This window comes from Macaca thibetana, chromosome 5 (assembly GCF_024542745.1).
Source record: "Macaca thibetana thibetana isolate TM-01 chromosome 5, ASM2454274v1, whole genome shotgun sequence".
NCBI classification, from domain to species: Eukaryota; Metazoa; Chordata; class Mammalia; order Primates; family Cercopithecidae; genus Macaca; species Macaca thibetana.
This window is the reverse complement of record NC_065582.1, coordinates 141,158,374-141,302,552: the sequence shown is the minus strand read 5'-3', so window position 1 is coordinate 141,302,552 and position 144,179 is coordinate 141,158,374. Positions and strand designations below refer to the sequence as shown.

Below are 144,179 nucleotides of genomic sequence, written 5' to 3'. Positions count from 1 at the left end.
GGACAGAATAAAAATCATGTGTCCATCTAGTCAAAAATATACTTAGATTTAAAAAAATTGTAAAAAGTGACAAAGAAGATCATTATAAAGTCATAAAAGGAACAATTAACAAGATGATATAAGACCTGTAAATATATATGCACCTAACACAAGAGCATTCAGATATATAAAACAAATATCAGATATAAAGGGAAAGATGGACTCCAATACAATAATAGTTGGGAACTTCAACATCTTAGTCACAGCACTGGACCTATCATCTAGACAGAAAATTAACAAAGAAACATTAGGTTGAAACTATACTATAGACCAAATGGACCCAAGAGACATTTACAGAACAGTTCATCCAACAGCTGCAGAATACAAATTCTTCTTATCAGCACATGGAATATTCTCTGGGAGAGACCATATGTTATACCATAAAACAAATCTCAAGTTTAAAAAATACTGAAATCATATCAAGTATATTTTCTGGCCACAATTAAATAAAACTAGAAATCAATAAGAAGAAATTTTGAAAATGTACAAGCACATGGAAATTAAATAACATGCTTCATCCAATGGATCAATGAAGAAATATTTTTAAAAAATTAAAATTGCTTGAAACAAATAAAAATAGAAATACAACATAACAAAACCTATTGGACACAGCAAAAACAGGACCATGAGGAAAGTTTATAGCAATAAATGTACACATCAAAAAAGTAGAGTTTAGCCTACTGAGGCACCTCAAGGACCTAAAAAAGCCAGAACAAACCAAAACCCAAATTAGTAAAAGAGAAGAAACAATAAGGATCAGAGAAGAAATAAATACATTTGAGAATGAAAAAGCAATACAAAATATCAACAAAACAAAAAGTTGTGTTTTTGAAAGGATAAACAAAATTGACACACCATTAATTATATTAAGAAAAAACTACAGTCATCTTAGACTAACTCAGAGAGAAGATACAGATACAAATAAATAAAATCACAAACAAAAACAGACTTTACAACTGATACCACAGAAGTCCAAAGAATCATTACAGACTGTTATGACCAGGTATATGCCAATAAATTGAAAGGCCTAGAGGAAATGGATAAATTCCTCGACACATACAACCTACCAAGATTGAACCAGGAAGAAATAGAACACCTGAGCAGATCAATAACAGGTAACATGATTGCATCAGTAATAAGTCTCACAACGAAGAAGAGCTCAGGACTGAATTGGGTTACTGCTGAGATTTATCAAACATTTAAAGAACTGGCATCTATTTTTCTCAAACTATTTTAAAAAATTGAAGAGAGAATTTCTCTCTCTTCTAAACTCAATGTATACAGGCAGCATTTCCCTCACACCAAAACAAGATGAGGGCACCAAAAAACACAGATGAAATATGTTGAAGACACACAAAAATGGAAAGTCATCCCATGTTCATAAAGTAGAAAAATTAATATTGTTAAAATGGCCACACTAGCCAAAGGATTCTACACATTCAATGCAATCCCAATCAAAATACAAATGACAATTTTCAATAAATAGAAAATAAAACAATCCTACAATTTGAATGAAAACAAAAGACTCCAAATAGGCAAAACAATCTTGAGCAAGAAGAACAATTTTGGAGGTATCATACTACCTGACTTAAAAACATACTGAAAAGCAGTAGTGACCAAAACAGGATTGTGCTGGTATAAAAACAAATACATAGACTAATGAAGTGCAATAGGAAAACTAGAAATATATCCATATATATAGTCAACTGATTTTTGACAAAATCGCCAAGAACATGTATTGGGAAAGGAATAGACTTTTAAATGAATGTTGCTGGGAAACTAGATATCCATAAACAGAAGAATGAAACCAGATCCCAATCTGCCACCACATACAAAAATCAACTCAAAATGGATGAAAGACTTAAATGTAATATCTGAAACTATGAAACTACTATAAGAAAGCATAGGGTAAATGCTTCAGGGCATTGGTCTGAGCAAATATTTTTGGGATAAGACCTCAAAAGGATAGACAATAAAAGCAAAAATGGACCAATGGGACCAAATCAAACTAAAATGCTTCTGCACAACAAAGAACAGAGTAAAGAGACACCCTGAAGAATGAAAGAAATGTCAAACTACTTATCTGACAAGGAATTAACTTCCTGAGTATTCAAGAACTCAAAGAACTCAATAACAAAAATAAAAAATAAAGAATCTCAAATAATTCAAAATGGGCAATTGATCAAAATAGGTATTTTTCAAAAGAAGACATGTAAATGGCCAGTAATTATTTGAAAAAATGCTCACCATCATTGAACAGAGAAATGAAAATCACAACCACAGTGAAATATCATCTCACTGCAGTTAGAATGGCCACTATCCAAAAGACAAAAGATAAGTGTGGATGGGGATGAAGAGAAAGAAAACTTTTATACCTTACTGGTAGAAATATAAATTAGTACAGCCATTATGGAAAACAGTATGGATGTTTTTCTAAAAACTAAAAATAGACCCACCATACGATCCAGCAATCCCACTATTGGGTATATGTCCAAGGAAGAAAAATTAGTATATTGAAGGAATATATGCACTTCCTTGTTTCTTACAGCACTATACACAATAGCCAAGATATGAAATCAACCTAAGAGTTCATCAACAGATGAATGGATAAATAAGATGTGATATATATACACAATGAAATACTATTGAGCCATAAATAAAGGTTGAAATCTTGTCATTTACTGTGACTTGGATGAGCCTGGAGAAAATTAGGTTAAGTGAAATAAGTCAGGCACAGAAAGATAAGTACTGAATGTTCTCCTTCAGATGTGAAAGCTAAAAAAAATTGATTTCATGGACGTAGATGATAGAAAAGTGATTACAAGAGGCTGGAAGGGTAGAAGAAAGCAGAAATGGCGAGAGGGTGGTTGTTTAATGGATACAATATTACAGCTCTGTAGGGAACCAATAATTCATTGTGTATTTTCAAACAGATGATTTTGAAGGTTCCCAAAATAAAGAAATGATAAATATTTGAGGAGGTGGATGTGTTAATTATCCTGATTGAATCATTATACTTTGTATATATGTATCCAAATATCACACAGTACTTCATAAATATGTACAATTATTTTGTCAATTAAAAATAAAAAAGAATTACAGATAATAAACCAATAAAAGCAATATGGTGAAGATATAAAAAGCACAAAAATGATGGGAAAAGAAGAAAGAAAATGAATGGTTGAGAAAAATACAAAACAAATAGAAAAAAATGATAGAGTTAAACCTCAGTACACCAGCAATTATATTAAATATTATAGTCTAAATGTACTAAACAAAAGGTAGAGATGTTCAGATTGTGTGAAAAAAACATGACTCAAATATAATCTCTCTGTAAGAAATACACTTTAAATATATAAATAACTGAAAAGCAGTAGTTACCAAAACAGGATTGTCCTGGTGTGACTCACACCTGTAATCCTAGCACTTTGGGAGGCCAAGGCGTGTGGATCACGAGATCAGGAGATCGAGACCTTCCTAGCTAACACGGTGAAACCCCATCTCTTCTAAAAATAAAAACAAAAATTAGCCGGGCGTGGTGGTGGGCACCTGTAGTCCCAGCTACTCGGGAGGCTGAGGCAGGAGAATGGCGTGAACCCAGAAGGTGGAGTTTGCAGTGAGCCGAGATCGCGCCACTGCAGTCCAGCCTGGAGGACAGAGGGAGACTCCATCTCAAAATAAATAAATAAATAAATAAATAAATAATAAATAAATAGACTAATGAAGTGGAATAGGAAGCCTAGAAATATATCCAAATATATATAGCCAACTGATTTTTGACAAAATCGCCAAGAACATGCATTGGGAAAGGAATAGGCTCTTTAAATACATAAACAACATTAGCTTAAAGTAAAATGTGGACAACTATACATAATAGTAATGCTATTTGAAAGAATATGACAGTGGCTATATTAGCATGGAACAAAGTGAATTCAAAGCAAAAGTGTTACCAGGGATAAGGTAATTTAACAATGCTAAAAAAATCAGTCCCTTGATAGAACATAATAATCGTAAATGTTTATGAATCTATTGGCAGATTCAAGATACATGAAACAAAAACTGATGGAACTACACAGAGAAATAGATTAATTCACAATTATAACCACTGATTTCAATTCTCTTTCTCCTACAATTCCTTTAATTCCTCTTTCAGTTAGGCAGAATGATAGACAGGCTATCACTAAGGATATAGAAGACCTGAAAAAATATCACTTGCAATGGTACTTAAATAAGAAATATTTGAGAGTAAATCTGAAAAAGGATGTGCAAGGCATGCACACTGAAAATTAGATTTCATGGAAGAAAAAATGTAAAGGAGTCATTACATAAATTGAGACATATGATACATTTATTGTTTGGAAAACTCAAATTGCTAAAATGTTAATTACAACATTTAATCTATAGATTCAACACAATTCCAATTTAAATCCCAGAATATGTTTTGTAGAAATTTACATGCAGTTTCTAAAATTCATATGGGAAGGGATGCAGAAAAACTAAACATTTTGTAAAAGAAAAATTGTCGACTCATAACTAAAATATAATGAATTCTGATAACTCAATAAGTAAACTCACCAGCTCCCCCAAAATATAAAGTTTACAAATAAGCACATAAAAATGCTCAATATTAAAAGTAATTAGATAAATGCAATTAAAACCACAATGAAATACCACTGCACATCTATTAGAAAGGCTATCTATACCAAGAACTAGTGAAGACATGAAGGAACTGGAACTGTCATACACTGATTGAGAATGTAAAATAGTACAAACAAACTGTGAAACAGTTTGCTGTTTCTTAAACATATAACTACTTTATGATCTCACCATTTTACTCCTAAAAATTTACCTAACATAAATGAAAGGGTATGACCACACAAGACTTGTACATGAGTGCTCATGACAACTTTATTTGCAACAGCTAGAAACTGGTAACAACTCAAATGTCCAACTAGGAATAAATTCACTAGTTTAGGTATATTGATAGAATAAAATACTACTCAGCAATTAAAGAATGGGTTTCTGATATACGCAACAACATGAATGAAACTCAAAATAATTATGCTGAGTAAAAGAAGATAGATTAAAAATAATATATACAATATTATTGCATGCATATAAAAATTAGAACATGAAAACTAATCTATAGTGACAGAAAGTATATATTGGTTGTCAGGGAACCTGGAACCAGACAGTGAGATGTACAGAAAGAAGGGGAAATAAGTATAATGTCATATGAAGAAACCATTTGGAGTGATGGACATAATTCCTATCTTGCTTGTGGCTATGATTTCATGAATGTCGATTTATATAGCACACATTTATCAAATTAGACACTTTCAATATGAGCTGCTTATTACATGTCAATTATATATAAGAAAGAAAGAAGAAGAAGAAAAAAGAGGAAGAAGATGAGGAGGAAGAAATTAAAAGAACAGTAGAAAGATTGATAAGTAGTTCTTGAGTCCTAGGAAATACTTTTAGTGCTGTCTTTAAAAAGTGTAGCTGTTGGCCAGACACGGTGGCTCACGCCTGTAATCCCAGCACTTTGGGAGGCTGAGGCAGATGGATCATTTGATGTCAGGAGTTTGAGAGCAGCCTGGCCAACATGGTGAAATCCTGTGTCTCTGAAACTACAAAAAAAAAAAAAAAAAAAAATTAGCCAGGCGTGGTGGTGAGCACCTGTAATCTCAGCTACTCATGGGGGCACTGAGGCAGGAGAAGCACTTGAACCCGGGAGGTGGAGGTTGCAGTGAGCCAAGACAACACCACTGCACTCCAGCCTGGGCAGCAGCAGGAGACTCCATCTCAAACAAAATAAAAAAAAATAATAATTTAAAAAGTGTACCTGTTATAATAAATGAAAGTTTATGAAGTTAACCTTACCTGTTGTTTTCTTTAATTACATATGTATTACCTCCATTTTTGAGATTAGTTCTGTTTGTTCCATTTTGATTGTTTCTAATTTGCCAAATATTTACCTCGTGTATAGGGAGTGTTCCATCTCAATTGTTTATATCCTGGAGGTTTAGTTGCATTTTAATTCTTCTGCATTGAGCTGGGAATAGGAAAAAAAAAAAAAAAAAAAAAGCTGTACAAAAATATGCTTATCCAGTGGTTTCAATACATGCAGAAGTGATTTAAAAAGAAAATATTTCCAAGAGAGGTCATTGTGACCAGAGAATGATAGCATTCTAAATGATTATTCAGCCTACACCATGTGGAATTAGCCATAAACTAGAAGAAAGCTTTTTTTTTTTTTTTTCTCTGCTTGCTTCTTGACATTGGAATTATCTGACATTTGAGATTTCTCCATTTAATTGTCAAGAAAATTTTCAGCTGGAAAGTTTGTGTTTTAGCATTTTACTGACTCTTTGAGACCCAACTATATAAGACTGTGCTGCTTTCTGTCCAAACACATTTTATCTCTCCTGGAGAAACATTTGAATTTCTTCTATTTCTTTTCTTATGTATGTACCAAGTAAATATAATTTTATTTATTAATATGAGCAAGAAAACTCTATTAAAAATTCTTGTGAAGAATTTGACTCAGAAAGCTAGAATGTTAATGTATAGAAAAACAAGGATATTGTAATCAACATCCTTTTATTTCAATTATATCAAATAATTTTTACTGTCACTCAATGGGGTGGATATAGGGATCAATTCAACAGGAAGAGCTAACTATCCTAAATATATATGCACCCAATACAGGAGCACCCAGATTCATAAAGCAAGTCCTTGGAGACTTACAAAGAGACTTAGACTCCCATACAATAATAATGGGAGACTTCAACACTCCACTGTCAATATTAGACAGATCAACGAGACAGAAAGTTAACAAGGATATCCAGGAATTGAACTCATCTCTGCAGCAAGCAGACCTAATAGACATCTATAGAACTCTCCACCCCAAATCAATGGGGTGGATATTTGAGGAGTTTGAATAATGTCTTAAATATGCAGTTATTTAATAGACAAAAAGATCCTAAAATCAGGTTTCTATGTCTTTTGAAAGTCATCATTTTTATTTTGTTATTTTTAGGAACCATTCAATGCCTGTTATGTACAAGTCGACAAGCCCAAATCTAGTCTCATTTAATCTTTGCAAGAGTCTTGCTTAGAAACTTGTTTTAAATTTAGAATAGAGTGGGAGCATTATTTCTGAGGTCTCTGTTCTGTTCCATTGATCTATATCTCTGTTTTGGTACCAGTACCATGCTGTTTTGGTTACTGTAGCCTTTTAGTACAGTTTGAAGTCAGGTAGCGTGATGCCTCCAGCTTTTTTCTTTTGGCTTAGGATTGTCTTGGCAATGAGGGCTCTTTTTTGGTTCCATATGAACTTTAAAGCAGTTTTTTCCAATTCTGTGAAGGAACTCATTGGCAGCTTAGTGGGGATGGCATTGAATCTATGAATTACCTTGGGCAGTATGGCCATTTTCACAATATTGATTCTTCCTATCCATGAGCATGGTGTGTTCTTCCATTGGTTGGTGCCCTCTTTTATTTCACCGAGAAGTGGCCATCTGATCTTTGACAAACCTTTCAAAAATAAGAAAGGGGGAAAGGATTCCCTATTTAATAAATGGTGCTGGGAAAATTGGTTAGCCATAAGTAGAAAGCTGAAACTGGATCCTTTCCTTACTCCTTATACGAAAATTAATTCAAGATGGATTAGAGACTTAAATGTTAGACCTAAAACCATAAAAACCCTAGATAAAAACCTAGGGAATACCATTCAGGACATAGGCATGGGCAAGGACTTCATGTCTAAAACGCCAAAAGCAACGGAAACAAAAGCCAAAATTGACAAATGGAATCTAATTAAACTAAAGAGCTTCTGCACAGCAAAAGAAACTAACATCAGAGTGAACAGGCAACCTACAGAATGGGAGAAAATTTTTGCAATCTACTCACCCGACGAAGGGCTAATATCCAGAACTTATAAAGAACTCAAACAAATTTACAAGAATAAAACACCCCCATCCAAATGTGGGCCAAGAATATGAACAGACACTTCTCAAAAGAAGACATTCATACAGCCAACAGACACATGAAAAAATGCTCATCAGCACTCGCCATCAGAGAAATGCAAATCAAAACCACAATGAGATACCATCTGACACCAGTTAGAATGGCAATCATTAAAAAATCAGGAAACAACAGGTGCTGGAGAGGATATGGAGAAATACGAACACTTTTACACTGTTGGTGGGACTGTAAACTGATTCAACCATCGTGGAAAACAGTGTGGCAATTCCTCAAGGATCTAGAACTAGAAATACCATTTGACCCAGCCATCCCATTACTGGGGATATACCCAAAGGATTCTAAGTCATGCTGCTATAAAGACACATGCACACGTATGTTTATTGCAGCACTATTCACAATATCAAAGACTTGGAGTCAACCCAAGTGTCCATCAGTGGCAAACTGGATTAAGAAAATGTGGCTCATTCACACCATGAAATACTATGCAGTCATAAAAAAGGATGAGTTTGTGTCCTTTGTAGTGACATGGATACAGCTGGAAAACATCATTCTCAGCAAACTATCGCAAGAACAGAAAACCAAATACTGCACGTTCTCACTCATAGATGGGAATTGAACAATGAGATCACTTGGACACTAGAAGGGGAGCATCACACACCAGGTCCTATTGTGGGGAGGGGGTAGGGGGGAGGGATAGCATTAGGAGATATACCTAATGTAAATGACAAGTTAATGGGTGCAGCACACCAACATGGCACATGTATACATATGTAACAAACCTGCACGTTGTTCACATGTACCCTAGAACTTAAAGTATAATAATAAAAATAAAAAGAATAGAGTGGGAGCTATGAGAATCTCTTGCCCAAGTTGTTTTATAGGCTCATAAATTATATACATAAGTAATTGTGGCATTAATAATATTCACATAAAACATTTCAACACTAATTTTTAAGATGTTATGGGTGAGGTAAATAATTCTGATACAATTTCCAAAGAAAATATGTGTAGATTTTTAGGTATTGTGTGCAATTTTTTTTTTTTTGATATTCCAGTTTTGTGAGCTATGTAACATATTACCTTACCACTTCATGGCACGAAACAAACAGTGAGTATGATCATGAATTCTGTGAATAGGAAAGAAATTTAAATGGGGCAAAACAGGGACAGGTTTTCCTTGTCGTCTGGAACCTCGGTTAGAAGGCACAAAAACTGAGGGAATGAAATAATAAGAAAGCTCATTTATCCACATGTCTGGCAGTTGCTGATAGCTGTCAACTGAGAATTCCGGGGGAGCTATCAGCCTGAGCATCTACATTTGGCCTGGGAGAAAGAGAGAGGGAGAGAGAGAAAGGGATGCTAAGCTGTATCTTTTATGAATTAGCCTCTAATTCATACAGCATGACTTCTGCAAGTTTTTCTTTATTGGCCTCTGTGGTAGAACCTGGTAGCTTCTCTCCAAGTTCATGTTCTCCTATTTTTTCCTGGCCCTCCCACCCTCCTTGCAGTAAGGTTTGAACACTGTGACTGAATTATAGTTAGTGGAATGTAAAAATATATGTGTCACATTTCAACATCTAGACCCTTAAAACGTAAAACCACCACTCTTTGCTCTGATCCCCTTCCAGCTTACCTGGAATATATTAAATCTTCAGGGTGACTTTGAAGTCACATGTGGATGAAAGCTGCCTTGAACCCTCGGTGACTGACGGAGGAGGATGTCCTCACCCAGTATTGTTATGAAAAGAAGGGAACTTCTGCCACATCTACTGTACATTTTTGAATTTATTCATTATAGCAGTTAATTTTTTCCCTACACTTTCAGCACAGTAACTGGCAAAGAGTTGGTGCTAACTAAATATTTTACAGTGAATACCTATTTTATAGTAACAGTCAAACTAACAGTTAAAATCTATGGACGTTCTCTTTATAGTTAAGAAGATGAGCAAAATGATATTTTTGGGCAGTAATGCTTATAATTTTTCTGAAAGTTCTAAGAAATGTTATTAAATTATAAAGATATATTTTTATATTAACATATTACATCTTTTTCTTTCCTTTGGAAAGAATAAAAGCCAAAATAACATCATAAGTTAAACTTATTATGATAAACTTACTTAGAAAACTCAATGGAATAAACAAATTAATAAAGCTAAAAGTATAGTGAGAGAGCTTTTAAAAATAAATATAACAAAAAGTGATAGCTATTCTATAAATATTGAAAACGTAGCGAGAAAATATGTTAAACATATTCCATTCACGTTAAAAATAAAAATTTTAAATATTTAAGAATAAGCTGCAGCAAGAATAGATGAGAACATATTTTAAAGATAATTGAAAATTTTAAAAAACCTGAAAACACAAGAGATTGTAATAAAGTCAGTGATGCATTGTGTGTGTGAGAAGTTACAAGTATAACGCTTATTTTTTCTAAATCCATCTGTAATGTAACCGCAGTTGGTGTCAAAAATCAGTCTATAGAGCAATCTGGAGTATTAGAGATTTAAAAGTTAAAACAGAAGAAAATATATTTATGCAGCACCTATAAGCTTTTAATTTAGTAAAAGAAAATAAGAGTGCAAAGTATTTATTTTTATAATTTCTTGAAAGAAATCGATGAAATTCTTTTTTTTTATTTTTATTTTTATTTTTTTAATTTATTTTTTATTTATTATTATTTTTTATTATTATACTTTGAGTTCTAGGGTACATGTGCATAATGTGCAGGTTTGTTACATATGTATACTTGTGACATGTTGGTGTGCTGCAGCCATCAACTCGTCAGCACCCATCAACTCGTCATTTACATCAGGTATAACTCCCAATGCAATCCCTCCCCCCTTCCCACTCCCCATGATAGGCCCCGGTGTGTGATGTTCCCCTTCCCGAGTCCAAGTGATATCATTGTTCAGTTCCCACCTATGAGTGAGAACATGCGGTGTTTGGTTTTCTGTTCTTGTGATACTTTGCTAAGAATGATGGTTTCCAGCTACATCCATGTCCCTACAAAGGACACAAACTCATCCTTTTTTATGGCTGCATAGTATTCCATGGTGTATATGTGCCACATTTTCTTAATCCAGTCTGTCACTGATGGACATTTGGGTTGATTCCAAGTCTTTGCTATTGTGAATAGTGCCGCAATAAACATACGTGTGCATGTGTCTTTATAGCAGCATGATTTATAATCCTTTGGGTATATACCCAGTAATGGGATGGCTGGGTCATATGGTACATCTACTTCTAGATCCTTGAGGAATCGCCATACTGTTTTCCATAATGGTTGAACTAGTTTACAATCCCATCAACAGTGTAAAAGTGTTCCTGTTTCTCCACATCCTCTCCAGCACCTGTTGTTTCCTGACTTTTTAATGATCGCCATTCTAACTGGTGTGAGATGGTATCTCATTGTGGTTTTGATTTGCATTTCTCTGATGGTCAGTGATGATGAGCATTTTTTCATGTGTCTGTTGGCTGTATGAATGTCTTCTTTTGAGAAATGTCTGTTCATATCCTTTGCCCACTTTTTGATGGGGTTGTTTGTTTTTTTCTTGTAAATTTGTTTGAGTTCTTTGTAGGCTCTGGATATTAGCCCTTTGTCAGATGAGTAGATTGCAAAAATTTTCTCCCATTCTGTAGGTTGCCTGTTCACTCTAATGGTAGTTTCTTTTGCTGTGCAGAAGCTCTTTAGTTTAATGAGATCCCATTTGTCAATTTTGGCTTTTGTTTCCGTTGCTTTTGGTGTTTTAGACATGAAGTCTTTGCCCATGCCTATGTCCTGAATGGTACTACCTAGGTTTTCCTCTAGGATTTTTATGGTATTTGGTCTAACATTTAAGTCTCTAATCCATCTTGAATTAATTTTCGTATAAGGAGTAAGGAAAGGATCCAGTTTCAGCTTTCTACTTATGGCTAGCCAATTTTCCCAGCACCATTTATTAAATAGGGAATCCTTTCCCCATTTCTTGTTTCTCTCAGGTTTGTCAAAGATCAGATGGCTGTAGATGTATGGTATTATTTCTGAGGACTCGGTTCTGTTCCATTAGTCTATATCTCTCTTTTGGTACCAGTACCATGCTGTTTTGGTTACTGTAGCCTTGTAGTATAGTTTGAAGTCAGGTAGCGTGATGCCTCCAGCTTTGTTCTTTTGACTTAGGATTGTCTTGGAGATGCGGGGTCTTTTTTGGTTCCATATGAACTTTAAAGCAGTTTTTTCCAATTCTGTGAAGAAACTCATTGGTAGCTTGATGGGGATGGCATTGAATCTATAAATTACCTTGGGCAGTATGGCCATTTTCATGATATTGATTCTTCGTATCCATGAGCATGGTATGTTCTTCCATTTGTTTGTGTCCTCTTTTATTTCACTGAGCAGTGGTTTGTAGTTCTCCTTGAAGAGGTCCTTTATATCCCTTGTAAGTTGGATTCCTAGGTATTTTATTCTCTTTGAAGCAATTGTGAATGGAAGTTCATTCCTGATTTGACTCTCTGTTTGTCTGTTACTGGTGTATAAGAATGCTTGTGATTTTTGCACATTAATTTTGTATCCTGAGACTTTGCTGAAGTTGCTTATCAGCTTAAGGAGATTTTGGGCTAAGACAATGGGGTTTTCTAAATATGCAATCATGTCATCTGCAAACAGGGACAATTTGACTTCTTTCCTAACTGAATACCCTTGATTTCTTTCTCTTGCCTGATTGCCCTAGCCAGAACTTCCAACACTATGTTGAATAGGAGTGGTTAGAGAGGGCATCCCTGTCTTGTGCCGGTTTTTAAAGGGAATTTTTCCAGTTTTTGCCCATTCAGTATGATATTGGCTGTGGGTTTGTCATAAATAGCTCTTATTATTTTGAGGTATGTTCCATTAATACCGAATTTATTGAGAGTTTTTAGCATGAAGGGCTGTTGAATTTTGTCAAAAGCCTTTTCTGCATGTATTGAGATAATCATGTGGTTCTTGTCTTTGGTTCTGTTTATATGTTGGATTATGTTTATTGATTTGCGAATGTTGAACCAGCCTTGCATCCCAGGGATGAAGCCCACTTGATCATGGTGGATAAGCTTTTTGATGTGTTGCTGAATCCGGTTTGCTAGTATTTTATTGAGGATTTTTGCATCGATGTTCATCAGGGATATTGGTCTAAAATTCTCTTTTTTTGTTGTGTCTCTGCCAGGCTTTGGTATCAGGATGATGTTGGCCACATAAAATGAGTTAGGGAGGATTCCCTCTTTTTCTATTGATTGGAATAGTTTCAGAAGGAATGGTACCAGCTCCTCCTTGTACCTCTGGTAGAATTCAGCTGTGAATTCATCTGGTCCTGGACTTTTTTTCGTTGGTAGGCTATTAATTATTGCCTCAATTTCCGAGCCTGCTATTGGTCTATTCAGGGATTCAACTTCTTCCTGGTTTAGTCTTGGAAGAGTGTAAGTGTCCAGGAAATTATCCATTTCTTCTAGATTTTCCAGTTTATTTGCGTAGAGGTGTTTATAGTATTCTCTGATGGTAGTTTGTATTTCTGTGGGGTCGGTGGTGATATCCCCTTTATCATTTTTTATTGCATCAATTTGATTCTTCTCTCTTTTCTTCTTTATATGTCTTGCTAGCAGTCTGTCAATTTTGTTGATCTTTTCAAAAAACCAACTCCTGGATTCATTGATTTTTTGGAGGGTTTTTTGTGTTTCTATCTCCTTCAGTTCTGCTCTGATCTTAGTTATTTCTTGCCTTCTGCTAGCTTTCGAATGTGTTTGCTCTTGCTTCTCTAGTTCTTTTAATTGCGATGTTAGAGTGTCAATTTTAGATCTTTCCTGCTTTCTCTTGTGCGCATTTAGTGCTATAAATTTCCCTCTACACACTGCTTTAAATGTGTCCCAGAGATTCCGGTATGTGGTGTCTTTGTTCTCATTGGTTTCAAAGAACATCTTTATTTCTGTCTTCATTTCATTATGTACCCAGTAGTCATTCAAGAGCAGGTTGTTGAGTTTCCATGTAGTTGAGTGGTTTTGATTGAGTTTCTTAGTCCTGAGTTCTAGTTTGATTGCACTGTGGTCTGAGAGACAGTTTGTTATAATTTCTGTTCTTGTACATTTGCTGAGGAGTGCTTTACTTCCAATTATGTGGTCAATTTTGGAGTAAGTGCAATGTGGTGCTGAGAAGAATGCATATTCTATTGATTTTGGGTGGAGAGTTCTATAGATGTCTATCAGGTCTGCTTGCTGCAGAGATGAGTTCAATTCCTGGATATCCTTGTTAACTTTCTGTCTCGTTCATCTGTCTAATGTTGACAATGGAGTGTTGAAGTCTCCCATTATTATTTTATGGGAGTCTATGTCTCTTTGTAAGTCTCTAAGGACTTGCTTTATGAATCTGGGTGCTCCTGTATTGGGTGCATATATATTTAGGATAGTTAGCTCTTCCTGTTGAATTGATCCCTTTACCATTATGTAATGGCCTTCTTTGTCTCTTTTGATCTTTGATGGTTTAAAGTCTGTTTTATCAGAGACTAGTATTGCAACCCCTGCTTTTTTTTTGTTCTCCATTTGCTTTGTAAAACTTCCTCCATCCCTTTATTTTGAACCTTTGTATGTCTCTGCATGTGAGATGGGTCTCCTGAATACAGCAGACTGATGGGTCTTGACTCTTTATCCAGTTTGCCAGTCTGTGTCTTTTAACTGGAGCATTTAGTCCATTTACATTTAAGGTTAATATTGTTATGTCTGAACTTGATCCTGCCATTATGATATTAACTGGTTATTTTGCTCGTTAGTTGATGCAGTTTCTTCCTAGCCTCGATGGTCTTTACATTTTGGCATGTTTTTGCAATGGCTGGTACCGGTTGTTCCTTTCCATGTTTAGTGCTTCCTTCAGGGTCTCTTGTAAGGCAGGCCTAGTGGTGACAAAATCTCTAAGCATTTGCTTCTCTGTAAAGGATTTTATTTCTCCTTCACTTATGAAACTTAGTTTGGCTGGATATGAAATTCTGGGTTGAAAATTCTTTTCTTTAAGAATGTTGAATATTGGCCCCCACTCTCTTCTGGCTTGGAGAGTTTCTGCTGAGAGATCTGCTGTTAGTCTGATGGGCTTCCCTTTGTGGGTAACCCGACATTTCTCTCTGGCTGCCCTTAAGATTTTTTCCTTCATTTCAACTTTGGTGAATCTGGCAATTATGTGTCTTGGAGTTGCTCTTCTCGAGGAGTATCTTTGTGGCATTCTCTGCATTTCCTGGATTTGAATGTTGGCCTGCCCTACTAGGTTGGGGAAGTTCTCCTGGATGATATCCTGAAGAGTGTTTTCCAACTTGGTTCCATTTTCCCCCTCACTTTCAGGCACCCCAATCAGACGTAGATTTGGTCTTTTTACATAATCCCATACTTCTTTCAGGCTTTGTTCATTTCTTTTTCTTCTTTTTTCTTTTGGTTTTTCTTCTCGCTTCATTTCATTCATTTGATCCTCAATCGCTGATACTCTTTCTTCCAGTTGATCGAGTCGGTTACTGAAGCTTGTGCGTTTGTCACGTATTTCTCGTGTCATGGTTTTCATCTCTTTCATTTCGTTTAGGACCTTCTCTGCATTAATTACTCTAGCCATCAATTCTTCCACTTTTTTTTCAAGATTTTTAGTTTCTTTGCACTGGGTACGTAATTCCTCCTTTAGCTCTGAGAAGTTTGATGGACTGAAGCCTTCTTCTCTCATCTCATCGAAGTCATTCTCCGTCCAGCTTTGATCCGTTGCTAGCGATGAGCTGCGCTCCTTTGCCGGGGGAGATGTGCTCTTATTTTTTGAATTTCCAGCTTTTCTGCCCTGCTTTTTCCCCATCTTTGTGGTTTTATCTGCCTCTGGTCTTTGATGATGGTGACGTACTGATGGGGTTTTGGTGTAGGTGTCCTTCCTGTTTGATAGTTTTCCTTCTAACAGTCAGGACCCTCAGCTGTAGGTCTGTTGGAGATTGCTTGAGGTCCACTCCAGACCCTGTTTGCCTGGGTATCAGCAGCAGAGGCTGCAGAAGATAGAATATTGCTGAACAGTGAGTGTACCTGTCTGATTCTTGCTTTGGAAGCTTCCTCTCAGGGAGGTACTCCACCCTGTGAGGTGTGGGGTGTCAGACTGCCCCTAGTGGGAGATGTCTCCCAGTTAGGCTACTCAGGGGTCAGGGACCCACTTGAGCTGGCAGTCTGTCCCTTCTCAGGTCTCAACCTCTGTGTTGGGAGATCCACTGCTCTCTTCAAAGCTGTCAGACAGAGTCGTTTGCATCTGCAGAGGTTTCGGCTGCATTTGTTATTGTTTACTGTGCCCTGTCCCCAGAGGTGGAGTCTACAGAGACAGGCAGGTTTCCTTGAGCTGCTGTGAGCTCCACCCAGTTCGAGCTTCCCAGTGGCTTTGTTTACCTACTTAAGCCTCAGCAATGGCGGGCGCCCCTCCCCCAGCCTCGTTGCTGCCTTGCCGGTAGATCACAGACTGCTGTGCTAGCAATGAGGGAGGCTCTGTGGGCGTGGGACCCTCCTGGCCAGGTGTGGGACATAATCTCCTGGTGTGCCCGTTTCCTTAAAGTGCAGTATTGGGGTGGGAGTTAACCGAGTTTCCAGTTGTTGTGTGTCTCAGTTCCCCTGGCTAGGAAAAGGGATTCCCTTCCCCCTTGCACTTCCCAGGTGAGACAATGCCTTGCCCTGCTTCAGCTCTCCCTGGTTGGGCTGCAGCAGCTGACTAGCACCGATTGTCGGGCACTCCCTAGTGAAATGAACCCAGTACCTCAGTTGAAAATGCAGAAATCACAGGTCTTCTTTGTCGCTCGTGCTGGGAGTTGGAGACTGGAGCTGTTCCTGTTCGACCATCTTGCTCCGCCCCCCTCAAAATTCTTATATAGGTATTTAAAATTAGTTTTTTAATGGTGTAATAAAACCATTTATAATCAAAGAAGCATCAATTAGATACAGACATACACAAGTATACAAGTTTGGGATGTGATAGGAAGAGGAACATGGAAAGAACGATGTGTGTACGGACTTATTGCTGAAAATGAAGCTGTTATTATACTTTCTGTAGTGATACTAGAAACACTCCATTTTATACTCAAAAGCATTGAAAGTTTAGCGTTTTAATTATGTTCAGAGATCTGTCAGCCTGTTGTAACTTTAAGATTATAATGAAAACTGGAGGAACTACAGTGTCAATTTATTTAATTAAATTGATATTAAAGTCTTACTTTGGTATTTGTGTTAACGTATACACTATTTTTCAAAACCTTTTAATTCTGTATTCAGAAACCTAAAATGTACATTGAAAGAAGATTTGTTCACATATCCCAGGATGGCAAACTATAGCTCTGGCAGGTGAGAGAGCAAGAAGTCAAGGTCCTATTACAAGGTGAAACAAGGGAAGAAAAGAAAAAATGAAATCTGCTAAATGAGTTGTAGTTTTATTCATGCTGAGAAGAAATACAAAGAAAACTGCTTTGATTCCTGGTAAGATATGTTAATCACCAAATTAAATTTATTTCTTTAAGTATAGTCTTAGCTAAACCAACATTGTGTTGTTTTTTTCTTTGTGGTGATTACATGGTAAAATGCAGAAAAGTATAAAGACTTTGATTCTGAAAGCAATGCAAAACGGCAATACAGAACAGTTCAGGGATTGCTGCTTTATTTTGGTGAAGGTTTATGGCAATGTACATAGCCCCATATGAAATCTGAAGATTTTGGAAACAGAGTAGCTATGTCTCTGGCAAAAGAAGAAATATTTCTTATACCACATGTGAAAACATAAAGGGTTCTTTCTAAGCTAAACAACAGATGTAGAAATCACACACGTAAACACTACTGAACCATTCAGCAAATTGTATTGAACCATTCTAATTGCCATTTAATGACTGTTCTTAAAATTGAATTTGTCAAAGATAAGCAATACTGTGTGTGATAGCTGGGGAGAAATTTTTTATTGCAGATCAATTTCCTTTATTTGTTAGAATAAAAATACTTCCATGGCTAAGAAAAATATATCTAAAGATTTAGTTAAGAGGACTTCCAATAATCTCACTTTTTTGATTTAATCTATTTAATATTTGTCTTTATTACTTCATTTATCTGCATTATTTCTTATATACAGATATGTCATTGTTTTTCTTACATGAAATAAAAATAATTAAAATAATCTTAAAATGAATTTCAAAAATCTGGTTTTTAGACATTGTTTGACTGCTTAGTATCTAGGATTGGGCACCTAACTTGAAATCTCTGACTCTCAGTTTCCCAAATTACAAAATGAAAATAATACTACCCAATCACCTTACAATATTACTGAAAGTGTTTAATGGGATAATGATTAGGAAATTGATTGATTGATTGTAACAAAATTGCAAGTAAGTCACAATATCATATTTAATAGTGAGTTTTGTCCATGTGATCTTGTACCTGCAATGTCTTCCAGGGATCCCCATACTAATCGTGCTTATCCTTCCACTGGCCTCTGAAAGGTCACACCTGATATGGCCTATTATTGTTGTAAGCTCTGTTTTTCTCTTTCATCAGCTTTTAGACATTTGGCCCCAAATGATAATTGCTTGCTCCACTGGTCTTCCAGAAGATATAGTTTCCCAGCAGTCAATGTCTATACAGCCCTTCTTGAAATTCTTCCACAATGAATCTTTGGAATCTTCCTTGCCTCCAGTAATTCTACTTGAGCCCAGCACACAGAAAGTAAGTGGCTATCTTTCTGGCACTGAACCTGCACACATGTCCTGCCTAGATGATTTGTGCTATAGCCTGCAGAGTTGCCTTATGGTTGAACTGAATTCATTCTAAGAAACCATTCTAGCTGATAGTGGCAAGTTAATATTGTCAACCTTGAGGCACGGCATGTGCTAATTTACGAGCTTCTTAAGGACTAGTTTTGTCTAATAAAGTACTGAGATCAATGTGGATATTTAATTAAATTTTTTGTTTCATTGATAATTTATATACCAAAATGACAAATACCAGATTTCAGAAGACTTTATCTTGAACTTCTTTCTTTAATTAAGCACTTATGTCAGATTTTGTTAAGCACATTTTATGTCAAAACTTATTTTATTCCCTTAGACTGTCATTATTCAGGTTTTCCAATAAGGAAATGTAGGCACATGGAGTTTTAGAAATGTGGCCTAGAGGGCTAGCAAGGTATCTACCCTGGATTTGAACCAAGAGGATCTGCCTCTGCAGCTGAGCTAGGAACCACTTCATCATCATGCCTTCTGACTGTTTTGGTCTGCTTGCCAATGAAGAGGTGTTCATATATTTGTATAAATACAGTTGTCCCTTGGTTTTCATGGGGAATTTGTTCCAGAACCCCCATGGTTACCAAAATCCACTGATGGCAGCTTCATAATTATCCAGCAATATGAAGCTACATTGTGATCATACTTACTGGTCATGATTTTAAAGAATAATCCACTTGAATAGTTTTATGTGTAATCTTTCATTCAAGAAATAATATTTAGTATGAAAGCAAAGTTCTGATTAAATCAGTATTAGTGACAATTAGAAATGAGCTTTAGAGTATGCTTAGTTTAAAAAATCTCAAAAACAATTTATATGCTTAGTTTAAAAAATCTCAAAAACACAAATTATTCTCTTTTGGGTAGTAAACTCTTATTGTTTTGTTGAAAATTATTTAGGTTTTACATTATCAATATTTTACTCCATGCCTTACATGATGTTAAGTTAAATTGTAGTAGCCCAATTTCATTACTAGTCCAAATAATCACCAAAGACATGAGTTATAGAAAAGACACAAGCATGGTACAGGAAACATAATTGCTTATATTATTCTTTTTTTTTCTTTTTTCTTTTTTTTTTTTTTTTTTAGCTTTAAATGTGTGTATTCCTGGTCTTTTTAAGTGAAAGGCACAGAATATGGCAATCTCTTTATTCAGAAAAAAAGTAGGTGAGAATAACAAAAATTAGTAAGTTTGTCTTGACTTTGATTGTTAAGCTAAAAAATAATAATTCTCAACTCTACTGATTTGTCAAATTGAGCAAGGCTATGCCACTTAAAGAAAAGTAAGAATTTTGAAGTTATTACTAAAACATAAATACTCAAATTCTTTAGTATTATTATTATTGCAAATAATTGGTTATGGTGGGTATATAGAACTATGCGTGATTTATAAAGTTATAAGAAAGGTTAAACCTTGGAAATAAAATCAACATGAATCAGATATACTCATATGTGTTAAAACATGGTGCTTTAGAGAAAGACTAGTTCTGTATGGGTAGGTCTGGAAAATTTACCTGAATGAGACATCCTTTGAGCAAAAATGTGAAAATATGTATGGATTTTCCTAATAGCTATATATTAGCCATCTTTTAGTAACCTCATACAGATTAATGGACATTTATGTTTAAAAATATACAGTAAAACATCTGAACATAGATTAGAATACAAAGATTTCAAAAACAGAAAACTATGTTTTTTAGTTTCAGTGCTCCTAGCTATGCCTGGTGGAATAATCAAATATTTTTTCAAGCTTTCATTGTTTTTCCTTTTGTAAAATAAAGAGGCAAATAATGCCATCCTGACTTACATTGCTTGTGCTATACAGACATTACTTTGTACTATGGTGTTGCTGTAAGACACAAAGTGCAAGACATCCAAATGATAATTGTTTAGAACAACACAAACATTTTCACAGCTTTTAAATAAAAAATAAATAGAGCAAGGCAATTAGAGTCAAAAATATTAATATAAAATCTGGGTATCTTCAGGCTTTATGAATAACCACAAAAATGTTCTAATTCATATGTGAATATGTTATATTACATTACAAATGGGAATTGAAATTGCAGATGCAATTAAAGTTTCTAATCAGCTGACCTTAAAATAGGAAAATTATTGTGTACCATATGGGTGGCCCCAATGAAATCACAAACATACTTTTTTTTTTTTTTTTTTTTTTTTTTTTTTTTTTAGATAGAGTTTCACGGTGTCATACAGGCTGGAGCACAGTAATGCAATCATAGCTCACTGCAGCTTTGAACTCCTGGGATTATAGGAGCATGCTACCCAGCTAGGGTCCTTAAACGTAAATTGGGGAGGTCAAGGAGGAGTCAGTGTCAGAGTGATTGGATGTGAGAAAGACTCAACTAGCCATCCCAGACTTTCAAGATTAAAGAGGGGCATGAACCAAGGAAAGTGGGTGGCCTCTAGAAAGCAGAAAGGGCAAAAAAAAGTGATTGCCCCTTACAGCCTTCAGAAATGAACATAATCTTACCCTCTGCTGCCACCTTGACTTTAACCCAGTAAGACCTATTTCAGACTTCTGACATTCAGAATTGTAAAACAATAAATCTGTGTTGTTTTCAATCACTAATTTATGGAAATTGTTATAATGACTATAATGACCATGAAGACAAATCTAATAAAAATATTATGTCCATCTTTTCTACCATTGCATTCCCCGTGTCTAGCAAATGATAAGTTCCATTAACACCAAGAATGCTTAGCGAACCATCCCAACATCAAATTCACATTATTTCCAAACTCATTCCTTGCCTTGCCAAATAATGCCTTAGACGTTATAATTTATGGGTCTAACAGGTAATCCCACAGCTACCACCAATCATTTTTACCACGAATCTTTAAATGTCAAAGCAGACACCGGTGACAGATCACTTTCAGCTCAAAACTTTAATAATGATTTAAACAGTGAAGGTAGGCACCAGTGTCACAGTATCCTTAGGGTGTCACTTTTCAGCCAGAAGCCTCTATGGCCAGTGGCACCTTTGCCCAAGGTTTGCTTGGGCCCACTGGGCTCGTTCCACCCACTCAGCCTGGCAGGCTGCACGTGGCTCGTGCTACCGGCCCAGATCCCATGCCTGCTGAGGGCAAGCAAGGCACGGAGTGGTGAAGGTTGTGTGAGCAAGCGAGTGTGGGGTCTGGCCATTGTGCACACCCAGGTACACTGGCTGCTATGGTGGGGCAGGAAGTTCCATGCACTGGCACAGGTGCTGGCTCCATGCAAGCCTGTGGCTGGATCAGATGTACCATAAGTAGCTCCTGCTGTGGGCACCTATGTCTGGACGAGGGGAACGCAGTGGCACCCAGAAGCTTGGAGATGGAGATGTCAGAAACCACAGAGCCCCACAGAAGATGTCACAGCCCTGGGTCAGGGAGCTCCTAGGTCTGGGATCCTGGAAAGACCACAACTCTTCTCTCCTCACCACCCGCAACATGGACAGCAGCGGATAGGGGACATGTTTCAGCCCTGTTTGTATTACAGTTCTTCCAGCTTTGTCATTCTGCAAGTCCCAAGCTCTTGTCCTATGTCCAGGAAGAATGAGGTGACACAGACAACTGGAGGGTGAGTAAGGTGAAAAGATGCTTTACTGAGTGACAGTACAGTTCTCAGGGGACCTGAAGTGGGTGACTCCTTTCCACAGGCAGTTCATCCCAAGGAATGCAGCACTCAGCAGAGAGGAGACCTGGAGTGGGTAGCGTCTATCCAGAGGCAAGTCTTCCCGATATCTGTACAGCTCTCAGCAGAGAGAAGACACAGAGTGGGCAGCTCCTATCTGCAGGCAGGTTGTCCCATTGAGTCTGCAGCCTTCAGCAGAGGGAAGACCTGGAATAAGTAGCTCCTAACCACAGGAAGGTCATCCCAACATCTCTGTGAGTCTGAGTCTGGGGTTTTTCTGGGGTTTAGAAGAGAGGAAGTACCTGCTGATTCATCCATGGACAGCCATGGCAGGGCCAGGATAAAGCATAAGTTCTCATTCTAGGCCAGAAGACTCCACCTGGAACTGACATCCTGGCCCTTATGCTTCAGCCCATCCTTGGCTTGAAGGTGGGGCATCACCAGGAACTAACCTTTTTCCACCCAGGAGTCTATCTGCCCCCTGCTACCATCTACATATAATCTATGGCCTCCAGGCTGTTCGTGCTGAGGGGCTCCTGCAGGCTCATAACCAGCTGCCCTCAGCAGCCCCCATCAGCTTCTCTCCCATGCTCATTGACACCCAAAGTCCGGAGGGTGCTGAGGCAGCACGGGGCTGACGTGTCAGTGCTGCCCCAAGTGCATGTACACCCAGCCAGGTCACAACAGTGCCCAGGTGCGGTTTCAACTTTGCTCTGAAGTTAGAGCAGGTGCCAGGGGCCAGGAGAGGCCAGGTAGCAACAGCAGGCATTCCCAAGCCTGCAGGGGCAGGAGGACTTCTTGGGCCCCTGTAAGCACAGGGATGCCCAAGTCCACAGCTGAGCCAACTCAGAAGAGGGTAGGGTTCCTGCCTTTTCCCGGCTCCTGCTAGTTCCATGGAGCATGCAGCCCCAGCCATGCCTCCTCTGCTGCAGCCGCTGTCTTCACAGCAGCTGCTCCAGATTTACCATCACCAGAAACAAACTAAACAATCCATTCCTGAAGAAACTTCAGACTCTCAGATGTACCTTCCAAGATTCTCTTTTCTTCTTCCTCATTAGTCAATGTTTTGGTTTCAGGTTAAAGGACAAGTTTCAAGCAGTACATGTAGAAATACTATTCATAAGCAAAGCCATTTTTGTTGTGTAGCTCTTTTATAAGTTGCTAATTACATAGGGAGGAAAATGGTTCTGTGACACTCCCCCACCCATTTTCCAGCCAGCCATGTTCCATAAACGCATACATTCCTCTTTGAAATGCACTAAGCAATCTAGAAAGACTATATACATCTGGCTAAAAATATTTTATAGTTAGAGATTTCCTGGTAAACTTCTAATTAACACTATTAACTTTACAGGGAGGTCTGGTCATAAGTACCTACTTACAAAGTGATGTCCTTTAGAGATTCATTCCTCTGGGCACCTGGTATGATCAGAGTAAGTTGTTGTCCCGCTGTTAATTTTTGTTAGCTCAGCAGGGCACATCCTGGTTGGCCATCATAGCAGAGAGACGTAATGGACAAGACAATTTGCCAATCAAAATGATTAAATTATTTTTCAGGATTCACCCATACCTGTTTCTAGAACATTAGTTTTTTTAAAGTATAACTGAAAGATAATCAGTTATTCTCTATAGGGAGTATTTAATGGAGATATGACTTACAAAACTGACAGAAATCAACATTATGTAATCAAGAAAACAATATTTTAGGCCTGTTTCTTTTTGGAACATACAAATCAGAATTTTAGGTGAAATGGTTTGCATATTTGAAAAAAATGCTACAAAAATGTAAGACATTTAGAAATGTTCCTTAGTCATTTTTGATGTGTTAATTAGTGTCGATAGCCAAGTATTCTGAATATTAAGAATAAATGCTTTAAAAATTGCTTGCTCAAACTCACTTGAGTATTTATTAAGTATTTATTTATTAAGGTCTAAGTAAATAGTGAAAATCCTTATGCTTGTGCATGGCTCTCTAATCTCCAGAGAGTCAGATGATACAAACTGATCTCATACATTTTTATTTAAGATAATTGAACGTCCAAATCTAACATCTAAAAAATACATCATCTAAAAATACATTGTTTATGATGCTTTTAGAAAATTATTGAAATCTGATTACTCAATATATTATTTTATCTATTTATTAAATAATAGTTAAGACATCCAAGAGACATTAAAAATAACTTCTGATACTAATCTCTAAAAGGAAAATAAAGTACATTTCAAATGTTGATCATTCCAAGAAGATTTTCCATTTCAATTATTTCATTAGCATACGCATCTTTTTGTTTGTTTTGCCATTAGTCAAAAAAAATTAGAACTTTTCGATAAATTACTGTTATTATGCTAAGCAATTAAGACAGCCCTTAAAGGATAAATTGGAAAATAATGAAAACTCCCCAAATATAATGCTTTATCTTCATTAATATTATAAACATTTAACTTTCATAACTTTTTATAACGAGACTTTATAAATTAAAGTATACTTCAGAATAGGTCAATGAATCTAAAATGTGTTTTAGAGCATACTTATATATATTCTTTAGTAGTAAGAGCAGGGTAGATCAATAACAAAGACACAAGCACACACATCTATACACACAAATGCCTCTATTTCTCTCTCATATGTGTGGTTTCTGCCTCAATATCACTTGTTCTCTCTTGCTCTCTATCACACTCACAATGAAGTAGACTTTATACACACTCTGAATAATACTAGCATAGTGAGTAGATTAAATTATTTCCAATAATGCTAGTTGGTTGAATAATTGTGACACTTGGGAGAAAATTGAGTTGAAAACTGCATATTAGATGGGGAAGCAACAAAATATATTGATGTATACTATGTAGAAAGTTCGTTTAATTTAGAATTTTTCTTTTTGCATTTTGCATGCCACAGAATGGATAAAACATTTTGTTTCCTTCAACCGCTTTCTACTTCATTTTATCTTAACTTTCTATTTTAAATTCAGGGATACAGGTCTCAGGGGTTTGTTGTACAGATTATTTTGTCACTTAGGTATTAAGCTTAGTATGTATTAGTTATTTTTCCTGATCCCTCCTTCCCTCTTCCCACACTGTACCCTCCGGTAGGCCTCAGTGTCTCTTACTTTCCTCTCTATGTGTGGGAGTTCTCATCTTTTAACTCCCAGGTATAAGTGAGAACATGTGATATTTGGTTTTCTGTACCTGCATTAGTTTGCTAAAGATAATGACCTCCAGCTTCATCCATATTTCTACAAAGGGCATGATCTTCTTTTTTATTGCTGCTTAGTATTTCATGATATGTTTCTACCACATTTTCTTTATCCAGTCTACCAATGGTGGGCAACTATGTTGATTCCATTTCTTTGCTATTGTAAACAGTGCTGCAATGAACATACATGTGCACGTGTCTTTATGATAAAATGATTTCTATTCCCTTGCATATATATATACACAGTAATGAAACTGCTGGGTCAAATGGTAGTTCTGTTTTTAGGTCTTTGAGGGTATCACCACGCTGTTTTCCACAAAGACTGAACTAATTTACACTCCCACCAACAGTGGATGTGTTCCTTTTTCTCCACAACCTTGCCAACATCTGTTAGTTTTTTAATCATAGTCATTCTGACTGGTGTGACATAGTATCTCATCATGGTTTTGACTTTCATTTCCCTAACAATTAGTGATATTGTGCTTTTTTTTTCCATATGCTTGTTGGCTGCATGTGTATCTTCTTTTGGAAAGTGTCTATTTATGCCATTTGCCCACTTTCTAAAGGGTGTTTTTTTTTTTCTCATGAACTTAAAAGTTCCTTATAGATGTTGGATATTAGACCTTTATCAGATGCATAGTTTGCAACACATTTCTCCCATTATGTAGGCTGTCTGTTTACTTGGCTGATACTTTCTTTTTGTGTGTGTGCGCGGAAGCCCTTTAGTTTAATTAGACCCCATTTGTCAACTTTTGCTTTTGTTGCAATTGCTTTTGGCAACTTTGTCATTGTGATGATTACTACTGACTGTCGTCTACTTGATTGGATTGAAGGATACAAAGTATTGATCCTGAGTGTGTCTGTGAGGGTGTTGCCAACAGAGATTAACATTTGAGTCATTGGTCTAGGGAAGGCAGATCTACCCTTAATCTGGCAGGCACAATCTAATCAGCTGCCATTGGGTATAAAGCAGGCAGTAAATCATGAAAAGGAGAGACTAGCCTAGCCTCTCAGCCTAAAACTTTGTCCTGTGCTGGATGCTTCCTGTCCTTGAACATCGGACTCCAAGTTCTTCAGTTTTGGGACTGTGATTGGCTCCCCTTGCTCCTCAGCTTGCAGACAGCCTACCATGGGACCATGTGATCATGTAAGTTAATACTTAACAAACTCCCCTATATATATATATATATATATAGAGGGGAGTTTATATATTAGGAGACACACACATATATATATATCTCCTATTAGTTCTTAAATATACAGTCATGAAATCTTTGCCTGTGCCTGTGTTCTGAATGGTATTGTCAAGTTGTCTTTCAGGGTTTGTATAGTTTGGGGTTTTAGATTTAAGCCTTTCATCCATCATTAGTTTATTTTTGTATGTAGTATAAGGAACGGGCCCAGTTTCAATCTTATGCATGTGGCCAGCCAATTCCCAGCACCATTTATTAAATAGGTAGTCCTTTGCCCATTGCTCGTTTTTGTCAGCTTTGTTGAAGATCAGATAGTTTTAGGTATGTGACCTTATTTCTGGCCTCTCTATGGAGTATAGTTTGAAGTCAGGTAGCACAATGCCTCCAGCTATGTTCTTGCTTAGAATTGGCTTGGTTTTTTGGGGCTCTTTTTTTGGTTCTATATGAATTTTTCAATTATTTTTCTAGTTTTGTGAAGAATGTCATTGTTAGTTTGATAGGAATATCATTGAATCTATAAATTGCTTTAGGCATTATGGTCATTTTAATGATACTGATTCTTCTTATCCATGAGCATGAAATATTTTTTCCAGTTTTTTATGTCATCTCTGATTTCTTTGAGCAGTGTTTTATCGTTCTCCTTATAGAGATTTTTGTACCTATATTCCTAGGTATATTCCTATGTATTTTATATTCCTATATTCCTAGGTATTTTATTCTTTTTGTGGCAATTGTGAATAGGATTAAGTTCCTGATTTGGCTCTTGGGTTGGCTGTTGTCAGTGCATTGGAATGCTAGTGACTTTTCCACATTGAATTTGTATTATGAAACTTTACTGAAGTTGTTTATCAGTGAAAGGAGACTGGGGTTTTCTAGGTATAGGATCATGTCATCTTCACACAGGGATAGTTTGATTTCCTGTCTTCCCATTTAGATGACCTTTATTTGTTTGCTCTGGCCAGTTGTTCCAATACTATGTCGAATAGTAGTCATAAAAAAGGGCATCCTTGTCTTGTGCTGGTTTTTTAGGTGACTGCTTCCAGCATTTGTTCATTCAGTATGATGTTGGCTGTGGTTTTGTCATAGATGGCTCTTATTATTTTGAGGTATTTTCCTTCAATATCTAGATTATTGAGAGTTTTTAACATAAAATGGTGTTGAATTTATTGAAAACCTTTTTTGCATCTATTGAGATAATCGTGTGGTCTTTGTCTCTAGTTCTGTTTACGTGATGTCTCACATTTATTGATTTCTGTATACTGAACCAACCTTGCATCCCAGGGATAAAGCATACCTGGTTGTAAACCTTTTGGTGTGCTGTTGAATTCAATTTGGCAGTATTTTGTGTGAGGATATTTGCACCAATGTTCATAAAGATATTTTCCTGAAATTTCCTTTTTTTTCTTATTGTGTCTCTGCTAGGTTTTATTGTCAGGATAATGATGGCCTCATAGGTAGAATAAGGGAGGAGTCCCTTCTCAATATTTTGGAATAGTTTTAGTAGAAATGGTACCAGCTCTTCCTGGCAGAATTCAGCTGTGGATCTGTCTGGTCCTGGGCTTTTTCTGGTTGGTAGGCTATCTATTACTGGCTCAATTTCAGATCTCCCTATTGATCTGTTTAATATTTCAATGTTTTTCTGGCACAATCTTGGGAGGGTTTATGTGTCCAGGAATTTCTATGCTTCTTCTAGATTTTCTAGTTTATCTATATAGTGATGTTCATTATATTCTCTGATGGTTATTTGTGTTTCTATGGGGTCAGTGGTAATATCTCCTTTATCCTTCCCAAAATGTGTTTACTTGGAAATTCTCTCTTTTCTTCTGTATTAGTCTAGCTAGTAGTCTATTTTATTTTATTTTTTTTCAAAAGAAACTCCTTAATTTATTGATCTTTCACTTGTTATTTTTGTATCTCATTCTCCTTCAGTTCAGCTCTAATTTTAGTTATTTCTTGTCTTCTGCTAGCTTTGGGATTTGTTTTTGGTTCTCTAGATATTTTAGTTGTGATATTAGGTTATTAACTTGAGATCTTGCTAACTTTTTCATGTGGGCACTTAGTGCTATAAATTTACCTCTTAACACTGCCTTCACTGTGTTCCAGAGATTCTGGTGTGTCGTATTTTTTTTTTTTTTTCTCTCATTAGTTTCAAAGAACTTCTTGATTTCTGCTTTAATTTTACTGTTTACTTGAAAGTCATTCAGAAGCAGGTTATTCAATTTTTATGTAATTTATGGTTTTGAGCAAATTTCTTAGTCTTGACTTCTAATTCGGTTGCACTGTTTTCCAAGAGGGTGGTCGTTATGATTTCATTTATTATGCATTTGTTAAGGAGTGTTTGATTTCTGATTATATGGTCAATTTTAGAATATGTGCTATTTGGCAATAAGAATATATATTCTGTTGCTTTTGAGTAGAGAGTTTTGTAGATATCTATCAGTTACATTTGATCCTGTGCTCAGGTCAGGTCCTGAATATCTTTGTTAATTTTCTGCCTCCATGATCTGTCTAATACTGTTAGTGGGATGTTGAAGTCTCCTACTACTAATGTGTGAGAGTCTAAGTCTTTTTGAAAGTCTCTTAGAACTTTCTTTATGAATCTGGGTGCTCCTGTATTGGGTGCATATATATTAAGGATAGGTAGGTCTTTGTGTTGAATTGAACCCTTTTTTCATCTGTTAGTATTTAGTTTGTTGTGTCTGAAATTAGGATTGCAACACCTCCTTTTTTCTGTTTTTTTGTTTTTGTTTTTGTTTTTTTAAATTGTGATTATTGTTGTTTGTTTGGTAGATTTTTCTCTGTCCTTTCATTTTGAGTCTATGGTGTCATGTATGTGAAATGAGTCTCTTGAAGACAGCATACCAATGGGTTTTGAGTCTTTATCTAGCTTTCACTCTGTACCTTTTAATTGGGGCATTTAACCCATACTAACATTCAATGTTAGTATGGATATGTGTGCATTTGATGTTAGCTGGCTATTACGCAAAATTATTCGTGTGAGTGCTTTATAATGTAATGGTTCTGTGTACTTCAGTATGTTTTTGTAGTGGCTGGTAATGGTCTTTCTTTTCCATATTTAGTGCTACCTTCAGAAGCTCTTGTAAGACAGGTATGGTGATAATGAATTCTTTCAGCATTTGCTTATGTGAAAAAGATCTTATTTCTCCTTTGCTTAGGAAGTTTAGTTTGGTCAGATATGCAATTCTGGGTTGAAATTTATTTTTCTTAAGAATGTTAAGTAGTGGCCTCCAAATCTCTTCTGGCTTGTTGGGTTTCAGCTGAGAGGTCTGCTGCTAGTCTAATGGGCTTCCCTTTGTAGGTAATCTGACCTTTCTCTCTAGCTGCTTTTAACCCCCCCCTTTTTTTTTTTTTTTTTTTTTTTTTGCATTTTGACATTGAATAATCTGATTACTATGTCTTGGGAATGATCTTCTTGATCTATCATACTGGGATTCTCTGAATTTCTTGAATTTAAATGTTGGTCTCTCTAGCTAGGTTAGGGAAGTTCTCATGGATGATAGCCTAAAATATGCTTTCCAAGTTGCTTACCCTCTCCCCATCTTTCAAGAACACCAGTGAGTCACAGTTCCGATCTCTTTATACAAATCTGCATTTCTTGGAGGTTTTGTTCATTCCTTTTCATTCTTTTTTTCTCTATTCTTATGTGACTGTCTTGTTCAGAAAGTCAATCTTCAAGCTCTGAGATTATTTTCTCAGCTTGGTCTACTCTATTAATACTTATGATTGCATTATGAAATTCTTGTAGTGTGCTTTCAGCTCTATCTGGTAAGTTCCATTCTTTTCTACACTATTGTCTGTGAGCTCCCATATTGTTTTGTGTGATTCTTAGCTTTCTTAAATTGAGTTTCAACGTACTGCATCTCAATGATCTTCATTCTTATCGTATTCTGAATTCATTTCTGTCATTTCAGCCATTTCAGCCTGGTTTAGGACCCTTGCTGGAGAGGTGGTGTGGTTGAGTGGAGGAAATAAGGCACTCTAGCTTTTCTAAGTTACCAGAGTTCTAGTGTTGGTTGTTTTTCATCTTTGTGGACTGATGTTTCTTCAATCTTTGAAGCTGCTGACCTTTCGATTTTTTTTTCTTTCACCCTATTTTATGACCTTGAGTGTTTGATTGTGGTATAAGATGAATTCAACCAACTGGCTTCATTTCTGGAAGATTTTGGTGGGCCAATGCTTGACTCCCAACTCCTGGACTTCATGCTGTAACTCTCAGGGACTTGAATGGTGCCCTGACTTTGTTCCGTGGCTCCTCCTGGTTGCGAATCCACTGTGCTGCGGCAGCAAAGGTGCTCTTGGACTACTAGTCACTACACTTCAATGGGTGGTGTCAGTCAACGTGATTCATAGTGCGGTGGCAACAGGATCCATCCTCCTCTCATGTGCCAGCAGCAGCAGGGGCACTGCAGCAAGGTGCATATTCATCAGCTTCTAATGGGTGCAAGGTGCCTGCCTCTGTGCAGGCATTCACCGCAGTGGTAGAGGTAGTGTGGCTAGGTGTAGGGGTGAAGGGCCTCTGTTGGTGACTGTGCATGTGCTCATATGGGTGATGGTGTTAGCACAGGGGCAGGATTCTTGCAGGCATGGGTCTGTGTGTGCTGTGAGCTAGAGGTAGCTGGTTTTCTGGAAGCCCATGGCAAGAGCAGGTTACTCCGTGCTAGTTCAACTCACCCATTCCACCAGCGTTGTTGGGGGCCAGGAACGAGTCCTGGTGTGCATAGCCCTGTGTAGTGTTCCCAGCATCCTCCCCCTTTACCATAGTTTCTGCTACTTCCTGCATCCACTCTCTGTGCCTTCCCTCTGAAGATCTGCTAGGAGTGTGCTAGTCCTCTAGGTTCCTCAGTGGCAGCTGTTCCACATGGCTGCATCTAATCCGCTATCTCCAGGTGTCCTACTTTCAATAATCATCAGCAATAATAACTGCTAACTTTTATGGAGAAGTGTTATATGTTAGACACTATACTAAGCCCTTGGTAAACATAATTTTATTATTTATTATGGCAACTCAATGGCATTAATATTGGTCCCCTCATTCATGTTTTTCAGATGAGGAAGTTTAATCCAAAAGTGATGGAAGAAGACAGCTCTCTGCCAAGGAGAGAGGGCGCCAAGTGGTTGCCCACTATCAGGCTGGGGTCCGGGATTTTTATGGACTGGGAAGGTAAGGAATGTATTGACTGGTCTTGGACAAAGTGCTATTCAGCTTGGCCTGGCACCTTGGCCTGGGACCAATCAGGAGCTGAAGTGATGATTCACAGTGGCTCAACTCACAGTCCAAAGCCTGTCCAGAAAAGGAAAGTGTTCACTGGAACCCACCAGAGCCCACCCTGTGCATGACTACAAAAGGAGAAGAGACTATTTACTGGAAGCCCACTGGTTATATATATATGATTGGGTCTTCTTCCCTTATCACTGTAGTTGTGAGCATGTCTTTAGGCACAAAGAACAAAGGTGTTTCTATGTTGGGCCGTTTCTTTATTCGAGTGAGTCAGAGGTTTGTGCAAGTTTCCTTATCTGAGTCTGCAGCCTGATTTTTCAGCTGTTTCTCTGTTAAAAGTAATTTTACCAAGGACCCACCCTAACTAGCTAACTTTTCTCTCTCACTAGGATGTGAATACAATACTTAAACCCATATATTATATTGCCTTTTATATAGAAAGAGGGTGCTAATCTGTAAAATAGTTCTCAAAAAAGTCTTATTTTAGCTAATGAATTAAACATTCAAAATTCAATGTTACAGTGAACCCATCGACACATAAGTACATGTATAATACACATATGATTTTTATCACAAAATATAAAATTTTAAGCTCCACCACAGATATTTTTATATAATCTTCCTCCATTCATTTGAAATGCACATGTTTTGTAATTAATGTCTACTCTAGTGAAACCATAGAGCCAATTGATGAGTACCTTATTCACCATCCCATTGCAAATACCATCTTCATGGTAGCATGCATTAGGATGTCCTAAATTCAGTGAATACTACTTATACTTTACTGTGAGAGCTTTTCATATGGCAGATGAGGCTAATAATCACTGTGTTTATTAAAATAATATTTTCTTCTGTTTTCTATAGGTTTTCTTTAAGTCCGTTTTGGTATTTCTTTAATACTGTATTGGTTTCCCTCCATTCTTTGTCTTCCTTAGTCTTCCTTTATAATTCCTGCTTCTGATTCAGAGAAAGATTAATGTTTCTCCTAGGCATTTACTGAAGCCTGCTGATATAACGCAGGGGCTGGCAAACTTTTTCAATACTCAGCCAAATGTTAAATATTTTAGCGTTTGTTAGTCATAAATGGTCTCTGTTATGACTACAATACTCTGCCATTGTAGTGTGAAAGAGGTCATAGATGATACATAAATAAATGGGTGTGGTTGTGTTCCAGTAAATTCTATTTACAAAACCAGGTGGGGAGCTAGATTAGGCCAACAGGTTGTAGTTTGCCAACTCCTTTTCTAACTCTAAATTTTGCAGAGTAATTTCAAACACTGTCATAGCTTCAGTTGCAATCTGCTGTCTGTGTGTTAGTGTTCAGTAACTCTATGCTAAATTACAGTTTGCGTTTGACTATTTATACTTAAATTCTTCCTTCCTTTGTGTTTTATGTTAATATTTTTATTTGTTTTCTATAATTTATTGGGCACTGTGATAGGTCCAAATATTTATAGGTGAGCTAAAATCAGCACGTGCCTGATTTCAAGGACATTATAATTTAATCAGAGGGCAGAGGATCAACCATTAATCAAGAAACTGAACCAATAATTATGTTATTATAAACTGTGACAATCAGGTCACAATTAAGCTGATGCATGCTTTGTTATTATTATTTCATTGATCAGTATGTCAAGGGCAACGAAGCTATGTGGATGAACAATATGGCTTTGAAGGGAGTATAAGTTAAAAATATAAGGGTACATATAACTAATATTTAAAGATTGATTAGAAAAGGACAAACAAGCTAGAGATTATACAAAGAAACAAGTAAGAAGAAAATGAGAAGAATGAGGTATTAATGGATACCAGGGAAAAGAAGCTTTCAGTACAGAGAGAGAGAAGTCAACTGGGCCAAAGTGGTCTTGAGAAACAAATGTTTCAACATGACATTCTCTGCTAAAAGCCTTTAGTGTTTCAAAAAACACTATTGGCTGCCTCCTGACCTCTCTGACCTCACTTAAGGCACTCTATTGGGAGTAGGGGGTTCTGCATTCTAATCTTACTGTTCTTGACTGAATCTTCTGAATTGTCTGCCTATTAATTTGCTAGTACTATATTATTTAAATTGATATAAGTTGCTTTTATATTTGTATTGAAAGCAGCCCAGTATTATTTTTGCACACAATTTCTCAGATATTTTCAACAGTTGTAAATCTAGATGAACTATGAAATAACTCTAAAATTTCAAAAGTTACATAATAACATTATTTAAATTTTCATTAAATCTAAACATACTTTCAGAGGTACTTGTTATCTTCAATTTATTCTCTTCAAGAACATGTTGTTTTCTATTCATTCTTATCTAGTTTGTTTCTTGGTAAACACATATATTTTTGTCTATGTAAAAATTTATAGTGTTTTAAAAATGTATGTGTATAATATATTTATTCTACTGTGAACCAATATTCTTAAATTTTAATTTTATTTTAAACTGTATGAATGGCATGCAGTAAATCTCTTAATATTTTTGAAATACTTATTTTTCATTTACATATCCTAAGTAAACCAACAAAAATTTGAATCAACATTTCTAGTTGATTTTCTTTATTGTATAAGTTGGGTATTTCTATATGTATGTGGTTGTGAGATATATAATATCTTCTGAAATTAATGATTATTTTGTCTTCTTTTACATCATAGTTAGAACACCACTGCTTTACATCTTATTTTAATGATTTGACATCCTAATATGAGACTGAAAATTTTATATTTGGCATTTTATGTCATCTTAATTCTGATCTATATTATTCCACAAATCTTAACTTGCTATCATGTCACCTCCCTAAAATATATACAAAGTACTATCTCCTTTTGCCTTATATTTTAATGCTTGAAAACTACATTCTATTATAATTGTTTCTTGTTTCCCTGAAAAATACTATTAACAAAGAATGCAAAATGATTTACATATACTGAATATTTTAATATTACTTTATTTTTTCATTTCTTTCTTATTCTAGCTTAACAGTTTAATCAAATTACAAGAAATGCAACTATTCATGGAAAAATCAGTTTAACTAAAAGTAGCAATATTGTAATACTTTTAATAGTTTTTTAATAGACCAAAGCCAAATTTAGTAAAATCTATTTTAATTCTCAGAGTTCATTAATACATTCATTGCTCTAGATCATTTATCTTACAGTCTCTATTCCATTTTGTAACAACTATAGTACTATTTTTATGTAAGTATTGAGAGACTTTCTAATAATATTGCCTTTGAAATTATTCAACTATAATGATGTGATTTAATTTACCATTTATTATGACTTCTCAGCAATCATCATGTGAAAATGGGAACGATTACAAAGGGAAAAAAATATTCAACAAATTTCTTCACATAAATTAAATTTAATTATATGAAAATCAGCAACATAAAGTTGAGGAAGTTTTCTCATTCTTATTTTCTAGGACTTTTTGTCACAAATTTTTGATGAATTTTATCAGATGCTTTTTCAATGCTAGAATTGATTGGCAAATGTGGTTTTTCTTCTTTTGCCTATTAATATGTTATATTACACAGACTGATTTTCAAATACAGTTATGCACTCTATAATGGTGTTTTGATCAAGGATGGACTATGTAGAAGATGGTGGTTCTGTAAGATTATAATGGAGCTGAAAAGTTCCTATCCCATACATAATTATCACTGTGTTAATATTTCCTTATACTATTCAATAAACTAACACACTGTACAGGTTTGTAGTCTAAGAGCAATATGCTATACCACTTAGCCTAGGTATGCAGGAGGCTGTACCAGCTAGGTTTGCACAAAGATGAAACTGCCTAACAATGCATTTCTCAGAACATGCAACCATTGTTAAGAGATGAGTGACTGTATTAAACTAACTTTGCAAATTTTACTTGGTCATGGTATATAACCAGCTTTTCTGTTTTCTGGAAAGTATTGTATAGAATTGGTGATAATTCTTTCTTAAAATTTTGCTCATTCAGTGGAATGATCTAGGATGAAAGATTTCTGCTTTAGGAATTTTTAATTTATAAACTCAATGGGTTTAGTAATTATAAATTTATTTAAATGACCTATTTTATATTGGATAAGTTGTGATGTTTTATATTATTCAAAGAGTTGGTTCATTTCATCTAAGTTGACCAATTTATTTGTATAGATTTATATACAGTATCCCTTTATTATTTTACTGTGTGCATGATCTTTAGCAATATTCCATGCTTCTTTGCTGATACAGGAAATTTGTGTTTTCTCTTCCTTCTTTATCAGTCTGGTTAGAGGTCTGTCAATTTTACAGATGTTAGTTAATACATTTCCTATACTATTTTCCTGGATTAGGTTTTTTTCTGCTCATCCTTCTGCTTGTTTTGTGTTTATTCTTCTCTTATATTACCAGATTCTTGAGGTGATACTTTTGATATTTGAAATGTTTTCTCTTGAATGTATACTCTGCTTTTGTTGAGTGTTCTATAAGATCCTGTTGGTTAATGGTATTGTTTAGTTCTTTCAGATAAGTGTGAATTCTCTCTCTAGCTCTTCTACCAAATATTAAATGAGGGATGTTGATGTCCCAATTATAATTGTGGGTTTGTCTATTTATCATTTCAATTCTTTAAGTTTTGACTTCACATATATTATACCTCTGTTCTATTGTGCATGCATATTTAGGATTGTTGTGTTTTCTGGGTAGATTGCACCCTTTATTATATAAAGTATATATTTTCATATGATAATTCTCTTTGTTCTGAAATTCATTTTATGTGACATTACTATAGCAATTTGATTTATTTTGATTAACATTTTAGAATATGTCTTTTGATTTTCAACCTGCCCATATCATTATATTCGAAATGAGTTTTTGTAGATAGCAGATAGTTGAATTAGTCTCTTAATTCACTCTACACGTCTCTGGTTTTAAAAATTAGTATAGTTTGTTCATTTACACTTAATGTAATTGTTGATATATCAGGGTTTAAATCTGGCATTTGAGTATTTGTTTTCTGTTTGATTTTTCTGTTTTAATTTCTCTCTTTTTCTTTTACTGCTTTCCTCTTGGTTACATGAATATTTGTGAGTATTAGTATGGATTTATCAACATTATTTTTAGTTTATGTAATTCTATGATTTTTTTCGTGGTTTCTAAATATTATATTATATATACACCTTATCACAGTCTACTGAAATTGTCATTTTAACCATGCAAGTAAGGTGTAAAAATCTTACTATTGCATCTCTTCTAGCCTCCTTTATTTATGATATAATTGCCTTATATATTTCCTTTAAATTCATTTAGAACCACATCACAGAATGTAATAATTATCACTTCTACATTCAAACAATTTTTTAAAACTTAAGAGTAAAAGGAAAGTCTGTATGTAACATTTACCCATAAGTTTTGCTTACTTTGTCTTTTCTTACTTCCTGATGTTCCAAGTTCCCTTCCTTAAATGTTTTCTGTTTAGAAAACTTATTTTTTACATTGTTTTAGGGTAGATCTACTAAAAAAAGATTATCTGGGTTTTCCTTTATATGAGAAAAATTTTATTTTACCTTTATAACTGAAGGTGATTTTCACTGGATATAGAAATCTGGATTGAAAGAATTACTTGAATTCTTTCAAGAATTGTTGAAAATTGTTTTGTCACTTTGTTCAACCTTCATAGTTTCCAATGAGAAATCTGCTGTAGTTCAAATTGTTTAATACCTATACATAAGGTTTGCTTTCTCTAAGACTACTTTCAAGATTTTTTTTTTTTTTTTTTTTTTCAGTTTTCAGACGATTGACTATGATGAGTCTTTGCATGTATTTATTTGGACTTTCAAAAAGGTTTGTTCACTTTCTTGAAGCTAGGGCTTTATGTATTTTGCCTAATGCATGAAAGTTTCAGCCATTGCATTTTCTTCCATTAATGTTTCGGCCCCACCCTCTTTCTTCATTCCTGTAGGACTTTAGTGACATTAGTGCCAAATAATTGGGTATAGACCCACATGTCTATGAAGCCTTGTTGATTCTTATGTGTGTGATATGGTATGGATCTCTGTCCCTGCCTGAATCTTATGTTTAATTGTAGTCCTCAGTGTTGGAAATGGGGCCTGGTAGAAGGTGATTGGATCATGGGGATGAATCCTTCAGGAGTGATTTAGCACAGGATTGTGCTAAACCATTCATAAAGGATCCACTCTCGTGGTTTCCCTGGGCCACATTGGAAGAAGAAAAATTGCCTTTGGCCATACATAAAATATACTAACACTAATGATAGCTGATGAGCTAAAAAAAAAAAAAAAAAAAAAAAAAAATTCATAATGTTTTAAGAAAGTTTATAGATTGTGTTGAGCCCTTTTCAAAGCTGTCCTGGGCTGTACACAGTCCACGGGCTGCAGGTTGGACAAGCTTGGTTTAGCACCATCCTCTTGGTGCTGTTCTTGTGAAAGAGTTCTCGTAATACCTGATTATTAAAAGTGTGTAGCACCTCCCCTGCCTCCCTGTTGCTCCTACTCCAGCCATGTGATGTGTGTGCTTCCCCTTGGTCTTCCACTATAATCGGAAGCTTTCTGAGACCTCCACAGAGGCAAAGCAGATGCCAGCATCATGCTTCCTGTACATCCTGTGGAACTGTGAGCCAATTAAACCTCTTTACTTTATAAATTACCTAGTCTCAGGTATCTTTTTCATAGCAATTTGAGAATGGCTCACTACAATGTGTGCGTGTGTGTGTGCGCGCGCGTGTGTGTGTGTGTAAAATTTCTTTATTTTTCATATTGGGTAATTTCTGTTTTATCTTAAAATTCAATGATACTTTCCACTTTCTTTTCAATTCTGTTGTTGAGGCCATCCATTCAGTATTTTATTTGTTGTCGTATTTTTAGTTTTATGTGGCTCTTCTTTGGATCTTGTATTTCTTTGCTAAATTTTCAAAAATGTTACTTAAAAGGTGTTCATGATTGCTCACTGAAGGATTTTTATGATGGCTACTTTAAAATTAATGTTAGGTAATGCTGTCATCTGTATTATCTAAGTGCTGGCATCTGTTGATTGTCTCTTCTCTGAGATTTTGAGATTTTTCTTGTTCTTGCCGTGAGAAATATTCTATTTGAAACTATAATAATAAGATTTTCAGATTAAAAAGAGAGAAAGAAATAAATGGAGAGAGATTTGTTCAAACAAATGAACAATACATGAAATCAAGAAATACTAAAGTGTAATAACATCAGATTGAAACTTGTATCTAAGGAAAGAAATGAAAAACAATAAATATGAAAATTTTGTGTTTAATATAAACATATTATTTATCCTTTCTTAAATTATTTTAAAGTTAGTTGTTCATCAAATAAAAAGTAATATAATATATCCTGAGTTGCATGACATTAGTAGAATTAAAATATGTGAAAACAATATAGCAAAGGCTAGGTGGAATATAAATTGACTCAAATTATTGCAGAGGTCTTTTATATGAAGATGTACATTATATTAAAAACGGTGTACTGATTATAGATATATCTATTTTATTAAAGTCTGTCATCTTTTACTGTGTACATTTTGATGCTCTTGGTTACATTCCAATTTAGAATTATCTATCAATCATCTATCTATATCAACTTCATTTTAAATGGATTCTATTATAATTAGAAAATATCTCTCTTTAGCTCAAAAAATATTTTATGACTTAAATTTTATTTTTGTTAATATTAATATAGCCTCATCAACTTTGTCCTTATTAGTATTTCTAATATATACACATATATTCTTTTTTAAGAATTTTAAATTATTAATATCTTTATTATCATGGTGATTTTCTCATACAGTCATTTTGAAAAGAAGCAAGCCAGAGGCATCACATTACCTGACTTTGACTATACTACATGGCTACAGTGACGAAAACAGTAGAGTACTGGTATAAAATAGAAACATAGACCAATGGAACAGGATAGAGAACCCAGAAATAAAACTTCACACCTATTGCCAACAGATCTTTGACAAAGTTGACAAAAATAAGCAATGGGGAAAGAACTCCCCGTTCATTACGTAGTGCTGAGAAAACTGCCAAACCATACACGGACGATTGAAACTGGACTCTTACCTAGCACCACATGCAAAACACTAACTGAAGATGAGTTACAGATTTAAATGTAAGACTTCAAACTATAAAAATCTTAGAAGAAAACCTAGGAAATTCCCTCTGTACCTCAGCATCGGCAAATAATTTATAACAAAGTCCTCAAAACCAATTGCAGCAAAAATGAAAATTGACAAGCGCAACCTAATTAAACTAAAGAGCTTTTGCCAGGCAAACAAAACTATCAACACAGTAAACAGACAACGTACAGAATGGAAGAAAATATTCACAAATTCTCCACCTGATAAAGGTCTAATATACGGAATCAATAAGGAACTTAAACAGTTGAACAAGTAAAAACTAAATAACCCTGTTAAAAAGTGGGCAAAGGATGTGAACAGATACTTCGCAAAATAAGACATCCAAGTGACCAACAAACATATGAAAAATGCTCAATATCACTAATCACCAGAGAAATGCAAATCAAAACCACAATGAAAAATATTGATGCTGAATATAAATCCTTTAAATTGGATTATTTGCTCTATTTACATTTACCGGTAAATTTAGGTTGTTTATTCTTGTTTGTATGATGATGAGTTACCATTTATCAATTCTGGTGATTTTAGATAATACAGTATAGGGCCGCCTTGAACTTGTATTTTAGTAAGCCTCTTCTAATACTACTCAAGTCAGGAGGTTGGAAGGTGCCTTGTTACATGTGGGTAAGGGTGAAAGTCCAGAATTCCCATGTGGTTCCACAGTCTCCCATGAGGAAGAATAACTTTTTATTGCCCATTGAGTATATAAATCTTTGGTCTCCATTGGGCCTTCTCTGATGCCACCCCAGGGAGGGTACCTCATCACAGTCTGGAAAAACTGGAGGTCTAGCCTCTCCAATTAGTGTTTTCTGGGAGAGATAGAGTGTGGTGAGTTTTATTCTGTGAATTGTGGCTGGAGCAAAGCAGTTATTATCTAAGTGTTTTCTGCTTTGTTTACATGCCCTGTCCCTGATCTTTTGGTTAGAAGGAGTAAGTTTTCCTTGGAGCCTTTGCTGTTTGCACCAATTGGCTTTATATTTTTGTCACCAGCTTCTCCAGTATCTAATCTTGGCTATATGAGACAAAAATAATACCAGGGTAATTAACATTCCTTTCATTCCTCAATTTCTGAGGTCCCTATATCTGTTCTTTATATTTCAAATATTTTTTATGCTTGTTTTTAATATCCAGGATTTGAATTGTAGTTTTAGTACAATTTTAGAGTAATTAATATTTTATATCTGTTCCACCCGTATTTAATAAGGAACATTCATCTTGGGCATACAAGAACCTGAAAATTAAAACATGATCTTTGCCTTTTAAGTACATAAAGTTCATAGAAATTAAATATGTGCATATTAAACTGAAATAACAATACGGTCTAGTTTATTCCAAGGAGAATATATGCATGCCGTATTACTCTTCACTTTACATCTCATATCATTAATCATTTATGACTCTATCCTACCCTAAATGGATTATGACTCATCACAATGCCCTAAATATCCACTATCAATTTGACAGAGAAGGCCATGAGTTAAAACTCATTTTTCATTTAATATTAGTAGTAAATAACATAGGATACTGAAGAAAGCATTCACTTTGGGCTATATAATTAGATAAGAGCTCATAAAGTGTCACATTTAAACTGTATTTTATTGCATATCCTTCATTTACTGGCTCTGTGACCTGAAGCAAGTTTTATAAAGTATGTGATTATGTCTTCTTATTTATAAAAGCAAGATGATAAAATTTTTTTCCAGGTTTATTTCTTCTTGTGTCAGTTTGGGCAAGATGTGTTTCAATAATTTATCAATTTTGTTTTAATTATCAAGTGTATTTGGATTAAGTGTTTCTTGGTAATTTTTAATTATCTTTTTTAAATTCCTGAAACGTAAGTGATTGTTGTTCTCACTTTTTTGAAGAGTTAAAAAATGAATAGGGTAATTGTACAGAGCAGTTGCATAACCTTTTGCTCCAGAGCTATTTTGCAAAAGACATATTTTGATTCATTGCTATTTTTTTTTTCAATGACAACCTGGAGTGCATATAAGAAGGATGGTTAAGTTTACTCTCTGGGTGAATGTCTAAAGCAATACTGGGGCTTGTCGCGATAGCTAAGATAGCTGAGAGAGAAAAATGCACTGACCCAGGACTCTCCGTAGAAAGCTAAAGTGATGATGGATGATGAACACCGACTTTCAGCAGAAGCAGAAAATATTCCTCAGTGGAGGAAAGCTCAATTTCACAAAGATACAGTTCTCAAGATTAGTATGGATGAAATGAAAACCCCAAACAACTTTTTAATAGAATTTACCAAGCTTTTTCTAAAATAGATGTGAAAGAACAAAGGGCCAAAAATAGTCAACATATTTCTGAAGATGTAGAATAAGGGGTGTGTCCTATATGGGCAGGAGAGGAATTTTTACTAAAAAGTATATATCCTCATTAAAAAACACTTAAAATACATGGACCAGTGGAGGAAAAACATTAGTCCAGAAGCATGTCAATCAATGCAGAAAGGCGGGACAATCCATAAAATAGAGGTGAAGGCCAGGCTCGGTGGCTAACGCCTGTAATCCCAGCACTTTGGGAGGCCGAGGCGGGCGGATCACCAGGTCAGGAAGTGGAGACCATCCTGGCTAACACTGAAACCCCGTCTCTACTAAAAATACAAAAAAAATTAGCCGGGCATGGTGGTGGGCACCTGTAGTCCCAGCAACTCCGGAGGCTGAGGCAGGAGAATGGCGTGAACCTGGGAGGCGGAGCTTGCAGTGAGCCGAGATCGCTCCCCTGCACTCCAGCCTGGGAGACAGCGAGACTCCGTCTCAAAAAAAAAAAAAAAAAAAAAAAAAAAAAAAGATAGAGGTGAAAAAAACGTATACCCCACATGGAAAAAGTAAAAATTAATCACTGTATATCAATTACAAAATTTGATTCCAAAAGTAAGTATTTAAATGTGAAAATTAAACTTTGAAGCATTTTGAATTAAATGTAAGAGTATTTTATTAACGCTGGTGATTGAAATGATAATTCAATTATACCAGAATTAAGCTCCCACTCTAAATGCATGTTTTTACTCAATTCTCTTTGAATAATTTTTTGAGCAAGAAGCTTAACCAATAGCAATAGTTAAATTTCCTATTTAATTGATATAACAATTAAATTATGAAATCAAGATGCAAGAAATTCAGAGGCTAATCAAGTCAGTTGTTAGATAATAAAGAATAATTTAGAAAAATGGCAGGACATATCTTGGTATTTGCCTTATTTGGAGACTATATATGAGGGAAAGAGATGTACAACTAATTTTATTGTATTATGTCTGGATTCATAAGTGTCACATTCAACATTTAACAAGTAGTTATTGATAATTTCAAAAGTAAAATTTTGTGTTTGATGTATATTGTAAGGAGAAGAGAAAATTTAAGAATTTCTCAAAAATGTCTTGAGCTCAAAATAAAAATAGAAGTTGGCATGTTTTGATATGAGTAAGACTGGAAGATGAGCAGGTTCAAAGAAACTAACCATTAGGAGCACATTTTTGGATATGTCATGTTTGAAACATCTGTAGTATTCATGGATATATAGATATTTGAAATCACTGCTCAAAATAGGAATGCCAGAATTGTCAAGTGATTGTTGCAACAATGTTTTTTTTGAAATGTAACATAGATATAATAAAATTTACAGATTTCAAGTGTCAGACTCATTGTATCCAAGCAGCAGACACCAGGATGAAACAAATATCAAAATTTCAAAGCTTTTTGTAATATCATATTAGGGTTCATTTAATCTAAAAATAAAAATACAATAACTATATGAAGGCGTGGAACAACAAAAGCAGGCATAAATTAAATGGTAACCTCACACACATTTGGCTTTGAAATAAAAGAAAAAAAGAAAAATGTGAACACATCTTTTAGGGGCCACCATTTAACAAGTAAAATTTCAGAACTATCAAAAGTAATTATAACAAACTGAAATGCTAGATTTGGAAACTACAATATTGGTAATAAAACTTTAATTGCATGGGATTAATAGCAGATTACACACTGTTCCCCTGACAACCCCGCAAAATGAAAAGCATCCATGAACTTGAAGATAGATCCACTATCTATTTAAGTATTTTTCCCTTCTGTGAAGTACACAGAGATACCTCCTCAAAGGTACGCAGAAGAGAAAAATACTTAAAAATAGAACAGTGCAGCAATGGCCTATGACAGGATGTTTAAAAGCCACATAAGCATTTCACATTCATCTAAACCTAGAAGACAATGGAAGCTCAGAAAACGCCTACCAGGGAAATTACAGAAAACCATGTTCAGAAACATCATAATCTAACCACTGAACATCAAAAATAAAAGCAGTCTTAAAAGAAGCTGAAGGTAAATGAAACGAAACAAAACAGAAAAAAAAAAAAAGACACCCACATACTGCATTCAGGGGAACAATGATAATATTGACTACCAATTTGTTATTAGAAAAAAATAGAGGCTAGGAAATCATGGAACAAGAAAACAAATGGAAAACCAGACAAAACAACAAAAAGAAAAACAAAAACCCACTCTCTCAACTTAGAAATGTATACCCAGTAAAGATATTTTTTTAATATACAGCTGTAACAAAGACACTTTTAGAATTAAAAACCAAACAAAAAATGTGAAGAACATTTGTTCACAATAGACAAAAACATAGAAAATCCTAAAGAGATATGATACTAGATTTAACTTGGAGCTAAGGAAAGAACACTAGATATGAAAAATGTTTTAAATATAAAAATGTAATTTTCTTCATCTTTTCTTAAACTTTCTGAAAGTGATCATCAAATAAAAAATGTAATACATACTGGCATATCTAACATTTGTAGTAGTAACTCGCTGTTATTTTAATGTGCAATTCATTCCCTAATGATAAATGATGTTGAACATCTTTTCACATACATTATGTGCCATCTGTATTTCTTCTTTGGTGAAGTGTCTGTTTAGATCCTTTGCCTGTTTTCTAATTAGGTTATTTCTTTTCTTAATGTTGAATCTTAACGGATCTTCAAATATTTTGAATAAAAGTCATTATTGGATATATATTTTGCAACTATTTTTCCCAGTGTGTAATTCAATTTTTGTTGTTGTTGTTGTTGTTTTCTTAAGGTTTCTCTTGCAGAGTGAGGTTTTTAATGCTAATGAAGTTCAACTTCATTTTTTTTGTCTCACAGACTATGCTACTGTTATATCTAAAAGGTCATCATCAATTCCAAGGTCATATAAATTTTATGTATTTTATGTTTTCTTTTAGAAGTTTTACAGTTTCACATTTTATATTTAGATCTATGTTTCATTTTAAGTTAAATTTTATGAAGGATATAAGACGTGTGCTCAGGTTCCCCCCCTTCTTTTTTTCTTTACACATGGATGTCCTATCTTTTCAGCACTATTTGTTGAAAAGACTATTATTTCTTCATATAAGTCCTTTCGTGTCTTTGCTAAAGGTCATTTGAGTACGTGTGGGTCTATTAGTGGCCTCTCTATTTTATTCCATCGATCTACGTGTCTACGTGTCTAATTTTTCCCCAATACCACACTTGTATACTATAGCCTTAGAGAAAGTTTTGAAATCAAGTTATATGAGTCCTTCAACTTTTTTTTTTCTTCTTCTTAAGTATTGTGTTGGCCATTCCAGGTCCTTGACTTTTGCATAAACTTTAGAATGAGTATTTCAATACCTTGCGGGGTTATTGTTTGGGATTGAACTGAATATATAAATCAAGTTGGGAAGAAGTAACATCATAACAATATAGAGTTTTCCAATACAAAAACATGGGACATACCTTTTTTGAATTCCTTCATCAGAGATCTGTTCTTTTCTACATATACATTGTGTAAACATTTTTTACAATTTTACCTAACGATTTCCCTTATTGGTGGTATAGTAAATTATATTGTTTTTAAATTTCAGATTCTAATTTTGTCCTTGATGAGGACAATATAGATTCTTCTTAAAAGACTTTAAAGTAGCCTTTTCATTCTCTGATAGAATCTTCTCGTTAACTCTTAAATCTCACAATGCTAAAACTCTCTAGTAGTTTAATCTCAGGTTAAATGTCATCTCCCCGGAGAGTTCTTCTCTGATCACCCGATCCAAAGTAGCACTTGTCCCCTCTTTATTTGCATTGCAGTCATATTTGTTTATTGTAATTCTCCAAAAGGCACATTTCACTATTGGTTTTGTTGTTGTTGTTTTGGTCTATTTGCTAAAGTTATGTATATGTTTATTGCTTATGGTTCCATGAGAATATAAACCCTGAAAGTTTAGGGACTTTTTAAGTTTTGTTCTCCATTCTACTACCCCCAGCAGTTTGAACAATTCCTCATTAAATGTTTGTTGGCTGAATAATTAATAACTTAATTATTCAATAATATTTGTTTCAAGTTAGTTTCTCTCATAAGCAGATGCTCAGACTAGAGTTTAAGTTAAATCCTAAAAAACACATTTAGGAAATGGGGGATTCAGAAAAGGAAAGGAAAATAACAGTATAGGTCATGGTTAGGTAAATAATAATCCTCTAAAGTGCCCATACACTAATCCCTGAAACCTGTGAATATGCTACCTTACAAGAAAAGAGGGAATTTGCAGACATGATTAAGTTACGGATATTGAAATGGAATGATCCTGGACCATCTCAGCAGATTCGATGTATCAAAAGAGTTCTTATAAGAGAGTGGCAGGAATATTAGAGTAAGGTAGATATTTGAGGATGCTATTCTGCTGGCTTTGAAGATTGAGGAAGAAAACACATGTCAAGAAATAAAGGTGGCCTCTAGAAGCAGGCAACGGCAAGGAAATGGATTCTGTCCTAGAGCCTTGAGAAGGAATGCAGCCCACACCTCTCCTGATACCTTGACTTTCGGCCATTGAGGAATATTTTGAGCTTCCAACCTCCACAACAAGAGCATAGTAAATGTGTATTGTTTTAAGCCACTGTTGTTTTGTAACTGCTCACGGCAACAATAGGAAATGAAAGTAGATGCATTAAATAACGTATTATCCCTGTTGGCTAATGAATCTGAATCATGTAGAGGACTGGAAATAGTATAGAATTTGCTTCAGAATCATACCACTTGAGGGATGAGAAAAATAGTGCATTTGTCCAACTCCAGTTAGTCTTTGGTTGTTCTCCTGGCATTGACAGTCTGAAGCCCCACTTACCTGTCTTGCATATGGACTGAACGTATTATCAAGAATAAAAAGGTAAGCAAGGTGGCTGACTAGAAGTCTCAGCACTCATCCCCCCCAACAAAGGCAGCCAGAACAATGAAAAAACTACTCTATTTTGATTTTAAAAAATAACTACAGCAGAGTGCTAAAGTATGTCATAGAAGTAACAGAAACCCTATAGAGCGCAGAAACTCAATACGGCCGCATAGAGCATGTAAGAAAATACCTTGCCTCTGCCAATTCACCCATTAGTTAGGATCAACTTGGAACCAAATGGGCCTTTCCTTGCTGAAAAAGGTAAGCGGTTAGGGGTGGTGGCTCACACCTGTAAGCCCGGCACTTTGGGAGGCCGAGGCGGGTGGATCACGAGGTCGGGAGATGGATACCATCCTGTCTAACGTGGTGAAACCCCGTCTCTAAAAATACAAAATATTAACCGGGCATGGTGGCAGGCGCCTGTAATCTCTGCTACTCAGGAGTCTGACACAGGAGAATGGCATGAACCTGGTAGGCATAGCTTGCAGTGAGTCGAGATCGTGCCACTGCACTCCAGCTTGGGCGACACAGCGAGACCCCATCTCAAAAAATGAAATAAAATAAAATAAGGTAAGCAACAGGACCTCAGTAGTTTCCACCAACCTGTTTTTTTCTCAGTACTGGTACCTCCTGCAATTCTCACAGGCACTAAGCTCAGCTGAGAGAGCTGCCTGAATTCCACTCTGCTGCTCGCCTGGGAGAAGGAGACAACACTGTGCTCCTCCTTCTGTAGCCCTAAGGCTGCTACATGACACCATCTTGGAATGGGATCAACTGTTGGAGTAGCCATGGTAACCTTCTATCTGTGAGACCTTGTTGCACCTGAACCACCCTTACCCAGTGGCCTGCCACCCTGGAGCTACGATGTTACTACACCCTCCCTGTGAGGCCAAGCTGTTGTTGAGGTGTTCCATCTACTCTTTCCAGTCACTGCTGTACTCTGTACCTCAGGGACTGAGTTGAAGCAGAGCTTCGCCTCCCAGGAAAATGTTGCCATGGCCATCAGAGCAGCCACAACCCCAGGGCCTAAGTTGAAGCAGTGCATTACCTTCTAGGCCTAGCTGAGCAGTTGTGCATCCCAGAGCTGACCTGACATGATAACTCATGTCCTAGGGAAACAGAGCATTCGCTGAATTAAGACAATAATGCTCCTTTCTATAGGCTGCATAACTGTGGTACCATCCTTCATTGAAACTGGACTAGCACCCTAGAGTCTGAGCTGCTGAGATACTCCCTGTCCCAAGGGAAAGAGTTATTTTTCTGCTTCTCTTTGCAAGTCAGAACCTAAGCAACAGCTGTTCTCTGCCATTTTCAGTTCCTTACTGCTACTGCACCTAACCTTACAGTCTGGTATGCTGCCATATCCCACTATCCAAGGGTCCAGAGTCAACACTGTGCAGTACCTTATCTCCTAAGGTCCTAGTTGCAACTGTATCCTATGATCAATTTAAACAGATAACATTCTCTAGTCAAAATGCATGAAGTGTCAAAATGAATTAATAAAACAAGATCCAACTATATTCTGTCTACAGACACACTTTGGCCTTAAGAATATGTAGACTGAAAGTGAAGGGATAGAAGAAGGTATTTCAATCAAATGTTAACCAAAAGAAGGCAAAGAAAGCAGAGATGGCTATACTTATATCAGAGGAAATATGCCCCAAGTAGAAAACTGTCAGAAGAGACAAAATAGATAATTATTTAATGATAAAGAGCTTGATTTATCAAGAAGATGTAACAAATATTAATATATATGTACCCAATATTGGAACTCAGATGAAGCTGAGAATCAAATCAAGAATTCAATCTCTTTAAAATAGTTGCAGAAAAAGTAAAATATCTGGGCCAGGCACAGTGGCTCATGCCTGTAATCTTATCACTTTGTGAGACTGAGGCAGGTAGATAACTTGATGCCAGGAGTTCAAGACCAGCCTGGCCAACATGACAAAACCCCGTCTCTACTAAAAATACAAAAACAAGCCAGTCATATGATGATGTGTGCCTGTAATCCCAGTTACTTGGGAGTCTGAGGCAGGAGAATTGCTTGAACCTGGGAGGTAGAGGTTTCTGTGAGCCAAGATCATGCCACTCCACTCCAGCCTGGGTAACAGAGAAAGACTCTGTCCAAATAAATAAATAAATAAATAAATAAATAATTCTGGGAATACACCTAACCAAGGATGTGAAAGATCTCTACGAGGAAAACTACAAAACACTGCCTAAAGAAATTATAGTTGACACAAACAAATGGAAACACATCCCATGCTTATGGAAGGTTGGAACCAATATAGTTAGAAAATGACCACACTGAGAAAAGCAATCTACAAATTCAATGCAAGTCTCATCAAAATACTATCATCAATCTTCACAGAACTAGAAGAAAAAAAAACCTAAAATTAATATGGAACCAAAAAGGAGTCTGCATTGTTAAAGCAAGACTAAGCAAGAAGAACAATTCTGGAGGCATCCTATTACCTAACTTCAAACTATGCTACAAGGCTATCATTACCAGAACAGTATGGTATTGGTTTAAAAAAAAAAAAAAAAAAAAAAAAAAAAAAAAAAAAAAAAAAAACAGGCATGTAGACCAATGTAATAGATTAGAGAATCCAGAAATAAAGCCAGATACAGCCAACTGATCTTTGACAAAGCAAACAAAAACATTTTAATGGAGAAAGGACACTCTATTCAACCAATGGTCCTGGGATAATTGGCCAGTCACATGTAGAAGAATGAAACTGGATCCTCATCTCTCACCTTATAAAAAAAATTAACCCAAGATGAGTCAAATACTAAAATTGAAGACCTGATACCATAACAGTTCTAGAAGATAATATTGGAAAAAACTCTTTTATCCTTCAGCATAGGAACAGATCTTAAGCCAATAACAGTAAAAGAGGATGAAAAATGGCATTAAATAACAATAAAGGGTACAATTCAACAAGATATCTTAACTATCCTAAATATATATGCACCCAACTGTGGTGCACTGAGAGTAATAAAACAAGTACTTCTAGACCTAAGAAAAGTCTTACACAGCCACAGTATCACAGTGGCTCATGCCTGTAATCCTAGAACATCGGGGCTGAAGTGGGAGAATTGCCAGAGGCCATAAGTTTGAGACCTGCTTGAGCAACACAGTGAAACCCCGTCTCTACAAAAACTCAAAAAAGTTAGCCAGGTATGACGATGTGCGTCTGTACTCCCAGATACTCTGGAGGCTGAGGCGGGAGGATTGCTTGAGCTTAAGAGCTCATTGCTACAGTGAGCTGTGATCATTCCAGTGTACTCCAGTCTTTCAAAGAGTGAGACCCCATCTCAAAAACAAAACAAAAATGGACAAAGAACTTAAATAGGCATTTCTCTGAATATAACATAAAAATGGGCAACAGGTATGTGAAAATGTGTTCAACACATTTAGTGTTCAAAATGTGTTCAACACTAATAGTCAGAAAAATGCAAATCAAAACTACTATCAGATACTACCTCACACCTGTCAAGGTACTTAATATTAAAAATACAAGAGACAACTAATGTTAATGATAACTCTCTATACAAGACTATGGAGAAAACAGAACCTTGTGTGCCATTGGTGGGAATGTAGGTTGATGCAACCATTGTGGATAACAGTATGGAGGTTCCTAAAGAAATTAAAAGTAGAACTACCATATGACCCAGCATTCTCTCTTCTTGGTATATACCCAAAGGAAATGAAATCACTACCTCATAAAAATATCTGCACTCTTAAGTTCATTGCAGCATTAGTCACAATAGCCGATACATAGAAACAACCTACGTGTTCATTGATGAATGAATGGATAAAGAAAAGGTGTTATATATGTAGGACTACTATTTAGCCTTAAAAAGGAGGCAAATTTGCCATGTCCACAGATGGACCTAGAGAGGACATTTTACTAAGTGAAATAAGCCAGACACAGAAAGAAAAAAGTAATGAATAGACTCACTTTTATGTGGAACTTATAAAGTAAGTGGTTAGGGGGAGGCTCAAATATATGGAAACAGAATAAAACAAGGTCTGGGTTGGGGGAAGGAAATGAGAAAATATAGATCAAAGGATAAAAAGCAGCAGATATGAGGGCTGCACAAGCCTAGAGCTCTAATGTACAACACTAAGACCATGGTTAATAGTAGTGTATTGTATTAAGGATTTTTGTCAAATGAATAATTTATAGTTGTTCTTACCAAGGGGCAGTTGGAGATGGATAACTACGAGAAATGATGAATTTGTTATTTGTTCCATTATAGCGACTATATATATATATATATACACACACACATATAATATGTATTATACCTTAAATATGCATAATAAAATATTCAAAAAATGCCCATAAAATTATCACACACAGAAAAGAAGAAACAGAGAAAGCCTTGAGCTCAGTTGTAGGTACAGTACATGCATCACAAGGGTTACTGCAGAGAAAATACCAACAGTATTTGCTAAAATTATCTTGACCACTTTCTATGAACTTTTTTCCTGAATTTCCTGAATATTCATTATAATAACTTAGATTTAATTACTGGCTCTTTTTGTACAGGAACTATGCTAGGTTAAGACAATGTAAAGCCTTAATCTCACTCATCGTGAAATTTCCTCTTAGTAAGAATCAAAAACAATTTCTGGAATCCAATATGCATGTTAAATAAGATTTAGATACAAGATGACTTCATAGCACATTGGAGAGTTATTGGGTCCAGTTAATGTTGTAAGAAAGAGGCCATGACTAGATATCAAGATTCCAAAAGTGAATATAGAAACAAAGTAGAAATGGTAGAAGATGTATTCTAAGCATAAGGTATTGTATTTCTGAATGTATGCCTCAATAAAGAGCTTTGTAAGTTTGGTTTAGCTACAGAAAGAAAATTTTGGTGAGGAGTTAGCTTAGAACTTCAATGATGTTGGTAAGTTGAATGAGGTACTATTTTACTCCCCAATATATCCTCTGAAATTCAAGTTTGGATATTACTAGCTAATGACCTATCTTCCACTTATATCTGACATGCCCATTTGGCAAAGGGTTACTTTACATGAAATAAACATGTACTTCAGCTACCTAACTCTGAGTTTCCAAAATAAATTCATCAATGGCCAATATTGGCTAAAGTGAGACAAATTTCTGGGAAAATGGTGGTTTTTCTCCTGATATTTATGGGTAATATTTGAAGGACTTATCTTCAACTCTTCTCATTTCTAACATTTCTACATCTAATCCATCATCAACAGTGTTGACCTAATTTCAAAATATTTAGACATCTAAATACTTTCAACACATCCAATGCTAGCACTGCACCATTAACCAGGCAGCCATTTTCTCTCTCTTTGTGTATTCTAATTGCCTTCTAAACTGTACTCTTATTTTCCTGATTGTGTCTCCTGACTATTATCAACTAAGTAGACAGAGTGATCTTTGAAAAATGTTAAGTCAGGTCCCAACATCCCTCTGTTTAAGATATTTTGAGTGAACGTCATCTCAGTCAAAGTCAAACTTTAAAAAATTTTCTGCAAGGCCCTCATTCATCTACACTCCTTTTACTTATCTGTCCTTCTTTCCGACTAATCGCACTCATTCATTCTGCTGTGGCATCACTTTTCCATTTTGGGGCTTTTGCATTTACTATTTTCTCTACCTGGAATGCTTTCCCCCAACATATGTATGTGACTTCCTTATTTAAATTTTAATTTTAAGTTATTTGACAAAGCTAATAAATGACAAAGTCAAAATTTGGACGTAAGTAATCTGGCTCCAGAATCAACATTTAAACAGGGACACGACCTTTATGTGTAAATTTGATTAAATCTCCCAGTTCCATGATGTCCTAATGTTCAAAACCTTCCCCATAATTTCCTCAAACATTTGAAGATTTCAATGTTATACTCTTCCCTTTTCTCTGCATCTTGAGCCATTACATATTAACCTTCTCTCTCTTAAATGTTTTGGTGGTTGTTGTTTGTTTGTTTGTTTGTTTTTGAGACGGAGTTTCGCTCTTTTTGGCCAGGCTGGAGTGCAATGGCCCGATCTCGGCTCACGGCAACCTCCGTCTCCCGGGTTCAAGTGATTGTCCTGCCTCAGCGTCCCGAGTAGCTGGGATTACAGGCATGCGCCACCACCCTGGCTAATTTTGTATTTTTAGTAGAGATGGGGTTTCTCCATGCTGGTCAGGCTGATCTTGAACTCCTGACCTCAGGTGATCCACCCGCCTCAGCCTCCTAAAGTGCTGGGATTACAGGCTTGAGCCACTGCACACGGCCTCATTAAATGTTTTATGACCTGATCGGTTTATTGGATATGAGATTAAGGGAAACTTTCATGTCTTATAACGTTCCCTCTTCTATTTATCCTCTACCCTACTACCCACTCACTAAAATGTTTCTTTTCCTTAAGACAAATTTCTCTTCCTGTGTCGGGCATGGGATAGTAGAATGGCCATTGCATTTTGAAGCCTGAGCATGCGCTTGAGGTCTTTTCCACCGTCGTTAGTAGTTAGTGTAGCTTTAGTAGCTAATGAAAGTGTTTCTTCTTTATTAAAAAGTGTAGCCCCTGACAGAAATTCTGGTGAAGACATTTTTCTGCACCTAGTTATATGTCCTCTGAACTCAAGTATGAAGATTCTCATTTGTAGTGTGGGCTCTGCCAAAACACATATATTTATAAAAAGATTTCTGGTAACACTCTGATCATATATTTTGAGACTTATTGAGTTTGAGACCATTATCAAGAGTCTTTAGGAAAAGATAATGACATAAAAGCAAACTGCTCTGCTCTCTCATCTAGCCTTTCCAAAACTGAATAAATTGTCAAAGATAATAAACTAAAACAGGAAAATGAAGTTATCACCATTGAGCCTAGAAATAGTGAAAAATGTATGCTAAAACGATTGAAAAAAATATTACTAAATTCATTACAAAGGTGGGCAAATAGAACTTCATTAAGTGGAATTGGAGCTGCCCTCCTAATGAATAAACTCTGTGGTACAGGAAGAAGAAAAGCATAGGGACGTCCTGCTAACATTAATTTAAGCAGAAAAGCAACTGCTCAGAGGCCAGCAAAGGGAAAAACACAGGTAATAGCTTGTTTTGAAACCTTTTTGTCATTGTGGAAAACAAAAACATAAGAATATCAAAACCAGTATTTGTGACTATGTGCTTTGTAAGGGAATTATTCTGATGCAAGTTATTTTTTTTTCTGAAATACAGAGGAATTCATTATCTGGAAGTATGATGGACAGAGTGAGCATATATGGAAATAACACTTTGAAGCTTCTTTGGACACTGGGAACTAACTGCTGTCAGAGGTTGAACATGCTCTTGAAATAAAACTACCCCAGGCAACACAAGCAAGTTTTAAAGAACATCTGTTGAACACTAACAGAAACATAAGTTATGTGAAATAAAAAATGAGCTATGATATGATAAGAGAGAATCTGAATGTAAGAAGGAAATACACTGGCACATTTTAAAACAATAACAAGAAGAAAACAGCACAACAATTCTGTTTAATAAATTAAAAAATTAGATGAGAGAATATATGCTGGAAAGGGTGTCTTTTGAACAAAGAGAAAAAAAAAGAAATTATTAAAAGCATTAAGAAGAGAGATAATAGACACAAAGGCTAAAGAGAAAATATATATAATATGGCTAATTGATATACTGAAGGGAAAAATCAGTTAAAGGTATAATATTTAAAAGTACTGAATTTTAAAAAGTAATACAGGTTCTGCAGTTTCAAATGATACCCGATAACACTGGAAAGCAATGAGCCATTCAAGTAGAATATAAGACAAAAATATTAATCATTAACATTTATTGAGCACTGTCTTAGCTCGAGCTATAATACAAATCACCATGGACTAAGTGGCTTAAATGACAAACAATTACTTCTAGTATTTCTGGAGGACGGGGAGTTCAAGATTAAGGTATTCGTAGATTCAGTATCTGGTGAAGGCCCTCTTCTTGGTTTGCAGACGGTTACGTTCTTACTGTATTTTAACCTGGTGGAGACAGAAGTCGAGTGTCTTCTTTGTCTTACAAGGAAATGAGTCTCATCATCGGGGCTCCAATCTCATGACCTCATCTAAATCTAATGACCTCCAAAAGTTCTACCTACAAATAGCACCACAATGGAGGTCAGAATTTTAACATCTGAAATTTGGGAGAACTCAAACATTCAATCCATAACAAGCACTCATGCCATGACTGAACTAAGTTCTTTACCAGTATCACTGATTGAATATGCTTAGTAGCCCTTTAAAGTCAGCACTATTATAATTATTCTCTTTTTATTTAGAAGAAAGGGCATACAGAATAACTTGACAAAGTAAAATATCTAGTATGTTGGAACTGGGGTTTACATCCAGGCATTCTAGCTGGAATAGAGATAAAATAGAGATAAAATTTGAAACATTAATAAAAGAGAACAGAAATAGTTGACTTTGAAGATTTGGTTTATTTTTTAAATGAAACAGATTTACAAATCACTAGTTGTTTTAGGTGACTTTATTTGTAAGGAGAAAATACAAATACAGATAATTAAGAAATAAGGCTAATATAGCTATTAATATAGAAGAAATCCACAGTTTAGAAAAGTATAGCTTATTGAAAGGACTCTTGTTTTTTCTTCCTCCTTCCATCCCTCTCTCTTTCTCTCTCCCTGTCTTATTTTTACCTACCTAAGGAAGGAATTATAATCACCTAAGTTGGATAATAGTTCCTAATATGAACATGAGGGTCCAATGTCAAATTAAAAAATGACACACACACAAAAAGGCATTTATGTAAACTTTCCCAATTTTTGAATGTTAGCTTAAAAAATTCAAAACAATGTGTAATTTAAAACAAACAAAATATGTGTTGGTGAAACTCAACCCACATTCTGAGCATTTGTCCTGTGATAAAAGGCAAGATCACAACCTATATTTAGATGGCATTTTAGAAACATTGAGGTTTATACCTGAATTTTTGTAATTGTTGGGCATTAGTGAAATCCTACCTTTTGGCAAGATGTAGGGTACAAATGTTCAATGTTTTATTTAAATGAAAAAAAAAAAGTTCTTTAAAAATAAGCTGAGTTAGATGTAGGCTTTATATATATATATATATATATATATATATATATATATATACCTTCTGAAATTTGAAAGATCCAATAATTACATACCCCTAAATAAAAATGTATTTTTCCCACATAAAAGTGAGCTGAAACCATATTGATAAGCAGTCTAAAGCTTTTGTTTGTTTGTTTTTAAAACTACCGACAGAGAAGTAGGTGGTAGGTTCTTCACTCACTCAGCAAATATGTGTTCATTACCTACTTTGTGTGCCAAGAGTTGAATGCAAACTGTTATGTAAAACATGTTCAATACCTTCATGGATAATTTGGTCATTTCTAATCTCTAATAGTGAAATAAAGAAATAAAGAGAGATGGAGAGAGAGAGGAAAGATGGGAGGGTGGAAGGGTGGAAGGGTGATGGGGCTGGAGAGTAAGAGTGTAAAGGGGGAATGTCCACAAAATTTGAACTACATGGTATCTTGTCAAAACTTCCAGTTATAAAATATATTCCTAGATTCATTAATTAGTAGATTTGTTTTGTTGTTAAATTAGGTAAAAACTGAATGAAATCTACCCAAAATGATAATATTTTTGGTGGTACTGGTGGAAAGAATTACTAGTCTAAGCCATTCTGTCTGGCCATGGTTATAGATCTGTGCCAGCTGTTCATCAAAATTTCTTTAGTTTATTGCAATAAAAGTAAGTAAACTGTACCATCTACATAATATCTATAGTTTTTATCTTTTTTCTAATTTCCATACAATTTTATATAATGCATGGTTCATGATAAAGGACCATCTAGTTATACTTTTATCTTACTATACTTTGAATAACTGGAAGTTGGACTGAATTCTCACTCCACAACTTTAACAATAAAAAGCCATAGACTTAAAGAATATTAATACTAGAAGGAATTTAATGGATTATCATTTGTCCACATTTCATAGATGTAAAGACTGAGATCTAATGAAATATTTTGTCAAGAGTTCATAGGAACATATAGAGGTGGCCTACATAGAAAGTGGTGGAGTACTTTGAATGAAAATACCAAAATGTCTGTTTATGAGATATGTTTAAAATTCATCTGTATTTTTAAGATGAAGCACATGCTGTGCAATCAGTTTAGTTCATAGGTAAAGAGTATTATTTCTAATCTTGATTGCAGCAATTTCCTGCAAGTTTTGGCTGGTACTATTTTTGACTTTTGAGGCTCTGAGCTCTGCTGTGCTTGGCTCACTGTTGGAATTTCATCAGTAGTGTTTATGAGTCATGTGAGCTGATAGCCATAAAGCTTAGCCTGAGTAAGCTATAAAGTTCTGCCAATGGTGGTAGGGGTCAGAATGTGAGAGAGGAGTAGGGATTTGAAATCAGCTGCTAGAATTGGTGTTATTGCTGGGGAACATGATGATACTAGCAGAACCAAGTAGCTCAACATAAAGCAAAGAACAGGGATTAAAATTGTTCATTAACCAACACACATAATCATTCTTCTGGTCTTTTTCCTAAGGGTCTTAGGAGTGTTTTGCTTCTAATATTTTCAAGTGACGTTACAGAACAAATGACTTTAAGTGATTTGTTTGGGATTTGTTCCTTGTGAATTGTATGCTTTCTATAATCTCTAAACTGGGTGATTTTGATCTTTAATAAAGAAAGCATAATTGACTAATATGACAGGTATTATAAATATTAGTTGGTTATTTCATGTTGATGGATGATTCTTATTTTAGTAGAAATACGCCATGGTGCCAGCAGATAAACAACAGTAAAGCAAAACATTGTCTGGGACTCTTAAGAAATTGATTTTCCATAAGATCTTATTTAAAGTTTTATTTTGGGGACAGGAGAGCAACATTTTATAAAGCAAATACTGCCATACTCTGAGAAATAAATCTTGCAGAGAATAAAGACACAAAAGAAACATTTGATGCAAAGCTATGTTTTGCTATTGTGTTTCAGGTCAGTAGTTTTATATAGTACTTGAAAAAACTCATCATCCCTTGTTGTCCAGTGCAATTACATGGTGTTGGTATGTACAAAGAAAGACTTTTGTAAATTTTCTGTAAAGCTAGTTTGTTCAAAGCCTACAGGGAAATCACTTTTTAAATGTTTTATTTGTGTGTTAGATTTAACAAGAAAATTAAATTCTGTAAAAAAAGGTTTTATAAATTTTTGTGATCTTTTTCAATTGTTACTTCTAAAGGACAAGAAATTCTATGATATGCGTGTTTCTCCCACATTTCTTTGTAATCTCTCAATTGCATTTACTACAAAATTATTTATAAAACCACAAGGCATTAGAATAGGAAAGAGGAAAGGGAGTTGTATGCGTGTTTCTCCCACATTTCTTTGTAATCTCTCAATTGCATTTACTACAAAATTATTTATAAAATCACAAGGCATTAGAATAGGAAAGAGGAAAGGGAGTTGACTCCTTTTTTAGATTACAGATATTAAATACTATTATTCTGAAGCCAAAGATAGCTAATTGGTAAATATCAATGGAAAATGAATATGCATTATCACAAAGAGAATTTTATTATGTCCAATTGAAAAAATATTTTTTTTTTTTTTTTTTTTTTTTTTTTTTTTTTTCCAGAAATGCTACCATGTCATCTTTATTTTCTTCCCCTGGGTCTTTTTTTTTTTTTTTTTTTTTAAATTTTTTATTTTATTATTATTTTTTTTAATTTATTTATTATTATTATACTTTAAGTTGTAGGGTACATGTGCATAACATGCAGGTTTGTTACATATGTATACTTGTGCCATGTTGCTGTGCTGCACCCATCAACTCGTCATTTACATCAGGTATAACTCCCAATGCAATCCCTCCCCCCTCCCCCCTCCCCATGATAGGCCCCGGTGTGTGATGTTCCCCTTCCTGAGTCCGAGTGATCTCATTGTTCAGTTCCCACCTATGAGTGAGAAACATGCGGTGTTTGGTTTTCTGTTCTTGTGATAGTTTGCTAAGAATGATGGATTCCAGCTGCATCCAAGTCCCTACAAAGGACTCAAACTCATCCTTTTTTATGGCTGCATAGTATTCCATGGTGTATATGTGCCACATTTTCTTAATCCAATCTGTCACTGATGGACATTTGGGTTGATTCCAAGTCTTTGCTATTGTGAATAGTGCTGCAATAAACATACGTGTGCATGTGTCTTTATAGCAGCATAATTTATAATCCTTTGGGTATATACCCAGTAATGGGATGGCTGGGTCATATGGTACATCTAGTTCTAGATCCTTGAGGAATCGCCATACTGTTTTCCATAATGGTTGAACTAGCTTACAATCCCACCAACAGTGTAAAAGTGTTCCTATTTCTCCACATTCTCTCCAGCACCTGTTGTTTCCTGACTTTTTAATGATTGCCATTCTAACTGGTGTGAGATGGTATCTCATTGTGGTTTTGATTTGCATTTCTCTGATGGCCAGTGATGATGAGCATTTTTTCATGTGTCTGTTGGCTGTATGAATGTCTTCTTTTGAGAAATGTCTGTTCATGTCCTTTGCCCACTTTTTGATGGGGTTGTTTGTTTTTTTCCTGTAAATTTGTTTGAGTTCTTTGTAGGTTCTGGATATTAGCCCTTTGTCAGATGAGTAGATTGCAAAAATTTTCTCCCATTCTGTAGGTTGCCTGTTCACTCTGATGGTAGTGTCTTTTGCTGTGCAGAAGCTCTTTAGTTTAATGAGATCCCATTTGTCAATTTTGGCTTTTGCTGCCGTTGCTTTTGGTGTTTTAGACATGAAATCTTTGCCCATGCCTATGTCCTGAATGGTACTACCTAGGTTTTCCTCTAGGATTTTTATGGTATTAGGTCTAACATTTAAGTCTCTAATCCATCTTGAATTAATTTTCGTATAAGGAGTAAGGAAAGGATCCAGTTTCAGCTTTCTACTTATGGCTAGCCAATTTTCCCAGTACCATTTATTAAATAGGGAATCCTTTCCCCATTTCTTGTTTCTCTCAGGTTTGTCAAAGATCAAATGGCTGTAGATGTGTGGTATTATTTCTGAGGACTCTGTTCTGTTCCATTGGTCTATATCTCTTGAAAAAATATTTCTTTAAGGCTATCATGGAAGCTTTAGACAGGCTTAGGAGTTGAAATCTTCAAAAATATTGCTTTTAAATAATCTAATGTTTTCTACTTATAAAGAAAAATATGTTTATTATTATGAATTTATATAGATAAAACTACTTATAACTTTTCAAGCACCATTTGTTTTACAATTTAATCATCATAATTATGTGATAATATAAAATATAGATTAACCTCCATAACTGAATATTTAATTTTTTCTAATTATTTTCACTTTTATTATATCAGTAGTTCTCTGTTATAGCTGATAGTGTAGGAATACTCATTTTTAGTTAATAAAAGAGGAGATTTTAGGCTGGGTTGAGATTGTTCCTATCACAGACAAATGATTATTTTAATGTCATTGTGGGCCATGACCAAACATTTCCTTTTCATCCTGAAGTACCAGTTCTGCTTACAAAGAGTATTAATGTGTATTTGCATTCTGGCAAATGGCCAGATATATCTGCATTACCATTTCCAAATAGAGTCAAAGTAAAGGAAATACATTTTGGGGAATAATCGAGTGCAATAGAATATCTGCCTTTAGTCCTTCCACTAAGAATTTTATAAACTATTTAGCAAGCATAGTCATGATTAATGCTGTTAATAATCCAGCTTTTCTCTCAGTTACAAGGTTATATTATACCTCCCAACACCTCAGAGCTAGATATGGCTATGTGAGATTTTTCTTAAGAACAAATAAGCAGAAATGACACATATACCATTGTGGCTGAAGCATTAAATAATGGTTCATTTTTTTTTTTTCTGCCTGTTTTTTTGAATCTCTTCCTTCACATGGGAACTGGAAATGTTTAGAGATGGTGACTACTCTTTCTAAAAGTACTGACTGAGGAATATGACAAGCAAAGCATCTTAATGTCCTCATGTATGTGAAACATACATTTTTTATTAGCATACAGTAAAATTATCTGATTTTCAGTGTGTGTTTTTGTGGATTTGTTTAGATTTATTGATTGGGTTTAATAATACCAACATGATCAGTATAAGGAATAGTTCCCTCATCTCCAAAAATTCTTTCTTGCTGTAATTTTGTAGTCAATGACTCTCTTCTGAGTTAATCTTTGGCAACTATCAATATTTTCTCTGTTCTTATAGTTTCTTATTTATTTATTTATTTATTATTATTATTATACTTTAAGTTCTAGGGTACATGTGCATAACGTGCAGGTTTGTTATATATGTATACTTGTGCCATGTTGGTGTGCTGCACCCATCAACTCGTCAGCACCCATCAACTCGTCAGCACCCATCAACTCGTCATTTACATCAGGTATAACTCCCAATGCAATCCCTCCCTCCTCCCCCCTCCCCATTGGCAACTATCAATATTTTCTCAGTTCTTATAGTTTCTTTCCTTCTTTTTTTTATTTATTTAGTTTCATCTTCTTCAGAATGTTATTTGAAATGGAACTACACAGAACATAACATTTTAATATTGGCTTTAGTCACTCAGCATAATGCCTTTCAGATTCATTCATGTGTTATGTGTTATCCAAAACTTTTTGTTTTTGAGCATGCATTGCTTTTCATTTTTGAGTAGTCTTCCAGTATATGAATGAACCAGTTTATGTATCCTTTCACCTTTAAAGGGCATTTTGATGGTTTCCAGTTTTACAATGAGTACGAATAAAAGTGGTAGAAACCTTGTTTACAGGCTGTTTTTGGAACATGTATACGGATTCTCTGGAGGAACAGAACTAATAGGATATATGTATGTATGAAAGGGAGTTTATTAAGGAGATTTGACCCGTAGGAACCAAGGGAAATTCACACAATAGGCCATCTACAAGTTGAAGAGCAAGGAAGCAAGTAGTGACTCAGTCTGAGTCCCAAAACCTCAAAAGCAGGGAAGCCTACAGTACAGCCTTCAGTCCGTGGCAGAAAGCCTGAGAGCCACTGATGTGAGTCCAAGAGTCCAAAAGCCAAAGAACTTGGAGTGAGATGTTCGAGGGCAGAAAGCATCCAGCACAGGAGAAAGACAAAGGCCAGAAGACTCAGCAAGTCAGCTTCTCCCCTCTTCTTCTGCTTGCTTTATTCTAGTGGTGCTGGCAGTTGATTGTATGGTGCCCACCCACGCTGAGGGTGGGTCTGCCTCTCCCAGTCCACTGACTCAAATGTTAATCTCTTTTGACAACACCCTCACGGACACACCCATGAACAATACTTTGCATCCTTCAATGCAATCAAGTTGACACTTAATATTAACCAACACAACTTCTATATTTAGAAGTAGAATTGCTAGGCCATATGGTAAATGTATGCGTAATTTTGCAAGAAATCCTCAAACTTCCAGCGCAGCTATGCAATTTTGCACTCCCATCAGCAATGTATGAGAGTTGTGGTTGCTCTGCATCCCCTACAGCACTTGATATTGTAAGCTTTCATAAATTTATTTTAACAATTGTGTAATAAGATTGTCTTATAGTGTTAATTTGCATTTTTCAAATGGATGATGTTAAACATATTTTCATGTACTTATTTTCCATCTGCATCTTTCCTGTGCTTATCATTTACATCTTTTTGGTCAAGTCTCTGCTAAAATCTTGTCCATTCTTTTAACTGAATTGTTTATGTTCTTCATATTGAGTTTCGGGAATGTTTTGTATATTCTGGATATAAGATATGCAATTGCAAATATTTTCTCCCAGTCTGTAGCTTGTCTATTTATTCTCTTGCTAGTGTCTTTCACTGAGCAAAAATTTTAATTGTGATAAAGTCCAGTTATCAATATTTTCCTTTTATATATTTATTTTTTGTTGCCGTATCTAAGACTTTTTTTTGCCTAATCTAAGATTGTAAAGATTTTCTCCTAGGTTTTCTTCTAAAATTTTATAGCTTCACTTTTATATCTGTGACTTATTTATGCAAATTTTATTTCTCATTTTTTCTTAGTCTTGATTTTTTAAATTATGTAATTGAGGAATGATTGACATAATTAAAACTATGTATTTAAAGTATGCAACTTGATGAGTTTGGTTCATTTAGGTGGTTTTTTGAGGGAATTAGATTTTTTTTTAATTTGGATGTACATTTGTTCTGATACTATTTGACAAAAAAAAAAAATGCATTCTCTATTGAATTGCCTTTGCACCACTTACAAACCTCAGTTGACTAAATCTAGGTGCGATGATACATGCCTATAGTCCCAGCTCCTCAGGAGACTGAGGCAGGAGACTTGTTGAGCTCAGGAGTTTGAAGCTAGTCTGGGAAACATTCCAAGACTCCCTGTCTATAATATAAAGTCAGAGATTTATGTATTTGAGATTTTTTAGGAGAAAATTATTTTGATTACTGTACCTTTATAGTTATTCCTAAAGTTGGTTAATGTATATCCTCCAACTTTTGTCTTTTTTTTTCAGAATTGTTTTTGTTACTCTAGTTTATTTGACTTTAAATATAAATTTTAGGATCAGCTTGTTGATACCTCCAATAAGGCTTTCTGAAACTTGGTTAGAATTGCAGTGAAGATATAAGTTTTATAAATTAGGAAAACTGATTGTAGCTATGCTTTTGCAATATGCAAACATGATATATCTCCACTTATTTTGTTTTTCCTTGGTATTTTTCATTAACATTTTACGGTTTTAAAGATATTGTGAATAAGGACATTTTATTCCTTCTTTTACAGTTGGCTATACTTTTATTTAGTTTTGTTAATGGGATCGCTGACAGTAGACATCCTTGCCTTGTTCCCAGTCTTAGGTAGAAAGCATTCAATCTTTCACCATCAAATACAATGTTTGCTTTAGGGTTTGTTCATTTTTATAGAGACCTTTTATCAGTTTTGTTAAACATTTTTTTACAAAATTTACATTTTATTTAGATTAAAATAAATTGTACAAAATTTATTTATTTATTTACCAAAAATAAAAAGTATTTTCTGTGTTTATTTCCAGATAAAACATAAAACACCTAGTTTTGTAGGTTTTCCAGGTTTGGCTTATAAATCAAGATGAGGCAGTAGATATAGTTATGACAAAAAATGAAAGAAAACGGACATGTCAGATGTCTGTATCCATCGCCTCTGATTCTGCCTTGACCTTGAAACCTATATTTTCAATATATACTGACTAAAAAGTTTATGATATGGGCTTGACAAAAGATGTAAATAGCAACAACAAGTTTATAACTGAAGTTTGAATGGAAGCGCCTGCCATTGTTGTCCCACATCTTCTTGTTGCTGTTTACATTCCTTGTTGAGTCTGCATCTCCATAAGCTGTTTTAGCCCGTACATGTTGAAAATTTAGCAATGGTGGAGTCTTCCATTCAAACCTTAATTGTAAACTTGTTCCCTTAAGTTCATTTGATAAAGACAAAAACCACACTGAAATCCTGGTTTGGTGAGCTTTGTAAGTGTCTTTCTCTGGTAATTTCTTTAACTGTTTATTATAGATTATGAACAATATATTTAAAACTTCTACTAGTCAAAAGTCAATTGTGGGTTTCACTATAATATTTTATGAGATGTATTTTGTCTTGCCACAACTCCTCAAAATTTGTTTCTTCAAAGAATTGATCATTCAATACTCACTGACTAGATCCATAGTGGAAATAAATGTTATGTCTAAAATGGATTAACTTAAACAATTCCAGAATGACACTAGCAGGGATCACACAGAAGTGAAATGCAGCACTTTCCATACTATATTCCGGAAGAACAAATGGGCCTTGAAACATGAGAGTTAAAATATGAGCCTTTTAAATACTTAGATCATTAATGGGTAATGAATTTAATGGAAGGCCTATAGGCAAAGATATGCCTTACAGCTTTTCTTCCAAATATCAAATATAAAAGAAGATATATTTTAAAAGTCTTTTAGACAATTTCACTGGTTTCGGAATTATTCACAGGAAGCTCTTTGTTGTATAGAGTTTGATATGTGTACTCCCCATTAAATCTGTTGTGTTTTACATCAAAAGTTTTGTTAAGAAAAGTTGAGTTACTTAACCTTTCTTCCACCAAAGTGTTTAAGTATGCTTTGAGACACTTTCATAGATTTTCATAGCACTTATTCTCAATCTTCATCACAGGAAGAATACACAAGTTCTTTAACAATGCATACACATTAGGAAAAAATGATGTCAGGCAGGTGGAATGCTTCATACATAGGGGACAGAAGTCCTATATCTTTAACTCTATGTTTCCATTTGACTCTTCAATAAGGAAGCTCAGCTGAGAGCATGTCTGTACTGGGTAAGTGATTTCTGTACTTGTCAGCATGGTGTTTCTCAGATGTATTGAATTTAAGCTGTCTTACGACTGAAGGCACCAGAAATAAGCATATCATAGATTTGAGATACTTCTCTGAGAACATATCTTTGAGGAACTGTTCTGAGAATATATCTTTCAGTTTCTGAAAAATGTGCTCCACTGTTGGAACACTTAGGGTTTCTTTACAAAAACTCTCAGAGGTCAGTTGAGATGCCATGTTACCTTGGTAAGCTCTATGGAATTTCCCAGGGAGTTTTATTTGACTATCAATTTTGGTTGCCAAATCTGTGGCTTCCTCAAGCTAAAAATAATGATAGACTTCAATATCTTCCATCACTTCATTGAATGAACATAGTACTGTAGTCAAACTACTGCCTACAAAGATAATATCAGAGGTGTGACCCTGGAGATTTCTTCAAGGGGTTCTTTTAAAGGACATTTTTAATAACAACAATGGTAACAACAAAATCAAAATCTGTTGCTGCACTACAGAGGACAAATTCTTGGCTGGGTACTCAGTTGTCCCATCTAATATTGCATCATCTTTTATATCATTTAAACCCAAAGAAGTGCTAGGATGAGGTCCACTAAAATTTCAAAAGAATCATGCCTGCCTGTTCAATGAAAAAATCAAATATCCTTTAGTCATTTACTCTTTTCTCCACTGTTTTGAAAAACAGCAGAAATGACACTGTCACTCCTAAAAGCAGTTGTGATTGATGGAAAAAATAAAGAAACTTCTGCAGTTGTTCCTAATGCAACAGATACACTCATAATAGGCACTGATTTTGCCAATCACAGACTAAGATACCTTGGGGATATTTTTTTAAAAGTCTAGGAGAAACAACTTTCATTTTGGAAGAGAATCCATTGCACACAATGTAAACTTGGCCATGACAATAATACTCCGTATTTAGTCCCCATTTCTCAGTTATGGTAGTGTGAAATTTCACAGCCAAAATTTCTGCTTCAGCTTCATAAGGCAGGAAGCCCACAGATTCCTCTCTCAGGTTATGAGATTCGTAAACAAACCTCACCAACACAAGTGGGTGCTCTTCCCCTGATATGTCCACTACATTGTCAGTGATGGCTGTGGTTTAGATATTTGACCCTCCAAATGTCATGTTAAAATTTGATGTTAAAGGTGGGGATGAACAGGGGATGTTTGGGTCATGGGGTAAATCCTCATGAAGCACGTAGTGCCATCCTTGCAGTAATGTGTGAGTTCTTGCTGTCTTAGTTTCTACAACAGCTGCTTGTTGAAAGGAACCTGGCATCTCCCTCCCCTCTCTTTTTCCAGTCATGTTATCTATGCATGCACCAGCTCCCCTTTACCTACCACCCTGAGTGGAAGCAGGCGGAATCCCTCACCAGATGCAGATGGTGATGCCATGCTTCTTGTACAGCCTGCAGAACCATAGGCCAAATAACCCTGTTTTCTTTATAAGTTACCCAGCCTCAGGTATTCCTTTATAGCAACACAAACTGACAAAGAGTGATAATGACAAGGAAGTGTGAGATTCTCACTTCCCTTAGAGTTTCTTCCCTAATACAGCTCTCACAGATATCTAGCATATGATTCTACTGTGTTTCCAAACAGAACAGTGTGTTGTGTTAGCCACTGTTGTCTCAGAGTGCTTTCTTAGGACCTCTTCACCAGAATTTATCCGGCACTCCAGCAGTGCTTGACAGTTATCAGTAGTAAAATTTCAAATAAATACTTTATGTTTAGCTTTCTCATGAGAATCAAAACTTCAAATAGAGACTTTGTGTATTTTTTTGTTTTCCTTCTTGTCAAAGATTAGCAGTAAAATGTTCTAATCCTGTTCTTCATCCCCTTCTCTGCACTGGGGTTCTGAGCATTGCTGTTATTGGTTTCTCTCTGTGTGTGTGTGTGCATGTGTGGATGTGTGTGTGCATGTGTGTATGTGTGTATTTGTGTGTGTGCATTTTCCTCTTCAGTGTTGTAAATATTTTCTGCTTTGTGTGTTCTGATTTCATCGTCACTCAATTCTTCTATTCATTTTCCCTATCATGTAGATTGTTTAAATGGCTGCTAAGATCAACTATTATTGGTATTACATTATCTTAAATAACTATCCTATAAGCACTAGTTCTACAGATCATAAGATCTGTAGTCAAGTAGTTGGAACATACTTGACAATGTTTTTTCAGTTGATCAGATATTTTCTCTTCTATCCACTCTCTTATAGTTCATCTGCTTCTGGCATCTGGCTGGATCTCGTGGGAAACTGAAAAAAGCCAGGTCAGACTATATGCTCTTCTGCAGTACAATTGGTGGCAGTGCAGACCTCACTTACCCTCTGTTGTGCTCAGCCTTCTCTTCCTTGCCTTCGCAGGGCGGCATGCTAGACATAGGGGCCCAGGAAGGCAGAATGTGTTGTTGTATTTTTACACATATATATATGTGTGTGTGTGTGTGTGTGTGTATTTTACAGATACATACATATATATATATATATATATATATATATATATATATATATTTTTTTTTTATGAAGTCCTGCTCTCTTGCCCAGGTTGTTGTGTAGTGCCACAATCTTGGCTCACTGCAGCCTCCACATCCCGGGTTCAAGTGATTCTCCCACCTCAGCCTCTCGAGTAGCTAGGACTATATCTGGGTCCACCACCCCTGGATAATTTTTGTATTTTTAGTAGACAAGGTTTCACCACGCTGGGCAGGCTGGTCTCTAACTCCTGGCCTCAAGTCACCCTCCTGTGTCAGCCTCCCAAAGTGCTGGGATTATGGGAATGAGCCACCACGCCCAGCTGTATATCTTCTTTATTTTGTTAATATGATGAGCTATAGGTTGAATGTTGAATGTTGACCCAACTTTGTATTTCTGGAGTAAATACCACCAGTTTATGTTTGACGTTGTATTCTTTTAATATGTTGATATATTTAATTTGAAAATAATTCATTGTAGATTTTTGCATCTATGTTCAAATAAATATTGGTCTTTTACTGGTTGTCTCACATTTTAGTATCAAGTAAATATTCCCTTCTTTCTCTAGTCTGGATTCTCTAAAGAAACAGAACTGAGAGGATATATGTGATACATGTATGTGTGTATATTTTATAGAAATTGGATCACATGAGATGGAGACTGAGAAGTCCCACGATCTGCCATCTGCAAGCCAGAGAACTGTGAAAGATGGTGGCATAATTCAGTCCAAGTCCTAAAGCCTGTGGGGTGGGTGTTGGGAGGTGAGAGTGCAATTCCTGATCTGAGTCTGAAGGCCAGAGAACCAGGAGCATTGATGTCTAAGGGCAGAAGAAGAAGATGGATGTCTCAGCTTAAGAAGAGAGAGCAAATTTGCTCATTCTTTTCCTTTTGGTTCTACTTGGGCCCACAATGGGTTGGATAATGTCCACCCACATTGGTGAGAATGATTTTCTTTACAGAGCTACTGATTTAAATGCTAATCTCTGCTGGATGTACCCTCACAGACACACCAGAAATAATGTTCTAGCTGCTATCTTGGGCATTCCTTAGCCCAGTCAAGTGGACACATAAAATTAACCATGACACTCCTTTTCTATTTTCTGGAAGGGATGTATATAATTGATGTTATTTCTTCTTTTAATGTTCAGTAGAATTTGCCAGTGAAAATATCTGGGTCTTAAGTTTTCTCTTTTGAAGGTTTTCAAATATGGATTCCATTTAAAAAATATTTGTGGGAATATTTAGGTTTTCTATTTCTTCTCAGCTGAATTTTGTTATACAAGAGTACCCTGCCTTCAAGAAAATTACATTTTTTATGGGGAATAGATGATATAGGTCCTTACATAACAGTGTGTTATAGGCTAAGGGAGGCATAGCCTGGTGAGCAGTAACACTATGATCCATTGTATATTCCATAATATTGCAAGAACCAGAAAAAAATAATTTTAGAATATTAAGAAGATTTTATTCTGTAGGAGGAAGAATCCAGAAGAAACTGAAGTAACATATGATTTATGGTTCAGAAAATACTTTTGGACTTTGTAAGAACTGAGTATTCAATGAGGGGTTTGATAGAGAAAGCACACTTAAAGATTGAATCAACATGGGAGGGGAGAGAAAATGGGAGCTGGGCACAGATTTTCTGTCCACAAGTTGCTGTAGGAACACTGAAGAATGAACCATTAAAAAGAAAAAAAATCCAGATTGCCCAAGAGGTTTGACTTATTATATTCAAAATGTGCTTCTTCTTCCAGTACAGTTTTTTAAAAAACCAGAGTGGCATTGAGATTGCTGGTAAAATACTTCAGAATTATAAGTTGGGAGGGTAAGAGAGAAATTTATGATGTCATACTATCAGGGACGAAAAAACCCACTATTTTTATAATTAACTTAAAAAATTTATAAACATATTATATTGAACAATTAAACAGAAGATTTCCACAAAGTAAATAAAACAAAAAATAATCAATTGATATTCAAAGATTTAAAAATATTACCATAATTAATAACACTTTTAATTTAAGTGAAATAAAATATCATATGACTCTAACAGTTTGGTCGAGATACTCTTCTGAGACACATGAGAGGCCTTGGGACTAAAATAAGGCAGACTTTATGAGGTATCTTCCTACTGAGAACACATGACATAAATACATTTCCATATGACATTTGGGTACAAAATCTAGCACCTTAGAAAAGTCCAAGGTAGAAACTAAAGTATAGAGTCATCAAAGAGATAACGAAGAGTAAACACTGCAAAGTGAATTTCAGGGATACAACTAGAGATAGCAAAATAAATAGATGAAGGAATGAGTTTGGAAACTCTGATGGATGTTTTACCTGGAGAGATTTGTTCAGGTTGGGAGATAGAAGTAGTGCATCGTATAGTGGTTTGGGTATAGAACTTTTATTGACCCCACACTCTTTGGATAATTTTGGTCAATTGTAATGCTATGAAACAATCAAAGCAGTAGGACATCAAGAGCCTTAAAATCTTTGATAAATGGTGGTGCTGACAAAGACTTTCTCCTTGACCAAATTTAGACAGGCTAGTCTGATCCCTGTTTTCAACTAGGCTTTGTCATTATACATTGTCTGTGGGCCCACTAGCCCAATTTTAGCAAGAATCTCTGGTAAGCCAGTTTGGAAAGAATTCCCCATCCTTTATATCTGATTATACTCAATATCTCATTAAATTCCTCATCCCCCACTCTTGGTATTTGATCATCTTTGATCTGCATTCAGTCAGGGGTTTGATAGAGAAACCACACTTAAAGATTGAATCAACATGGGATGGGAGAGAAAATGTGAACTGGGCACAGATTTTCAATCTATGAGTTGCTGTAGGAACATTGAAGAAGGCTGTTAATAGCAAGCATCCTGTTAAGTCTGTTTAGCAAGAATTCCCCTACCTTGATATCTTCTCTTAGTAATTTCCCATTCACTGACTCCCCACTTGTGCTCATTGGCTATAAATCCTTAGCTATCTTTGCTTTATTTATTCATGTTGAACTGACCTTTCTCCCCTATTTCAACAGTCTTGACACTTATTGCAGTAATCCTGAATAAAGTCTCCCTGATAATTGTAACATGTGTCAGATTAATTATTCTTCAACAGTGGTCAAAGTAATACCCAGGGTGGTTTCCTTCCAATAACATGATAAAAAGCTTAAGAAAAAGTTTTAACACTGCATTAGGGGTACTCTAAAAATGTCCTAAAAGAAGAAAAAAGTGCATATAACTCTTCATGCTCTGCTACCTAAGCATTGTGCAAGATGCTAGGTTAAGGCCTACTACAGGTTAGATTGAATTACATATTTTTAAAATCTGACTTAATAAAAACAAGCACAATATCTAGGAACTTATGGTTACTCATAAAAATTGTTTTAAAATATTTAATGATAATTTGTGAATATGACAGATACATATGGGTAAAAGATCTCTGTTACTGATCATTAAGTCTTAAGTTTGACTTTAATCTTTTTTTCTTTACTCCCTCACCCTAGAGTATTTCCCATTTTTTTTCATTGCTTTTGGGTTCTGTATCCACAGCATTCATTTCAGGTACTATTTGCACAATGGTGGACCAAATAGTCATGTTTTCTGCCCTCTTGCAGCAATTTAAAAGAAGCTTTTGAATTTGACCTACCTAACATCAGCTTACAGAAAATTGTGATACATGCATGTTTGTTAACAAACCCAGCACAGTTTATTATTTGTTTTGGTAATGAAGAATGAAGGGTAATCCTAGATTCTTTTTCCTGAGAAACCAGAAGATTGGAGTGGCATTTCTAAGATGGTTAAAGTGGATAGGGATTCCAAGTTTTAAGAAGACATCGTGAACTCCCCTTTATTCATGTTGGCTTTCAAATTTTTATTAACTATCAAGAGGCATATTTGAGTCGGATAAGCAAGAGACTAGATTCAGAAAAGATATCTAGCTAAGATATTAAATTTGGAATTATCACCAGGTATTTGTATTTAAAAGCATAGAACTGAATGATATCTTCAAGAGAGTATATTCAAAGCAAAAGGATCAAGGTTATACAACATAAAAAGGTTGAAAAGAAAGAATAAAAATCAAAGGGACTAGGAAAGACCCATGGATAGTGTAGGAAGAAAACCATGGTATTCTGAAAGCCAAGTTAAGAAAGTATATTAAAGAGAAGGGAGAGGTGGGAACACTTAAAATCTACTCTCTCAGCAATTTTCAAGTATATAACACCTTACTAATTATAGTCACCATATTGTATTTGTACAATAGATCTCTTGGACCAATTTGTCCTGCCTAACTGAAACTTTGCATTCTTTAATCAACATCTTCCCAATCAACACAACCTTCCTTATAGCCTCGTAACCACCTTTCTACTCTCTGCTTCCAATGATATGGTATGTGAGTTAATAAATGTGTTAGCCTGATTTAGTCATCCTGTAACATATACATATATCAAAACATGATGTTGACAACATAAATGTATATAATTTTTATTGTAATTTTTGTCAAGGAAACATAAATATAAAAAAGAGGAGAGATTGATCAATAGTTTTAAACATGGCTGGTAGATTTCTTAGCATGAGGACTAAGAGCTATCCTTTTGATTTTGCAATGTGAGATCATCAGAGCCATTGATAAGACCAATTTTAGTAGAGTAGGCTTTAGTAGAAAGCCTAATTGGAGTACACTCATGAGAAACAAAAGAGAAGCATTGGAAATATGAATATAGACTATTCATTTGAAGAATTTTGCTGCAAAGGTGAATGCAGAAATGGAGGAGTAGTTGGTTGGCAAAAGTGAAGAATGGAGTGACAAGAACGTTTATTAATTAGGAGCATGTTTATTTCAAGAGGGTGTAAATACCAGCAAATGATGGAACTGATACAGTCAAGTATGAAAGCTTATCATATAGGATAAATCAGAGAGTTGCTGTAGTAATGATACCGAGACAATATAGAATTTCCTGCATAAATGGAAGGATATATAACAGCATGCATATGTCACCTAAAGTAAGTGGAGGAAGAGCAGAGAAACTGGGTGAACACTTATTTATTTATTTATTTATTTATTTATTTATTTATTTATTTTGAGATGGAGGCTTGCTCTTTCGCCCAGGCTGGAATGCAGTGGCGCGATCTCAGCTCACTGCAGCCTCCACCTCTGCGGTTCAATTGATTCTCCTGCCTCAGCCTCCTGAGTAGCTGGGATTACAGGCATGCACCACCACATCCAACTAACTTTTGCATTTTTACTAGAGACGGGGTTTCGCCATGTTGGCCAGGCTGGTCTTGACCTCCTGACCTCAAGTGATCCACCCGCATCCCTCTCCCAAAGTGCTGGAATTACAGGCGTGAGCCACCGCGCGCAGCCTGGTTGAACATTTAGAGAGAAAAGTGGTTAATGGAAAATCTAAGGGTATTCTCAGCCAGTAGCCAAAAGCAAGAGCTAAATTAGGCGAAATTACGGTGATTCTGTGATTACATATAAAAGCTAGGTGATTTAGTCTGGGTTCTCTAGCGGAACAGAACTCATAGGATATGTGTATATATGAAAGGGAGTTTATTAAAAATAACTGACTCACGTGGTCACAAGGTAAAGTCCCACAATAGGCCGTCTTCAAGTTGAGGAGCAAGGAAGCCAGTAGAGGATCAGTCCCTGCCCCAAAATCTCAAAAGTAGAGAAATTGACAGTGCAGCCTTCAGTCTGTAGCTGAAGGACCAATAGCCCTAGTCAAGCCACTGGTGTAAGTCCACAAGTCCAAAGGCCAAAGATCTGGGGTCTGATGTTGGAGGGCAGGAAGCATTCAGCACAGAGAAAGATGGAGGCCGCAAGACTCAGCGAGTCATCTCATTCCACCCTCTTCTGCCTGCTTTTGCTGTGCTGCAGCTGAGGCGATGGTGCCCACCCAGATTAAGGCTGTGTTTGCCTCTCACAGTCCCCTGACTCAAATGTAAATCTCCTTTGGCAACACCCTCACGTACACACCCAGAAACAATACTTTGCATCCTTCAACCCAGTCAAGTTGACGCTTAATATTAACCATAATACTAGGTTGAAAGTCACAGGTTCTCCAAGAACTAAAATGGGCTTACTTTCTCTCTCCTCATTCCTTCCAATACCCTCAAATCAGACAATGTAAAATCCAACCAAATAGAAAGGTTGTATTCCCTCTCTCCCTTCCTCTGTCTCTGCTTTCCTTTCTTTTTCATGTGTTCCTAGTCACAGTGAAGAGGATTCAGGATTTTTAATCGATTAACCCCGTCCAAAAACACAGCAGTATTTTTTCCTCATTGGTGGAGTGGAGAAAGAAGAAGTGCCAAAGAGTCCGGGATGACAATTCCCGTAAATGGAAAAGAGAGAAGCCTGGAAGAAAAACAAACCGATCTATGGTAAACTATTAGTTGAAACATCATTGGTTTCAGAAGAGTTGTCTAAACCATTTATTTTTACTGTGCCTCTTTAGATACCAGCATATTTGTTTACTGATACCAATCCTAGACTATGAAGTCATATCGTCTTCTACTTTTGAATTTGGACAAAATCTAGAAGAGTCTTCCTTTTCTCTCTGGGAAAAAAAAAAAAAATGTTGTAGTGTGTTATCGCTCCAAATACTTTTTTGCTAATTTGTCCAATATTATGGCAAATAAATAAGTGAATTTATAAAGTCTGTATAAATGGAATCCCTGGGAAGGGAGGTAATATGTAATTTGCACATCCAAACGTGGCAAACCAAAGTTGTGGCATACACTCCTTATGAAACAGATAAGAGGGGCTGCGGGAATATATCACACACAGCACTTCTGAAAGGATCTGTAGAGGGTAATAATTGTCAGTGCCTTTTCCAATCCCTACAGAGAATTCAGTACCTTTTAAAATTAAGGAATATTTATTACTTTTTAAAATTAAATCTTTCAATATAAAGAAGTAACTTCTATTTTACCAGATTTTGAAGGAAAGATTTTTCCTCAGACAGACATTAATTTAATAAAATGTTAACTTTTACAGATAAAGTTCATTCATATTCATAACCACACTCATGAGATAGAGGATCATTTTGAAAATAAACAAGTAGGAATTGATGGCTACTATACCTGAAAGCTTATGGAAAAACAGATGTTTGTTAAAATACAGTAGACTCTATTAGCCAGTTTCATGAGTGAAAAGAAGTCTTCTATTCCTCTTTGAGCCTCTTCTCTGGTGGTCAGGAACATTTTCAAATCAAGATGAACATTACTATTTTTGCAAACAACGAGCCATCATTCCAATTCTTCAGTATTGTCTCCTGTGGAAGGCAGAATATTCCTTCCCTCAAAGAGGTCTACACCCTAATCCTTGGAAGCTGTAAATATATTACCTTAGGTGGGAAAAAGGACTTGAAGATCTGATTAAGTTTACTGACCTTGAGAAAAGGATCACAGCCTGGATTATCTATGTGGGCCACCTTTAATCACACGGATTATTAAAAGCAGAGAACCTTTCCAAACTGTAGTCAGAGGGAAGTATGAGATGGGAAAAAGGTCAGAGGGCGGCAACATTGCTAGCTTTCAAGATAGAGTAAAGGGACACTGGCCAGTGAATGTAGCCCCATCTAGAATCTAAAAATCAAGGAAATGGAGTCTCACTTGATAACTTCAGAAAGGAATGCCAACCTCTGACTCTGACTTTAGCCCAGTGAGAACCCTGTGAGACTTCTGACCTACAGAACTGTAAGAAGCAAGTTGGTGTTAAACCTCTAAGCTAGTGATAATATACCCCCTACAGGAAAAACATTTCTACAGTATGTTGCCCCCTTTCCTGGCACTTTTTACAATAAAAAACAAGTATGCCTTTTATTTTTTTAAAAAATGACATATGAATGTTATGTTGATAAATTAAGAAATTTTTATTTACATTTCTAAGTATGCTTTTCCTCAGGACACATTTAAATAAAGAGTTCCCCTGATATTTTCAAATATAATGTTATTTAGAATGCAATGTAGTTATGTGGTAGTTTTTGGGGTTGTTTTTTTTTTTTGAACCTCACTGGTTTTATAGATTAAATAAATGCCAGTAATGTTTGTTTATATGATAATCTGCCTACCCTTGTATGTAATTCTCATGCACACATATCTGTTGACTGAATGAAAGATTGAATAATAAATGGATTAATGGACAGAGAAATAAAAGGAATGAAAGAATGAATAAATTAATCTTTAGTTATGCATTATAGCCACAAAAGAAAAATATCTCTCCACCTTCTGACTCATTTCAGAAAGACCCAAGAGATTGTACTTCACCAACAAATCTCCCTTTTAGAATATTGTATCAAACACAGGAATAGTCAATGAATAAGATTTGCATCAGTCATATTACCTTTATGTTTCTTTTGATCAAAATTGAATTATGATTTTACTCAATTATACTGTTTTCTGTACTTATATAATTTAAGTGTAATTAAATATATTTTGAAGTTATGTAACATAAAAGTTTGTGGATATAAAGACACATATTAGTTCATTCATATCTGGGTAAATGTTTACTATTGTTGAAATTTAATGTGTAAGACATTATTATGAATATTAAAAAAATCACAAAGGGGGTTAAACATTTAATGAAAAGCTGATATGTTAACTATAACTCTGGGGTTTAGCTTTTATTATTATTATTTTGAGACAGAGTCTCACTCTGTCACCGAGGATGGAGTGCAATGGTGCAATCTCTGCTCACTGCAACCTCCACCTCCTGGGTTCAAGCATTTCTCCTGCCTCAGCATCCCGAGTAGCTGGGATTACAGGCTCCCGTCACTACACTGGCTAATTGGTTTAGCTTTATTTTGTTTATTAAGTTCCTTTTCATTCCTGTTCATATATACCACAGAGATCTTTATATAGTTGCAGCTATATTTGAATATTAACGTTTTATTATTCAGTTTATGCTTAAGGGTAATAGGTATTTCTCATTATTCCACACATATAATTTATCTCATACTTACAATTTTTGATAACTTCATACTAGCCTGTGTTATTGATGTAACTTAATTTATTAAGTTACAAGTTGAATATCTATAATCTGAAAAGTTTAGTACAAGATTGATTGGGATTTTGGATTGTTTTCATATTTTGGAATATTTTAATATATATAAAATTATATTTCTTGGGGATGCCACATATGTCTAAATGCAAAAATACAATCTGAAGGAAATTTTATATAATATTTTAATAATTTTATGCACGAAACCAAGTTTTGACTGGACTTTGACTACAGCCCATCACAAGAGGTCAAGTGTGAAACTTTCCATTTGAGGTATCATGCCTATGCTCAAAAAATGTCAGATTTCAGAGCAATTCAGACTGGACTTTCACATTAAGCATGTTCAATGTACTTTCTGCTGGGAGTTTAGGTTGGGCAGGTACAGAAGCCAGTATAGGATTTGACTTTTTAAAATGTATAATTTAAAAAATATTGTTGATGTGATTAATATTTTTGCACCTGACATACAAACGGGGTATGCGGTGATATTAGTGGTAAAAGGGAATGCTCTGTATTCTGCCCTAAAAATCAATATAGAAAATACCATAAACATATTAGCAACTGACTTCACCGGCCTCTCAAGAGACTTCTTGTCTACTAATGGTGATTTATGTATTTTCAGTGAATATCAAATAATCTGAATGTTTCCTGAACTATATACAATTAAGAAATGTTTCGCTAGGGCTGAAACAAAATCATACACACTAAAGCTAAATATAAGAAAGTTTGCATTTCTTCAATTTGCTGCTTCTATGTGAATCCTACCATTCACTGGTCTGGAAAATAAAAAATTCAATATGTTTAGAAATTCAGAATGGAAATAAAATGATAATAAATATACAGTGATGCGGCATTGCATTTAGAACTAAGGTCTACCCAAATCAAATCTATTACATGTCTATCTAGTTCCCTCACTCTCTTATTGAGAACATAAAATCAACATACAACTTAAAGCTATCTTGTACTAATATGCATCAAAACCTCCTCCAATTTGTCTAGCCTGTCACCAGGACAGCAATTCCCATTCCCATTGTGCAATATTTATTCTATTCATGTCAGTCCCTCTCAGGTCACCTGCTTATCTGCTGATGTTCTTCTGCCATTGAAGCTTTTGTTGATTTCAGTAGATGCCAGAAGACTGCAAAAAGAAGAAAGGCAATGCTGAAGGATACTTCTTCTGTACATTATTGAGCTTCTTTGAAAATAGACATAAAAGTGATGTTTCTAGGTTCTTCTATTCAAAAATAGAGATGGTATGGTTTTCATCTTAGAACTTACATATGTATGTACATATTTCCCAGTTAGATAGAGTTTTGTGGAAAATATATGGATTTAACTCTAGTTTTGATCTTTGACAAAATGAATCAGATTTTATTCCTCTTTGAGTTTTGCATTGTTTATAAGAGGGTTTGGTACACCACACATTTAGTATAATAGTATTGTTTCAATATTCTCACTCACATTTATATAGCAGTTCTTTTTTTCCATATATCTGTTCTTTTACTTTCTAAATAAATTTGATCGTATTATTTCCACTATTTTTTTTTCTCTTTCTTTAGTGGAAATCCTTGAATCTCTATATTTACAAAGTAAATTACTAAAAGTAAATGGTAATGATTCAGTTTCTGGACTATTCTTTAATGTATTCCAGATGAAAACTTTTCACTTACAAAACAAAATGTTACTATGTACTTTCACTAAATCTGTAAAAATATCCCAAGAAGCAAAGCACATTTTGATTTTCTACCAAAGTTGGGTTTCACTTTATTAATAAAAGCATACAGAGACTGATTGCACTTTCATAGTTTTCTCCACTAATTGTCTTGAAATATTTGTCATAATATTTTTATGGTAGACCAATAGAATATGGTTAAGAGAAGTCGTGTCCTGCACCCGAAATGATCATAAGCTAATAATTTCTAAGTAAAAGAAAACTCCAGGAGGTTTTAACAAGGAATCCAGTCAAGTCTGTATGACTTAGATTTTGAATTTCTCAAGGTTCTGCATGCCAGAAAATCAGGCATGCAGATATGTGAGCAAAATTATTTCTCCTTATTTGACTACATCACAGAAGATATATTGTCACATCTGGGAATATAGCCACTCTTCAGAGTGCTAATTCTGATATTTACTTTGAATGTTCATGAATCATTTATTTGAATGTAATGGTTCATAATATTCTAAAGATGATTGTATAGTAAATCCACAATGTAAAAAAGTCATAATATTTGTTATGATTAGTTCTATCTCTGTAAAGGTACAAGCATAATATGTAGCTAAAAGTGATCAGAATATCCTAAACCATTAGTAACAAATAAATATTTTGTACTGAATTTTTCTCACTTGTTTTATGTTCCTATTTTATCTCTCCTTTGATAGGGTTTGAACGTGTAATTCTCCAACTTATTACTCTTATTGCTTGAGTACTTATTTTATTACATAATTTCCCATATAAATGACACATAGCTCCATTTGGGAATAATTTTATGTGGCAGCTAATGGACCATTACATTCACTACATGTTACTAGCAAAGCAGAGTATTGGGCACTGGTATACCTTTGTTTTCATTCTATTTCTTAACATCGCATAGCCCTTGATCCATGGAGACTGTCTCTACCCTCCATGTTCTCTCATTTCAACCAGCAAGAGCCAGAGGAAGGAGAGTAGGATTTGGCAGAAGATTAACAGCACCTGCTTTGACTTTTTCAAGGTTGGAGATAGGGCAGGAAGCAGCCAATGTTTTACAAGGCATGGATTCTTCGTGAAGCTTTCATTTTGTGCACCCATTGTTCAAAATCTATTTCTCTCCTTGCTGAGCTCATGAATCTCTGTAAGCACTACTGATTATAGTAATCACACACCTTATGGGTTAAGAGTTCAGAAAGCAACTCAAGCTATATTTTGCATCAAAATTCAAAAAAAGCAAGATATTTCTTTGTTTTGTTATCATGCTTCTATTAGTTTTATTTCCCAGTAATTTGTTCCATCACATTACTTTGTAGGAATTTGAAATTCTTGCACCATGATTTATTATGAAACCATAAAAATACTAATAAATGCATCAACCAGAAGTCTATTATTACCTAAGAGGCATTTTCAGCAAAGTACAATTTAGCTTTTTATGAAATATGTAGCCATTCATGTTTTAATCTTTATAGATTACCTCATTTGATTTTTATTCTGTGTTACCAGAAAGATGAATATTGTTCATGATAACTGATTTTTTCATGGTAGATATATAAATGGACACTATTGTATGTGTGCTATGGCATCATGTCATGAAGACCATTCATAATACATGTAATGTAGATGAAAGTGGACATTATTTTTCAAAGTAAAAATCACTATACTAGTTTTAATTTACATTACTATTCTCTTCATAATAGAAAACATGTTCATTATTCATGGCTGCTCACTATACACCCTTCTATGTCTTATAATAGCAGTCCACCTTTTAAGAACTACATACTATTAGGTATTCATCCAAATGATTTAACCATTAATCCTTTACATGTATGTCCATCTCTTAATTTTTTTTTTTTTTTTTTTTTTTTGATAAGTAGTCTCTGTCCCCCAGGCTGGAGTGCAGTGGCCTGATCTCGGCTCACTGCAAGCTCCGCCTCCCGGGTTCGCGCCATTCTCCTGTCTCAGCCTTCCGAGTAGCTGGGACTACAGGGGCCTGCCACCGCTCTGGGTTAATTTTTTGTAATTTTTAGTAGAGACTGGGTTTCACCGTGTTGGCCAGGATCGTCTCGATTTCATGACCTCGTAATCCACCCGCCTAGGCCTCCCAAACTGCTGAGATTACAGGCGTGAGCCACCGCGCCCGGCCTGTTAATAGTAAAATAAAATTTAGTTAAGCTTATTTTAGCTATATATTTAAACAGTATTTCTAACAAGATCCATTTCTAGAACAGCAATCTTTAGATGAAATTGAATATGTATATATGTAAAATCTGTTGACAATTATTACTGAATTTAAATTTTCACCAATAATTGCAAGGAATTCAATTTCACTATTTTTACCTACCTGCTTGCGTTTGTTCCCATTAAATCTTTGCTAATAAGGTAAATGCTCTGTTATTGTTTCAACTGTACATTTGATTCATATTGAGATTTATCTTTATTGAACATTTTGTGCTTTTCATTTTGTGAAGTTCTTGCTTTTATATTGGTATTAAACTAATTATGCATCCTAAAAGTATTAATTATTTAGGTTATATTTTGAATTTTTCAAATCATTGCCATTCAAATTTTAATTATTTAAATGTATTTATTAACTTGTAGTAGTATTTAAATTTTTCTCTTTAAAATATATCAGTTTCTTATTTGTTTTCTACTTCTTGAATAATTCTCTTCTCTAAGACTGCATATATTTCAACTACATGTTTATTCTATTAGTAGTTGTGTAGTTTATTTTTTAAATCCATATTTTCAGTCAATCAGGCATAGTTTTGTACTACCTAAAATGATGCAGGGCTATACTTTTGATACTTGTTAACAATATAAGTGTTATATATTATAAAAATGCCTAACTTATCATATTTCTACAAATACTTAGTCTTGCTTCTAGACTTCTTTTTTTAAACTATAGAATTTTATATAATATATAATATATGTAGGATGTATATATGTTATATATACTTATATGTCTTGAATATAATACAGTATCACTAACTGTAGATTGTATCTCTAGACTTGTTCATTATATATTATATTTTATATTTATATTATATTACATATGTGTGTCTGTGTGTATATATATAAAATCATATATCACATGATACCTATCTGCTGTGGCTTTTTTCAAGGCAGTGTCAAAGAGATGATGATGGAAGACAATTGTGGAGTTAGGCTATTAAACATACTGGATTTGACTGTTATTAGGAATACCAAAATTTCTAATTCTTTAGTAATTGATCGTTCTGCTGAGGCATTAATTTGGCTTATAAATGCCAGTAGTTGGAGTAGCAGTTGCTACTTAGTGGGTTAGTATGTAGTAACGACATTTTTGAAATGCAATATTTATTGTGCATAAGGGGTTGGTCCTTAGTGGCATCAGATATTAGTATAGTCAGGTCACTGCTTTCACTTCTGTCTCCTGTGAAAACCAACATAAACATAGAGACACATACACACAGAAACCAAAAGTTTGTTATTGAGGTTCTCAGCAAAACTACATTCGTCTTGAATCACAAAATACCCTTTTCTTACATATTCTCAGTACCATCTTCAATGATAGTTGTCAGTAAGAAGGGAGAGATACTTATTCATGCTGTGATAATTATTATATGCCTAATTTTAGTTACTAATTCTACTTGTGTATTTGGCATTATTTCCTGTAGGATAGCATGCTGTGAAGTATATTCACGCCAAGTGAATTCCCTTCATTTATATTAACGTTGAAGTAAAGCACATGAACACATAATTTCGTATAAGAGCTATTAAAGCCAGATGCTAAAGAAAAATACTTTCACTAGTATGGCTCACTTAAGTATTAAATGATTTCCTATGATTGAATCAAGTACACCAAACATTACCTCAAAGAAACAGAATTCAATCATCCTTTATTTGATATAATTGTTTTCCTCTCATTGGCTTTGCCCATGGAATCCTTCCAGCTATAAATGTAAAATATTTGAATACATATATTCAAGGATTAAAAATGCTACAAATATACCAATGTACATAGGAATTACTCAGCAAACCTGAGCAATATATGGTATGAAATAACATTAAAATTAAATCACCTAATATTCAGACTTGTAAAAACTAATAGGCATATTTTGCATGGTCTTTTAGTAATTATGTATTTCTAACCACTAATATAAACCTTCAAATCGAAGAGATAAATATTTATTTATAGTAAACTTTTTTGCTTTTCTTTTCTCTCGCCATCACCCCAGCAGGACAGACCAACCCATTACATAATTTATTATGTATTAAACTCTCATTGCTTTATTTTTGTTGCCTCACTTATGGGAAGGCTGGTCAAATATGCAGCAAAATAGGGAAGTATCCTTTTAAAACAAAGAACACACTAGAAAACATTAGGTTTAATTACAGGCAATAATTTTAAAGCAATATTTCTCTTATAAACATCTGCGGCATTATAATATAAAATTGACTTGATATTTAGATTTTTGTTAATTTTGAAAAGTACATCCTAGACCAAAATGCAACTTTTATGCAACTAAATGAGGTTTCTCTTTAAGAAAAATGCATCAGATAGAAATAATTTCCATTTACATATTTAGAATACTCATGAAGAACAATTTATTTTCTTATTTGTTTACTCTGGAGGTCATCAGAAGAAAAGCCATAATAGGTTGTTATGAAAAATTTGATGCTGATCAGAATGAAAAATTGTCTTTAAAATGTATTTTCATGGAATCATAAATCCTCTTCAATTTTAGCTGCAAACTCTAAAATAATATAAAGTGACTACATCAAATTTGTCAAGGAATCTTGTTAATAAATAGCACTGTGATAGAGTAATATGAGTAAGCACTGAAGAGGGAAAGAATTCAGGGTGTATAAAAGCTCAATATTCAGGATAATTATTTTAACTCAATAGTACTAAAAATCAATTTTAATGCAAAATAATTCCATGATGATAAAAATATCAAATTTTAAATGAAGGATCTGATCCTGCACTTGCATAAATCAGTTGCACTCGAACTCTTGTCTTGTTAGTTAAAATACACATTTGCTGAATTTTTTAAGTAAACATTCAAATGAAATTGGGCATTTTTATTGATTTGTGTTTTTATTTATTATTTTTAAAAACAGGGTCTTGCACTGTTGTACAGACCAGAGTGCAGTGGTGTGATACTGCAGCTGCAAACTAAGGGGCTCAAGGGATCATTCTGCTTCAGCCTACCTAGTAGTAGAACAACAGGTTTGTGCCACCATACCTGGCAAGTTAAAAAAAAAAAAAAAAAAGTACAGATGGGGTCTTGCTATATTGTCCAGGCTGGTCTGGAACACTGCTGGCCTCAGCCCTCCTCCCACCTTGGTCCCCCAAAGCACTGTTATTACAAGTGTGAGCCACGATGCCGGGTCTGCAATTGGACATTTTGATTCCTAAACATTGAGTTAAAAAGTCATGATATTAAAAATCATGATTATTTATGGTAACAAAAATAAAATGGAGATAGAGGGAGATTGCTGATAATTTCAAATCTGTTATTTCTGAGATTGGTAAAACAAAGACTCCAGGAAGGAATTAATGTTTTACATTTTATTGCATATATTAAGGGAATGCAACTTGTTTTGATATAGGTAGCAAAGTGGTTACAATAGTCAAGCAAAATAATATACTATCATCTCATACAGTTACACTTGCGTGTGTGTGTGTGTGTGTGTGTGTGTGTGTGTGGCAAAGCATGTGAAATACACCCTTTTAGCAAATATCTTGAATACAATTCAATATTATTAACTGCAGATTAAATCTCTAGACTTTTTTATTCTATATATCTGCTACTTTGTATCTTTTGACTGACATCCTCCCATTTTTCTCCTCCTTTCACCCTCCACTCCTGGTAACCATTGTTTAATTTTCTTTTGAGCTGTTGATTTTCTCTTTTCTTTCTTTCTTTTTTTTTTTTTTTTTTTTTTTTTTTTAGATTCCATATATAATGAATATAATGACATCATGCAGTATTTTTATTTCTTTGGTTATTTCACTTGGTATAATGATGTTAGGTTCATTCATGTTGTGGCAAATGGCAAGATCTCTTTTTTAAAGGCTGAATAATATTTCATTATATATTAGATTACATATATACATATATAATATATCACAATTTCTTTATCTATTTGTCTGTCAATGGACACTTCAGTTGTTTCCGTATCTTGGCTATTGTGAATAGTGTCTCAGTGAGGATGAGCGTTCAAATATCTTTCATAGGTAATTTCATTTATGCAGGGTGTGGAGAAAAGGGAACTTTTGTACACTCTTGGAAGAACTATAAGTAGGCAAGGCCATTGTTCAAAACAGTATGGAGGTTCCTATAGAAATTTAAAATATAATTACCATAGATCCAGCAATTCCTCTTCTGAGGATATACCCAAGATAAATTAAGAACCTGTAATGACTAAATTTAATAATCTCATTGATTGCTATATTTTCCTTTCTTTTCATCATTGATTTGAATAAAAAGCAGTTCATATGCATGATTTGCCTATATTTTAAAATATATAGATTATTAATATTATTATATATTTATATTAGACACAATTTAATATTCACCACAAATTTTTACTGGGCTAACACTTGTGTTTCCCAAAAAGAATAAGAAATTTTCAAACTGATATCTGAAAACTTCAGTCACTAACCAACAAGTAAGTAACCAAGAAATCTAGTTACATCACTTAATAGGCAGTTGGTATTTTACGCTAAAATAGGGTAGGAACTAATGGAATTGCTTAAGGAAAGCAAATAAAAAGCACATTTTGAACAACTTTATTTCCAGTAAAATGTTGACTTTATATTAATTTTTCAATCCATTTATCAACTATATTTGTACTATTGTACAGTTTATTTGGCCTTTTACTAGAATTTTGTTTTTAATTAATTATTTTATTTTTCTGAAGACAAAAAGAGATCAGAAAAATTTTCTGTTTGTTTAAAATTTTCTCGAGTTATTAAATAAAATTGTATTTAAAATTGCTTAAAAGCAGAAAGCAAAAAACTTAGAAATAAGAGGACTCAGACTAGGAAGATACTAAATACAGAGGTTTAATTTAGGAATTACTAACATGGAGTTTCTAATGTAAATTAGAAATAGTAGAAATAACTTAACCAAAAGCAGTTGGTTGCCATAGAAACAAGGTACATTCACTCTGGTGCTGATTGAGAGGCACATATCTTGGAAATAACACAGACCACAGAGGATGGATATCTTTTGGAATCTTTCTTTTTCTCTAGCTTTTCTGTCCTCATAAAAGATGGCAAGATTGAAGGCCAGGTGGGCATGCAGATATTACAACTGAGAAAATTCTTCTTGACCTTAGCTATTATTAGCAGAAGGTGACTCAGAATATATGTAGTTCAAGTGACAGGACAAATATTTACTCAAAAATGTTAAAGTTGAAATAAGATGGCAAACAGATTTCAAATTGAGTGCTGTCTTTAATTGATTTGATTGTGACTGTCTGAAGTGGTAGTGCAGCTGGCTTCCTTGGACTCAACATGAAGGAATACAGTAGTTAAAAAAGTAAAAAGCTACTAGTTTGGGGGACAAAATTGCAAGTATTAGTGCTGTCTGCTTTCTAACATGAGCAGGGAGAGCACACAGGAATCAAAAGGCTAGAGTATGCAAAAATCTAAAATTCCAACCAATTAGTATTATCTATAACTAGCGTTTCTAGCCTGGAGCTTTTCTTACCCCAAATTTCAATATACAAACCAACAAACATATACATTTCTGATTTTATAATCAAAAAGGAGGCATTGAAAGTTAGCTCTCTTGGACTACCTGTAGAGTTTTAGTCACAAAACCAATTCCTTCTGTAGCTTCAAATTACCTTCTGTAATTTGAAAATTATATGTTCATATCGTCTATTAAGAATACATTTAGTAAATCAATAACACTTATATTACTTTTAATTGTGCAATTTGATGGAGAAGTTGACTAGTATTTGGGTCTTTTCAACCTGCTCATGAGAGAAAAGACAACAAGCCTAGCACTAGCAAAAGAGTAAACCAAAATAATTTCGAGAGTAATGTTAGATTGTGGTGGCAAGCCACATGTTTTACGCATTTGTCTATTGGGATATTATGTAGTAAGCATGATTATATTAAATTTGCAATAAAGAGAATCTTTGTTAGGAAAAATAACACAATGATGGTTTCCCAACATTTTCACATATTTTCTTCAATACCAATCATGTATAAAGAAGATAAAAATGAAACTGTCCTAGTTGAATCAGAAATGTAAGACCGACTGCCTCAAATGCTCAAATACTTTTCCCATCACGCCATCCCACTAGAAATAGCCTCTGAATGTATTCTGCGGTATTTCTCGTGAGATGAGAATCAAATCACCAGAAACTAGTTTAAGAACAAGTTTTGACCATTTTTCTGCAAATGTCAGAGTTGTTTTTTAAAAATGGAGATATTAAAATACAATAAAAGTTCCTTTTACCTTCAAAACAAATGCAAAAGAAAAAACAAAAGCAGGTCACTATATGGAGAACATGTGGGTCAGACACAAACTTAGAGTATGGAGAGGAATCAAAAGTCTGAATTATTAATCTAGGGAAGAAAGGAATGTGATAAAAATCATGACTGTAGCAAGCCTGGGTGAAGTGGGAGAAAGAAAGGAGAATAGACAGCTTAGGGGTGGGTGGTAGGATTCAGAGGGTTGGGAAATTGCAGTAGTTTACTAGTGTTGAGAAAGTTAAGGAGGAGAGACAAGTCGAGGATGAATACTTTCTCTGATTTTGTATGTAAGTGCTCAAAATATTGTGGCTCCACAGAAGATGAGGAGTGAAGTCAAGGAAAACAAAAAACAAACAAACAAAAAACCCCTACCACTCCTAGCATGGCGTGAGAGGAGCTGGAGAAAGAGCATGTTCTCTCCTCACTGTCTCCCCATGATCTAATATACTCTAGACCCAATGGGAAGTGGGCAAGGGAAATTTAATTATTCAATCGAGGGAGGTTTGCCTTCCTAGGACACAGAGTAGGGAAAACGAGGGTAAGAAATGGATCTGGGAGAACAAATAAAAAATACTCAACACAGCTGCTAATTTCAAGAATGTGATAACTCTGAATATTTTATGCATTTATCATGTCATTTCATATAATCCTCCAGTAACCACCTCTTACATTCTTTGAAAGTAAACTAGTTTTAGAAGCTTTTTAAATGCTTTATGCTTTAATTTACATAATATAATGAGTTCACTGATTGTACTCTTCTTGGCACTTTGAATTGCCATAACAACCTTTCATTTTCAAACATCTCTTGTGTGCTTCTTTTAAATTTTGGCTGCATAATTTCCACTTAACCTCTGTACCCATGTGTCTTCCTGCTCTTTCAATTTCCATAACTAACTTTCTGATCTCTCTCTTTAATAATGTTCTGTTTATAATCCTGACTAGTTGTATTGACTTTTATTTATAAATTATATTCTGTCCTGTATTTTTCCCTTTTGTCACATAACAACTGTGAATCCAAGACAAAACACATATTTCAAGAGATTATATTTCCAAAATTCACTTATTTTAGATAACTGGATTGAGATATATTGATAGGAAATGTGCTTTAAAAAATAAACCATTTAGATGAGGCTTTCATCACGTCATAGTTAGTTGTATTTCTTTAATGTCCCCAAGGATATAGCTAATGTCAGCCGATCGATACACATATTTTCTTTCTGTAGAAACTTAATGTGTATCTGTGCATTACACCTTCTCAAAATATGTGTTACCTTATCTCAATATTTTACAGAGGAAGAAAGTGAGATTTTGAAATGATAAGTATATTGCCCAACACATCAGCTAAAAAATGACAAAATAGCAATCCCAGACAGATTTACAGGCTCCATAATTTGTGTACAGTTGACTTGTACAAATGTTTAAGGTGCATGTAAACAGATTCTTACAATCTCACATTTAGAGGTAAGCATAATGGCAATTATTTCATATTGGTAGGATAAGAAAGTTCCAAGTTTCTAAGTATTTGTAAAAAGGAACAAATAATCATGGAAAGAAAAATAGCAGGTACATATTTACCTTATCGGTCCCTTACAAGAAAATAATTGGGCAGCAAAGAGAGAGATAATAAGTCACCTCAAAATAACAACAACAACAACAATAACAACAACAACAACAACAACAACAACAAAAACAGAACAGCATTTACAGGAGACCATGGCATGATAAGAACAGTGATATTATAGGCTTACAACTATTGTCATCCATCACACTGGGAATACAAATAAGAATGAGATTTGAAAAAGGATATATGCAGGCAAAGCTGGATTTAAATTATAATAGCTTGCTAAACCTTTTCAAAGCTTTTTCTCAAGAAGCATTTATTTTTTCTCATCAAAAGCAATTAAACAAATAACTCAGCATCACAGGTAAGGCAAATGCAGATGACTCCAGACCTGCAACAGAGAGCAGGCATTGCTTCTATAATCAAATGGAAATCTCATGAGCATTACGAAAGTAACCAGAGCAGCTGCCTTTGAATTCTGCCAAAGAGACAGATGCTCTTGGAACATCCCCTTCCACTGCTGCTGTGTGAGTCCCAGTAGGGCACTATTGTCATGCAATTTTTTATTTTACGGATAGCCACATTTTACTCAGACTATTAAAACTTTGATAGAAATTAAATGCCATGTGTTCACATTAGACTTTCACTAGCTGCTCTATTCTCTGTGAAATATGTCAGTCTGAGAAGAACCCAGATTTCACTGAAAACATTCCTTCCTTAGCCATTCAAATATATATATATATATATTTTTTTAATTTAGCACTAACATCTTAAAGGACAAAGGTCTCAGTTTTACACAGTTAAAAGAAAATTACTTAAATCTATGATCACTACCATAACAAATGTGAGCATCAAATAACATTAAAAATATGTTATACATACAAAGTAGAGCATTGTATTTATCTAGGATAAATATTGAATCATTTTTCCCAAGTACCATTCACAATGACTGCTTTACATTGGGGTTAATTGTTCCCTAAGACTTGGAGGAAAAAAACCTCAAATCATATCGTTTAATCAGAGGCCCATAAAGTTTAAAACACAAGATAATTTATCCCAATTTTCTAAATTGTGCTTGTAAAGTGCATTTTTATTTTTTATTGTTGATATTTTAAGGTTTTATTGATTTTAACAAAAGGCATATAAACATAAAATGTAAGGTATTTTAAGCCTATATTCAGAAAATTGAAATTCTGAGTTGTCAGATTATAACCAGAGCACATAATAAAATATAGTAAAAAAAAAAAATACCATTCAGGACATAGTCATGGACAAAGACTTCACATGAAAACGCCAAAAAGCAATTGCAATTGCAAAAAAGGCCAAAATTAACAAATGGGATCTAATTAAACTAAAGGGCTTCTGCACAGCAAAAGAAACTATCATCAGAGTGAAGAGGCAACTTACAGAATGGGAGAAAAATTTTGCAATCTACCCATTTAACAAAGGTCTAGTATCCAAAATTTACAAAGAACTTAAACAAATTTACAAGCAAAACTAAACAACCCTATCAAAAAGTGGGCAAAGGATATGAACAAACTGCTTCTCAAAAGAAGACATTTATGCTGCCAACAAACATGAGAAAAAGTTCAACATCACTGATCACTGGAGAAATGCAAATCAAAACCACAGTGAGATACCATCTCATGCCAGTTGGAACGGTGATTATTAAAAAGTCAAGAAATAATAGATGCTGGTGAGGCTGTGGAGAAACAGAAACACATTTATACTCTTGGTGGAAATGTAAATTAGTTCGACCATTGTGGAAGACAGGATTCCTCAAGGATCTAGATTCCTCAAGGATCTTGAATCAGAAATACCATTTTATCCAGCAATCCCATTACAGGACATATACCCAAAAGAGTATAAATCATTCTACTATAAAGATACGTGCACATGTATGTTTATTGCAGCATTATTTACAATAGCAAAGTCATGGAACCAACCCAAATGCCCGTCAATGATGGAATGGATAAATGAAATGTGATACATATGTAACATGGAATAATATGCAGCCATAAAAATGAATAAGAACATGTCCTTTGCAGGGACATGAATGAAGCTGGAAGCCATGATTCTCAGCAAACTAACACAACAACAGAAAACCAAACATGGTATATTCTCACTTAAAAGTGGGAGTTGAACAATGAGGACATGTGAACACAGGGAGGGGCACAACACACACCAGAGCCTGTTGCAGGGTTGAGGGCAAAGGGAAGGAACTTAGAAGATGGGTCAATAGGTGCAGCAAACCACCATGGCACACTTATGCCTGTGTAACAAACCTGCATGTTCTGCACATGTATCCTGAAACTTAAAGTGAAATTTAAAAATAAGAATAATAATAAAGAAATCTTTAGTGTATTTGATCCTTAAGTTTATTCAAAATATCAAATGAGTTGCATTGAAATTAGTAGCCTTAAGAATGAGGAATATAGTACAGTCGTCAAGGTCATGATTATTGAGCCGGAACGCCCGGCTCAAAGTCTGTGTCTGGACAAACTTTCACAAATTATTTAAATTCTCTGTATCTGTCTTCATCTACCAACTGTGCATCATGTTTGTATATATGTCACAGGGATATTGCGAGAAGCAAATGAGTTAATTTTGTAAAGTACTTACAACAGTGTCTGGCATATAGTAAGTGTGCCATTTTTTTCCAATAAGTTTTCCAATAAATATTTGTCGAATACTTTTTTAAAAGTTAATTCCAAGCTACATGAGTATATATCTCTTTATGTATGTATGTTAACTAATGCTTGACAAATATTGTTTTCTCAGTCCCTTTTGCTCTTCTACCAAAAATATGATAGGGTTCTCAACGACTGAGACTTGCTGAGACAGATAGTAAAAGGTTAGTTAAAAGCCATGCACAGAATTGGAAGCATATAAGCCATGACCCTTTAGACTTAAAATCCTTATTTGTAAAACTGAAGAGGGATGTGCTAATAAGTAGATGATACATCCCTTCTAAATCTAAAAATGTGAATTTTACTATTACTGGTTAAATTATAAGAAAAAGTGTCTCTGCTAAAATATAAAGACATTACAAATGTAAGAGAGCTGTATAAATGATAATTATTATCTTATATTGGTATTCCGTTGAAATTTTTACAATTTACTACTGTTATTTTCACATAATAATATATGCTATCTTAATTAATTATTTAAACACATCAAATTAGGGAACAAGACCACCATTAAATATTTGAACATAGATGACAGCCATTTGAACTCTCGAATTAAGTTTAGTATCAGTTGTTAAATGTGCTGACTTGGCCCTTTAAATGTCATGCATAAACATTATGTTTCAGAAGAAAATCACCACCTAATAGAAGAAACAACTTTGTCCTCCTTTATTTCAAGTTTAAGTAATCTTATTTTAGTAACAATAATATTTTTAGTGAGTATCAGTGCTATTGATCATGAACTATGTGCCATAGTAAGAATGCAAATGAATTAGTGTAAGATAATGCTATGAAACATCACAGTCATTTGTCTTGAATTGATGTAGTAACTGCAGATATGGAAATACTATTTCTGTTGGGGTTTATACTAGTTATCTATTGCTGTGTAGCAAACAACACAAAAACGTACAGGCCTGAAACAACAAATATTTGTTATAATTTTCCTGGGGGAAGGAATCTGAGCACAGCTTAGCTCTGTCTCTAAGTCTCTTAAAAATTGGGGCTGGGGCTGAGATTTTGTCTTGAATTTCACTTCCAAGCAGAATTGTTAGCAGAACTAAGGTCTTCACTGGGTACCAGCAGAGAATATCAATTCCTTGCCACATTTGCCTCTCCACAAAGAAGTTCCCAAGTCAACTGGCTTCCATGCAAGTGAGAAAGTGAAAGTAAAAGAGCAAGACTACCAGAGTTCTTTGTAACCTAATCGCAGATGTAAGATCCCATCGCTTTCTATATTCATTAGAAGTGAATGAAATGAACCTGTAATAGAGTCACTCAGAAATATACAAGAGCATGCAAACCAAGAAGTTACAAATTATTCTGGACAAATTTATAATTTTTCTGCCTCAGAATTGCAGAAAAATATTGGGTACTGGGTATTTAGTTTTCTTCATGAACGTTTTTATATTAAAATATGGTAAAATTTTAATGAAATTATTTGATTGACGTTAAAGATTTTAAAGTTAGGACTCTAGCCAGTTTTATACTTTGACACAAATTCAAGTATATGAAATGTTGTCATCTTAATGCTTTTCATCTCAGTTAGAATCATAGTCATTGTGCTCTGATGATTTCCCATAACTGCCTGTTACCTAACAGAAACAGAGTCAGAAACACAAGTTGTGAATACTGCAGCAATTACATTTATAGCTACTTTATAGATTCCCATCTGTTTGGTCTTGTCAACATTGTTAATTTATTGACTGTGCTTATGACTTTAAAGTAAAAATTATGATATAATAATTAGATTCTACTAACTTGTTAAGTTACAGTGGTTTTCCTGAGTTCATATAGTATAAAGTTTTCAGATAGATTTTCTTGGTTTTAGGATATCTAATATCTCATTTACACATGAAAGACAAAAATTCCATTTATAAATATCTGACAGTAGGCTGAATATTGCCGTATTTGGAGCAAATATAATTATCATGGCATTACCAAAAGCAAAACCCCTAGTATCATCTTGGCCCAAATTATTATTCTTTAAAGAAGACTATATGTGGGCACAAGAATTTTCAAAAGCATAAATACCTGAATATTTCCATTATATGATTTTGTTTAGGTAAAATTTTCTGCTTCATATTGTAAAAGAGAAAAGAGTGGCTTAAAAAAAAATCAAGAAATCTTCATTTTAAAAGATTAATACTTTTGTGAAGCTTTTTGAAATATAGTAAACCTAACTTGTTAAACAATATTTTTATATATTCAAATCCTTAGGTCATAATTATTTTGTCATTAAAGATCTATAACAATTTGGATGACCAAATTATATTCTTTTTTCATGTCCTTAGCACCTGGATGAAGCCTGGAGAAATTTCTTGAGACGATAAAGTCTATAGGTAGAAAAAGCTGCACAGAAGGATTGGAAAAGGAGCTTGACTTAGGTGGTGTTGAACATAAGAAGTTTATTACTTAATCAAGTGGAGATATTTAATAGGCAAGTGAGTATGAGTCTGAATTTAAAGCAAATGATACTGGCAGTTATTGCCACACAAATTCTATGGCTAGCATGAGACCTGATAACATTCATTTAAGTATTAATATATGTAGAGAAGATGGGAAGAAACAAGTAAACTGTCTAAGATAGAATGACAGTATTGTCAGAAGACTGAGAATGACATTCAAGAAACCAAGTTAAAGATGTGCTTCAAAAATCTGCAACTGCATCATTTACACACACATACACACATGCACACACACATACACACACACACACAATCTGTCTACTTATCTATCTATCTATCTATGTAGATATATAAGATGAAGACTGAAACTTAATCTTGAATACAGTAATATGGATGTCATTGTTGACATTGACAAATTATATTTCACTAAACTAAGTGGAGCCAACTTCTTACTGGAGTGGGTTCAACACAAAGTGGAAGACACAATGGAGACAAAAATATAGATAATGGACATTTGTTAACTTGAGAAGATTTTTTTTAGTTATATATTAGTGATGAATGGCTAAATGTCATTAATTCTTTTGAAATAGTAAGCGTGAAAGAGAGATAACAAGTTTAGAAAATTCTTGAGGATTCTTGTATGAGTAAATAAATGAACTATAAAATAAAATAGAAGGTAGCAAAATATAAAAGCTAAGTCTGGTTCTTTGAAATGCTTGACACGATTTATACATCTTTGGAAACATTAATAAAGGAAAAAGAAAGAAAATATGAATGTGCAATGGCAGGGGGTGAGGAATGAGAAATTATGCAATGTGTATAGTGTATACTATATGGGCATTAGTTACACTAAAAATTCAAATTTCACCACTATACAATATATCAATGTAATGAAACTACACTCGTACCTCCTAAATCTATTTTTAAAATTCAGAATAAAAATGTAAAATAGCTTCTAACACATTGAAGATTTATAAAATACAATGTAATAATATTAAAATAAATTGTATCCTTATAAATTTGCAAATGTATTTGAAAAGAATAAATTTATGTAAAACTATAAATATAAAAAATGACAGGAAAATCAACAGAAGTCTTGAATAAGTTCCTTTTTAATAAGTAGAAATTAATTAAAGCCTCATAATCTAATTACTCTAAAATTCCTAGACCTATGTGCTAATTTTCTTCTTGGCGAATTTCACCTAATACTTAAGGGCTTTATCATCTCTTTCTAAGACTTATAGGTTCTTTTCACTTATGAACAAATATCCAAATATCTTTAAAAATGTTTGGTTAACTGAATCCCGTAGTATATTAAATGCATTATAAATGTAGGTTGAGCACATGGACAAAAAGAACAAGCCAGCATGTGAAGAAAGATGGGAAGACTTCCATCCAGAAAGAAGAACACATGAAAGTACTGAATTAGGAAAGACCTTGAAACATTCAAGAAAACTAGAAAGGAAACACAGTGACTTCCATCTGTCAGACATTGCTTGAACTAACAAGCTGGAAGCAATTGGCAGTTTTGACATCAGATCATGCACATTGCATGTTTCTGATACCTCAATATTTTTGTGAAGCTGCTTCTTGGGTGCTTGCTGTGATAAAAAGGAATTAGCTTGTAAAAATCAATATGGAACAGAAAATAAGAGTGTTAGTGTCCAATTTGAATCCAATAGTTAAGAAGATGTGCAATATCCAACAAGCACACACATCCAAAGGAGAAAATGCAGAAAAAGGCATTTAGTTTTGTATGTTGCAAACATGGTGAAGAAGTAGAGATGAATAAAGCATCAGAAGGATGGCAAGAGTATTCCTCCTTCCAACATCTCCGAATGAGCACTTTTAAGTCCTTGCCATGGGCTGAAAAATAAAAGTCATTAGATGTAAAAAGATTCAAACACAGCTAAAGCTGATCGAATATTTCTACTCTTTCCATGTCGTTGAGTATCTACTAAAAAAAACTCTGGATAAGGAAAGTTATGGTAGTTAACCCAGCAGATAAAACCAACTGAAACTAATAACAGAATTTATTAACTCTTATTTAAGAGCTCAAACATAAATTATCAGTGACTTTAAAAATCAAAGTACTTCATTATCATACATATAAAACTAAATATTGGGTGTGAGTTGGAGAGAACACTGATACAAAAGATTTTCATTTAAAAATTTAATAGGGTCTGATACATACGTTTACAATATTCAGGTTAAAATTTAAAAGAATGTATTAGAACACATTTAAAATAATATCCCATTTCCTTTTGCTTTGTAATGTGCTATAAGTTTATAAATATTCCTACACATATCTAATGGAAAGGAAAACATAGGTTGTATCATATCTGAAAGATATTGATTTTGAAAATTAAAGATCCAGATCTGATATTATACCAGAGATAGTAAAACCAGAATGCTTGAAATCCATATTCAAGAGCACTCTCAAATTTCTCAACTTTCCTTAGTATTTGGTTCCATTCTTCTACATGAGATTTTATATGTCTTCCAGCAGAAAGAAGGATGTGGGAAATGGGACAGTGCAGTAAAACAGGAAAGTTTCTAGTCCAAATAAGTTTACTAGTTCAAAATGATGATCATACAGTCAAATATAGAACTTTAAAATGTTTCTACTTCTCACTGGTACAAATCTTCAATTGTGCTGTCCATTATATTATTAACAACATATGGATGTTGCAGAAAGTTCTATTGGACAGTGCTGCTATAGGATGAATACAATATAAAAGGGCATCAATTTATTTCCTTACTAAATATATACTGTGTGATAGTAGCAACTTTTTTTCTAAATAACATTTTCTACAGTATGCTTTGAAAACATATCACAGACAAATGGAATGTAATATATTTTTTAAATGTGTGTATGTGGTGAAATAGATATTGATAAATGAGTCTTCACAATGCAATGGTAAAATGTTAAACAGACAGTATTAAAAAATGTACACAATATATGAAAAAAAAAGAAACTGGACCCCTACAAAGATAGATTTCAGATGAATTAGAGATTTAGGTATAAAATATACACCTAAAAATCTATGCAAAACAATAAAGAACATCTGGAAAAGGAGATGGAATTCTTAATCTTTAAAGCACAAAATAATAAGATGAAAATGTTTCATTATATCAAAATAAGATAATTTTTCAGTGAAAGATATCTTAGATATAATTAATGTTTTATATGACCTGTTAAAAGAAAACAGGTCTCAACAATTGTTAAATACCAAGTGTGCATATAAAATGCCTCCAAACAAGTAAATGCCTGAAAAATCAATTAGAAAATTATATGAAAAGATAAATTCTAAAATAACATGAAAAGAGAGTAATTATATGAAGAAATAGTTAAACTCTATTAATCAGGGTAATGCATATGAAAACATGCCATGGTATTTTATTCCAAGTAAATAGACAAGCATGTGGAATTTGAAAAACACCAAGCATTGAAGAGAATAGGAATAATATGAACCCTTATACAAAACAAAAATGTAAAAAGTAAAATAAAACTCTCAGTGAAAGAAAGTGTGAATCTAAGATTTATATCCAACCAAATTGACCTTTAATGAGTAAATCATTTTTGATGAGTTGTCTAAATGATAAGATCTATTTTTCCAATAGGTGATTAGGAAAACTTCAGCAAAAGGTCTGATTGCAATCATATTTACATAAATAAATATAGATCTAAGAAGAAAAAGAAAGCCTGAGGGAAGAAAACTAAAGTAGAAATGTTATATGTTGTGACAAAGTAGAAATAATTCAGCAATTAAATTGGAAGATAAGAAAGACTTGAAATAAAGAAAAATAGAATAAGCTTATGTAAATATAGGTAATAAATGGAAGTTAAAATGCTGATTAAAAAACAGACGTGTCAAGTAGTAAGAAGGTTAAATGAGAAAACAATCACTTAAATGTATTTTAATAGTACAATGATATGCATTAAAACAAAAAAATTCTGAATACTTTTAAAATTAGAAATAAAGTAGTAATTATTAATCAAAGGAATCAAAAACCTATAATTAAAGTATATACAAAATAAGATACATCATTGTACAATAATATGATGTAGTTGGGACCAAACATATCAGTCACCTCAATAAATGAGAGTGGGTTCAACTCATCTGTTAAAAGAAAACTATTTTAAATTTACCTTTCAAATCAAGACCCAACTCTACGCTATGTATAAGACACACAAAAAACAGTGTGATTCTTAAAAGCTATGCATAAAGACATGACAAATAGAAATAACAAAGCAAGAGTAGGAATTCATATATCAAACAAATTAAGATTCAAATCAGAAAACCATGAAAACTAGGGGCTATTTTTAATGCAAAATGCCAAAATCCATGAGGAAATCGCAACATGTATAAATATCTATGCAACAAATAACCGAGCAACAATTTTTGAAACAAGAACTAGGGAAGATAAAAGGTGACATTAGTAGACAAAATATTAACATATCAATTTGTTGAATATTTTAGGAACACTTGGAAAAAAGGTACATTATTGATTATCAGGGTAAAAAGTTGCTATATACCTATAGCATCTTATTATATTCTTTAGATATTTATCCCCTTACTAATATTTTGTCACTTTATCTGTCTCATAGTTAGTGATTTATGTGAAAGCCTCTTCTTAGTATTTTGCCTACTAATGTCTCCTTTGTATCTTCCCTAGTTTTTGTTTCAAAAATTGTTGCTTGGCTATTTGTTGCACAGATATTTATACGTATTATGATTTCCTCATGAAGACACACAAAAATATCAATATTAAGTAAATTATAAATATATGAACAATATTTTTGGTCATAATGTAATAAAAGAAGAAATTAACAAAAATCATATTTCTTATTGAAATTACAAAATTCTCCATTAATTAGCTCTTGGATTACAATGAAATTACAAAATTAAACTAAAGAATTTCTAATACATAATGGTGAAGCACAGCAAATCACAATCTGGAATTTTAAAGCAGTGATAAGCGGAAAATTAATAATACTTAAGACTTACCAGTGTAGATGAAATTCTAGTATAGAATTGAATGTCCAGCTCAATGACTGGAATAAAAAAGTAAACCAAAGAAAGAATAAGTAAGAAGATAGTGATGATAAAAGTAGAAATTAATAGAGTATGGAATTGAAAAGTCAATTATGCAGTCATTTTTACTGCTATTCATTCTTGTATTCAAGGTATTTGCCAATAAACAAGGTAGAGAAGTTAGTGTAATAAGAATTGGTAAAAAGAAATATAATTATCTTGATTTGCAGGTGCTATGACATTTTATTTCTGTAAAATCCTAAAGAATCTATGATAAAAGAAATACAATAAAAACAATTCATTAAGTTAGCGGTGGATAAAATTAGCTTACAGAAATCTATAGCTGTAATATATACAATTATCAGTTAGAAACATTATGGTAAAGAAAAATTCATCTACATAACAACAAGCAATATTAATTTGTAAAACTTAGAAATTAGCTTTCTATTGTTGCTGTAAAAAATGCTACATATTTAGTGGCTTAACACAACACAAATTTTTAGACTTTGATAAATCAGAAATCCGATAATCTCATCGGACTAAAATCAAAGTGTTCACAGCCTATCTTCTTTTCTGAGGCTCTATTAGGGAATATTTTTACTGCTTATTCAAATTGACATAATTTTGTTTCTTGTGGTTGTAGAACCAAAGTCCACATTTTCTTGCTGGATCTAATTTGAAAGTCATTTTTAGCCTGTGGAGGCCACTAAATTTCTTGGCCTTTGGATCCCTTCCTCCATCTTCAAATTAAACAACCACATGGTCAAATACTTTTCATGTCATAGCTCTCTGATCCACTCTTTGATTTTCACTTTTATGGACTGTTGTGATTAGGTTTGGTCTACCCAATAATCCAGGATAATCTACCCTGTCTCAAGGTCTTTAATCTCAATCACAATTGTAAAGTCCTGTCTTACATGTATATTAACATGTTCATAGGTCATCAGGGTTAAGACATGATCTGTGTGTAGGGGTGGGTGGGTGTAATGGAAAGAGATAAGCATTATTTCTGTTTATTATAGAAATAAGTATCTACAAAACCTATTTGAGGAAATTTTTAAAGAATTCTTGAATAACACAAAAGTAAACCTAGCAAGCAGAAAGATTTTACTTGCTTTTAATAGGAGGAGTCAATTTCATAAAGATGTAGTTTCCTTAAAATGTTACACAATTTCAATAAATATATCAATAAATACTTTATTGACATTAGCTTAACTAACATTAAAGATCCTATAGAAAAACAAATATTCAATAATAGGTAGAAAATATGAAAAAAGAAAAATGCAACCAGATGTGGTTTGGATTTGTGTTCCTGCTCAAATCGCATGTTGAATTGTAACCTCCAATATTGGAGGAGGGGCCTAGTGGAACATGATTGGATCATGGGGGCGGACTTCTCCTTGCTGTCTCATGATAGTGAGTTCTCATGAGATCTAGTTGTTTAAAAATGTGTAGCACCTCTCCCCCTTTGCTCTCTTTCTCATGCTCCAACTATGTAGGACGTGCCTTCTTCCCCTTCTCCTTCTGCCATGACTGTAAGTTTCCTGATTCCTCCCCAGCCATGCTTCCTGTGCAGCCTGTGGAACTGAGCCAATTAAACCTCTTTTCTTTTTAAATTACCCAGCCTCAGGTAGTTCTTTATAGCAATGTGATGATAATGAACTATTACATAAAATTGGTGAAGGAAAGTGGGGTATTGCTATAAAAAAATACCCAAAAATGTGGAAGCAGCTTTGGAAATGGGTAATAGGCAGAAGTTTGAAGTGTAGAGGGCTCAAAAGAAGACAGGAAGATGAGGGAAAGTCTGGAACTTCCTAGAGACTTGTTAAATCACTGTAAGCAAAATGCTGACAATGATATGGACAGTGAAGTCTAGGCTGAGGTGGTGCCAGATGAAAATAAGGGACTTATTGGGAACTGGAGCAAAGGTCACTTCTGTTATGCATTTGTGAAGAGGTTGGAAGCATTGTGCCCCTGCCCTACAGATCTGTGGAACACTGAACTTAAGATAGATGATTTAGGGTATCTGGTAGAATAAATTTCTAAGCAGCAAAGCATTCAAGATGTGACCTGGTTTCTTCTAAACTCACATGTTTATATTCATGAGCAAAGAGATGATCTGAAACTGGAACTTATATTTAAAAGGGAAGCAGAGTGTAACAGTTTAGAAAATTTTCAGCCTGACCATGTGGTGAAAAAGAAAAACTCATTTTCTGGGAAGGAATTCCAGCCAGCTGTAGAAATTTTCATAAGTAAAGAGAAACCCAGTGTTAACAGCCAAGACAATGGGGAAAATACCTTCAAGGCATTTCAGAGACCTTCATGGTAGCCCTTCTCATCATAGGTCCTGAGGCCTAGGAGGGAAAAATGGTTTGTGGGCTAGACCCAGGAATCCATTACCCTGTACAACCTCGGGTTATTGCTCTCTGCATCTCAGCTCCAGCTGTGGCTAAAAGGGCCCCAGATACATGCCAGGCTGCTGTTCCAGAGGCTGCAAACCGTAAGTCTTGGTGGCTTCCATGTGATGTAAGCTTGCAGGTGCACAGAGGGCAAGAATTGAGGCTTGGGAGCTGAAATGGTTTGGCTGTGTGTCCACAGCCAAATTTCATCTCAAATTGTAATCTCCATAATCCCTATGTGTCATGACCAGGACCTGGTGAGGAGTGATTAGATCACTGGTGCAGTTTCTCCCATGCTGTTCTGGTGGTAGTGAATGAGTTCTCATGAGATCTGATGATTTTATAAGGGGCTCTTTCTGCTGCATTCCTTGGCTTTCTCTTGCCTGCCACCATGTAAGATGTGCCTCTTCCCCTTCTACCATGATTGTAAGTTCCTTGAGGCCTCCCTAGACCTGTGGAACTGTAAGTCAATTAAATATTTTTCTTTATAAATAACCCAGTCTCAGGTATGTATTTATAGGAATGTGAAAACTTGTGAATACCATAAATTGGTATCTGTAGAGTGGGGTACTAGTATAAAGATACTTGAAAATGTGGAAGCAACTTTGGAACTGGGTGCGAGGCAGAGGTTGGAACAGTTTGGAGAGTTCAGAAGAAGACAGGAAGATGTGGGAAAGTTTGGAATTTCCTAGACACTTGTTTAATGGTTTTAACCAAAATGCTGATAGTAATATAAACAATGAAGTTCAGGCTGAGGTTGTGTCAGATTGAGATGAAGAGCTTCTTGGGAACTAGAGCAAGGATAACTCCTGCTATACTTCAGCAAAGAGACCGGCAGCATTTTCCCCTTGCCCTAGAGGGATCTTTGTAATTTTGAACTTGAGGGATATTATTTAGGGTATCTGGTGGAAACAAAATTTCTAATCAGCAACGCGCTCAAGAAGTAACGTGGGTGCTCTTAAAAACATTCAGTTCTATACATTCACAATGAGATGGTTTGAAATTGCAACTTATTTTTGTTTTGTTTTGTTTTGTTTTTTTTTTTTTTTTTTTTTGAGACGGAGTCTTGCTCTGTGCAACTTATTTTTAAAAGAGAAGCAGAGCAAAAAAGTTTGCAAAATTTGCAACCTGATGCAATAGAAAATAAAAACTCGTTTTCTTTAGAGAAACTCAAGCCAGCTGCAGAAATTTGCATAAGTAATGAGGAGTCTAAGGTTACTCTCCAATACAATGGGGAAAATGCCTACATGGCATTTCAGAGAACTTCATGGCAAGCCCAGAAGCCTAGGAGGACAAATGTTTCCTAGGCCAAACCCAGGTCCCCTGCTGCTCTGTGCAGCCTTGGGACAGGGCACCCTGCATCCTAGCCAATTCAGCTCCAGTCATGGCTAAAAGGGGCCAAGGTACAGCTCAGGTTTTTGCTTCAGAGGGTGCAAATCCCAAGTCTTGGAAGCTTCCACGTGGGGTTGGGCCTGTGGGTACACAAAAGTCAAGAATTGAGGTTTAGGAACCTCTGATTTCAGAATATGTATGGAAATGCCTGGATGTCCCCACTGAAGTCTGCTGCAGGGCTGGAGCCATCATAAAAAACCTTTCCCTAGGGCAGTGTAGAAAGGAAATGTCAGGTAAGTGGCCCCACACAGAGTTTGCACTGGGGTACTGCCAAGTAGAGCTGTGAGAAGAGGACCATTCTACTACAGACCCCAGAATGGGAGATCTACCAACAGCTTGCACTGTGCGCCTGGAAAAGCCACAGACACTCAACACTAGCACATGAGGGCAGCTGGAAAGGAGGCTGTATCCTGCATATCAACAGGCTGAAGCTGTCCAAGACTGTGGGAGGCCACTTTGTGTATCAGTGTGACCTGGTTGTGAGACATGGAGTCAAAAAAAAAAAAACATTTAGGAGCTTTAAGAAACCATCATTCTCAGCAAACCATCGCAAGAACAGAAAACCAAACACCACATGTTCTCACTCATAGGTGGGAATTGAACAATGAGATTACTTGGACTCTGGAAGGGGAACATCATACACCGGGCCTATTATGGGAAGGGGGAGTGGGGAGGGATGGCATTGGGAGTTATACCTGATGTAAATCAGGAGTTGATGGGTGCTGACAAGTTGAAGGGTGTCACCCACAAGTATACATATGTAACAAACCTGCATGTTGTGCACATGTACCCTAGAACTTAAAGTATAATAAAAGAAGAAAAAGAAAAAGATTTAATGAATGCCCTGCCTGGTTTTGGACTTGCATGTGGCCCCTTTGTTTTGGCAAATTTCTCTAATTTGGAATAGGAACATTTGCCCAATGCCTGTACCCACATTGTGTCTTGGAAGTAACTAACTTGTTTGCGATTTTACAGGCTCATAGCCAGATGAAAATTTCCTTATCTCAGATGAGACTGCGAACTGTGGACTTTTGAGTTCATGGTGAAATGAATTAAGACTTTGGGGGACTGTTTGGAAGGCATGATTGGTTCTGAAATGTGAAAAGACATGAGATTTGGGAGAGGCCACTGGATGAATGATATGGTTTGACTCTGGGTCCCCACCCAAATCTCATCACAAATTGTAATCCCCATAATCCCCACATGTCATGGGCTGGACTGTTTTCATGATAGTGAGTGAGTTCTCTTGTGATCTGATGATTTTATAAGGGGTTCTTTCTCCTTTGCTCATTTGCTCTCTTTCACCTGCCATCATGTAAGATGTCCCTCTTCCCCTTCCTTCATGACTGTAAGTTTCCTGAGACCTCCCCAGCCTTGTGTAATTGTAAGTCAATTAAACCATTTTTTCTTTATAAATTACCCAGTCTTGGGAATGTCTTTATAGAAGTGTGAAAATGAACTAATACAGAAGTCTCAAACTAGATTTTAAAGGATGTATGGAAATGCCCGGATGTCCACTCAGAAGTCTGCTGCAGAAAAGTCCTCATGGAGTACCTCTACTAGAGCAGTGCAGAGGGGAAATGGAGTGTTGAAGTCCACACACAGAATCTCCATTGGGGCACTGCCTAGTGGACATGTGAGAAAAGGGCCACTGTCCTTCAGACCCCGGAATGGTAGATCCACTTACAGCTTGCATTTTGCACCTGGAAAAGCCAAAGGCACTCAATGCCAGCCTGTGAAAGCAGCTGTGGAAGATGTACCCTGCAGAACCACCAGAGAAGGGGTACCCAAGGACTTGGGAGACCACTTCTTGTATGAGTGTGGCCTGGATGTCAGAAATTGAGTTTAAGGAGATTTTTTGGGGGTGTTTTAAGATTTATTGACTGCCCTGCTGGGTTCAAACTTGCATGGGGTCTGTACCCTCTTTGTTTTGCTTGATTTCTTCCTTTTGGAATGGATGTATTTACCTAATGCCTGTCCACCACTGTATCTTGGAAGTAACTAACTTGTTTTCAATTTTACAGACTCGTAGATGGAAAACACTTGCCTTGTTTCAGATGAGACTTTGGACTGTGGACTTTTGAGTTAATGCTGAAACAAGTTAAGACTTTGGGAACTGTTGATAAGGGATGATTGTATTTTGTAAGAATAACATGACACATGGGAGAGGCTGAGTCAGAATATTATGTTTTGGATTTTTGTCCTCACCCAAATCTCATGTCAAATTTTAATCTTCGATTTTGGAGGAGTAGCCTGGTGGGATGTGATTGCATCATCGGGGTGGACTTCCCCCTTGCTGTTGTCAGTGAGTTCTCACTAGATCTGGTTGTTTAAAAGTGTGTAGCACCTCTACCTCTTTGCTCTTTTTCTCATGCTCCATCCATGTAGGACATGACTTCTTCCCTATCACCGTCCGCCATAATTGTAATTTTTTTGAGGCCTCCAAAGCAAGGCTTCCTGCACAGCCTGCAGAACCATGAGTCAATTAAACCTATTTTCTTTATGTATTACCCAGTCTCAGGTATTTATTTATAGCAATGTGAGAATGAACTAAAAACCCTACAAAACAAAAATGTACTCTAAAATCTGTAAACTAAAACAGAGTGGTACCTAGTACGTGTTAAGGATAGCAGCTCAAAACATTGAGACGAAGGTAGAGTTTTGATTGAATGGGACTGGGACAAATGAGTTATTTGCAAAAAGATAATATTGAATAAATAATTCATAGTATATACAATAAACTACTAAACACAAAAATTTCAAGGATAAAGTGATTTCATGGTTAATAAGATATTGGTGTAGTCCTTTCTATTCTTTATGCAAAAAAACCTATGGCTTAAAATCCATTTGCAGTAAAATATAACATTAAAAAATCCAATAGGATAAAATAAAATTTTGCCATGCAAAAATACTATGAACAAAGTTCAAAGATAAGACACTTTAAAAAACTGCAAGAAAAATATTTGTAGAATATTATATGGAAAGAAAGAATATCATGCCTAATACACATATAATATCCAAAATCTGATATCAAAATAGAAAAGAAGATATGAACAGAGAATTAGCTAGATAGATAGTAGGCAGTAAATTGTCCTCAAACATATGGGAGAGTGTTGAAACTCACTTAAATATGAACCTTGCACATCTGGATGAGACATTTAAATCTAAGCACCTCCAAATTGGGAGAAAAGCTTGTAATTAAAAGCACAGTGTCCTAAGTTAAGGAAGAGTAAATAGAATGACAGAAAAAAGGAATTAGCACAATGCTCCCTTCTGTCAACGTATTGCCTCTATGGCTTATAATGGAATGTATAAAGTATAAAGTGTTATAAAATGGTCATTGGAACTGGAAGAGATTTTTTTTTTTTTTTTTGAAATGTTGCAATCAGAGATGTGCTGGTGTGTGTGTGTGTGTGTGTTACATATATTTTTTTCTTTCCCCATGAAAACGTACTCCTGGCATCTAGTTTGGCTAATTTCCCAGTATCTCCCTCTGCTTGTACAGAATAATATTCATAGTTAGATAATGGTAAAAAGTGTAGTGATACATTTTGCTTGTGAGATTGGGGAACAACTATGCTTACATACATCATACGCATTAACACTGGTTCCTATTGCAATACGTTCAGTTCTCGGTGGAAACAGTTGCTGTGATGGAGTTTGCTATGCAGGGATCAAGATCTATGGAAAGTGGGAAGGGAAAGCAGAATTGGACCAAGGGACACAAATAACTGTGATGTAATACCAATAAAATTTCAGCGAGCTCACCAGGAGCTAACGTGGACAGGTCTTTGGACTCCTGGTTTGGTTGGTTGTTCAATATGGGTTCCTCTTGTCAAGAATCATTGCAACTGAATCATATTCTAAAGATCTTAATAGCTGGAATCTATCTCCTGACAGCTGGGGTCACAAGTTTTTATTTGACGTGGAAGCTGAGACATTCTGTGTTTATTACAACACTTTAAAAGTGATAGGAATGAGAAAGGGATCAGGGAAGGAAAATAATAAAAGAGAGGCCCCATGAGAGTAATATACCATGGACTGAGGATTATTCTGAAGTCATTTTTACACACCTGAGGCTAATTATATGATATAGGTGTAAGTCTTAGGTAAGTCTTTTGCCCTTTGGGAATTCACATCATTTCCCTGACCCTCTGTGAACTTAACTGATCTGTAAAATAGCAGTATGAATGTCTTTCTCATACAGACATCTGAAGTGCATGGTAATTCCATTTTCTTTGAGGCTTGAAATATTGTTTTAACTATGTTTGTGCAATAAAATACCAAACCATATATTATACATGAACAGTCACTGGATATATTTGTTGGCAGTTAAATTTAGCAAACATATTAGAGGTATGATTATTCTAGTAAAAGAAAGACAATACCAAACCTCAATCGAAAAAGAGCTCAGAGAGCAAAGCTCAGTCAAAAAAGAATTTAAGTAGTAAAAAGAAGAGGGCTGGAAAGCTCAGGAGAAAATATTATCAGGCTGATTAAATGTCGAGTTTAGAGAATCAAATGAAGTAGATAGAAAGATTCATGATGTAAGAAAACAAAGTCCAGAAAAACAAAGAAAAAAATGTATTATTTATTATGCACCATCTACATGCTAGGCACAGAACTGGGCATTAAAAAATATTTCTCTCACTTGCATGCATCTTAACTTTGTGAAATATGAATTACTATCCCAAATATACAGAAAAGGTAACAGACATGGAGAACAGTAGCAAATTAGATGGTTCAAGTTCAAGCACATAGTATGCAACAAATTATGTATTTAAATTCCAGTCACTCTGAACACAAATTTCTTTTCTTTTCTTTTTTTTTTTTTTAACAATTTCACTGTTGAACCCTAATTCTAGATCCCAAACTGTGTTTTGTTCGGTTTATCACACAAACAGTGAACAAACACATCCTTGATTCTTGGCTGTGTAGCCACATTATTTTCTTTTAAATGTGGCATGGTACTTAACTGATAACCATATTGGTTCCATCAGTGATCAGATGGGAAGTGGTCATTTATTCTTTCCTCCTAGGTGGGTATTGCTTGGGTTATTGAGTAGGTGATAAGGATTGTAGGAGACTGAACTGAGTGTGAAGGTAGTTGTGAACTGACTTTGGAACAGCCTGGTGTGGATTCAAAAAATAAATGAGAAGGACTACTGTCTTAGTCTTTTATCTGATGCTATAACAAAACACCTGTGACTCAGTAATTTATAAAGACCAGAAATTGTATTTCTCATGGTTCTGGAAACTAGGAGGTCCAAGATCAAGGTGCTGGCAGTTTGGTTGTCTGGAAACTGCTCTCTACTTCCAAAATTGCAGCTTGTTGCTGCATCCTCTGAGGGGAGGATACTGTGCCCTCCCATTGCAAAAGACAGAAGGGCAAGCCAGCTGAATGCTGCATGAAACCTCTTTTATAAGGATCTTAATACCGTTTATGAGGTAGGGATCCTTATGACATGATCACCTTTTAAAGGCCCCATTTCTTAATACAATCATGCTGGCCATAGAATTTCAGTATCTGATGAGTTGATGGGTGCAGCACAGCAACATGGCACAAGTATACATATGTAACAAACCTGCACGTTATGCACATGTACCCTAGAACTTAAAGTATAATCATAATAAAAAAAAATTAAAAAATAAAAAATAATTAAAAAAAAAAGAATTTCAGTATCTGAATTTTGGTGGAGACATATTTAAACCATGGCAACTATATTTCAGGGCAAAACAGAAAAGGAGCCAAGCAGAAAGTAAAGACAAAACATCAAACCAAATCCTCTGATGTTAAGGTGGAAACCAAGTGGTAGATTTGGAAAGTAGACATCAAAACTATTAAATACATTTTGCATAAGATGCTTTCTGTGATGCCAATGTAGATATAGGGAGATTCTCTGGAATCTCTAAGATTTACCTTTAAGTAGAATGAGAGCTATTAAAGGATCCACACCAGTTTTTCAACTGACTGTCATAAAGTGTCTTAAAAATTATCTCATGCAACATTGTTGATGTGAGGGGTAAGGAAGTTGAGATCCAGAGAGGATAAAGTAATTTATACCAACAAATATAGCTATTTTACAGCAGAATCTTTACTATACAAAATTTTGATATCACATGTGAAAAATATCATTATAAAAATGACTGATTTATTGATTATGAAAATCAGTTGTAGAATGTGAATGTATGCTAAATAAGAAAAATTCACCCTTCACAGCTTAGTGAAGGGATTTCATTTAAAAAATTAAATGACAATTCAAATTATGTGTTAGAAGTTCAAAATCAAAATGTTGTGTCCACAAATCCAGTATTCTTTCTGTTTATGTATATTGAATTTCCCATAAGAATGATATTTCTTTAATTATAGAAGTCTGAGGTCAAATGGGTTTGGAAAATAAAATATTTTATATAAATTGTATGGTTTGGATGTGTGTTCCTTCCAAATTTCATGTAGAAGTGTGATCCTTGGTGTTGGAGCTAGGGGCTGCGGGAGGTGTGTGGGTCATGGGGGCAGATTCTTCATGAATGGCTTGGTGCCATCCTGGTGGTAATGAGTGAGTTCTCTTTCTGAATTTTTACAAGTTCTACTTGTTAAAAGAGTACTGCATCTCTTCTCTTTCTCTTGTTTATTCTCTTACCCTGTGATATGCTGGCTCCCTTCACCTTCTACCGTGATTATAAGCTTCCTGAGACCCTCATCAGAAGCTGAAATCATGCTTGTACATCCTGCAAAGCCATGAGCCAAATTAAACTTCTTTTCTCTATAAATTCTTTTATAGATATTTCTGCATAGCCTCAGGTATTCCTTTAGAGCAATATAAAAGTTGATTAATATAACAACAATCTTGGAGATTCACAATATTTATCAAGGTAATAAAGCATTCGGGTAATCCAGCAGTGAAAACGTGTGTTTTACTTTGCATAGCCCAGTATTTCCCAAATATACTTGAACATGAAACATATTTTTCATAACACAGTTTATATCATTCCACTAAAGGATCATTGGGGGGAAAACAATCAATCCCATTTTTATCATTATGTGATTATTTGTTATCTATGTCAGTTTCCACCTGAATAACACAGGTCTAAAATCCGGACAACTTAATTTTTCCAATTGTTTAAACTTGTCTTAAGACATTTGGCAGTCAGTTTTAAACCATGATTTTTTAAAAAGCTATGTATGATTTCTATGTTATATATTTTTTTACCAGTTTTTATTTCCCTCATGTTATATAGTTCCCTGCCAAGCACACATTAGTGCGTAGTATTAATTGAATAAATAAATTGTATGTGTTTTCTTAGGTTGTTTTATTTTTCCTTTTTCCTTAAAATTTTTAACATCTTTTTAATATTTTTCACTACTATACACATTATTCTTTTAGTACTTTTTTAACCCATAATTTTCTACTTATATTTTTTTTCCTTCATTAAAAGTGTAAAGGCTAAAGCAACTGAATACATAAGATCATATGGGAAGATGTTTTTTTCTGGGGAAACAAAAAGAATTCATTTTGACCTCCACATTAAAGCTGTTCTTGAAAACTACAATCATTATTTTTCTTCATTAATTAATTGAAGAAGTAGTAACCTGAAACATACATTCTAATGATTTTTTGCTCTAGTATACCTATAAAAATGAATGTCACTCTCTGTAAATCATATTTGAGTTATCCCAACTTAAAAAAAAATGTTATATTTAAAAGGTCTTGTTTGAGTAGAAGTGCAATTTGTGACTTTAATTACAGGCATGCACTTCATAGAAAATCTCTTTCTCTTGATAATTTTATATTCTGTAGTCTTTTGAAATATAAATATTTTAAATCAAAACAAATAAGATATTGTGATAGTGAGGATAAAAATAACACTCACACAAAAACTAAAATGTGTTCACTATTTGAGCAACTTTTACAAAATAAACATTTTATTGTTGGAAAATAATATTGCATATCTACAGTCATCATTTAGCCATATAGCTAATGAAGAGATACGTAATTTTCTAAAAATCAACCATCACTAAATAGTATTCTTTGTTATATAAACAATTTCCCAACTCAACAGTAGCTTAGAAGCAAAAGATCACATTCATTAAGTGCTCAGTGTCTGGGACCAAACACTGGGGCCAAATCCTGGCTCTGGCCCTCACAAAATATTGTTTAGTTACTTTAGGCTATATTATATGTACTATAGTCTAGTCATTTAGTATTTATAAAGTAGAAATACAAATTTGCCTACCTCATAGACTTTTGAGAGTTAAGCTGGTTGACATTTATAGCAGACTTTGAATAGTGCCTGGCACATAGCTATCTCATAATGCACCTTAACTGCTGGAGTACCACCCAGCGAGTGGAGGAAATATTCAGAAAATAAAAAGGCTCCATTTAGAACCTTGGTCTTTCTTCATCTCTCCTTTTTGCCTTTTCCTTAATATTCTACTCTTTTTTGTGTTCCTTGATTTTTCTTTCTTGTTATCTTGAAGCTATCACATAAAAAAATAAATCACTAGTAAAGTAAATCATGGTTTACAGTAAATGGTAAGAAAGGAAAACTTTCATGATTTGAAAATAAATATGCTATACAATCTAAAAATTAATCAGGCTGGGAAGCAATGCTAAATAAGTCAAAAGAGATGGTAATGAAGACAGTATTCACAGCCCATTGTGAATAGTGACACAGACAATGACTCAGACATCAGGTAATGGAAATAACAATTATATTTGATAGCTTACAGCAGCTAGGCATAAGCTGCAGTGCACTTGAACAGAGAAAAGCAACATTATTAAAAATCTGTGTACTTAAAAAATATATAATATATGAAAAAGGAAAGTAGGAAAGGATGATATTTATACTAGAAACATTTGTGAAAAATATAGTTATTCAAATCAAAAGACAACTCAAATATGGTTTACTGGCAAACTTGGAAACAACTACAGTAGTCTCCTCTTATTAAAGCAGGATATGTTCTACGGCATTATGAGGAAGCCTGAAGGCTCAGATGGTACCAAACTCTATACACATTACATTTTTTCCTACACATACATACCTTTGATAAAGTTCAATTTATATACTAGAAACAGTAAAAGATTAACAATAACTAATAACACAATAAAATAATTATAACAATACATCATAATAAAAGTGATTTATAAATTATGAATTGTTTATTTCTTATATTTTCCATTTAATATTTTTAAATTGAGATTGGCCACAAGTTACTGAAACCTTAAAAAGCAAAACTGTGTTTTAGAGGGCACTACTGTACACAGTGGAATAACATTTCATTTTAATAAGACTTGATACTGTAATAATGTTTACAACACAGATGCAGGATAAATTAGTGTGAAGTACGTATTAGAAAAGAGTAACTTGGAAACTAAAATATGATGGCATAATTGCAAAATAATACACACTGGAGTTTAAAGTATAAAAATGTAAAACAACTGTTCTTTTTTGATTGTTAGATTGAAAATATGTGTGATATATTGGGTTAAATGAAATATTACTAAATTTAATATTATTTGTATTTTTTTACTTTGTAAAGATGGGGGCAACATAAAATGGGAATCACATAGGTGGCCCTCATTATATTTCTGATGGGCAGAGCTAATGGAGATGGTAGTTTTAAAGCAATGATATATTCCTTCATACTTTTGAAAAAAGTAAAAATGAATTTCTTGTTATGGCAGAATTCAGACCTTTACTATAACAATCAAGAAACTAACCAAGGCTTCTACATATTATTAAGAGCTAAATAAGTTAATTACTGTTTCATTTTATTTCATCATTATTTATGTATATTATAATACCTGTGAACAACTTATATTTGAATTTTATCTCTATCACTTCCTAGTTCTCTGAGATCTTTAAACTTTTACTTTAAGCCAATGGTTTTAATCATTTAATGAAAAAAAAAAGCCTCTGTGATATTATATGATTGTAGGTTGAGAGTTTTAAATAATAATGCATATTTAGTTCAAGGTAGGAAATATTATTAGCTGTTATTGTTGCAGTTGAAATTGATAGAAACTTTGGGATTTTCTTTGCTCATATGAATACGTGGAATGGCTGGCAGGGTGTATTTATGCCCTTCTGCTGTCTCCACCTACAATGTTATAAAGGGCATAGCAGGGAAATCACCAGCTAGAGCATGAAGGTAAAGCTATTTTACATTCATCTTCCCTTCAGAAAGAAATATTGAAATGTCAGTTGTTGCACTGCCTGACACACTGTGAAATCATTTACTGTCCATTGGGATTATGAGACCTGGTGATATGTTGCCTTTTCTGAACACGACTTTGCTGAGAGAGCTGCTGTAACCTGGCCATCTGTTTGGGTATTGCAGCTGAAATGTATTTCAAAGTATATCTTCCTTTTTCTCTATTTTTCAGCACAGACATTTTAAATCCATAAACCAATGTTTTAAAATGTTTTTTCTCAGAGTATCCAAATCAAGAAAGCAATGGATTTAGAGTCAGGAGACCTAGTTTCTATCCCAGGCTTGGCCACTAATGAGTTCTGTGACTTTGGGAAAGCTGTCTAATTCCTCCTACCCTCAATTTTTTCATTTATATCTCAAAGAGTTTGAATGGAATATTTTTAAACATCTGTTTCAAATATAATTTTCTAAAATGTTTTATCATTCTTGAAATGAAACTATTGTGTTATGATTTTTGTGCTATTTTCCTGCCGTTACATACTTATTTTATGTCACTGTAACTTAATGATTCATTCAACAGTTATTTGAGATTCTACTTTTAATATGGTTCTAGGTGTTAGAAAAACAATAATTAAAAATACAGGCTTGTGGGTCTTGCAGTCTGATGCGAGAAAGAAACATTAATCAAATATGTACACCCACATATTCATGCAAACACATGATTATGATAGTGACAAGTACCACAAAGACATAAAATTCAGTGATATTAGAGTGAAATACAAGTATGTGGATTTCTTGGGAAAGTTAAATAGTATATATATCTGTATAATCAAATATTATGTATTTTTCTTTTAGGATATCATATATAGTTAATATAGTATGTAATAAATTAAACAAAATAGTAAATAACTATAATTTTTTCAAGGACATGTCTTATTATGTACCAGGCATTACTTTTACACAATTTTACAGTGATAAATAAATACTTTCTGAAGCTTACAGTGTAGTTAAAAACACAAAAGTAAATAATCAATAGAGTTCTGTTTCCCAGCAAGATGTAGAAAGCAAGAGAATGTGAATATGACCCCTACCCTAAAGGTGAAAAAAAGTACAATTTTCTTGAAACTTTGAAAGAGCTATTGTTTCAGCACAATCAAGGGGACTGAATTTCAGAGTGGCAAACTCCTCCCAGGAGAAAAGGGAAAATGAACTGTTTCATTTTTGTCAGAGCACAGAAAGTATATGCGGTTTCAATAGAATCATGTGAAAAGAAATTGGTTAAAGGTTGATGAATTACTAAAGACGAAGTTGGGCTATCAGTTTAGATACCCGGGAGCCACAGGCACACTGGAGTTCTTCACAGGCCACCTGAAGATGCTCAGTAGAGAGATTGGGCAGGGCTGAACATGGGATTAAGCTCTGTTGGTGGTACAGGCATGTATATGGTATGATTTCTGGTCATGCTGCCTGCTCTTTTTTACCCTTCTCTCAAAGTCACTCAAATCCTTGAGCCACTGAGGTGGCCTTCATAGGAGTAAGAGGGGCAAACTCTGTCGGTATCTGGGGGAAGGATTGGGAATTCCCAATGCAGATGCCCTAAATCAGGAAAATATCTATAGCTTCAAGAAGGGCAAAAGCCCTTTCACCTAGAAAAGGTCTAGGAAAACTTCTGGACCTTGGGTCTTGCACAGTAAAAACTAGAGTTTTACCTGTGCACCTGTAGTCCCAGCTACCCTGGAGGCTGAGGCTGAAGGATCACTTGAGCCCATGGGTAGAAGGCTACAGTGTGCTATGATTGCACCTGTGAATAGCCACTGCACTTCAAACTGGGCAAAATAGCAAGACCCCTTCTCTAAAAATAAATAAGTAAGTAGATGGATAACTGGGTAGATAGATAGTTAAACTTCTAAAACATGTAATCTTCTAAATATATTAAAATTTTAAAACACCAACAATACCAACATCAGAGGTCTGATACTTTTAGAGAGGGACAGGGAACTTTCTTCCACCTAAAACCCACCACAGATGGAAAATCAGTTTGCTGACACAAAAAGAAATGCCAGAAATACTAACAACGTGCTATCTATCTGCAAGATCCAGGTGCACAGACCTTTACTAAGACTAAGGATGGACCTAATGAACTGTCATCATTGTAAGCCAAGCATGGAGTAAGATGTTAGAGCCCTCTACTGCTGCAGAGCACAGCATAAATAAAGACCCTACCTCTGTGAAAGATATGTGCAGAGACATATGAAAGCTGAAGGCAAAACAGGAACACAGGCAAATCCCTTCAGTCACCGCAGATCTAACGCTAAGCACAGGTAACCATAACCTGCCTTTGAAGAATTTGAGCCAATAGTATTTTCAATAGACTGAAGGTGACTTCCAACCTCCCCCCAGTATACCCCGTCCCAGGTTAATTTCCTGGAATTCTAATCCTGAGTGTGATGGAATTGGATGGAGGTGGGACCTTAGGGAGGTGATTAGGTCATGAGGGTGGAGCCCTCATGAATGGGATTTGTGATCTCATAAAAGGGAACTCAGAGAACTCCTTCACCTTTCTGCCCTGCAAAGACACTGAAAGATTTGTGAAAGAGGAAGCAGGCCCTCACTAGACATTAAATCTGCCATTGCCTTGATTTGGGATTTCATACCCTCCTGAACTACAAAAATATTTTTTTGTTTAGTATGTAAGCCACCCAGTCTATGCTAACTAGTTATAGCAGCCCAAATGAACTAAGGCAGTATATGACCAGAAGGGATGGTGCCACTTCTTTTTTGTTTATTATTATTACACTTTAAGTTCTAGGGTACATGTGCACAACATGCAGGTTTGTTACATATGTATACACGTGCCATGTTGGTGTGCTGCACCCATTAACTCGTCATTTACATTAGTCATATCTCCTCATGCTATCCCTCCCTGCTCCCCCACCCCATGACATACCCCGGTGTGTTGTGTTCCCCACACTGTGTTCAAGTGTTCTCATTGTTCAATTCCCACCTATGGGTGAGAACATGCAGTGTTTGGTTTTCTGTCCTTGCGATAGTTTGCTGAGAATGATGGTTTCCAGCTGCATACACGACCCTACAAAGGACATGAACTCATCCTTTTTATGGCTGCATAGTATTCCATGGTGTATAAGTGCCACATTTTCTTAATCCATTGTGTCATTGATGGACAATTGGTTGGTTCCAAGTCTTTGCTATTGTGAGTAGTGCTGCAGTAAACATACATGTGCATGTGTCTTTATAGCAACATGATTTATAATCCTTTGGGTATATACTCAGTAATGGGATGGCTGGGTCAAATGGTATTTCTAGTTCTAGATCCTTGAGGAATCGTCACACTGTCTTCCACAATGGTTGAACTAGTTTACAGTCCCACCAACAGTGTAAAAGTGTTCCTATTTCTCCATATCCTCTCCAGCACTTGTTGTTTCCTGACTTTTTAATGATTGCCATTCTAACTGGTGTGAGATGATATCTCATTGTGGTTTTGATTTGCATTTCTCTGATGGCCAGTGATGATGAGCATTTTTTCATGTGTCTGTTAGCTAAACAAATGTCTTTTTTTGAAATGTGTCTTTTCATATCCTTTGACCACTTTTTGGTGGGGTTGTTTGGTTTTTTCTTGTAAATCTGTCTGAGTTGTTTGTAGGTTCTGCATATTAGCCCTTTGTCAGAGAGTAGATTGCAAAAATTTTTTTCTCTCATTCTGTAGGTTGCTTGTTTAGTCTGCTGGTAGTTTCTTTTGCTGTGCAGAAGCTCTTTAGTTTAATTAGATCCCATTTGTCAATTTTTGCTTTTGTTGACATTGCTTTGGTGTTTTAGTCATGAAGTCCCTGCCCATGCCTATGTCCTGAATGGTACTGTGTAGGTTTCCTTCTAGCGTTTTTATGTTTTTAAGTCTACCATTAAGTCTTTAATCCATCTTGAATTAATTTTTGTATAAGGTGAAAGGAAGAGATCCAATTTTAGTTTTCTTTATATGACTAGCCAGTTTTCCCAGCACCATTTATTAAATAGGGAATCCTTTCCCCATTTCTTGTTTTTGTCAGGTTTGTCAAAGATCAGATGGTTGTATATGTGTGGTATTATTTCTGAGGGCTCTGTTCTGTTCCATTGGTCTATCTCTCTGTTTTGGTTACTGTAGCCTTGTAGTATAGTTTGAAGTCAGGTAGAATGATGCCTCCTGCTTTGTTATTTTGGCTTAGGATTGTCTTGGCAAAACGGGCTCTTTTTTGGTTCCATATAAACTTTAAAGTAGTTTTTTTTTTTTTTTTTTTTTCCAATTCTGTGAAGAAAGTCATTGGTAGTTTGATGGGATGGCATTGAATCTTTACATTACCTTGGGCAGCATGGCCATTTTCACGATATTGATTATTCCTATCTTTGAGCATGGAATGTTCTTCCATTTGTTTGTATCCTCTTTTATTTCGTTGAGCAGTGATTTGTAGTTATATCTTTTAAGAGGTCCTTCACATCCCTTGTAAGTTGGATTCCTAGGTATTTTATTCTCTTTGAAGCAGTTGTGAATGGGAGTTCACTCATGATTTGGCTCTCTGTTTGTCTGTTATTCATGTATAGGAATGCTTGTGATTTTGCACATTGATTTGTATCCTGAGACTTTGCTGGAGCTCCTTATCAGCTTTAGGAGATTTTGGGCTGAGACGATGGGGTTTTCTAAATATACAATCATGTCTTCTGCAAACAGGGACAATTTGACTTCCTCTTAATTGAATGCCCTTTATTCTTTCCCCTGCCTGACTGCTCTGGCCAGAACTTCCAACACTATGTTGAATAGGAGTGAGAGAGGGGATCACTGTCTTGTGCCAGTTTTCAAAGGGAATGCTACCAGTTTTTGCCCATTCAGTATGATATTGGCTGTGGGTTTGTCATAAATCACTCTCATTATTTTGAGATACGTACCATCAATACCTAGTTTATTGAGAGATTTTAGCATGAAGGGCTGTTGAATTTTGTCAAAGGCCTTTTCTGCTCTATTGAGATAACTATGTGGTTCTTGTCTTTGGTTCTGTTTATATGATGGATTACATTTATTGATTTGTGTATGTTGAACCAGCCTTGCATTCCAGGAATGAAGCCAACTTTATCGCGGTGGATAAGCTTTTTGATGTGCTGCTGGATTCAGTTTGCGAGTATTTTATTGAGAATTTTTGCATCGATGTTCTTCGGGGATATTGGGCTAAAATTCTCTTTTTTTGTGTGTGTGTCTCTGCGAGGCTTTGGTATCAGGATGATGCTGGCCTCATAAAATGAGTTAGGGAGGATTCCCCCTTTTTCTATTGATTGGAATAGTTTCAGAAGGAATGGTACCAGCTCCTCCTTGTACCTCTGGTAGAATTTGGCCATGAATCTCTCTGGTCTTGGACTTTATTTTTTGGTTGGTAGGCTATTAATTATTGTCTCAATTTCAGAGCCTGTTATTGGTTTATTCAGGGATTCAATTTCTTCCTGGTTTAGTTTTGGGAGAGTGTAAGTGTCCAGGAATTTATTCATTTCTTCTAGATTTTCTAGTTTATTTGCGTGGAGGAATTTATAGTATTCTCTGATGGTACTTTGTATGTCTGTGGGATCAGTGGTGATACCCCCTTTATCATTTTTTGTTGCATCTATTAGATTCTTTTCTCTTTTCTTCTTTATTTGTCTTGCTAGCAGTCTATCAATTTTGTTGATCTTTTCAAAAAATCAGCTCCTGGATTCATTGATGTTTTGAAGGGTTTTTCGTGTCTCTATCTCCTTCAGTTCTGTTCTGATCTTAGTTATTTCTTGCCTTCTGCTAGCTTTTGAATGTGTTTGCTCTTGCTTCTCTAGTTCCTTTAATTGTGATCTTATGGTGTCAATTTTAGATCCTTCCTGCTTTCTCTTGTGGGCATTTAGTGCTATAAATTTCTCTCTACACACTACTTTAAATGTGTCTCAGAGCCTCTGGTATGTTGTGTCTTCATTCTCATTGGTTTCAAAGAACGTCTTTATTTCTACCTTCATTTCATTAGGTACCCAGTAGTCACTCAGGAGCAAGTTGTTCAGTTTCCATGTAGTTGAGCGTTTTTGAGTGAGATTCTTAATCCTGAGTTCTAGTTTGATTGCACTGTGGTCTGAGAGACAGTTTGTTACAATTTCTGCTCTTTTACATTTGCTGAGGATTGCTTTAATTCCAACTATGTGGTCAATTTTGGAATGAGTGTGATGTGGTACTGAGAATGTATATTCTGTTGATTTGGGGCGAAGAGTTCTGTAGATGTCTATTAGGTCTGCTTGGTGCATAGCTGAGTTCAATTCCTGTATATCCTTGTTAACTTTCTGTCTCTTTGATCTGTCTAATGTTGACAGTGAGGTTTTAACATCTCCCATTATTATTGTGTGGGGTCTAAGTCTCTTTGTAGGTCTCTAAGGACTTGTTTTATGAATCTGGGTGCTCCTGTATTGGGTGCATATATATTTAGAATAGTTAGCTCTTCTTGTTGAATTGATCCCTTTACCATTATGTAAGGGCTTTCTTTGTCCCTTTGATCTTTGTTGGTTTAAAGTCTGCTTTTTTTTTTTTTTTTTTTTTTTTTTTGAGTCTCACTCTGTCTGTCATCCAGGCTGAAGTGCAGTGGCACAATCTTGGCTCACTGCAAGCTCTGCCTCTTGGGTTCACGCCATTCTCCTGCTTCAGTCTCCTGAGGAGATGGGACTATAAGCCATGCCACCATGCCCAGCTGATTTTTTGTATTTTTAATAGAGACGAGGTTTCACCATGTTGGCCAGGATGGTCTCGATCTCCTGACCTAGTGATTCACCCGCCTCAGCCTCCCAAAGAGTTGGGATTACAGGCTTGAGCTACCACACCCAGCCAACCCCTGCTTTTTTTTTTTTTTTTTTTTTTTTTTTTTTTTCCATTTGCTTGGTAGATCTTCCTCCATCCCTTTATTTTCATCCTATGTGTGTCTCTGCACATGAGACGGGTCTCCTGAATAGAGCACACTGATGGGTCTTGACTCTTTGTCCAATTTGTCAGCCTCTGTCTTTTAATTGGAGCATTTAGCCCATTTACATTTAAGGTTAATATTGTTATGTGTGAATTTGATGCTGTCATTAGGATGTTAGCTGCTTATATTGCTCGTTGATTGATGCAGTTTCTTCCTAGCATTGATGGTCTTTACAATTTGGCTGGTTTTTGCAGTGACTGGTACTCGTTCTTCCTTTCCATGTTTAGTGCTTCCTTCAGGAGCTCTTATAAGGCAGGCCTGGTGGTGACAAAATCTCTTAGCATTTGTTTGTTTGTAAAGGATTTTATTTCTCCTTCACTTATGAAGCTTAGTTTGACTGGATATGAAATTCTGGGTTGAAAATTCTTTTTTTTAAGAATGTTCAATATTGACCCCCACTCTCTTCTGGCTTGTAGAGTTTCTGCCGAGAGATCTGCTGTTAGTCTGATGGGCTTCCCTTTGTGGGTAACCTGACCTTTCTCTCTGGCTGTCCTTAACATCTTTTCCTTCATTTCCACTTTGGTGAATCTAAGAATTATGTATCTCGGAGTTGCTCTTTTCGAGGAGTTTCTTTGTGGTGTTCACTGTATTTCCTGAATTTGAATGTTGGCCTGCCTTCCTAGGTTGGGGAAGTTCTCCTGGATAATATCCTGAAGAGTATTTTCCAACTTGGTTCCATTCTCCCTGTCACTTACAGGTACACCAATCAGATGTAGATTTGGTATTTTCACATAGTCTCATATTTCCTGGAGGCTCTGTTGGTTTCTTTTTACTCTTTTATCTGTAAGCTTCTCTTCTCACTTCATTTCATTCATTTGATCTTCAATCACTGATCGCTTTTCTTCCACTTGATAGAATCAGCTACTGAAACTTGTTCATGAGTCACGTAGTTCTCATGCCATGGTTTTCAGTTCCATCAGATCATTTAAGGTCTTCTCTACCTTGTTTATTCTAGTTAGCCATTTGTTTAATCTTTATCCAAGGTGTTTAGCTTCTTTGCAATGTGTTTGAACATCCTCCTTTAGCTCAGAGAAATTTGTTATTACCAATCATCTGAAGCCTTCTTCTCTCAACTCATCAAAAGCATTCTCTGTCCAGCTTTGTTCTGCTGCTGGCGAGGAGCTGTGCTCCTTTGGAGGAGAAGAGGTGCTCTGATTTTTAGAATTTTCAGCTCTTCTGCTCTGGTTTCTCCCCATCTTTGTGATTTTATCTACCTTTGGTCTTTGATAATGGTGACATACAGGTAGGGTTTTGGTGTGGATGTCCTTTCTGTTTGTCAGTTTTCCTTCTAACAGTCAGCACCCTCAGCTGCAGGTCTGTTAGAGTTTGCTGGAGGCCCACTCCAGACCCTGTTTGCCTGGGTATCAACCGTGGAGGCTGCTGAACAGCAAATATTGCAGAACGACAAATGTTGCTGCCTGATCCTTCCTCTGGAAGATTCATCTCAGAGGGGCACCCAGCTGTATGAGGTGTCAGTCAGCCCCTACTGGGAGGTGTCTCCCAGTTTGGCTACTCAGGGATCAGGGACCCACTTGAGGAGGCAGTCTGTCCATTCTCAGATATCAAACTCCTTGCTGGGAGAACCACCACTCTCTTCAAAGCTGTCAGACAGGGACGTTTAATTCTGCAACCATTTCTGCTGCCATTTGTTCAGCTATGCCCTTTCCCCAGAGGTGCAGTCTACAGAGGCAGGCAGGTCTCCTTGAGCTGTGGTGGACTCCACCCAGTTCTAGCTTCCTGGTTGCTTTGTATACCTACTCAACCCTCAGCAATGGCAGACGGCCCTCCCCCAGCCTGGTTGCCACCTTGCAGTTGGATCTCAGACTGCTGTGCTAGCAGTGAGTGAGGCTCTGTGGGCGTGGGACCCTCCAAGCCTGGTGCAGGATATAAACTCCTGGTATGCCATTTGCTAAGACCATTGGAAAATCACAGTATTAGGGTGGGAGTGTCTCAGTTTTCCAGGTGCATGGCTGTCATGGCTTCCCTTGGCAAGGAAAGGGAATTCCCTGACCCCTTGTACTTCCCAGGTGAGGTGATGCCCCACCCTGCTTCAGCTCACACTCTGTGGGCTGCACCCACTGTCCGATAAACCCTAGTAAGATGAACCTGGTACCTCAGTTGGAAATGCAGAAATCACCTGTCTTCTACATCACTCACGCTGGGAGCTGTAGACAGGAGCTGTTCCTATTTGGCCATCTTGGAACCTCCTACCGGGATGGTTCCACTTCTAATACTGGACCATAAAAATTTCTTATTAATATTTCTCCAAGCTCTTTCTCATTCTACAGTCTTGAGGCAAATGTGCAACAGTGACATGCTAAAAAACGTGGAAGGAGCTTGGTGTGTGGTCATTTCTTAGTAAAGAAGAACCAAAAAAATTGAAGGCACCATCTGAACTTTATATAAGCTACAGATGAATTCCTGTTATGATTGAATCATTACACATTTTGTTGTTGTTGTTGTTATTGAATGGTAACATTTCCTTAATTAATGTAGAAATGATACTTTGGAGCCATGTAATTCTATGATATACTCATAGGTTACATGGGATTGGATCAGCAATTAGTAATTTCTAAGAAATTAACATTAGCGTTTAGAAAGATGTAGTCTTTGTGTGTACTGGCAATACATTTATTAAAGCTGTTGCCCTTGATGACTTAGATTGGCTACATGCTTCCTAATTCTATCGTTCTAAGCAATGTGACAACTAAAGTGACAGTATGTATTGGCTTGTATTTTCTGCTTCCAGCAAGATCTTTCATTAAAAAGATAAATGCAGTAAAGAATTGGGGAGCTAAAAGGCAATATAAAAGCAAAAAGTCTTCTGATATTTGGAGACTTTCAAAAATTTGAAAAAATCTGGATGAATCTGGACTGAAAAACACTTAGATCTGAGCAACAGATTGTTTCAGGAAAACAAAGTAACTGTCCTCATGCAAATGTCAGATTAAGTTATTCTAAACTAAGTAAGTCTATTATTTTAGATGACCTGAAGGCATCAAACATGTTCATCATGGGAGAAAGAGAGAGAGAGAGAGGGAGACTAACCTAAAAAATAAATAAATAAAGCAGATTGTAAGATTACAATTAGGAAATAATTTTGCTTGTGGTTAGTTGTTTCCTGGTGCATGGATGGACAGGAAGCAAATAGATTAGAAACTCAACAAATTTTTGAACAGTTGTCTGTTAAGAAATTAAAGTAGAATTTTTAAAATAACTTTGTTTATTTGAAGCTTAAGTCAAACCTCAACCTCCAAACTTGAACCGGTAAAATGTGAACTATAGCCACTGGCTCACCTGAAGAATGCATACACTCCAACAACCACTTCAAATATGTGTGAAGAAAATAATGAAAATGAAAGAGTCTCAGAGGATGGAGTTAGGGGTCTTTAATGTATAGTGTATGGTGTGTTAAACGGAAAATTAGCACCAATTATCCTAGGATTGAAAATGTTTCCATTTTAAGTTTTATATAAATGTATTATTTCTATGGTTCAATGACTGTTTCTTTTCTTTGTTTATTTTTTATTTTAAAAATTTATATTATTATAATTGACAAGTTATAATAGTATTATATTCATGAATTTCAATGTAATGTATTGATATATGTATAGGATGTAGAATAATTAAATTGAACTAATTAATCTAATTTTCTATGGTTCTGAATTCTATCAGGCATATGAGCACAATGTTAGCTTCTACCTTGTATTATTTACCATCATGTTATTTTAATTTTTTGGAATTATCATATTTTATATATGTCTCTTTTCTGCATAGAGTTGGGTTTTTGATATGGTGACCAATCTACAAATATTTCCCTTTTTGTGGGTTAATTAAGCTAATGAGCTATCTTATTAAGCTATGTTATAGTTTCTAAAATGTGGATGAATTGTGGTTGGAAGGTTTTCTTACCTTTATTTATTTTAAGCATTACTCTTTTAGTTTTAGAAATTAACTATCATAATTTTTGTAATGCTGTCTCTTTTATTGTATTACCTCCACTATTTGGATTATTAGGGAAAATTTTACATGATTTCTTTGATTCCCCACTATTAGGTAGAATATGCAATTTCTTCTTTCCCTTTAAGTTTATCCAAATTTTGCAATAGTATTTTTATTTTGTCAGAATAAATAGTATTTACATACTATTACTAAAGTTGTTCCTGCTTTTATAAATGTATTAATACATTCAATGCTGTTTCTATCTGTCTTGTCATAGATTAATAGTATATATCTTGTTTTTACTAGATTCTTGAGAAAAGACCTTTAGAATAGTATTTTTAGAATAGTATTTTATGAGTTTTTGTTTATGTATTTACTTAGTTTACTACAACTTAGTTATAGATACAGCTTACATTAATTGCCAAATCCAATATAAAAAGGTTCCTCTTATGTTTTCTTCTAATTGTATAGCTTAGCTCTTACATTTAGGCCTTTAATCTATTTTGAGTTAATTAATCACATATGGTGTGAGGTTAGGGCACAACTTTACTCTTTTGCATGTGGATATACAGTTTTCTTAACATCATTGGTTAAAAATATTTGTCCTTTCACCATTAAATAGTATTGGCACTCTTGTCTAAAATCATTTGGCCACATATTTGAGGGGATATTTCTGGGTTTGATGTTCTATTCCTTTGGTCTGTATTTACACCGTACCGCACCATTTTGATTATTATAATTTTGTATTACATTTTGAAATCAGGACGAATAAGACCTCCTACTTTGCTTCTATTTTTCAACTTTGTTTTGCTCCATAGGACCCTTGTGATACCATATTAATTTCATTTTTTTCCTTCTTCAGAAATATATATTTGGGATTTTAATAGGGATTATGTTGACTCTGTAAGTCACTTTCATTGGTATCAGCATGCTAATATTTAGTCTTTCAAGCTATGAATACATAATATATTTCCACTTAATGCCTTTAACTTTTTCAACAACAGGTTGTAATTTTATCGTACAAGGCTTTTGTCTCCTTGGTTAAATGTATTCCTCAGTATTTTATCCTTTCTGATGCTATAGTAAATGGGATTAATCATTGTTAGTATATAACAATGAAACTGATTTTTCAGTGTTAATTTTGTATTCTGTAACACTGCTGAATTTGTTCATAAGTTCTGACAGTTGTTTATTCTTTTGTTTATTTTGTGGTGGAGTATTTTGGGGTTTCTATATATTAAATCATGTCGTCTGTCAAACAGAGATAATTTTACTTATTTTTACAATTTTTATGCACTTCATTTATGTTTCTTACCTAATTACTCTATCTAGGACTTCTAGTATTATATTGAATAGAAGTGTTGACAGTGGGCATCCTTGTCTATTTGAAATCTTTGAGGAAATGCCTCAGTCTGCCATCACAGAGTATGATGTTAATTTTGGGTGTTTCATGTATGACCTTTATTTTGTTGAAGTAGTTTATTTTTTTCTTTCCCTAGTTCATGGAGTGAATTTTTTTTTCTTTTTTCCCTGAAAGGTTGTTGAATTTTGTCAAGTGATTTTTCTGTATCAATTTGGATGATAATGTATAATTTTTTCTTTATTCTCTTATTGTGACTTATTATAATGATTTACTTTCTGATGTTTAACCATTCTGACATCTAAGGCATGCTTCTTTTGGTTATCTGAACTCTCAAATTAGGCAACACAGAAATCAATCCCTCAACAGTCACAGCCATTTTAACCCTGAAGATTAAGTCTGCTCTGTTCTCTCTCAGGATTGAAGATGTTAACTGAGGACCTGACCTCTGCTTCCTTAAACCACAACGTTCTAGGGAGTGGGTGGGATGAGAGAAAGCAAAAATACCACACAATTTTCTACTATTTTAAATATAGTCTTTTGTTTGATTGGACATCTACTTAATTGTTTTAGATCTTTGATTTACGGAGCTCTTGTAAAGTTATTTCGGCCATATTAGTTGGTTAAAAAAAAAAAAAAAATGTTTCTGTGGCGGAAACAAGGGCTTGGAGCCTCCTAATCACTGTCTTATTGACTGAGTGTCTCCAAAGCTTAGATTGCTGAAAAGTAGTTTTACTGAAATCCGTGGACATCCTTAACTTCTCCTGAATTTCTTGACAATATTGCTTCACTACCACTTTGTTGACATGTTGCTATGTACATCCTCCTTATATTTTTTCTTTGTGACTTTGTCTTTTTACTAGGAAGATCAATGTTTTCTGTTATCTATAGTTTCAAGTCTAATAGAAAAAATGCCTAAAAGTTAATAAATCTAATTCAATTTTATAAGAAATGAGTGCACACTTTCAAAATATTGATTCAGGTCATCCTTCTAGAGGCTTTTCTATCATTATAATTTCAAATACTATTTCAGTTTTATTGTGATGATTTTCTTCTTCACAGATTCAAATCATACAATGGGTCTTTATTGCCTACATTCTAAATCTATTGCTTTTGTTCATTCATTTTTATCTTTTATGTTGTTGGTGTGTTCTTCTTTGTTTTTACTCCTTCCCTCAAATTCACTTTTCATTCTGAGATCTAAGTCATGCTCAATAATTAGCATAGCTAATTATTTATCCCCTGAGAATTTTCAGATTCAGTATTTGTTTATAGATATTTTCATCTTTTCTCTTAATTTCATGCCTCAGGTCAGGCAACTTGATTTCAAATTTGTGTGTGTGTGTGTGTCTGTTTTATGGTTTTATTGAGAAATAATCTATGTACTACATAATTCAACAATTTAAAGGGTATGATTGCATTATTTTTAAGATATTCACAGAATTCTGCAACCATCACCATAATCTATATCTAAAACATTTTTTATCACCCCGAATGAAACCTGTGCCCATTAGCACACACTTCCCATGCACCCCTTTAGCCCCTGGCAACCACTAATCTACATTCTGTCTCTATAAATTTGCCTATTCTGGGCATTTAAAAGAAATGGAAACATAAAATTTGTTGTCTTTTGTGACTGGCTTATTTTACTTGACATGTTATTTTTTAGATTAATTCACATTTCTTGCTTTGGGGCTTATTTCTGGTCCATTTAAATTCTAAGATGTTGACTTTCTGATTCATAACATTCTTTCATTTTTCCCACTGCTTATTTAATGTTATTTAATTTATGTTTGAGAGCTGTATTATAATTTTCCTCTGCTTCATAATTGTTGTTGGTATGTATTTTCCTCTGCTAAAAAGTTTTGACACTTTCTGCTTTCTTGTAGTAAATTTAAAGTGGATGCTATGTGAATTTTTGTGCGCTTTTTTAAGTACCTTTTATTTTCTGAAACAGTAATTATAGTTAATTACATGCAGATGAGGCTGAGTGGTTTGAATGGCTTACTAAGATTGTTATTCAAGCTTACTATATTCTGTTGGTACAATTAAGTGAAGTTTCTTTACAAATTGTTGTCTTTCTCCTGTGTGTGTTTTGAGTATTGGAAAGGTAGAGTTGCTTCTGATGTGATATTTTTGTTTGTTTTGAAGGTTCCATAGTTTTCATTGTTTTTATTTTCTCTCCCTTTGTCCCCCAGCTCCTAAATAATGCCTCCTCTTCACGTGGACTCCATCATCCATTGCAAAGTCATACTTTTTCACTTCTTTACATCTGACACTACATATGCTCTTGCCTTTTTTTTTTAAATTCCCTAAGAGACTTTTTTTTTTTTTTTTCTGATGCACAGATACTTGACATGTTCTAATTTTTCTGTTAGAGTGAAACTTTCTCCTTAAAGGATGCTGTTTTGTTTGTTCTCCTACTGATAAGACGGTGGCCAAGTCTTCCATGTCATGGATATTTTTTCTGTTTCTCTACTTAGAAAAGGAAACAAAATAGGCTATATTTGTGGTAGATGTCTATGTAAATTGGATATTTTATAATTTTTTTTTTTTTTTTGAGACGGAGTCTTGCTCTGTCACCCAGGCTGGAGTGGAATGATTTCCACCTCTCAGGTCCAAGCAATTCTCCTGTCTCAGCCTCCCGAGTAGCTGGGTCTACAGGTGCCTGCAACCATGCCTGGCTAATTTTTCTATTTTTAGTGGAGGCAGGGTTTCACCTTGTTGGTGAGGCTGGTCTCAAACTCCTGACTTCAGATGATCCACACGCCTTGGCCTCCCAAAGTGCTGGGATTATAGGAGTGAACCACTGTGCCCGACCAGTTTCTAGAAATTTTTATCTATTTATTATACTCTAGAAATGGGTTACAGTTAACTTTATGTAGTTGGAGTCTGTGTGGGAAAATTTCATATCTAGGAGTCAGTCATTAACCTATCTTAAAAATAGGATAACTTTTTAAGAAATAGAATATTGTATTTCTTTCCTCTCCCCCAAAACTGTTAGATTCATTGTGATAAATAGAATAAATAGTTATATGAATTATTATTTTTTTATTATACTTTAAGTTCTAGGGTACATGTGCACAACGTGCAGATTTGTTACATATGTATATATGTGCCATGTTGGTGTGCTGCACCCATTAACTCGTCATTTACTTTGGGTATATCTCCTAATGCTATTCCTCTCCTCCCCGCCACAATAGGACCCAGTGTGCGATGTTTCCCTTCCTGTGTCCAAGTGATCTCAATTCCCACCTGTGAGTGAGAACCTGTGGTATTTGGTTTTCTGTTCTTGTGATAGTTTGCTGAGAACGATGGTTTCCAGCTGCATCCATGTCCCTGCAAAGGACATGAACTTGTCCTTTTTTGGCTGCATAGTATTCCATGGTGTATATGTGCCACATTTTCTTAACCTAGTCTGTCACTGATGGACATTTGTGTTGATTCCAAGTCTTTGCTATTGTGAATAGTGCCACAATAAACATATGTGTGCATGTGTCTTTATAGCAGCATGATTTATAATCCTTTGGGTATATACCCAGTAATGGGATGGCTGGATCAAATGGTATTTCCAGCTCTAGATCCTTGAGGAATTACCACACTGTTTTCCACAATGGTTGAACTAATTTACAGCCCCACCAACAGTGTGAAAGTGTTCCTATTTCTCCACATCCTCTCCAGCACCTGTTGTTTCCTGACTTTTTTAATGATTGCCATTCTAACTGGTGTGAGATGGTATCTCATTGTGGTTTTGATTTGCATTTCTCTGATGGCGAATGATGATGAGCATTTTTTCATGTGCCTGTTGGCTGTATGCTTGTCTTCTTTTGAGAAATGTCTGTTCATTTCCTTTGCCCACTTTTTGATGGGGTTATTTGTTTTTTTCTTGTAAATTTGATTGAGTTCTTTATAGGTTCTGGATATTAGCTCTTTGTCAGATGAGTAGATTGAAAAAATTTTCTCCCATTCTGTAGGTTGCCTGTTCACTCTGATGGTAGTTTCTCTTGCTGTGCAGAAGCTCTTTAGTTTAATTAGATTCCATTTGTCAATTTTGGCTTTTGTTGCCATTGCTTTTGGTGTTTTAGACATGAAGTCCTTGCCCATGCCCATGTCCTGAATGGTATTACCTAGATTTTCTTCTAGGGTTGGCATTTGATTTTAATATGTTAAACAAGAACATTGTAACTTTGGAATAAGCTTTGAAGATACCCATTTGTATTTTTCACCAATATCTCTGTTATTGCCTTCCTTGTAGAAAAGAAACTAAAATTCTCAGATTTCTTTTAATTAGGTGGGACCATGTGCATATTTCTGGTCATTAAAATGTGTGTGGAAGAAATGTATCATTTTTAGGATAACACAGAACATAAGTCATCAGGTAGTTTATAGTCTCTCACTTCCCCTGCTAGAAGAATAATGGAGGTGGCTTTAACTTGTAAGAGGGAAGCTGTAAGATAGCAGGGGCTAATACTACTGCATTGGTTTACCCAATCCTGACAAATATGGTTTAGATACAGTTTGGAACAATCTCCTCAGGATAAGAACAGGTATCTAGGCTCCTATGTTTCACATATAAAAAATTAACTTTACATAACTCAAATAGCCATTAAATCATTAACAAGTTTAAGCTAAGTTCCTTAGAGGAAAAAGAAGAAATTCTTCGTACATAATGTAATTAGGAAAATGAAAATTTCTTGCATCCCTCTGGAAGTCACATTTATCTACATATAAACTATAAAATAAAATGGTACGCTATTTAATGTAGGAAACTACAACTTTATTAACTTAAAAAATAGGCAACCATCAATATTTATGCATCAAGTTTGCTTAAAGGAGATATTGTTGCAGGAAGTCAGAGACCCCAAACAGAGGGACCAGCTGAAGCCATAGCAAAAGAACATAAACTGTGAAGATTTCATTGACATTTATTAGTTCCTCAAATTAATACTTTTATAATTTCTTAAACCAATCTTTGCTGAAATCTCTGAACATAAATTATGAAGATTACATGGACATTTATCACTTCCCCAATCAATACTCTTGTAATTTCCTATGCCTGTCTTTACTTTAATCTCTTAATTCCATCAGCTTCATAAACTGAGGATGTATGTTGCCTCAGAACCCTGTGATGATTGGGCTACCTGCACAAATTGTTCATAAGCATGTGTGTTTAAACAATATAAAATCTGGCACCTTGAAAAAAGAACAGGATAACAGCAATGTTCAGGGAACAAGGGAGATAACCATTAGGTCTGACTGTCTGAGAGCTGTGCAGAACAGAGCCATATTTCTCTTCTTTCAAAAGCAAATAGGAGAAATATCACCAAATTCCTTTTCTCAGCAAGGAACAGCCCTGAGATAGAGAATGCATTCCTAGGGGGAGGTCTCTGAAATTACTGCTCTGGGAATGTCTGTCTTTTATGGTTGTAGATAAGAGATGAAATAAGCCCCCATCTCCCATAGCACTCCCAGGTTTATTAGGATAAGGAAATTCCTGCCTAATAAATTTTGGTCAGACCGGTTGTCTGCTCTCAAACCTTGTCTCCTGACAAGATGTTATCAATGACAATGTGTGCCTGAAACTTCATCAGCAATTTTAATTTTGCCCTGGTCTTGTGGTATCACTCTGCCTCCATTTGCCTTGTAATATTTTATTAGCTTGTGAAGCATGTGATCTCTGTGACCCACAACCTATTCGTAAACTCCCTCCCCTTTAAAAATCACTAATAAAAACTTGCTGGTTTTTCGGCTTGGAGGGCATCACAGAACATGCCAACATAACTGGGTCTCTCCCGGATACCCAGCTTTAAAATTTCTCTCTTTGGTATTCTTTCCCTTTATTTCTCAGACTGGCCAACACTTAGGGAAATAGAAAAGAACCTACATGAAATAACGTTTAATTATTGGAGGTGGGTTGCCCCAATAGATATATATTGAAAATCGGATGTTTGTGAGCAATACTTTACAAGACCTTTACAGATTTCCAAATTTGTAAAATTATACAAAATATAGAAAATAGACATATAAAATGTACAAAATATATAAAGCACTCTCATACAAATTATACCTTTTGGTGAATAATTTAATTAATTCTCAAAAGAATAATATCCAAAATATCACTGTTAATTTGTTTAATTAATTTATTTTGATATTAAATTAATTTTTCCTACTGAAATTAAGTATATCCTATAATTTATATATCATTATAGTAATATTAATTATGGACAAGTTAAACTGACAAAGCTAAAACAGTAACAGTAAATGATTGTGATTGATGCTGTGTTATATGTTTGTGCTACAAACAGCATGAATGTATATTTAGAAACACATGTTTTCCCATTACAGAATGTTTTAATTGTAACTGAAATGCTTTCTGTCTATGGCTCATCTCTGTGTTTTCTGCCTTGGTAGGGAATACTTTCTCAGTTATGCATTCAACTGTTACCTCCTTTCCTATTAACTTCACATTATGCAAATGAAAATTCTTAAAATTCTTGAACCAATCCTTGCTCATAAAATTGGTTGCTTCAAATGCTGTGCTGCTAACTTCAGCACCTGTGGTTATAAGGAAACATTTTTTTTTTTACAGGCTTCTGGCATCTTCTTAAATTATATTTCCACCAATAATCACGTTTCCTATGCACATCTTCATACCACACATTAATTATTTTTCAGCTGTCATAAATTGTTCTCTTTTAAACTATTAACAACATTTTTACTGGCTGGAAAACTGTATGAAATAATTTTTATCTTTATTTCTATATGGAGAGTGTAGAGTTGGCAGAGTCACAGTCAAATTCACCAACATTTTCTATATTCTAGTTAAGATTTTCTCACATAGTTACATTTTCAGGTCTTACAAGAAGCATTATCTTGATTTTCTAGGTGATTCTCAGTAAGACACAGTGTTATTTATTATTTTTATTTTAGACTTAGAGTACTAGATATGGGTTAATGAGTTGACATGAGCTAAGCTGTACTGAAACACAAGTGTTCATATTTACTAATTAATTAACAAAACAATCTGACAATACAGCCTCATGTGTTCCATAAAAAACTACAAACAGAAATATCACGTTATAAACACATGAACACATGAAAATACACATATATCATAGAATTCATCAGTCTTTACTGAATACGAAAACAGTCTTTTTTTTTTTTTCCCTGAATGCCACAATAACAAAGAGATGGAATCAACTTAAATGTCCATCAACAGAGAATTGGATAAAGAAAATGTGGTATATCTATTATGGGATACTCCTCAGCCATAAAAAAGAATGAAATCGTGTCTTTTATAACAACATGCATGGAACTGGAGGCCATGATCCTAACTCAAATAACTCACAACAGAAAATCAAATACCACATGTTATCATTTGCAAAGTGGGAACTAAGCAATGGGAACACATGGACATCTAGACTTCTACAGGAGAATAATAGACATTGGAGATTACAAAATGATAGACATTGGAGACTACAAAATATAGGAGGGTAGGGTAAGGTGAGGGTTGAAAAATTACATATTAGATACAGTGTTCACTGTTTGGGTGATGGGTACACTAAAAGGCCAGTATGCAATATATGCATGTAAGAAAGCTGCTCTTGCACCTCCTAAATAAAATAAATAAATAATAAAAATTTCCCTGAATACCTAGAATGTAGAATACATGCATTTAGCGTAGTCTTTTAATATAAGTTTGATAAATTTCAAAGTATTCTCCAGCCCTCTAGCAGACAGGAGTAAACTGGTAGGAACTTGTTTCTATTTTCTATCTCCAAGCCACATGAAAAAAATCTAGTGCCTTTTACCTAATTATGTATTTGTTTTACATGAAGAAAATGATACACAATAATCACTTAAGAATGAAATACATTTTACTATAATGGCAAAAGTACTGCCAATTGATAATGCATTTTGGGTTACATATTCCTACAATATTGATTAAAAAAGTAGAGTGTCTTATCCAAACTGATTAATCACCAATGAGGTAGTTATATAATTCACAATTTATTTTAAAAAATGCACTTTTTCATTTATTTCTATTTTTTAATACCTCAAAATAAGAGTAGCAATATATTTAAATTTCTTAGAATGGAAATTGCATCTGTTAAAGTTTTTGACCATACATTTTATTTCAGGCTCTTTCTGATGATAAAGAGCTGACAAATAGTAGATTTGAAACTTACATTTTGCATTCAAATGTTTTCAAGCACATTTAATTAAGCCATTTTAAATGTCTGGTATCACAAAATATACTTCAAGGAATCAAATCAGACCCTCCTGATAAGGCGTCTAAATTTTTCCTCTTGGGGAGGATAGTCAATGAGCACCTATAGCACCCTGTAGGGATCTGCAATTCCTCTTCTGAATTTAATATGCTAACAACTCCATTAACCATGAACTATACCAAGAACATTTCTAAATGTACACGAGTGTATGGATTAATGGATTCCTGAATAATTTTTGTCATTCACATGAAAATTAGTCCCTGAGGTTAAGGTATCAATTTTTCGACAATTCTGAGAGATACGGGTTACAGATTTGGCTTTTGGCAAAGTCATTCTGTAATCTAGACCAGTAGTTCTCAAGTATAACTTGCTTCAGAATTATGTGAATAGCTTTATAAATATTCATGTTAGCCTGATCTCTTGTGGTTGTTACTCAGCAGTTTGGGAGCTGCACCACAGTATTTTATAAGCTTCTCCAAATGATTAGCTTGAATGCCAGCATTTGAGAAACTTTGCTCCAAACTAACTTCTCACCATTTGAGCACCATACCTAGAATCAAAACGAGAATCAGCATATTTAAGCAGTGTAAGTTTTCTTTTCATTAAAAAAATCATAAATATATATGTGTGTATACACATATATGTGAATATTATAGAGTATACAAATATACATATGTAAGTGTATATATAATATATAATATATATGTACTATATGGTATACATATGTAATATATAATATATGTGTATATATATTATAGATGTGTACACACACATCAGATTTCTTTTCCTTTTGTCCATGAACCACCTGCTTTAGAGTTTTAGAATTTAACAGTGTGAACAACAAGCAGTTTACAACTATTTGCTTTTTCCGTACTAAATCAAGAGGTTTGGGTGGGGCCAAGGATCTCCATATATAACACATTTCCAAGATCAATACTTACAACTTGGGTCTTCTAATAATGGGTAGGATAATGAAAAATACTATTTCTTTATTGAGTGACTACTTTCACTATCTATGATTTCTAAGTGTTCCCTTGATTTCTTAAAGGCAGAAGATTTTAATTATCCTATATGACACCTTCATACTCTGTATGGTTTGGCATTGTATCCCCCCCCCAAATCTCATCTTGAATTGTAATCCCCATAATTCTTACCTGTCAAGGGAGAGACCAGTTAGGATAATCGAATCATAGGGATTCTCTCATAATAGTGAGTGAGTTCTCATGAGATCTGATGCTTTTGTAAGAGAAAACCTTCAATCTGCACTACTCCTTCCTGCCGCCTTGTGAAGAAGGTACCTTGCTTCCCCTTCACCTTCTGTCATGATTGTAAGTTTCTTGATGCCTCCCCTGATGCTTTGCCAAACTGTGAGTCAATTAATCTTCTTTCCTTTACTAATTATCCCGTCTTGGGCAGTTCTTCATGGCAGTCTGAAAACGGACTAATTTATTTTCTTTAAAAATGCTGAATAGAGTCAGCTAGTCACCTGAGGCTTGTAAGGTTTCTGCTGAAAGCCTAATGAGGTTCCCTTTGCATGTGCCCCTTTTCTCTAGCTGCCTGTAATTTTTTTATTTCAGATTGACCTTGGAGAATCTGATGACTATGTGTCTTGGGGAAGGTCATCTTACATAGTATGTTACTGGGGTTCTCTGAATTTCCTGAATTTGCATGTTGACGTCTCCAGCAAGGTTGGGAAAATTTTAATGAACAATGTCTTCAAATATGTATTCCAGGTTGCTTGCTCTCTCTCACTCCTGCTGGGATGCTGATAAATCACAGGTGTAAACTCTTTAAATAATCCCATATTTCTCAGAAGTTTCATTTATTATTGTTTTTTATTTTCTTTATTGTTGTCTGATTGGGTTGATTAGAAGAACTGGTCTTTGAGCTCTGAGATCCTTTCATCATGTTGGTCTATGTTGCTGTTAATATTTCCAATTATATTATACAATTTTTGTAGTGACTTTTTCAGCTCTAGAAGGTTAACTTGGTTCTTTCTGAAAATGGCTATTTCATCTTTCATTTTGGTTTTTTTTATTTTATTGGATTCCTTCGATTCCTTGGATTGTGTTTCTTCTTTCACCTGAACCTCAATGATCTTTGTTGCCATCCGGATTCTGAATTTTATATCCATCATTTCATCCATTTCTGTTTGGTTTTAAGAGTCATTGCTGGGCAGCTAGTGTAATCATTTGGTGGGAAGAAGACCCTCTGGCTTTTGGTGCTACCAGAGTTCTTGTGTTGTTTTTTCCTCATCTGTATGGGCTGCATTCTTCTAATCTTTGAATCTGCTGTCCTTTGGATGGAGATTTTTATTTATATAATATTTGATTCCCTTGAGGATCTAACTGTGATATAAGTTGGTTCTAGTTAATTGACTTTGTTTCTGAATTTCGGAGGAGCATGGCTCAGTTCAGCACTCCTGTGCCTGGTGCTCTAACAGTAGGTTCTGGAGCCAGGCCCATGGGTTTTTGCTTTGGCCTCTAAAGGTTAAGAACCTGGTGCCCTAGAGGGATCAAGGTATTCTCAGTCTATTGGCAACAACTCTTTAATGAGAGGTGCTGGCAAAAACATTAATGGGTAGGGATTGGTGGTGGGAGTCCTGCATGCATGCCAGCAGTAAGTTCCATGTGTGTGCGTTGGAAAAGCACTGAGGGGAGACTGTGGGTGAGTGCATGATGGTGAAGCACCAGAGAGGCTGTGGGCAAGTGAGTGCCAGTAGGGGAAGATTACAAGTGGGTATTGCCGGCAGGAACTCACCCACAGAAGCTCTCTGACTGTTAGGCAGTGTCAGGTAGTGAAAGAGTTATGACAATTGCTGCTGGCAAGTGCCTTGACTTGGCTGCTGAGACCACACCTCAAGCAAGTGCAGGTAGGCATGGGCCCTGGAATAAGGTGGCAAATTGGAGAGTGCTCAGATCAGACTAGCCTAGTCCCATGGGCAAGATAGCTCTGCTTGATCTAGGTCCAGCAGCTGATAAAGACTAAAGCTACCTAGAGGAGCATGGCAAGCCTTTGGGCATGAGCAGCTATGGCCATTCTCCACTGCAGTTGTTCCTATGACAAACCCTCTGGGCTGCATGCAGGCTGAATTTCTGTCTCTGCCAACTCTCTGTGCAGTTCCCCCTAACAGGTCAAATGTCCATGGGAGTTATGAGGTCCCCCATAACTAGGATTCCAGAGGTCCACTGAGAGAGTGGGCCACTCCACATCTGTTTCACTGACCCCTTTCCCAGAGCCACCTGGAGCTAGGAACAAGTCCTGGTGCTTGGCAACCCTGTGCAGGGTTCTCAGGTTTCTCCCCTTTCAGCCAGGGATCTGAGTCCCTTCTTTCCAAATATTTGTTCAGCATGCCGATCTATACGATGGTCTGGTCTCTCTTGGTGGGACAAGCTTTTCCTGGCTGCATGTAGTAAGCCTTCTTGGCTCCCTCCTCTGAAGTAAGAGTATTTATATTTGAGAAAAATATAAGTTTAGTAGTATTTCAGGAAATTTTTCAGATATGTATTTAAGGGAAAGAATGAGACAAAGTCTGTAAAGGATCTTCCCAGAGCATGTGTGAATTAAGATAAAACTAAAACACTTATAGTTTTATTACAAGTATATAAGATCCCTCTTGTGTCTATCCTGTCTTTATTAGATAAGCATACTGAATATAACATAACACAACTTTATTGAATTATAACATATTGACATAAACACTATGATGTCTTGATGAATTATCTCATATTGCCAAACTTAGTATTAATACCAAAGTTCATCTAGAACCTAGTGTTCAATGCTGTTCTTTAAGTAGTCTTTCAAGGCACATTTTAAAGGGCTTTAGTATTTTAAAAAATTTTTGTATTATTAAGGCTATGCTTCTGCATCAGGAATATTGACATTGTGTGAGTCTACTAATACTAACACCTTCCACTTATTTGTAATCTATATTTCACTAATGTAGCCTATATTGTCTTCTGGCAACAATCATACTTTGAAGCCCATAAATGATTTGCTCCATTTATCCTGCCTCAATCATCCGAACATTTCCCATTCTCATTTCTTTTCCTTTCTCACCTTCTCTCCTTTTCTCATTTTGCCTTTCATTTGTCTGCCTATTTTCCCAAAGAACTATGCTTAAGCAGAAGGTTATGCTTCATAGGCAACATATAGGAATTTCTATCAGCAGACACAAATTGTACATTAGCCTTGTCAGTTCTAATCACATTGACACTTACTATCAACTGCAGTGCAGTTACCATAGTTTAGTTGGGTCAGTTCAAGTACAAATCCTGACAATAGTGTGAATATTGGTTTATGAAATAAGTCATGAAGTACATACCTCTTAATATATGATGGGTAAAATCTTTGAAAGTTAATGATAGCCTCAAGGGAAAATTTTCTCTAGATATGTTACTTAACTAAACAAATTTAGATACGAGTAAATGTAAGTATTTAGATTTTCATTTTAAGTTAAGTGGTCTGGACTCATTATGATTACTGTCTTATCTATCAATGCCTGGTTTCCAAACTAGCTTTATTATGTCTAACTATTATAATCATCTTCATAATAGAGTCTATCACAACACTCAAGTACTATGTTTAGTTAGCAGGCAAAAGAATCATGTAGCATGTTGAGAAACTAATGGCTTTATTTTGTTATTAATAATTATTTTAAAATATTATTTTGTATTCATGTTTACAATTTTATGTACAATTTAAAGTAATATATTCATATAGGTTAAAAATTGAATGTAGATACAATTCACTTCAACAAAGAATAATGTGTGGAAATATAATTTATATTTTTGTTGAAATAAGGGATAGTTCATTACTTTCAGAGAAATAAAGTATCCTATGTTTTATTACAGATTATATTACTGTCTCGCTAAGGTTTTGAGTAAGCCACCAGAGCTTATTTTCTTCCAATTTCTATAGCAATAATATGAAGTAGAGCAGAAGATCTTTAAAATGTTTTTTTTTTAAGTAAAGGTTTATTACTTTAATTGTAAGCAATTTTAAAAAAGCAACAACACTTGTACCACAGAGATAAGTCACCCCACATATTTAATTCTGTTCAGCTGTTTTTTCTTTTGCTCTTTAATTTTAATCTTTTTTTTCATATAGTCAAGCACTGTTTCCACTTCTTTTTCATCTAAAATATGTCTATTACTGGCTTATGTTTGGAATAAATTGAATGTGTGTGAAAACGTGAGAAAAAGAAAATGCCCATAAGAGTAAAAATCTGCTATGCTGATTTTTTACTCTAGTATCTAAAATATGAGCATTGGCTTTTCTGTGAATTAAAGTAGGCAAAACATTTAAAACTATAATAAATTTATCACCTAACTTCCGATTAGTATCTCTACAATTACTGATGTGTAATATACCACGTTCTTTTTGCTTTTGCTTATAAGTGTAATTAAGGCAATGGTCCTTTCTGGAGGCTCTAAGGATGAATATGATCCCAAGCTTATTCAGTTGGTGGGATTCAGTTTCTTTCATTTATGGTAATGAAGAACCCATTTACCTTCCATCTGTCAACAAAGGGTTGGTCTTTGCTTCTTAATGATGCCCATATTCTTTGTCTTCTTTTCTACGTGTCCTTCTTTCCTTTAACAATGATGGGGAATCTCTCTCATGCTTCAAATTTCTCCCTTTCTGTTAGATCATTGTGACTGACTGTTATGCCTTCTTTTATGCTTTTATGAGCTCCTGCGACTAGCCTGGGCTACCTGGGCATGCTAGGGTAATTTTTCTAACTTAAGGCTAATAATTAGTTACGTTAAATACATCTTCAAGTCACTTCACAGCAGATGTAATGTTTGAGTAAACAGTGTAGAGGAATCTAGGGTAAACATCATCAGAATTAAACAGTCAATAATGAATAAATTAGTGGATAACATACAGATTAGCTAAATTATAGGATAATATTGATCGAAAGCTTTTCATTATTGGAAAATCTTTATTTGACATGTGAAAATCACAATAACATTTTTAGAAAAGGGAGAATACACAATTGTGTAATTGGTGTGAACATATCAATTTATCTATATGTTAGAGAGCTAATGATAGCTCTATCTACTTGCTCATTTTTGCTTCTTGGCTTTTCCGAATTTCCTAAAATGTCCACAAAGTGCATTTATTAATTTTACAACAAAAATATGTATACAACTTTCACTTTGACCATGATCGAATAATTGGAATTATACTTAACTTCTCATGATAAGCAACTGTAAAACTGTAACAATATATTAAGAAACACTTACTAGACACTGGCCAACATATAGTATAGATCTAGATACCTAATTTAAGGTAAATATTTTATGTCAGTCTTATAATCAACCTGATTCATGTCTGGAGACACATTAAAGATAGTAGAGCTAAAAAAGGGAACACAAGCAGAGCAACCAAGTTTGCGGTAACCAAAAACAGAGTTTTCAGAGTAAGGAAATTGGAATTTGCAGGGTGGGATGTCAAACAAGAGAGTCATGCAGAAAAACTGGAAAATCAGCACTGATTCCCTTTGAGACTCTTATGGAACACTGAGCAACACATTCATAGAATAAAACTAACTAAATTTAAGCAAAGAATGGTGAGAGAGATGTAGGCTCAATAAATTCAAGAGCTCATGCAAGGCTGGAAGAGGACTGAGTTCCAACCAGCAATTGTGGACACCTAGAGCATTTACTTGTGACCTCACAGGATCAGAGATTACTAGAAAGCTAAAGTATTATCCTTAGAGCAGAGGCTACTCTAACTGATTGGTGTTATTAATAGTTTGCTAGGTTGGTCATAAAGAAACAGCACAAACTAGGTGGCTTAGAAAACAGAACATCTGTTTTCTCACAGTGGTTAAGATTGGAAGTTCAAAATCAAGGTGTCAGTAGATTTGGTTACTTCTGAGGCCTCTCTCCATGGCTTACAGATGGTTACTTTAGTGCTATGACTGCAGATGATATTTTGTCAATTCATGAGCAACCTCAGTTTCTCTCGGTGTCCAAATTTCCTCTTGTTACAAGGACACCAGTCAGATTGGACTAGGGCTTACCTAGATGGCCTGTTTTAATTTAATTATGTCTTTAAAAGCTCCTCCCTAAAAAAAAAAAAAAAAAAAAAAAAAAAAAAAAAAAAAAAAAAAAAAAAAAAAAAAAAAAAAAAAACTTACATCCTGAGGAACTGGACGGTTAGGGCTTCAGCATACAAATATGAAGGAGACAAAATTGAGCTCATAACATCCTCCTACAAACAACCCCTGAGACCATAAAATTAATCTTGCAAAAACTAAAATGGCTGATGGAAGGAAGTCTATTACTGTTTAAAGAGAACAGTAAGCTTCAGCAACAGACAATGTAACACTCCCAGTGTTTAACATTCAATTAGAAAATACCAGCTATGCACAAAAGTAGGAAATGTGACTTAAGGAGATAAATCACTTCCTAGGGACAGACAGAGCAACAGCCATGGTAATGGAGTGATTAGACAAGTACTTTAAAGCAACTCTAAAATATGACTGAGGGCTTAGAGAACAAAATAAATATGAGGCAAGAAACATGAGATAAGACAAAGAACCAAATAAAACTTTTAGGGATTAAAACATGCAGTATATGAAGTGAAAAGTTCACTGAAAGTGAATAATAGCAAATTAGGCACTGACAAAGGAGAAATTGGAAATTAAAGGCATAGTAAAGTAACATAAACTATTTAAAATGAAACACTGAGGGAATAAAAGACTAAAATAAGAACAGTGTTCTAGTGTAACAACTGTTGAGTAATATAAAATAATCTATCATACACTGGAATCCCAGGTTATGAGATACTTGGAATAATATCCACTTGTCACACAAACACACTTGCTTCTCAGATTGAGAGTGGAGAAATAGAAAAAAAAAATTGAAGAGTAGAGGCTCCAAATTTTCCAAATTTTATGAAAACTAAACCTAGACAGTCAAAACGTCAATAAAAGCAAAAAAAAAAAAAAAAAAAAAGTGAAACCACACAAGAATATATAATCAAATCTATGAAAAGCAATGATAAAGAATCCTAAGACCAGTGTATTAGTCCATCTTCATTCTGCTGATAAAGACATACCCAAGACTGGGCAATTCACAAAAGAAAGATTTTATGAGACTTGCAGTTCCACATGACTGGGGAAGCCTCACAGTCATAGCAGAAGGCAAGGAGAAGCAAGTCACATCTTACATGGATGACAGCAGGCAAGAAAAAAAAAAAAAGAAAGAAAAAGAAAAGCTTATGCAGGAAAACTCCCCCTTATAATAACCATTAGCCTTTAGCTCTTGTGAGACTTACTCACTATCATGAGAACAGCAGGGGAAAGATATGCCCCCATGATTCAATTATCTCCAACCCCGAAGTCTCAGCAACTTTCAGCATTAACTCAAAAATCCACAGTCTAAAGTTTCACCTGAGACAAGGTAAGTCCCTTCTGCCTATGAACCTGTAAAATCAAAAGCAAATTATTTACTTCCCAGATACAGTGGGGGTACAAGAATTTCATAAATACAGCCATTGTAAATTGGAGACATTGGCCAAAACAAAGGATCTACCAGTCCCATGTAACTCTGAAATCCAGTGGTGCAGTCAAATCTTAAAATTCCAAAATAATCTCCTTTGACTCTATGTTTCACATCCAGGTGACACTGATACAAGAAGTGGATACCCATGGTCTTGGGCAACTTCACCCCTGTGGCTTTGCAAGGTACAGCCCACCTCCTGGCTGCTTTCGCAGCCTGGCATTGAGTGTTTGTGGCTTTTCCAGGCACATGGTGCAAGCTGTCAGTGGATCTACCATTCTGGGGTCTGGAGGATGGTGGCCCTCTTCTCACAGCTCCACCAGGTGGTGTCCCAGTAGGGACTCTGTGTGGAGTCTCTGACCCCATATTTCCTTTTCACACTGACCTAGCAAAGGTTCTCCATGGGGGCTCTGCCCCTGCAGCAAACTTTGGTCTGGGCATTCAGGCATTTCCACACATTTTCTGAAATCTAGGCGATGGTTCCCAAACCTCAGTTATTGACTTATGTTTACTTGCAGGCTCAACACCACGTGGAAGCTGCCAGGGCTTGGGGCTTTTATCTTCTGAAGCAAGAGTCTGAGCTGCAAAATTTTCTGAAACATTTAAAACTTTTAAGAGAATACAGCACATGAGGGAGACTATTATTATGACTATCAGGAGGATAATACCAAGAGTATGTTCCTTAGCCAGGGTCCCATTGAAACAAACAAACTAAAATAAAATACATCAAAGAATGAGTTAAAGAGTCTACTCTCTGTAACAAAACAGTCTGTTTGTTAATTCCCTACAACTTAATCTCTATAATAACTGATGTATTTCTTCAAGGGCAACAAGAAGTGCCAGCAGCTGCACAGATACGTCTCTGTTTAGGCAGTAACTAGAGTAATTCTATTATTTAGCATACCTTTCACAAGAGAATTTAAAGTCTGCTATGTGACCATAGCCTTTACAGGAGAATCTGGTATAAAGCCTATCATGAGGGATAAATTTCTAATCATTGCTTCATTTACTCCAAACCATGGAAAAATAGACCAAAAAAAATGATGCCCATATAGAAGAGTGAAGACTTCTTGGCAATGCTCTCTTTAATGCATGATGTAGGCTAAGAGGAGTGGACCCCAATGTTCTATTTCTGACCAATTATGAGGCAACAAATTTATCAGTAAAATTTCTCACCTATTTTAGGCCTTCATTTAACATCTCTCAAGGCATAAGTTTGTTCATGTATAAGGCTACCTACAAAATCTTTCACAAACTAAAGTACCCCATGAGTGCACACAACAGATCCACCTTTTACTTCTATTGTTCATAGAGGCGTAGACAAGGAAACAAAAACTGAAAGTTTTTTTTTTTTTTTTTTTTGAGACGGAGTCTGGCTCTGTCGCCCAGGCTGGAGTGCAGTGGCCGGATCTCAGCTCACTGCAAGCCCCGCCCCCAGGGTTCATGCCATTCTCCTGCCTCAGCCTCCCGAGTAGCTGGGAGTACAGGCGCCCGCCACCTCGCCCGGCTATTTTTTTTTTTTTGTATTTTAGTAGAGACGGGGTTTCACCGTGTTAGCCAGGATGGTCTCCACTCGATCTCCTGACCTCGTGATCCGCCTGTCTCGGCCTCCCAAAGTGCTGGGATTACAGGCTTGAGCCACCGCGCCCGGCCAAACAAACTGAAAGATTAAGAGCCTCATGACAACAGAGAAATCTCGATCCACAACCTTGGGAGAAAGCTGTCCACATCACGGACGTCATCTTCTTCTGGGTAGAATCTTCCATGGTTAGCTTTACTTTAAGATTTCCATTGGGTGTGCATTCCAAGAGTATGGAGGAACCCTTCTGAACTGTGAGATTATGAACTCAAAATTCAAGGTCCTGAAGTTTTGGTTAAGTTTAGATGTCAAGTGAAGTCTATCTCTGATGTTTTCAGGAAATGAAATTTCAGGTTGAGGATTGTGAAGGAGTTGATTGCCCTCAGCAGTGGAGCATGAAAAGCTTTCTTTACCTGGTGAAAATACATTTTGGCATAATGACCGACTGTTATGACGTCAGCCTCCTTGCACAGGAAAGCTTTTATACACTCACAAAACATGCATTGAAAATTATAATTGAATGAAA

General features: G+C 35.1%; 2 long non-coding RNA genes and 1 pseudogene across 3 annotated transcripts; 1 reads left to right on the top strand and 2 right to left on the bottom strand.

Annotated features, from left to right (window-relative positions):
• Nucleotides 1-17,291: 17,291 nt before the first annotated feature.
• On the top strand, nt 17,292-22,654 carry LOC126955260 (uncharacterized). The gene is made up of 3 exons (XR_007725861.1): nt 17,292-17,487; nt 18,550-18,717; nt 22,438-22,654. It is a non-coding gene; the product is annotated as an uncharacterized LOC126955260 (long non-coding RNA).
• Nucleotides 22,655-66,302: 43,648 nt separating this feature from the next.
• LOC126954453 (52 kDa repressor of the inhibitor of the protein kinase-like) lies at nt 66,303-68,115 on the bottom strand (annotated as a pseudogene).
• Nucleotides 68,116-74,649: 6,534 nt separating this feature from the next.
• Nucleotides 74,650-115,448, bottom strand: LOC126955258 (uncharacterized). 2 transcript variants are annotated; one of them, XR_007725858.1, is made up of 5 exons: nt 115,251-115,448; nt 109,513-109,600; nt 78,294-78,357; nt 75,302-75,492; nt 74,650-74,775 (listed from the first exon to the last, which is right to left on the bottom strand). It is a non-coding gene; the product is annotated as an uncharacterized LOC126955258 (long non-coding RNA). The 2 variants fall into 2 exon arrangements; XR_007725859.1 differs by lacking the exon at nt 115,251-115,448 and adding an exon at nt 111,107-111,398.
• Nucleotides 115,449-144,179: the final 28,731 nt, after the last annotated feature.